General features: G+C 41.2%; 2 protein-coding genes and 1 long non-coding RNA gene across 4 annotated transcripts; 1 reads left to right on the forward strand and 2 right to left on the reverse strand.

Annotated features, from left to right (window-relative positions):
- Positions 1–25,128: 25,128 nt before the first annotated feature.
- On the reverse strand, positions 25,129–92,499 carry LOC307268217 (chemokine-like protein TAFA-2). The gene is made up of 6 exons (XM_080050764.1): positions 92,366–92,499; positions 42,873–42,976; positions 33,506–33,661; positions 29,981–30,105; positions 29,376–29,432; positions 25,129–25,566 (listed from the first exon to the last, which is right to left on the reverse strand). The coding sequence occupies exons 2-5, from the start codon at positions 42,973–42,975 to the stop codon at positions 29,403–29,405; spliced, it is 414 nt and encodes a 137-aa protein (XP_079906890.1). The 5' UTR covers position 42,976; positions 92,366–92,499; the 3' UTR covers positions 25,129–25,566; positions 29,376–29,402.
- Positions 57,186–59,860, forward strand: LOC307268801. The gene is made up of 3 exons (XR_013845473.1): positions 57,186–57,353; positions 58,103–58,231; positions 59,352–59,860. It is a non-coding gene; the product is annotated as an uncharacterized lncRNA (long non-coding RNA).
- Positions 92,500–94,169: 1,670 nt separating the features above from the next.
- Positions 94,170–120,520, reverse strand: etv6 (ETS variant transcription factor 6). Of its 2 annotated transcripts, none has more exons than XM_080050681.1 (8): positions 120,190–120,520; positions 117,001–117,127; positions 104,072–104,236; positions 101,018–101,152; positions 98,089–98,685; positions 95,763–95,905; positions 94,968–95,068; positions 94,170–94,794 (listed from the first exon to the last, which is right to left on the reverse strand). In XM_080050681.1, exons 1-8 carry the CDS (start codon positions 120,217–120,219, stop codon positions 94,650–94,652), a joined length of 1,443 nt encoding a protein of 480 aa, XP_079906807.1. In that variant the 5' UTR covers positions 120,220–120,520; the 3' UTR covers positions 94,170–94,649. The 2 variants fall into 2 exon arrangements, with proteins under 2 accessions (XP_079906807.1, XP_079906806.1); XM_080050680.1 differs by having other exon boundaries at positions 117,001–117,130.
- Between the last annotated feature and the right edge of the window lie 1,376 nt (positions 120,521–121,896).

The following is a 121,896-nucleotide window of genomic DNA, read 5'->3' on the forward strand; positions in this document are numbered from 1 at the left end:
CCCATCCTTTGTCATGTTAAAAACGAGTCCTTTTCAGACTGCTGTGGGGAGTATAAACAGCGTGTTATGAGCAAAACTTGGTGCTACAACAGAAGCTACATGGGCGCTAACGCTAAAAATAAGACTCAGACGATAAAATAAACTAAAAGTACCACAAATCAGTGAAAAAAATATCTTCAAAATTGACTTCCACACTATTCAGTTACAATCCTTTGTCCTGTTAAAAACGAGGCATTTCCAGACTGGTGTGGGTAAAAGAATTATGTTTTTATGACCAAAATCTCAGTGCTTGTCTCGAAGCTAGCCCGTGAGCTACCGGCTAAAAATACCACACAAATCGGTGAAAAAAATATTTTCAAAATTGACTTCCACACTATTAAGTTACAATTCTTTGTCCTGTTAAAAACAAGGTATTTCCAGACTGGTGTGGGTAATAGAATTATGTTTTTATGAGCAAAAGCTGAATGCTTGTCAGAAAGGGGGACAGTGAGAAAAGGAGAGATTGTTATTTTTTTTGATATTTTGGCAGTCTCTAGGCACACCGTGGTCCCATGGATATGTTAGAACACATTTAAAAAGTGCATTTAGCATAATATGTGACCTTTAAGTTTTACTGCATTTTCTGCTGTGTTAGATCAACTGTACAGTAAGCGCCTGGTCTCAGTTTCCTTCCTGTAAGATGAAATTGAGTAATGTGGTTGGCTTTGATATTTACCATAATGCAACACTCCAGTGTAAACAATATAGGTGAGCCCAACCAATTGCGTTGCTTGGCTTGTACTGTTGCTACATTGCTGTTTTTCTCCTAACTCGTGCTATAATCAAGGTTGCAGAAGCTGAATCGATCCGGTCATCCAGTTCTGCTTTAAAAACCATTTATTAAAACATCAAACAGTCTGCCCTGGTGGACTCGTGCCCAGTGATTACCTTTGCAAATCAATTAAGCCACCGAGTAATTGATTGGATACGAGACCGCCGTTCCAGGATCTTGTGTTTTTGGAGCAAGTGAAGGTCAGTGCGTTTGCACCAACTCTCCTTTGGAATACTCTCTTTCTGTTGAAAGAAGTACACTTAACATGAAGAATCAATAGAGATGGAATTGGATTTATGTTTTGGGCCCTATGTGGGTAAAGAAATAGATTGTGAGGTTGTAATCAGTAATCACACTTTCATGAAACATTTCTGCACACTAAGATTAAGATCTGAGACCGTTACAAACATGTTTTCTATTATATTTACACAGAAAGTAAGGCATTATGATTAAATCAATTTTAGAGGAGCAAACTACTTATGAAATCAAAATCTTGTGCAGCTCTCAAGGCTTTCCATGTAATATGCGACCATTGCTTGATCTGGTTGTAGAAATAGGTTGGAAAGGTTTTGTAATACACTTCAAACGCAAAGCAGAACTCAGCCTTATGTGTTGCAGTAATCCATGTTCTATAGGTTTTATCTTTAACACACTGGTGTCAGTTTGTGGTCAGTGGCCTTTCTCAAGCTGGGAACAAATGAAGGAAGAGACAGTCAATGAGTCTCTCTTCATCGTCTGCAGTCTGAATTGGAAAATAGAAGCACCAGAGGTCTCAAACAACCTGTTAAACAATAGTCGAATTCCCCACAGCATGAAGATGTTAACGTCAATGCAATTAAAGCCAGTTCAACCTCATGGCCCTTTCATGAGTTTCATTAAAAACAGGTAGCATTCAAAGCTTTGCTTGAACGCATGAAGTCCGCTCCACATTAGTGGCCGCATCCTCCAAGGCCTTTGCTATTATACTAGAAGAGGCAGGTTTTCCAAGAAGGCAATTATTCATTAAATTAGTGTGGAAATTAGGTTTTGGTGGTTGTGTACTGATGAATTGCAGTGGCCAGTAATTTGCACGGTAATTAAAGATTTGAGCTCCTTGCTGCGCCATAAGCATAAATCACATTTGCAAAGATGTCGGCCAGAATCTGTGAAGCACTCCACCTCGTTACAGTCAACAGTTTCAACAGTGTTAGCGCTTCATCCTTTACCACAACAGCTTTTCTACAAGCCAATGAGGTTTACAACAGTACAATTTTACCTGCAGTGCAATTACTTTGTTTCTCATACAATGAGAAGTCTAACCAATTATGTTCCAATACAATATCATAACATGATAGGTGGGAGGGGCCAGGCAATCAGCTTCCCTGGAAAGAGAACATTGGCCAGCAGAAACAGGAAAGCAGACGGCTCAGGACCGTCACAAGAGTCATCACTGAAATGTTCAAGGCCGGTAGGGATGGGTAACAAGAACCAGCAGGGACGGGCTGGGACTATAATTCATGCTGGAAATCTAATGGCCATGGCAATCTACATACATTCAAAACCGAACAGAATCTTTACAGTCCTTTTTATGCCAGCAGTAGTATATCATTTTGAATAATTGGTACACAGAAAATGGCTTACAAAAAACCTAAATGGTTAAAAACAGTTATCTGCACTTTCTTAATTAGGCCTATCGTTTCATACCAAAACATACACCTTCAATATGTCCTATTCCTCTCCTACAGGAATTGTTTAGATTTTTGTCTGAAGACCAGTCTTAAATTGTTGGTTCCTGATTTGTCAGAATAAGAGCACTAATACCACATATACCATACTGGTATATTGGTAACTATATTAATTGATCCTAAGCAATCTTTATTATTTTTGCAGTGTGTGTGCATGTGTTTGTGTGTGTATGTATGTGGCAGGGTTCGTACAGATGCTTGAAAGTCTGGAAAATGCTTGATTTTCAATCGAGTGTTTTCAAGGTTTGAAATGTGCTTGAAATGTGAACACTGTGCTGGAAAATGCTGGATTTTCTCTTTATTGACCAGTGTCGTAATTCAACTCATATTTTCATTTTTTTTATTCTGTAAATGAAAAAAAAATCTGTCGCAATGTTTTCTTAGCCGCCGTCTTGTATGCACGAGTGCAGTTGCTCCCCTTGTTTTCTTTCCTGGGACACGCGCCACACCTGGCGATCGCTCCAGGAATTATCCAGAACCACGAGTCGCTGCTCATGGACCTATTGCTCCCGATACTTCCATATCAAATATCCGTTTCCATTTGGTTATGACGAGGCCCTAATAACCGGCAGGCATAGGCGACTGTACTGTCTGCAAAAAGTAGCCTACCTCCAGCTGTTCACAATGGGGGAATCGGCACTTAGAAGTCATGCCAAAGGTAAATCAGTAAAACTTATCAGACAATGTCACTCTGGATGACTGTTCATTCAAGTTCTCCTTTGTAAGTTACACCAAATCCCGAGTTTGTATGTGTTAATGACTTGTTGATACAAATAAATAGCATGCTAAATTGATGCTCAACACCTTTAGCAATTAGCTGACCTGCTAGTTCTCAATAATGTATTGCTCCAAATCAGGGCTCCAGACTGCGACCAAATTTTTGAGACCGTGCGAGCGCCATTTCACAACTAGCGGCACGCGCGACCGAAAGACAAAATGTTTTTAAATTATTATTGTGCTTTGAGAGAGAGACAGTGGACAGTCCGCGAGTGATCAGCGACACAATCAACGCCTTTGTGGGGCACTATGCTGTAGAGTGGCAAGTGCGAGACCAATGATCGTTTCAATAAAAATATGTACATTTGCAAAAAATACATTTCTTTGAACTGTGGAGTGTTAAAACATTGTATAGGAGATATCCCCTTGAGCGGATTACTGCTAGTGATTATGATTTACACAGTATGCATGCATGTGAATTTACTCAAGTGTTGCACCAAAGAAATATGCTGCTATACTGGAGTTTTTATTTTAGGCTGATTATTCTGATGAAAATAAATATTACTGGCATTTGTTAACAGTTTTGTGTTCATTGTTTGAGTAATCATGTTTTTCCTGTTCCATGGAAAAGACACCATGTTAAAATTATGGCAATGCTCACTTAAAATATAGTCAAAGTAATACTTATACCAACAAGAGGTGAAAAGTAAATTACAATGAGCTAAGTCCAACTTCCCTTGCTTAATGAACTAACATCCTATGAGATCAGCATCAACTTTTTTATATTTTCCTTTTCACAAAGTCAATTTCACAGTCTATGTCAAACAATGTTTCAGTGCTCGTCACTGTTAATTATGAAGAGGTGTGCTATACAAGAGCATGCACACTCAGGTTGGATAAAGGAGCCCCTTCCGCTGGGACTTGCGTGGGCAGAAGTGAGGAGATACACTTGGCAGAGAAATCTACAGTACTCCAACACACTGAATGCCCCGAGGGAGTTAAGGCAACAAATTCCTTCTGGATTTTCCTCTGTATCTTGCTCTCTCGCTTTCTTGCCCCATCCCCCCCTCGCCTTCTCATTTGGTTGTGGTAATTCATCATGGAATATCAAAACCATTCAAAGCTCCAGCACATAAATGAAGGCTTCGCAGCCCATGTATAATTGGTTTCTATGAAGTGCAACCATCCCTATTGAACCTTGACTCCCTTTCCCTAGCAGTGGCAGCCTGTATGATAAAAAGACAAGAAAAACCCCTGGAGACATTGGGATCATGACGACTGCGAGGGGACAGAGAAGCCGTTTGGTCTCAAGAACATTCATGAAATTACAAGCTGCTGATTTGCTTTCATGCTTTCCATCTGTTTTAGGAACATGCATTCTCGTGGCATCCTTTTGAACACACACTAGAGGAGATTGTAGAGTCAGAAGGGGCCCTGAAAGTAGAAAATCCCCAGCAAATGACTATGAAGACTTCCAAGTGGCAGTGTAGGAATTATAAGTCTCATCTGTATGGAGCACAGGACTGTCGTGGAATTGAAATATCAGCGTCTTAAAGGATGAGAAGTTGGCAATTAAATACCAGATGACACAATGTTCAAATACAAATGAACAGATCTTAAATGTTTGCAAACATGAGTCGAGAGAACAATCAAGCAATGGGATTGTACAATTGACAGATATAGCAAACTCTATTAACGCACAAACATCATCCTACGTAATAGAGTTTATCAGGGTTGTTGTGAGCCACAACAAACATATACTGTACGTTTTTGTGGATTTGCGTGTATGCGGAGCGTATTCTAAACACTGTTGTATAAATGACGACGTTTTTAAAAATGTTAAGGAAAACCTTTCTTGTTTAGAGCGAGACCGCTGGCAGACCTGAACAGCCTGTATTTCCCCAAAAGTCCTAAATCAAAGTTTAATTGGTCATCGTCATATCACCATTATTAATCTTACATTATTGAATATAAATACATAGCCTCATTGTGATGCATCCTGCGTTCTGTCTTTCACTCGCCTCCAAAACAAATGAACGCACCACCGGCACACGCTTGGAAGCTGGTTTTGTAAAAAATACTACCGCTTGTGTCTAAAGAGGCCGCTAGTATCAACAAAGACTGGAAGTTCTTCGTAGTCACTTGAATAAAAGTTGCATAAAACACTGCATTATAACCTGCTTTGAAGTACCTGACCATTGTTGTTTAATGGTATGTGTAAGACTGCTGCTGTCTGCTTCTACTTTTAACCAAAATAAAGACAGCACTAAATCTCAAAGCTTCTTGAGCCTCTACGACTGCAGAGCGCCAAAGGCTCCGAACGCCATCTGTGACTTCGGCCAGACAGTTCCTGTTGCCTGGCCCAATCACACAGATCACACACTCAGCACCGCTGCACAGACACTTCAAGTGGAGTTTCGACAGTCAGCTGCAGCCAACAGCAGCGCCCTTTTCCTTCCTCCTTCCAAAATGCGGAGGAGGAGAAGACAGAGCATGCCTTCTGGTTTTAACTGAGAGTATAGCTGAGATGAAAGAGGCTCGCAATTTACCATGGCATCTGCTCTTTCAGATATCATCATATAGCTTTGCCCTGCAAGCCAGTAAAGCAATACATTCTTTCCATTCTCATGGCAATGTCCAATAAGTTTGGTGAAACCTGCACCCATCATTAGAACCTGCACTCAGTCTGAACTATGATTGCTTGATAAAGGTCTGGCTCACTGGCAACACTTTACAAATGGAAACTGAAGTCACCAATGACCAAGTCAGGAACACATTAATAACTAACTGCAAATAATAATCAATCAACATTTCTTATTTATCGCAAACATAGTATTTACTGCTTTTGTGTCCCCTCAACTAAAGCAGTGCATCATATGAAATTATATTTTATTTGTATTGATTACATTTATAGTTTCATAACTAGTAAGACAAGACTGGTATACTCGTTCAACGCAGTGGCATGATGCTGTTCTTAGGCACTGCAAAGCATTGAGCAAAATGCTTAAATCAACATGCTAGTATGCCCTTGATGACAATTATTTGTTTACCACGTTTAACCCTTTTGGTTCAGCATGCTACCATTGCTTCTTTTTCTAATTAACACAAAGCACGGTGCAATGTTCTTAGCATTTTTCAGGTATTTGGTCAAAATCCAAATAATTTATTTATCTTTTGATGGGAATTATCAAAGTGTATCATGAATGAAAGCCACAGCTTACCAAAATATTAGAATAGCTAAATCATTGTCATATTTATCATGGCTTGGCCCCTTCTGTCAAAGATAGGATATATACTGGCTCTAATACAGAGAGGGTATACCATGAGAGGCATTTATAGCGACTGAGTTCTGTCTTCAGATGAGCTGCTACTGTGTGTTGGTACTTGAGAGGATGAGGGCATATCTCATTTGGCTGATGCTTACAGGTGCTTACCATGCAGTGCTCTCAATGTCAGAGCAGGTGCACTATGGAAATGAGCAGCCATTAACTTACAGTATCACAGCAGTAGCCTGGTGACCACTTCAACACAGTTGCTAGCCAACGTGTCCATGTGCAAAACAAACAGACAGTCAGCTGGAGAGAGGGGATCAGTGCTAGAGAGCTGTGCCTCTTATAAAACCCATAGCTCACACAGCCACTAAGACGGCGAACAAAGGGTTAGTAGGGAGGGTGGAGGATTTAGTGTGATTCCCACATATGTTGATTCGAGCAGCAGGGGACATATTCATTAGCAACCCTGTTATCTAACTCCTCAAACACTGTTAATGAGGGGCTGCCGTGTCACACAGTATAACTAATAGCAAACATGGTTTTACTGGAGTGCATATTCCTGTTGATAGCAGTACAGCTATTCAAAATAATTGTCCAATTCTTGGAAACAAAGTGTGTAGTTCCATATTCATATGTGGCCGACTGAGGGAATTTTCCAATTTTGACTCAAAAGTGAAGTAGCCTAATCACATGACTGGATGTTTTTTGTAGACAAGGCAAGTTTATTTTGAGGGCGCTATTTCAGACAGATTTCATCAGACAATTGAAAGGGTTGTAGAAGGAGAAGTAAAAGGAAAAATCTGATCAAAATAGAACTTCGATGGTAAGCTTTCTGTTCATTAATTAATGTTCATTCCCTTTTTAATGGAAAGGTCAACAGACTAACTAGCTTAGAGTAGTTATCTTGTGAATGTGGAATTAACTACAGCAGTGGCATTATTGTGTTGCGCCTGCTCTTGACACTTCTCAGCCATGAAATAAGAAAAAAAACACTAACACAGTTGAAACTCCACACTAAAGGTGACTCTGTATTATCTTTAGACTCACCTCTTGAAGACACTGTCACAACTGTAACCGGGTGGTTCAGTTAATATCTTTATGAATATAACACTTTCAGTTGCAGTACTTGGGAATGGGATTGCGGGTGGTTTGCAATGGGTAGTGTGGCCGTTTGGTCACAGGGTGGCAGTATTGAGTCTTACTATATAGTGCTGCGCCCAATGCATCCTGGTCCCTTCTTCCGTTGTTTACCTCTGGACAGCGTTGGTCTTTTCCGTGAAGACGAGGTATCTCCATTGTTTGCGTTTATAGAGTGGCTTATGGACATATGCTGCCGGTTGTTGCTGTATGGAACAGTTTTATAGCGATACCAGTGAGTATTTGTGTTGGATGGCCGTGTTTGTTTAGGATGTCTGGGGATTTTCGGCGCCAGTCGCCAAACGTGGGCGTTCGCTTGCAATGAGATGTATGGCACCACGCGGTGTGTTTGTGAATCGCAGTGTCGTTTAACAGTGTCTATCTTTTAAAGATAACGACTCGGGGGAAATAAGTCCGCTGGAAACTTCGGGAAGGGCTTGTCTTAGTTCAAGTTGCTGAAATGTAAGTGTTATAAGCTAATATGTATTATGAGTCATTTACTGTTTACATTATTAAATGACCTGTTGATGTTTATGGTGGCGAAATATGTGTGTAACGTGATGATTTGTATTTTCTGTTTAGTCATGCCACTGCCGTATTTTATAGGCTAGTATTTTATATGATAGGATTTTATAAGCTAGTCTTTAGCTGTATTTTTCTATTGAAGCCTTTTTCTATATTAGTATTTACTTTATTAATTTCTTTTATGATTCGGTCTCCTAGTGTTAAATTGTAGTGCAACTGTTGAGCACTGAAGGATAAGTCTATTTTATTTTAAGTGCAACTGTTGAGCACTGTGGGAATAAATAAAGTCTTTTAATCAAAATATATCACTCTGTCACAATAATTTAAATGTGTTCTATAATAAATTAATGCTACAAAAACCCCGAATTCATTGTGTCCTGTGTGGCAACCAATTCCACGGGCTACATAATTTGGTACCAGGAGTGGGGTGTAGCAAGAACAAATCTATTTTTTTAATTGGCAACGGAGTGATTTAGTTTTAGTTTTAGTTTAGAAAATACGGTAGTGGTGAAGATTCCAGGTCCTTTGGTGATTGAGTCGGTGAGGCCAGCCTGCGGTGGAGGTGTTGAGCAGCGGGAGACGTGCTGAGGTGCTCCAAGGTTTGCTGCTTCCTGGAGAGACGACTCATCGGTACCAGAGCATCTGTGCAGAGGATTCAGGGACTCAAATTTCAGCTGCGAAGAAAAGAAACCTTCAGCAGGACATCAAGTTAAAGACTGTCTTCATAGTATCCTTAACTCACATTTTGGACTGGTGTTTCACATTGTAACCGGACTGTGCATAGACTTAAAGGTCTCATCATGAGTGATTCGGAAGATGAGGGTACTGTTATTGATAAAAATGTCCAGCCAAGCCAGGTTCCAGGTACAAGTAGCAAGGCTACAGGGGAAATGCAGGGTCATTTGCAAGAGCTCGCCAGATTGCGAGATGAGCTTTCCCGGTTAAATGCTGAAACAAGGGCTCAGAGGGAAAATAGTAACCCCGCACCAGCACGTTCATACATCTATGTTCCAAGAGAACGTCACATCACACCATTCAGTGGGGAGGGTGGTACAGATGGGAGGTCAGTTGAAGAGTTTATTGAAGAGGTTGAAAGGGTCTTGAGGTCCAGAGAGCAGACACCATCAGAACAGTGTGACTACATAGTATCTCTTCTACGTGGTCCTGCCTTAGAAGAAGTTAGACTATGCATGAGGGGCCAGTCTGTGTTTCCTAGTGATTTGTTTTCCTTCTTGAGAAATGCTTTTGGGGAGAAACGCAGCGCCACACAGCTTTTGCAGACCTTTTACAACCGTAGACAAGCTGACGGGGAAGACCTCCGTGATTACTCCCATGCATTGTCCCAGCTTTTGAGCTCTGTAATGAAGCAGTCCACAGATGCAGTAGCTAATGAGGAAGCTGTTCTCAGGGATCAGTTCATTGAGGGTCTTAGAGATGCCGCGCTACGGCGTGAACTCCGGAAGATGGTAAGGGACAGACCGGGCTCCTGTCTTCTAGATGTGAGGGATGAAGCCCTCCGGTGGGATATGGAGGACAGCAGGTCCCATAAGCCCAGAGTTGTAAAGAGCAGCCATGTTAAGTCTGAAGTCTCGGAAACGCAGAATTCCGCTATTAAAACAAACAATGTCCAATGCACAGTATTAGACGATGTCCAAAAAACAGTAGCCCATCAGGAAAAACAACTAGCAGAGTTAGCTAAAACACTCGCTCAGCTAACTAGCGCTGTAAGTGAACTGAGTAGGCGCAGCACTCAACCGACATACCGAGAGCCTCAGCATCAAGCTAGAGCCCAGCCTAAGTTCACACCCGATGGTCAGCCGATCTGTTTCAAGTGTGAAGGCGTCGGCCACATTGCGAGAAAATGCCCACATGCTAGAAGGGGCCAAAGTGTTATGACACCTGATCTTTCTGTAGCGCAGGAAAACCCTTACCCTCGGTTGTCATGAGCCACACAACACGGGGGGAAGCAGTTGGCTCACGTAAAGACATGACAAACAGATGTAAAATCTTAGAGAACGCAGTTGGGGAATGCAAGACTGTTGAGTTGAAACTCCGGGGTGTTACAGTACCATGCCTGCTTGACACGGGGAGCCAAGTCAGCACAATTTCTGAAGGTTTCTTTAGAGAGCACTTGGCAGTAGAGGGTGAAGATGTGCATTCGGCCTTCGAGTGGCTTAAAATCACTGCAGCAAATGGTTTAGACATACCTTATATAGGCTATGTGGAGTTTGATGTAGAGGCAATGGGTTTGACTATCCCGGAACGAGGTTTTCTTATAGTCAAAGATTCTGCACACTCTTCCTCTGTTCCAGGTCTCGTGGGGATGAACATCGTCAAAAAATGCCAGGAGTTAGTGCACACAGAGTTTGACACCACACTACAGGGTAAACTTGACTCACACTGGAGGGAGGCTTTTCATCGTGTCCATGCTGTAAATGTAACAGACAAGCTCTCTTTCGCTAGAGTAGCTGGTAAGGGTGTAGTCCATGTGCCCGCTTCATCTGCTGCCACAGTCATGGCTAGGGGACTCAGAACTGTGAGTGAGAATGGTCCTTTGTTGTTGCTGGAGCCTGTGGGTACAGCTGTGCCTGATGGTTTGGTTGTTGTTCCAACCTTGGTTTCTTCTGAGAGTCACATTTTCCCTGTGCAGGTAATGAACATGTCTGATGAAGATATCTGGCTAAGGCCAAGAACCCGGTTAGGTGTCTTGACTCATGTAGATAGTGTGAAAAGCGATGAGTCTTGTGAAGTACAGTTCCAAAGAATCTCAGCAGATACTGAACAAGTGAGTATCGACAAACGTCCTGAAGCTTCTATAGATGTACAGTCTATCTTAGCCGAGCTCAATGTAGGCGGTAGCCCAGAACAGCAAGCACAGTTGGCTTTGTTGTTGGAGAAATACTCTTTTGTGTTTGCGAAAGAGGATGAAGACTTGGGTTACACTGACAAAGTACAACATGAGGTCCATCTTACAGACGACATTCCAGTGACACAGCCATACAGACGTATCCCACCCACACAGTACAGTGAAGTCAGAGAACATATTGGCAAACTGTTAAAAAAGGGAGTCATTCAAGAAAGCTCCAGTGCTTATGCTTCGCCAATAGTGCTTGTGAGGAAGGCAGATGGTAGTCTAAGGTTATGTGTCGATTACCGAAAACTCAACTCAAAGACAAGACGTGATGCATTTCCTCTCCCGAGGATTGACGAGAGTTTTGATGCACTAAGGGGTGCACAGTTCTTTTCCACCATTGATCTAGCGAGTGGATACCACCAGGTGGCCATGCATGAGAGAGATAGGGCTAAAACAGCTTTTACTACACCATTTGGTCTCTACGAGTACGTGAGAATGCCCTTTGGTGTTTGTAACGGGCCAGCTACTTTCCAGAGACTTATGCAAGTCACAATGAATGATCTCATTTTTCAGATGCTTCTGGTTTATCTTGACGACATTCTTGTTTTTTCTGAGACATTTGAACAGCACCTGCAAAGACTTGAGACAGTGTTAAAGAGACTAGCAGAGACAGGTCTTAAGGTAAAACCACAAAAGTGTGCATTTTTACAACAGTCAGTGAAGTTTTTGGGCCACCGGGTGTCTGCAGAGGGTGTGGGGACTGACTCTTCCAAGGTCTCCGCTGTTAAGAACTGGAAAGTTCCAGCCACTGTTAAAGAGTTGCAGTCGTTTATTGGGTTCTGCAGTTACTACCGGAGATTCATCAAAGGTTTCTCACAAGTTGCTGGTCCACTACATGACTTAGTAAACAAATGTTCAGGTGTGAAGAAAACAGGAAAAGTAAGTCACCAGGTTGGTGCAAAGTGGTCACCAGAGTGTGAGGCTTCTTTTGAGCAGTTAAAGGAAAAACTTACGTCAGCCCCCATTTTGGGCTTTGCAGATTTCACACAGCCTTTTGTAGTTGAGACAGATGCCAGCCTAAACGGATTGGGAGCTGTGTTGTGTCAACAGCAGGGGGACAAAAAACGGGTCATAGCATACGCTAGCCGCAGACTACGTCAGGCTGAGAAAAATGACCGGAATTACAGTAGCATGAAGTTGGAGTTACTTGCACTTAAATGGGCGGTTACTGAGAAATTCCGGGGTTACTTGCTCGGTGCAAAGTTTGTTATCCTGACTGACAACAACCCGCTCTGCTACCTCCAGACGGCCAAGTTGGGTGCTATAGAGCAGAGGTGGGTAGCACAACTGTCTGTTTTTGATTTTGAGGTTAAGTATCGTCCTGGTTCTAGCAATGCAGCTGCAGATGCACTCTCTAGGCAGGAGTTTGCAGGGGAGCCTGAAACTGACCATGATGCAGAGTTTGACAATTGTGTTGCAGTGTGTAACCCTATTTGGAGAGGAACAGTTTTGGATCCTGGCCTTGCCACTAAAGGTCTTGAGTGCTTCAAAGTGAGACAGATCCGGGTTGCCGAGTCGGTTTCTGGTGAGGATAGTTTGGGGCAAGGCAACACACCTACGCTGCCGGGTTACACTAAGGACGAGCTCATAGGTTTTCAGACCAGTGATTCCACTCTAAAGGGGTTTAGAGCGTTTTGGGATCGGGGGAGGAGGCCAGGGCCTAAAGAGAGGAAAGCCCTGTCAAGTCAGGTAAAAAGACTGTTGAAACAGTGGAGTAAAATACAACAAAGGGACGGGTTGCTATACAGGGTTATTCATGACGCACGTCATGATGAAGTGTGGCAGTTACTTGTGCCTAGTTGTTTGAAGGACCAAGTCTTACAGAATGTACACAACAACATGGGACATCAGGGCATAGAGCGCACTATAAACCTGTTAAGAGAGAGGTGTTTCTGGGTGGGGCTATGTGTCGATGTTGAAAACTGGGTTAAAAACTGTGAGAGGTGCATTCTTACCAAGATGCCGCAGCCAAAAATCCATGCACCAGTTAAAGCCTTTCTGGCCTCTCGACCACTAGAAGTAGTGGCAGTTGATTTTACAGTGTTGGAGCAAGCCTCAGACGGGCGTGAAAATGTCCTGGTTGTGACGGATGTATTCACAAAGTTTACCCAAGCATATCCTACTAAGGATCAGAAAGCTGACACAACTGCTAAAGTTTTGCTGAAGGAGTGGTTCATGAAATATGGGGTTCCAGAAAGACTTCATTCAGACCAAGGTAGAAATTTTGAGAGTGAAGTTATAGCAGAGCTTTGCAGACTCTATGGGGTTAAAAAGACACGGACAACTCCTTACAGGCCACAAGGAAACGGTCAGTGCGAAAGATTCAACAGAACACTGCATGATTTGTTGAGGACGCTTCCTCCAGAGAAAAAAAGGCGTTGGCCGGAGCACCTTCCTGAACTAGTGTACGCCTACAATGTCACTCCTCATTCCTCTACGGGGTACTCGCCATATTTTCTGCTTTTTGGGGTGCAGCCACATCTCCCTGTAGATGCATTAATAGGACGTGAGTGTGTTTCAGACAGGAAACAGGACTGGTTGACTGTTCATCAGGAGAGACTTAGACAGGCACATGGGAAAGCGAGAGTGTACTCAGAGCAGAAAGCAGCGGAGAGAATCACACTGCAAAATGAAAAAGTGTATTGTCCTCCTGTCGACATTGGTCAGTTGGTTTTTCTGCGTCATCGCCCTTTAGGTAGACACAAGATTCAAGACGCATGGGGTCCAACAGTTTACAAGGTAGTTGACGTCTACGGTACCACACACACAGTTGAGCCTGTTGAGGGAGGTCCTGTTAAGAGGGTTCATAGGTCAGAGTTGCGTCCTTGTCCCAGACCAGTTCCAAAACCAAGAACTAAAGCTAGGTTGCAGACTAGAACACAGCCTGTAGCCAAGGACATGTCAGAGTCACTTGGACCTGATTTTGTTGTTGTTGAAGAAGTGTTTCCTTCTCAGCTTGTGCAACCACCAAACCTGTTTCATGTTGCAGAAAGAGAGAGAGTTGATGTATCAGTATCTTCAGATGAGAGTGACTTTGAGGAATCTAAAGAAAGTTATCCAGATGTGAAAAATGTTGACACCGAAACAGAACATGTGGATAGTGATGTGTATCCAAAGAACAGTGAGGACAGTGATGGTGACAGCACCTCAATTGGGGATGACGGGTATACATTTCCAGTCAATGATTGTGCACAAAGTAAAGCCTATACACCTAGAGCTGCCGCTAGAAAAAGCAAAAGGGCAACAGCTGGGTCTCATTCTAACCCATTTCACCTTCCGAAGTCATCTTGTAATGCTGTTTCAGTCAGCGCAGACAACGAGGTTTGGACGAACGTCTGTACTTCTCTATTCACATTTCTCTTCACAGCCGTTTTGTATGGACTTTTTCGGTGAGAAATAGTGGTTGGGAGGGTACAAAGAGGAACACTTACAACACTTCATTGTTGAGCAAATACAAGCATTGTTGATGTTTTATGTTAGAAATGATCAGAGTAAAACTGAAGCTGGATTTGAGCTTCTTTAAAGTTCTGTAGTCACCGAGGACGTTGACTTGCTGCAGGGGAGTATGTAACCGGGTGGTTCAGTTAATATCTTTATGAATATAACACTTTCAGTTGCAGTACTTGGGAATGGGATTGCGGGTGGTTTGCAATGGGTAGTGTGGCCGTTTGGTCACAGGGTGGCAGTATTGAGTCTTACTATATAGTGCTGCGCCCAATGCATCCTGGTCCCTTCTTCCGTTGTTTACCTCTGGACAGCGTTGGTCTTTTCCGTGAAGACGAGGTATCTCCATTGTTTGCGTTTATAGAGTGGCTTATGGACATATGCTGCCGGTTGTTGCTGTATGGAACAGTTTTATAGCGATACCAGTGAGTATTTGTGTTGGATGGCCGTGTTTGTTTAGGATGTCTGGGGATTTTCGGCGCCAGTCGCCAAACGTGGGCGTTCGCTTGCAATGAGATGTATGGCACCACGCGGTGTGTTTGTGAATCGCAGTGTCGTTTAACAGTGTCTATCTTTTAAAGATAACGACTCGGGGGAAATAAGTCCGCTGGAAACTTCGGGAAGGGCTTGTCTTAGTTCAAGTTGCTGAAATGTAAGTGTTATAAGCTAATATGTATTATGAGTCATTTACTGTTTACATTATTAAATGACCTGTTGATGTTTATGGTGGCGAAATATGTGTGTAACGTGATGATTTGTATTTTCTGTTTAGTCATGCCACTGCCGTATTTTATAGGCTAGTATTTTATATGATAGGATTTTATAAGCTAGTCTTTAGCTGTATTTTTCTATTGAAGCCTTTTTCTATATTAGTATTTACTTTATTAATTTCTTTTATGATTCGGTCTCCTAGTGTTAAATTGTAGTGCAACTGTTGAGCACTGAAGGATAAGTCTATTTTATTTTAAGTGCAACTGTTGAGCACTGTGGGAATAAATAAAGTCTTTTAATCAAAATATATCACTCTGTCACAATAATTTAAATGTGTTCTATAATAAATTAATGCTACAAAAACCCCGAATTCATTGTGTCCTGTGTGGCAACCAATTCCACGGGCTACACAACCTTTTCAATAAAACAACCCGCTGTGAACAAAATGTTCTTGGGTCAGCCAAAACAAGTCAGAAACGGCTACTGCTGCCTCCATGTTCTACCTCTGCCATAGTTTATTGCATTCAAATGACTACTAGATTGAAAAGCAATTAGACTGAAACCCTAACAGCGAAATTGCCCATAATCTAGAATAAAATATTTAATAACTTGTTCTGATGGTCACCTCTTTCCATTGATTGCATTTGTTTTTGTTTTATCTTGATAACATAAAGAAAACTCATTGAAATCCCTAGTCATATACATGGGTCAGCAGGTTGACGCAAACCAGTATCTCCTTTTCTTTCGGGGGCCGTTGAACCTCTGCTGCCCCAACTGTGCTTGCAGCCTCTTTCTGTGCTGCAGCATCCTCTTCCCTCCCCTCTGCAGAAACCAGCCCTGCGTCCAAATAGAGATGTAGAAACAAGACAATCCGGGGCTTAAAGAACAAAAGAAGAGGCCAAGTTTGAGCGAGACGGAGAGAGTCGGCGAGATTAGAGCCGTCAATCCCTGCATCTTTAGCACCTAGCGAGGCCTCCTTGTGGGATCAGCCACAAAGTTGCAATAGAGGCAAAGGAACTTTTTCTAGTCCACCGCCGCCCAAGTTCCCTCCCATCTTTCAGCAGAACCAGGACCGGGGTTGAGAGAGGTTTAGGTGGGGTGAGTGAGTGGGTAGGTAGGGCGCCCAAGAACTTTCCCTGAACTCTTGCCAGCTTTGTGTCTCTTACTTTCATCTCGGGTCACTGTCAGTGGAGGGTTTATCTTGTTAAAAGCGGCCCTGAGATGAAAAGGGGACCATTGCTGCTGAACACTAAGGGCCTGGCTTGCCGTTCTGCTTTTCTTCAGATACCTCAGAGTGCAGTTTTTCTTTGTGTTAAATATGGGTCACTTAGTCGTGAGAAGCAGTAACCCCTCCGTCTCTACCTGATTAATTAACTTGTGACTGGAACATTCTACAAAGCGTGAAATTGTACGGAATAAAGTGGCTCTTGCAAAGAGGAAAATATCTAATGCCACATTTCTGTCATAATTGAATGAGTAAAATAAGAAAAGCCACCACAAGGGAATAGACAGAGAGAAACTCTATTATGATTATGTGGCATGGCATACATAGCAGCTAGTCACACTGGCAGAACATTTCTCAGCTGAGCCTTGTTGAATAGGGAGGCATACCGTAGACAACATGTCAGATAAAGACATTGTCAGGAAGCAAAGACTGACAAAAGACACGTTCCTTCAGTTCTGATGTGCCACTTCAATCTGACAATTATTGGAATTATTTGCTTTTATGAAAAGCCTGTTTTCTCACTTGCATGTTATTTTTTTATTGTCTGTCTCCTCACACTATTTTTGTCACTTACCTTGTTTTATGATGGCAAATTCATCCCAGGATGCCCAGATAATATAATTGTAGCAGTGGCGGTAGACACAATGGCAAAGCAAATGACTATCAGAACCTGGCTGTGCTTCATCTGGTGGCTGTCTGCCTTTCCATGCTGTGCACAGGTACATTTGATGACGATGACGGCTCACTCAAATCATCGGCATCCATTTGTCTGCTTTGTTGTAATGGATGTAATGCTCAGCAACATCTCATTTGCGCCTGCTTTGACAAATTTCTAACCAATTTTTAGCTTCACAATAGAAAAAGACATTTGTGTCAGCCGGCAGACAATGAAGAGACAGCTTTAAGGAGAAATGATTTCTACATTATGCAGAGCCAGATGCCTCGGTGTTCATTGTATCCATGCCCCTTTAATGTGGTTGCTAAACCTCACTGGAGCATAATGCAAAGCTGCTCACTTTTCTGAAAGCAAAGCATTGACAGCTTTATTTTATACAAAACTGGTGCTGGGAAGAAACTGTGTGATATAAAATTAAATTAAATGGTGCTACGTCTTCCTAGTTTTTGCTTTCACCACAGTGTTGTTGCTGATTGAGGTCAGCTATAAGATATTAATGTATGTGTAATATAATGGCTTACCGAGGAGAACCTGGACATGCAAATGGATGTTTCCTCTTGGTAATGCTGGCTACTCCAGATCACATCATGACACAGGATGTGTGCATATGTGAAAAACTTGCATTGTCTTCCAAAAAATGTATGTGTTGTCCTGTGAATCCCAGATGGATATGCACACCGTTACATCCAGCACAATATGATTCAATACAAATATTAAGTTTTAGGGCATTGTAAACGTTCTATATTTGCCCATGTTGTTTGGTTATTATTTTTCATTAATGTATTTGTACACCAGTGAAAAGGTAATTCTGGGTATGCAAATGCAAGTATAAGTGGCTACTCCATTTCTTTTTCAGTGTAGTTCTCGTTTGGTCAAAAATAGCCGTGAACTTACATGAGATCACAGGGGTTGACACTAAGGTTTCAAAAGCACTTGCCCATAGGGCAAGTTGTACTTGCCCGAATGTTGTGTTGACTTGCCCAAAAAAAACAAAAAATAAATGTTAAACAGTGATATATGCTTATTAAAATATACATTTTAGCGAACCTTATCTCTTAAATGCAAACACTGCTTACTTGTCTCATCCTAACCACATACAACCAACAACAATTCATATAAGCCTAGATATCATGACATCACACATACAGCCAAGCTCTTGGTCCTGCTGCAGCATCGTGAAAGGGCCTCTTTTTGCCATGCTCCTGGCCTGGTTTTGGGGGTCTCAGAAAACTCAGTCTAGCTCAGAGTCAAGCTGAATGTTAGCTTCCACATACATGTGTTCAGAAATGTTTTACTTATTTTACTTATTTAAAACGGTCACATTGTGCCAAAAAGTGATCGTCTGCCATACAATTATTAAAGTCCACCATGTTAAAGCTATTGCCCAGTTATACTGTAAGTAAGGAGGGGGATCATTAATTTCTTTTCATATTGATACCATTTTAAAGACTCCACAATCCAAATCTTTATTGATACTTTTGTATTATTTTGTTAAAAGAAAACTGGTATTATTGCTTTAATTGCTTATAAGATGAGCAGAGCTCAGGATAGGACGTTAAACAGGTCATAATTCCATATTTAGTCCTACCAATTATTTTATATTGCTGGGAAAACAAGTTTTTCACCCAAACTGTATTATTCAAGCTTCTGGCTTAAAACTAAAAAAAATGTTTTCTTGATGTTACATTTGAACACATCATGATGTCCTTTTATTGACCTTTGCCTAATAATCATTTTACTGAGCCGACCTGAACACATCACATTTAAACCGTTTGCAATTTTTTTTAAGCTAACTAGTTATTATCCTGCAGATTTTAATATGGATTTAGGGACTTGCTAAACATCGATAAGCTCAAGCTATTGATTTCTGGGTTTTGAATATAGCGGAACCAAGTCCGTATAGTCTAATAGAGCCGGTTTTCAGAACGTAGACAGCGAAACTGCGCGCACAGAGGCTGTTTTGTGTGTGTGTGTGTGTGTGTGTGTGTGTGTGTGTGTGTGTGTGTGTGTGTGTGTGTGTGTGTGTGTGTGTGTGTGTGTGTGTGTGTGTGTGTGTGTGTGTGTGTGTGTGTGTGTGTGTGTGTGTGTGTGTGTGTGTGTGTGTGTGTGTGTGTGTGTGTGTGTGTGTGTGTGTGTGTGTGTGTGTGTGTGTGTGTGTGTGTGTGTGAGAGAGAGAGAGCGTGATGCTGCTGGCTGCAGCTGCTCAATTGCAAATATAGCATATCTATTTTGTGTGGGTTAGCGGGAAAAAAATTGTTTTGCGGACTCTAAAACACATGAATAAATAGCTTAGACTACTGACAACTCCTCTAATATCCACTTGCCCGTCCGGGCAACCAAAAAGCAATCTCAACTTGCCCAAACATTATTTTCACTTGCCCCGGGAAAGCGGCCAACCGTTAGTGTCAATGGCTGGATCAACAGCTACACTCCGCGGGTACTATTGCTTTCTAGATTTGATGCCTTTGGCGTTGTTGTGTGATTGTTTTACTGTACTCGTTGACCTATTGACCCCGGTTGTTGCTGCAATGATGGCGCAACTCCAGATGAGAAAAATATTATCATCACCAGCAAGAATGTTATGACCCATGCTGTAATCTTGCTACTCCTTCCAATGCCAATGGGGCTTTGAGATCAGTGATTCCCTTGATGTTATGTTAATGATGAACTGTACTTTCTTTGACACGGGCACAGGAAGTCAAGTGTTGTATGTATAATAAGGATCAATCCCTCCTGCTTCCTTTGTCTTATCCACATGTAATCCAACACGCTGTGGGGGATATTTCACAGAGCTCTCGGGAACATAGCAAACAGTCGTGATCCTTCTTGCCGCTAATTAAAGACATCTCAGTTTCATTGGTGTGAGAAGGAGCGGCGGTAACTTTTCTTAACATCAGCTCTGGTCTGCGCGAATCCCATTTCCGATATGTCCAAATATAGATATTACATCCGGAGGGCGTGTATGAATTGAGCAACTGTGATGCATCACTGTAGCACCTATAATAACAGTAAATAATGCCCTCTGGAGAGATTTCAGCATTTATGTAGCAGTTACCAGTGGATGTGGTCTGAATCTTTTACAATGTTGTACATGGTAATCAATACGGTGAACACATCTCCAGCCAACTACATTGCTGAGGTTAAACTACATTGCCTGATAAAGAGTAATGCCCCATATTTATTCTGAACATTTTGTATTCTATTCTAGCTTTTTACTGCTGCAGTAACTTAGTCTACACTGAAAGCGTCTAGGAGGCGTGCAACAATCGAAATAATGCGTGCAATAAAAAAAGGCCAATACAAATGCACTGAATGCATATTTTTATCTTAATTTTGAACATAGTATTCACTATTTCAAACTTTTGTTATGGCTGACTACAGTTGATAGTTTAATCATTGTTATTTAAACTTTGATCATACTTTTATTTTACTATCTCAACTTTCTGATGGCATGTCTTCTGCTTTATTGCAGTTTATTTATTGATTCTATATTGTGTATTCCTTATCTTAATGTGTAGGCATAAAGCACTTAAAAGTAGTAGGCCTATTGTTTACAACTTCCATGTCAATCTAATGCTAGTGTTGATGGAAAAAAATTTTATAAGGAATACTCACACAGAAAAACTGCTCATTGCTGCTTTGTTTATTGACACTTTGAGATGCACTGACAAGACGGGACCGGTACAGACATTCACTTTGTTGATGTGTGCGCGTGCGTACATTTTCGACGCATTCGTGAGACGCTTTTGGTGTGGACTAACTTGGGCTTTGGTAATACTTCACTTGCTATCAGGGATTTAAAGTATTGGTTTAAATATTAATTTTCCCCGTTCTGAACAATTTGGTGTGTTTCTTTTGTTACTTTTGTGTTATCAGGGATTGTCACTAAATCAAATCTAAAAAGGCTATTGTAATGGCAAATATTGCATATGATATATCTCCGGACTCAAATGTTAGAATGCTTATTAGTGCGATAAGAAACACTGTATTTATCTTGTATTACTCCTGTATGTCCAAGATTAGATTCCTCAAATGTTTATTGAAGAGCACTCAGAATTTTCTGTTTTGCCGACCGAACACAGCAAAAGTTTAATTTACCAGTTGACCCAACTGTTTGCTAAATGAACAGGACTTAAAAAGTCACCAGTTCATTGCTCTGATTGGTCGTAGTGCTATCCAATTGTGTGCAGTGGTATTTGAAATGTTCGCGGAGTTGCTGCCTTGAATAGGGAAGGTATATCGATTGTGGCCAGACCCTATATTGTTCTAGATGTGGGTCTGGATTTTCAGGCTCGTCACAGCACTTCAAACCGGTATAGTCTTTATTATACTCACACAAAAATAAACAACACACAATAACTCCACTGCTGCGGATGTCTCATTTATCATTTGAAGGCTTGATGAACGCATCAGAGGAGTTTCTATTGCTGGAGGCGAGGCACATCCATAAACAGCATTCATTAGTTGCTTATCAGGCATGCATTGAAATCTCACACAGACTCCTACGTTGCACTGGAAAAAAATATTACATGATCAAATGTATGAAGGAACCTCTGCAAGTGTAATTCTCCACTTTTCGACATGTCTCCTCCAGCCTGGAAAGTTTATTTTTAGAAGACTCCGTATCAGAGTGATTTTATATTCATATCTGTAATATTATCTTCAATATGTGCTCCTGACAAGTCCTTTCGTCATGTAAAACAATTAAAAAACATGGAGGTTTATCAGCATCAACGGTTTCCAGTGGGCCTGTGTAATGGAATTTCCTTTCCCAGAGAATCGATGAGCTCCATTCCCCTGGTGGACTGTGTAATTACAAAACCCTCATTAGATTATGAAACTATACAGCATATGGTGAGGGGTGGAGATTCCTTTGATGTACTCTTGTAATGACTGCAGTAAAAAAATTAAGAAAAAAAGAGGAAAAAATGCCTGCATTTACTTCATTTGAATCCCTTGAAAGAAATCCAAGCCTTGAAAGTGAGGTTTTCTGTATTTTGCAACTTCTCCACCCCCGGACACTCCTCTGATTCCTCTGAACTGACTTGGATGCCAACATTGACCCTGGAAATGTCAAACTGTTTTGACATGGCAAGGCCAGCGGTGTCGCAGCCTTTTTGATTTACTGAGAATGTTTGTCGTTTTGCCAAAGAACGCCTTCAGTAGAGAGGAATAGAGCTTGATGTTTGAAAGAAGTGCCTTGTGCTACTTGTGCAACATGAGAAAGACGCTTGAGGCAGCTCTTGTATTCTGTTTTCAATGCAACACATTTCACACAGTCGCTGTTTGGAAAAGGATAGCAGGCCGGGAAACATCCAGTCATCCAGTGTTACTGTTTGACGGGGGCAGACAAGCAACAGCAAGTGCAGACAGAAGGTTCCATTTGAAAACTTGGAGAACCAAAAGTGATATCCCTCTCTCAAATTCTCTCAACGTCATGTTTACTCTTTTGCCTCCATTGTTGAATACATTTTTTTCTAGTCATTTTCCAAAATAGAAGCATTAAAGAACTGAGAGGTATCAGCAATGCAACTAAAAAGCACAGTAAATCCACAACAGTTATCTGGAGCAGTGCTCCTTAAACTCTGGGTTCAGATCCAAATTGACTTACAGGCTTTTTGCTGGTGGGTCCCTTCATGACAAGGATATGACATTTTTTAATAAGCCTGTTTCCCAGAGCAAGAAAAACTAATCTCTCACTGGGGTACTCGGCTAAAAAACATTTAAGAAGCTCTCATCTAGACAACAGATGTTTTTGCAAAGAAGAGTGTGTAGGTGAGATAGTGTCACGCACCATAAATAAAATATTTCTCTGTATAGCTTCAGGGCTTAAAATCGGCCACCAGTTGTAAAGGCACCTATTGTATGGGTTAATGAACATAGTGTTTTCCAGTCAGACTCTGACATTGACAGTTGCACTTGTTACATCCCTTATAGTTACTAAGAGTAATATCAGGGGCTTTGTTGTTGCTGAGAACAGTGCCTTTTGGGTCAGTGTTCATCACATTATGGACAGGGAAGTTGTGTTATACCCTGTACTGCGGCTATCGCTTCAACAAGAAGTAGTGCACTTTAAAACCAGATTGATGAGCTGAAAGAAACTGAAGCGCTGTATGTAGATAAGAGGGGAACTGCAGAGTTGAGTGATCATGTTGTGGATTTGACAAGAAAGCAACATATCTCACATTATACATGTTCATTTGATTCTTTGCTGATATGAAATGTTTCTTATATCAGCTTTAAGTTATATCAAGCATCGGTGTCTCAGGTGATACAACCCGATGGTGCTGTTGACTTCTATCTAGTTAGAAATGTGTTGCCATCATGTAGTGCGACAATAATTTGCAACACTTCAACAAGGAACTAAACTACAATGCTGGGCTAAGTCTTTTGCAGGGATGGGCATTTCAAAACAAATTTGGTTGACTATTATGCCTGTTGTTGATTTAGATCCAAACCGTTCTACACATTTAAAAACAGGCAAGCAGCTGACTGAACTAAACTTAACTCACATTTCGTCATCAGATGACATTAATGCTTTTTTATCTGCTGTCTGGGTCTGTAAATACTGCACAGTGACACTCCTACTTACACTAATTGGCTTTGAGTAACAGAAGTTGTTCACAGATGTAATAGACTACAAATTAATCAAACACAACACACGCATAAACAGCTATAAAACAACATGTCTAATACAGTGTGAGGTATAATTCAGGGGTGTGCACGTGAACACATGTAACCGGTTAGTAAATCATCAACGTTAGGGACAAATCAATAAACCCTTTTTTATAAATATAAAGTTATATAACGTTTTGAAAATGAAATCAATGTGATCTGTAAACACGCATTCATCCATTTCACATCACAAATAACATGCACACACACACACACACACACACACACACACACACACACACACACACACACACACACACACAGGGAGTCGGTGTCAGGCTCCTGTCACTGACACGGCAGAGTGATGAAAGACAACCTGAATATTAATGCGTAACCCAGGTGACGTGACCAACGCTTGTAAGTTGGTGCAATATAACTTTCAAAAGCAGAAAGCGCAAACTTTATCAATTCACCTGTTCAACCTGCATAAACGTGGACATGTAGAAAGCGATAGGCTATATTAATATATCTGTATATTCCATCCACAGAATAGAAGTGAATGAATGGCTGACTCACATGCAGCACGCTAGCTCAGCAGCTAACAGCTCAACAACCTGCTTGTCCCCTCTGAAGTTGATAAGATAATGCACTGAAATAATTGTGGAGACACAGTAGTGGATTCTGGATATCAACATTTGTTATTTTTAATTCCCTCCCCACCTCCCCACCTCCCCTCATTTCCTATTATCTTTTTTTTTAAATAAAGTAAAAAATCCCATCCCATATTTCAGTGTGGACGTAAGTGGTGAGCCATAGTGCCAACATAGCAACGACAAAAAAAGTAATTGTTACTATACAAATGCATAAAAGACAAGACTTTAGTTACACAACCATAATTTATTACTGATGAAATCACTGTCACAGAAAAAGGAAGTGTCAGCGAAACCTAGTGAAAGGTGATCAGAAAATCATACTTGAGGAGTTAACATTGTTGTCATCGCTTATCCGGTAACCTAATACTTTAATTAACAACGCTGTTGTCTAGAATCTGAACACCAGAGCTGTGATACAAAATCTTTCTGTCTGTTCATGGCTCGTTGGTTGCATCAGTTTATACCTTTTTGCAGCAAAGGTTTAGATCAGCAGTCATTTAAAACCCAACAATATCTGGCTTGAATGGAACATTTGATACAGATAATATAATGTGTAGGTTTATACAGTTTTAAATGGAATAGGTCTATTTTTCCTTCATGTGCTATGGCACACAGTATGAATGATAGTACATTGATGAATGTGGTTGTGTATTTCCTTGAAAATCACCCTGAATATCTGCTGCTCATCCACACATTTTCCTCTATAACCTTTGAAACTACACTTTTGCTAAAGAATAAAGCCACAACTGACAACCACATTTTGTATTGAATATTTGCGATGCTTACAACAAACTGACCTGCACTTCACCCTGGCCAACTTGTGATGCACAATCCCCTGTTAAGGACATACATACTCTAGAAATGAACATATAGGCAAAGTTCACCTTTGTCTTCCACTACAAGCAGTACAATGTCATGAGAATAAATCCTGTTGTCCGATAAGGCGTATCATATGGAGTCCTTTGAATCCTTTAAATAGGATCGTTTCCTCTTTTTGATGTCCATAGAGTTCAAGAAGAAGCTCTCCGAGTTTTCAAAGATTAATTGCAGTCCAGAAGAAAGGAGGTCTCTATATACAGAAAAGTCTTTGCATTGCTCTCTTCTCCTTTGATGATCCGACGGGACCAGAACTGTTGGTTCGCCTGTGACAGAAAGATATCGTGTTGAAATTAAATCAAAGCCATCAAAGCAGTGGTAACATCATGAAAGTAACCCCACAAGCAACACTATATATTTTTACACATATTGTGCATAAATGTCCAATGTGTATTGGAGCACTTGACAAGAGGAAACTGATACCACGGCTTAGCATGACCTACAGAAATAAAGCTCAATTTTATCAACAGAACATCCAAGCAATACAGGGGACTCCTGCCCACGCAGAGTGACATGACAACGATGTTGGAGAAGCAACTTCAAAATCAGATGCATTATTCAACACTGTAGCCTATCTTTTCATTCTTGCAGTTCACTTTTTATGTTTTGCCACTGTGAGAAAACTCATTATCTTCTAAGGAAAAATAAGACTAAAGGTCTCAAAGTCTTGCTAGTGGCCCTTAGAGGCTATATAGTGTGGAAGAGTTGGATGAAACAAACGGCAGTTTATCTTTTTATTAAGTCTTACTAGCTGTTTATCATAGGGTTGGTGCTATGGGTTATGGCCTTTGGGTCACTCATTTCCAGAAAGGTTTATTCCATTGGGAGCATGAATGCGCTCCACAAATACATTGACTCTCAATTAAAAATCTTGTGTGTACATACAATTAAATACACAAACCTTGGGGCTAAAGGAACACTATAACGTCCTAACTCAAAATGGTTTGTCTTCCTGAATGTATGAAAATGAACATGTTTGAACAATGCACAACATTGCAGTTGTGAGTGAAGAGGGAGTAGAGGAGGGGACTCCACAAGCAGCCCTGTGGGAGACCAGTGTTTAGGATGAGGATTGTCCAGCTTCTCCAATCTGACATTCAATTCAGTTTATTTAAGAAGGGGACAGTGCAAATTAATATAACACATGATCATACATGGGTTAAAAAATACCAGAATTGGCCAAAAGTATTTTTTTCATCTGTAGTCCCCTGACATTGATGTTAAAAGAAAAACATGCCGAGGTCTGTTAGTAAGGAACTCCAGTATCCAGTTGTGAAGGTAGGTGTCGAGTCACTGAGCCTGTTTTATCAGTTTGGAGGGGATATTTGTGTTGAATGCCGAGCAAAAGTCAATGTACAGTTTAATGTTAGTGTTTCTCTGGTCCAGATGGTAGAGGCTGTAGTTCTGTGGCGATGGCGTCGCACATACTCCTGTTCTGACGGTAGGCAAACTGAAATGGGGTGAAGTGTGGGCGGAAGGCTTGATTTTTAATGGCCTAGGACCAGCCTCTCGAAGCACTGCAAAAAGATGCTAAAACGCTACATAAAGCTGAGGGTAACTGCAGAGTTGGTTGATTATTCTTAGTGATACCTTTCCATTTATTTTGGTCACTTGATCTATAGTTAATACAAAAATATTGATCAGAGCAGCTTTTAAATCAGTCGTCTCTCGTCTTGGTTCAATGAATGCTCACAAGCGTTTTCAAGAAAAGTGATTAGTGATTATTGACAATTTTCTCTGAAGGAACTCCTTGACAAATAGACCCAATGGTTCATGATGCTAGCAGGGGGAAACACCTTATTTACTGAATGTTTGTATTGGACAGTAATATCACCAAATCCATCGCTCGAACTATAAAGTAGCTTCTGCAGATCATCAACACAGGTCACAATCCATACAGCGCAGTTGCTGCTTCAGTCAGTGAGAAAGACAACAGTCCATCATACAAGTTTTAGAAAATACGTTAATTCCTCCTGATTCAATACATTCGTGATTCATTGTAGTACCTACTAAAACACCTATTTTGGCTTCATGTATCATCAGCATATCAATCCATCAGTTGGACTGTTGTACAGTATTCAGGATAAAGGATGCTGGTGAGTTGGGTTAGTGCTCCACACATAGGTTTTCTCTCACCTTGTTCGATGCTGTCAGATAGTCTGAAGACCTCCATTCTCCTTGAGATTAAATTGCCTGTCATGAAGCTCATTGACTGACTGGCAGCTCCTCTGCTCCTCCAAAAGTACATTCTGGAGAAGACTCTCGAGGAACATAACATAACAGCTTCCATTACGACGTCCGCTATCGATTCCAACTGTCAGCCGCCATGTAGGTTTGACGGACTGAGGGAAGCCGTCGGGCGAACTTGTAAGGCACCATTATCGGCGTTGAACTTTTGATAGGAAACAGACAGCTCTGACAGTCTGGTGAGATTAATTCACAAATGGGTCGTTTGACACACAACATGCCTGAGCACAACACGACCCCAAACAAGGTCACATAAATCATCCTCAATTATGCAGCGAAACAATCCAAAAACCATCAGGCCATCACTTGACAAGAAAACCCCATAACCATATCAAGCACAGGGCAAAGAGTTTCCATAAATGTAGGTTGTCGCAGCACTACGCCAGTCTCTGTACAGGCTGCAATAAATTCTTCCCTTTACTGAGTCATTTACATTCTGAGCTGTCACTGTGATTAATGTGGTACTAATTTGAGAATAATTCCACGCTGAAAAGACAAAGAGCAGAGCCGCTTCTTGTCAGAAGAGAAAATGTCTTCAGAGATGGATCTACACTTTCTCTCTCTTCAGGAGGGAGGGAAATCATTACCAGTATTTGAGTGACTGTCTGAGAAAACGCTTAAAAATACTGAGGGGAAACTAAGTCTTCAGTGGGTGTTGCGTTCCTGTAATTGGTGGCTGACAAGTGCTAATTTAACTGGCGAAGGATTCATTTCCATTTAGTGCCTAAAGTTAGTTTGGTTGAAAGATTTAACACAGCAGGTGCATGGGCTTGTGTTTGTGTAATTCAGCCGTATAATTGGCACACCACAGTGTGCTATATGTTTTGTGGTGTTACTATCAAGGCTGGGTGTTTTTGTAGTAATGCCATTTTAAAGCTGCACAGGGCAAGTTTTCTGTGATAATCTGCCTATAAAATCAGCAAAAACAGAAAGCAATGGTCTTAATGATTAATCATGGCCACAAATCATATCTTAAAGTGACCAATCTTGAGGGAAAGTCCTAGGAAAGATGTTGCTTTGCATTTATTTAAATTGTAGCAGAGGAATTTTAGCCTCAAGGAGAAGATAGGGCAGTAGGAGGAGAACACATTCACTATTCATTTGTCAGGATCTTCATTCTCTCTCATCCCTCTTCTACAAAGCATCACAGACTGCGTGCATGTTGCTGACGTCACCCTCCAGGATTTCTATTTAAACTGTTGCCTCTTGCTGCCATTTGGGGGCTGAAAGTGAAATGCCACAGCTCCACATCATTGAACGTCGGACACTGTTAATCACTCTGAAATTAGCTCAAAACCCAAAGTCAGTATTCCCTGCAGTGGTCAATGCTCTTTAGTGGTCAGTTGCTGCTCCTTCACACTTACAATTCTCAAGGTGCTTCCCCTTCTGTATTTATGCATTAATGATACAGAGCAATAGAGGTCAGTATAGCTGGAGGTTCCAGTTGTATGTTGGGCTGTTTTCCCAGAAGCACAACAGAGGTGATGAAGAAAGCCTAAAACCCCCTGCTGCTTCAAGCAGCCTGCAGGATTATTTGAAACTTTAAAAACTTGTTTCTCTGGCTTAGTTCAAAGGTGTGCGAGATAAATCCGCTGGGTAATGCTGATGCTTTGAACAGGTTGTTGTTCTTTTGGATCATTCATGTCTTCTCGCTCTCGTCTGGAACTCTTACACTATCTGTTTTAATGAAAGTTTGAAGTAACAGTACACAGTAAATTATATGCACAGCCATTTTGTACACTGAGTTGATGAGAAGAATGAATGATCTCTGTTGGAAATGTATTATTGGAAGGTAAAACCACAATGAGTAAACCATAGAAAGTATTACCTGGACTCCGCTGTGAAGCATCTTACGTTACCAAAGCTGGTCTCTGTCCGCGGAAATCTTTCCGGTCATCCATGTTAAGGAGAGAACAAAAGAAAATATATGTGTAACTTTCATACTTTAAGGTCTTTTCAAGATCTGATAATTACCAAAACCCCGGACAGCTTAAAGAAAAACAAAGGTGTATATATATATCCCATTTTGAGGTCCCGACAACTCTTTGAATCAATAGCCCCAGGCTCCAGGCTGCCGGCTCCAGGCAGGTGTGATGCGGGCAGTTTAAATAATTAAGTACATGGAGAGAGACAACACTGAAGTCTACTGGTCGTCATAACACAGTGAAGGATACGGCATCATGTTACAATGTTAAAAGCAGGTAATTGGAGTGAGTAATTGGCCAGTTTAGGTGCTCAAAGTGGCCTGAAAGTGCTAAGGAGACATGGCATCCCATTGATTACAGGGCCCTGGGGGTCCAAGCACTGACAGCAAACAGTAGCTGTTTTTAGGCTGTAGCCCATTGACCTTGAAGATTTGTAGCGTGCAATGTCAGATTCAACAGGTTTGAATATGGTGCCATTAAAATTATAGATTTTTTCTCTCAAACTTACCTTTGTAGTTTTGATCTTGTTCCCTGTAGCACAGCTCCAGCCCTTCAGATCAGGAAGAACTTTGCATTCCTCCCCATCAAGGCAAGGATGCATCTGACACCACCACTTCTGCTCCACTATCGAGGCTGGTTAGAAGATGTAGAGGTTAAACAGTCAAAATGATCTTTGTTTAGCAAGTATATAGGCCTTCGTGCTAGTATTAACCGTATCAAAGAATGGCAAATAATGTTTGATGGCAACCTCTCTTTGACCATAATAAGGTTTAAATGTAATAGAAAATGAATATACTTTAGTTTTGAAAATGAAAACGATGAAGACATTATGGAATGGCTAAATAACTACTGTTTGAAAACAAAATGTTCACTGACCTGCAAGTTGATTAAGGTGCTCTTACATTACATTACATCACATATCTGCTAGTAATGTTACGCTAATGTGACCGTTTATAGAAAAAAGGAAATAAATAGACCTTAATTCACCCACAGCCCTACTGAAAATTAGACAAGAGGTGGCAACAACACTGCTGGGACGAACTCAGAAAACATGCAGGCCAGCATGCAAGCTAACGATGAATTATCAAGTGCTGTGGATATAATGTAAGTGTTATCTTGGGGATGTCCACTATGTAAATATTTCCCTAGATATGCACTAAGGGAATTTAACTATAATTATGTTCCTATATTTATGATGCTAGTGTTACATCAGCTTTAAGCATGTGTATCTCAGATGTATCCCCTGTGTTTTTTGTTGCCACTTCAGTTAGAAGCCAAAAAAACCTATATTTAATTTTTATTAACTTTTTTTTTCTTCATATTTATTGGTTACGTTTCAAACACATTTCATCACCTCAAACACCAATCAAATCATTATAACTGTGTCCCATCATGGCCGTGTCCTTAATTGTGTCACATTTTGGAAGCTGTCTCAGGTAGTAGGTGATGTAAGATTTGCTCTTTGACTGGCAACACTCACTAAATCTATTTTGAGTATTCAAACACACAAGGTTTTAAGAGGCTTGACATAACGCCAAGATGCGCCTCAAGTCGCATTTGGGGAAAACCTTCAGCTGCAGTGAGAACACCTCCTCAGTTGGCTCCATAAAAGAGAGCGTTCAGCTTATGCTTACCATTTGTACAAGAGAGCATTTAAATTTGGCATATAGAGGTCATTATCTATGCTCCACATCCTCCTCCAAAAGCATTAGCCTTCTTCCAAATGAAGAGGATAGTCATTATGATGTACACATAAAACGAAACCTCACTGGAGTAGATTGCATAGAATGGATTCTTTATGACTTGAGGGAATCAGTTTGTACCACCACACAAACATGGTTATAGCTGCAGTGTGATGTACGACATCAGGTCAACTGCTAGCAGATGATGGTTGTGTAACAGCTGCTATTAAAACGCCACAATGGTTTCTCATGAAATCAAATTGATAACCTTAAATACATAAAGTGCAAAGGTAACATCTCACTTTCCGCTAACAGTTTAATGCTGTTTGAGGCACCTCACACTGAAAACATCCAGGAGCAAAAATGGATGTACAGTATACTTTAAATTTTATTGTCTTTGCTTAAACCTAAAACTCATATCCATAAATGACCAGAAAGTGTTTATTTGCACATTTATGAAAAAAAAATGGCTAATATTATGCGGGAGGTCTGAGCTGTGTGGAACACACATTGATATATCATCGGCTTTATATTAGGAAAACTGTTGAAAACTCAAGGTGTTCATCTTTAATTTAAATTCCTCACTTAAAATCATGAGCCAGCATTGCAGATTACGGTGTGAGTGTTTTGGCTGACTGTATTTGGAGTTTGGCCAACGCATATAGCTCTGGCAGGACTATGACATTAGCTTTATACAGTATAGCAGATAGTAAGTTGTCAACGCATGACCTTACAAGGGTTACATTTAGCGTAGAGTGTCTGTAGTATATGTTGTACTGTAGATAAGGGTGGATGTCAAGGGATGGCTATGAACTGAATGGCTGGGTTACCTTGGCAGTTGTTAAGCAACCAGTGACTCCTGGCAGTCATTGGTCAAGGAAATAATAAGTCTAGCACTTCAACCCCCATAACATGGCACATTGTTGTTTTTACACTTAGTTTGTGTATGTAATACACAAACAAGTTACAGTGTAATAATCATTAATGTGTTGTGTCTCTGCCATGTGTTAAGCCGTGATGGATTCAGCTGGGTTTCTTTTTTTGTTCGACATTGTTTTGGCTGACCAATAGACAGTCAAAACGTTGCCATACAGTCAAGACCCTTTTTTTCCCTTTAGAAACGACTTTCTGTGGCTACCTTTCCAAATTATACATTCAAATATATTCAAATTCTCAGATGTCTGGATGTTCATTTATCTTATATAAAGAGGAAATTGTCTCACACAAAGTGGAGCTAAAGGTAATCCCTGGTCGTAGAAGAAAGAATAATTAAAAGGTTAAGTGCTGATAATTTTTTTCCAAGATCACTCGTGGAGCTTTAAACTGAGGCCAGTGGCTCACAGCTCCAATTTTCGGAAAATGTCGATACTCAAATGTCAAGGAATAGGTCAGACACGATTGGGTCCAGAGTTAAGCCAGAAACCTGCGCTTCTCAAACCATAGTGAAGCAACTAATTCAGCCGAGTTGGGGGTCTGACACATTAGCATGCTAAGAGACCCTCTGGGTCATTGACATTACAGTCTGCAGTGGAAAGCATCATATTCATTCATAGGTGATTAAAAATACTTATACAGTCTCTGTACAGCCCCTGGATTCACTGGACAGTTTTCACTGGGTCAAATTAAAGTGTTCTTACCGTTATCCTATCGTAGCACTTCATTTAGTATCACCACTGACTATAACAAGTACTAAAGAGATGCTTCACCTAATTATACAGCTAAAGCTGCTACTGCTATTACTGCGTTATTACTGCCAGTTCGGATGCTGCTGAAAGACCGTCCATCCCCCAATACAGAGAACTGGTGAACATAAGAGTTCCTTAAGGTGAGGAGAGCTTCATTATCTGCTTAGGCTGCATTGATGATCTGGACAAAAAGTTAGTTATTAATATGTTTTGGATCAATTGCCTTGAGACAGGATGATTAGTTTAATTTCATTTGATTGGTATGCAATGGATTCATTCATAATCCACAGTATATCGATGATTTTAATGTAAAAATGTTCATGTAGTTATCAATAGTCCTCACTCATATTTCATAAAAAATATATTTGTGTCCTTAATGCCGTAATCAAAATGATATTTTCATAATTACAATTTTTGTAGTTACTGATGTTCCCATGTATTTTTAATTTGCTAAAACAACAAACCTTGACACTTTATAAATGATCTTAGACTATCTATTTTGCCCCATGACAGCATATTACAGGAGAAATTGCACCCACGTGAGTGTGTGCTGAAAACACTTATAAGGATGATCTCAGCAAAACTATTCCTCAAGATTTGTGGAAAAGAGTATCAGCAGAAAAAATAAATAAAAGATGGCCCATGAAATATTCAGTTGGATCGTACCATCTACACATGACGGGGCTGCTCTGGTGGTGCCGGCCACTTGCCCGGGAAAGCAGGAGCACTTCACAGTTTGCGACCGCTCCTCGATTTTGTTCTTGTTGCAGCAGCGGTGCAACGCCACCACCTCGCAGGTGCCTGTTCGGACATGGTGTGCTGCTGGAGATATGAAAGGAAAGATGGAATAATTACAAAAGGATCCATGCTGTTGTGGGGCAGTTGTTATTATTACCCTCAGCTAAACAACCAAAACGCTTGCCTTGAGTCCATAAGAAAATGAGTCTGCTCTGTATCCCTCTCCTCAAGAAAAAAATACCTTCTCTTACAGTGGGGCAGTTTTCCTCTTTATATGCATATATTTTTTTTAAAGTATGTAAGGGCCTGAATTTGTTTCATGTTGAATGCTGCTTGTAATTCTTTTAAAATTTGACCAGTACTCTGGTTAGCAATTCAAGGAATATTACCCGATTTAATGTACCACTTTCGACAATTGATCAACGCAACACAGGCAGCCATTAGCATTCCAACCTTCCACTTTTTAATGAAGGCGTTTTGTTAAATGTGAGCTTACCAGGCCCAGATCAATACTCTGATGGCATCAGTAGGGTTATTTTCATGACAAAATAAAGGTCCTTAACAAGAAAAATTCCGCATTGTTCCCGATAATATGACTCCATAACATCCATTACTTAGACTCCCCTTGATGCCCAAATCCTCAAAACCCTCGCCCTAAATCTGTAGGGTTTTTCAATTACTTAAAAGTAACTTGTTGATTTATTTTAACCACATGTTTTTATTTGTGCATCCCTGTTGTGTTAGTATCGTCTCCACTCTCCATACGTAAATTGTGATACACACACTTGACGTCTGTTGTAGTAAAGCCAAAATAACTAACAACAGGGCCAACAAACGTAAATTCAGCAACAAATGCTGAATTTATTTAGTTAGAGAATTAGCTTTAAAAATGTTTTATGCATTCATTGGTAAATTGGTCAAATAAACACTGATAACATACATGACTTATTCCTTTTCAAGCTTAATCTGAGCCAACACTGATGACATGACCAGGGTTATTTCCCAAGGCTTTAAAGAGCTCCCTTTAGAGACATGGTACAACTTTTTTCACAAGCATTACTGTTACTGTTGTAATGTGCCTTTGACTTAATTTACCTGTAGTACGACTGCAGCCTTAAGCAGTGAAGCATCCAATTAGAGTCTGGCATTGTAAGCATCATTAAGAACATTGTTTTAAAAAGGGTAACTTTTAAAATGTATAATAACTCAAGCATGAGATGTTATTGATTGTGGGTGATTTCCCATGACAAGCAGCAGCCCTTTCAAAAAAAAATCACATTTGTGAATGGGAAAGTGCAGTACTGCAGTATTTTGAGCCAATTTCAAGATCACGCTCAATTGTCTGAATTATTTAGAGCCTGGGCTGCTCCATTCTCTATTAATTGCATGTGACATTTTCTGAGGTGTCTTTCTGCTGAGGTACTCACTGCTACTCCAATAAACAGTTCCTGTATTAAACAAGTCTGACGTGAAAACTTTCGTTACTGTTGGCATAATGGCAGCTCAACTAGACCCAGCTAATCACAATTTCACTTTCGCAGGATATACTGTATCAGTGGATAGCAACACTCTCCAGCTGCTGTAACAAGCAGCTACATAGACTACCAGTGATGGAATCAGCTGCTCTGCTAACACTGAAGGATATTAAACCAAAACACAAAGATGTTCAGCAACTGTTGAGCATCACAATACCTTTATGAGATCTGCCTGTTACCTTTTAATATTTAGAGGTGATAAATGCATCAAAATGAACTGGAAATCCATTATTTCCCGCACCATATGTTTTTCTCCCCCTACAGTTTTGGGAATACTTATTGTCTGTGTTGGATAGCATCAAACATTCCACTGATGGCTGCTGCTTGAATATGCGAGCAGACAGAATGGACAGTAAGTCAAATGTATAAAGACAGAAAAGGGAAGGGAAGTTCCAGGTTGATGATTATACACTCAAGCTTTGATCGTGCGTGGTCTTCAACAGCCCCCACCCTTCCTCTTATACTTACAGATGCTTATGACCCAAACAAGAGAAGATGATATAAAAGACAAATACACAGAGGGCCGAGCAGCTTTAGATGTTAGTGAAGTGCTGCCAGTACCTCTCTAAAGGACATGCTTCACACTACTGAGCAGCTGTGGTTTTTCTGACCGGATTTGGAGTTCTACTTGGATGCTCTCTCAGCTTTCACCGCCAGCAGATACAGAGAAAAGCCTTTCACTTGGGAATCCTTGCGTCCTCCCAGAGTCAAGCTTTAAACCTGCTGTGCTACCGCTGTGACGGAGAGGATTCCTCCAGCCCTGGACACGCTGCTGCTGCCTGGCTTGTGTTTCAAAGACAAGCATATTGCAATTGCAATTTAAATGGCGGATAGGATTTAGGGGCATTATGTTGACCAAATAGTTAAGAAACATACCATTTTTGATTCAGGCTGGAGATCTTTGTTCCATATTGTTTTCCTTTTTAACCATTCCCAATTTGTTTGATTGGTTTTGCTTTCCTCAGACAAGTATTTTAGTCTTGCCTGCCTGGGGTTCTCCCGATGGTATGGGTTGGTCTGTTGTGGTGCTTTTCCACTGCGTGGTATCAGCTCAACTCGCCTCGACTCAACTTGCATTTTCGCAGTCCACTGACTTTTTGTCTGTTGTCACAATCATGCTGCAAGTCAACACATCCCTCGTGCTGTAAAACCACATCACTTTGTTTAAGTTACGATGAAGTTTCACTTGGATCCTGAGAACCAACCAAATGTGAACTCACAACTCTTGATGCTGACTATCTGAAACTATCATATTTTTACCAGGTATTTGTAGGCCTGTCACGATAACAAATTTTGCTGGGCGATCAATTGACCCAAAATATTTTGCGATAAACGATAATATTGCCGTTTTAAGACCATTTTCAACTAATATAATGATACTTGCATAATGATGCAAGTACACCCTTTCAAAGATCAATACCAGGGCACCAGACAAACTTGTTTTACTAGTTGCACTAGCGCCCCTAACTCAAAATGTTAAGGGGCACATTAAATGGACCTTGAACGCATCTATTCACATTTTCCCAATTTTAACTATATTAGGCCTACTGATATAGTATTGCCAGCATGTTTTGGAAAACACTGACAACAGATTGTACAGATCATACAGTTCAATGGCCCTCATTTATCAATTTTGCGTGGAAACTGGTGCAGATTCTGGCGCAAATACCTCCCTACGCCAGGTATCGCGTGGGATTTATCAAACAGGCGTATCTCGCCAATCTCAGCGTACGCCAGGCCATTATTGATAAATGCGGCGGTTGAAAACTAGTGTATCACGCCCCTATATTTTCTCAGTTTAGAGGCCTCGCCCAGAGGTTTTACGACATGGATATGCGCAATACGGCACTTCCCTGAAGTAGAAATTGACAGAATAACAGCGAAAGTAGAAAAAAAAAGAGTTTCATTTCGGAGCATTAGCCTACAAGCAGCATCAAAGAACGACAGAAGGCAGCAGTTAGGAAGGAAATAACTGCTGCGGTCAACAGCGTTGGTGTTGACTCAAAATCACCACTAAAAAAAGCGTGTTGCTGTTCTGAAATGCAACCAACTGGGGGTGCGGGGCTGCGGGCATAATATGGAGAAAAAGACGCACCAACTGTCCGATAATGGTCCCCATAAAATAAATACACGTCTGCAGAGATTTGAATGATTAGAATGTATTGGCCCTTTTAGATAGCACTATTCAAAAGGGTTTTAAAAACTAAAAATAACACATTTAGCGTTTTACTGTATGACAGCATGCGCTTGGCACGAGTGGTCAGCCCGGCCGTCAGCTGCACAAGCCGACCCGGCAGCGATCAGCTGTGAGAGCGCCCACCGTCCTGCTCCACCAGCAGATAGGAACAACGTGCCGGTTAACGGTGGAAATAAATCGCTCGCTTTAGCATTAATGACACATTAAAAGAGGAACTAACATCTACAAAGTGCGTCAAATAAATAAAATGTTAAGCTGAATGTTGTGCCGTGTATTTTTTTGTATCATAAAGAGCAGTGTATGTCTACTACATATTTAATACTTAGGCTAACATTTTGAATGAATGCAGCCCCCGTGCCTCAGTGTCCCCCCAGCTGCTCCAAGACGGAGACAACTGCCCTTACGCAGTCCCATGCAGCCCTAAGTGGCCGGTGTGCGCACTATTGAATCAGCTCTCCTACTCAGTTGCACACCATAAGCTGCTCATTTTTAAGTGATTCATATATTTATTTCGGTCATATTTGCACTGCATTTGTATTATCTTCTAATAATTGTCCAACAAAGTCATCGGCTACCCGGCACAGCCTGCACTGCGAGTGCAAGCTGTTTTCAAATTTGCGTACACGAGCTGAGAGCTGGCGTGGGATTTGAGCGTACCCTACGCTCACGTCCATATTGATAAATGCCGAGATTTGCGTGGAAGTGTACGTACACCCATTTTTCTGGTCTACGCAAGATTGATAAATGAGGGCCATTGTGTTTTTGATTTTGCATCGCCATGTGAAATCCTTCAGACATTCCTTTAGGAAAAGGGATTTTTTTTAACCAATTTTCACCACAACCCCTTCCTCTTCCGAGCCCTGCCTCTGCTGACTCCTCTCTAAGGAAAATAGTTATTGGCCCAAAAGTAACTATAGTAGCTAGATGACATATTCAGCTAATTTGCATAATATGCTATTCTGAAAGAGGGAAAAATGATAAAAAAAATGCTGACCAGGCAGGTAGTAAAATTAACTAAAATTAACTAGGCCTATTCACATTTACAAGCTCACTTTACATATGTTCTTTGTTGCCATATAAATATAAGGTTAACTTTATTATAATATATTTATCTGGCTGCTGCAGGTGTCGGGGGGAAGCTATAGACTGGCCATATGAATGAGGGCTGTCAGCAGTGAGGAGGATACGCCAGCCGTTGCTACTCTGCTCACATGAGCATGGTTAAGAAAAAGTTGCTAGATAGTTGCTGGTCTTTAACAGCCTTATCGCTATGGCGAAACTTCGGCAAATATAGCGGCAAAGTCGCCAACATGTTTAAGACGTAACTACAGCGAGACACTGCAATGAAAGAAGCCTAGCTGATGTCATCGGCGCAGCTGATCATGTGACTAAGCACTCGCGGACTCTCCCTTCTCTCTCCTCTGTCTCTCTCTCTCTTTTTCACCTTTATATGTCCATGTTTCTCACACACAAAGCGAGAGGGCCGATACACCGGAGTGAAAACTCTTGTCATCAAGTCTCTTTGATAGAGAGAGGCACGAGGAAAACAAACAAGCTGCACATGTAAATTATTGCGCCTGGCAAAAAATTATCGCTCATTTTAATTTATTGTACAATTAATTGATTGACTGCTTATCGGCCTAGGTATTTGTTTATTTTATTGAATCTTTGGAACCACAGTTGCTTTCAGTGGGAAGTGATGGGCCATTTCCCTTTGTGCACTACTGACATTGCTCTGCTTGAGAAGCTTTAATACGTTTGTTCTCTGGAGACTGAGGAAACTGCAAATGATGCACACTTTGTATCATTCACGGAACTGTTGTGAATGATAATGCAATCATTGCATTGCTGTATACACGGCATTCTGTGTAGACATGAATACCATCTCGCGTATGGAGAAATTATCTCTGACGATGAGCCCACTGAGTGTACTTCCCTCTGCGCAAACCTACATAATGAGGTGTAGACATGTTTTGTTAATAATGATGAACTGATTCTACCCTCAAACTATTTGTTACTTTGTTCGTAGCAGTTTAGAGGAGTGACAGATGAGGAGCTGCTTCAGTCAACATACAATCTTTCAGCTACAATTACATCAGTTATACTGAGGCAAACTCGATGTAAACTGTAAAATACTGAGCGTATGAATTGATTATGTTTAACATGGGAGCCCTGCATGTCTCAGACTGCTATTTACTGCTCTCTCAAGGGTGCAAACAATGTTTTGCTCTCTTGGCAAGACCCTTCTTATGCATCATTTGAGTCATTTTTATTACACAGTGTGGACGGTCTAAGGTGCAGTGCAAGCAACAATGTAGGATGCATAAGTCAGATACCGAGGTCATACGCCAGCGAAACATTTCCTATAGTAAGGAAAGCACTTCTCATACTGCAAAGTGAACCTATACTTATTTAGCACTCTTTGCTACATGACCATGATATACTTAATTCCACTCCAAGCTCCCGTCTGGTAACCAGTGTGCTTTGATTCTTGCAAACTGGTTTCCCATTGTGGACACCAAAATGTAAGGCTGTAATGAGTCAGTGAGGACCACCACGCTAGCACAATCTGAATCTCACAATTTGAACACTTTTTTTGGGGGGACCTATGAAGGCACTGTGTCCAGTGACATGCTGCATTCTACAAGTCAGTAGTGTTTTGTGTGCATTCATTTGGTTTTCTCTGCATTTTCCCTGCTTGTTGTTGACCACCATTGGCCTGGGAAGTGTGTGCACAAGACAACAAATGACTGCTTAATTCCAGCAGAAGACTCTGAAATGCTGTGAATGGCTCAGGCCAGGACATGGTCAACCATACACCAAAGAGCATGTAACTCGGGATTAATGCCAATGGATGGAGTCCTGTCTGACTCTTCTCTCTGCTCTGTTTGCCATCTGGTCAATAAAAGGACAAGCACAAAGTCAGAACACTGGCTGACACTTTTTAAATTTCCACAATCGTAAAGGACAGACTGTGTGTTCTCTTTTCACACATGGGTGATGAAAATAAACCAAATTTACACAACTGTCAGACAGTAGACAGGCACATTTGATGGTGCAAACATGATCCTGTCTTCGCTGACACAAACGGGTTATGAAGTGAAAGCTGCTGTGCCTTAGTAAATCAACTTGTCCCTTTGCTGATATAAACTAAATTGGCCCTGCTTGTCAGAGTAGGCTTAGTTTTCTTCTCCCTCTTATTGTGTTCTGTGGGAAGAAATACATTTTCCCTATTTTGGACGTGTTCAGGGTTCATTTCATCCCTTGGATGATAACAGGTTTACGGCTACAGAAATAACACTCGGGGGAAATTAGAGGGGGGGGGGGGCTGCGGTGGTTATCGCAGGGAAAATTGAATGTGTGCAGGATTATTCTGATCCACTTCCTTCTGAAATGATGAGCGCCTTGAGTGGCGATCGCTGCCAATCAAAACTTCACCCATCAAAGTGCCGCGCTCCCATCTAATTGGTCGGCAAATAGAGGAGAGGCATGCACACTCACAAATGGATGTGATGGTCTACCCGCCATCAGCACTGCATGTACACCTCCAATTACCTGAGGCTGTATATTGTCAGTGGGACTCCCAGTGATGAAATGTGGATTGGCCTCTACTTCTAATGTTGCTGAGTTGCCATAATTGATCTCACCGGGTTACCAGTGACGACTCCACAACACTTTTAATGAAGCAAGAGGGGACGCATTTGACTAGTTTCAAAATAGCTGTTTTAATCCAATTACTTGCCTATTTACTACTGTCACATTTCATCTGTGATGCTGTGTGGTGAGAACTTTCTTTCTGTACATGTCACAAGAGAAGGCACTTACATGTGTGAGTCTTCCATGGACACCCAACAAGAGTGTGGACAGAGAAGGGTTTGTTTGTCCACACTCCGAGGAGAACTTTAACATGAGCCCGCCTGGCTGAAATAGTTTTAAAATGGTGGGACGTGTTCATCTTAACAATGCCTGAGCAGTGCTCTCACTTTTTGAATCATTTTAATTATATAATGGGATAAGAAACAATGCAACAGATGAACACTGACTTTCATCAGATTCCTTCTATTTTTTCCTTTCTTCGTTCTATAAACATCGGTTGGTAGATTCCTGCCATTCAAACCTTTCCAGTTCCCTATATCCACTGGAATGAGTATCTTAAAGGGTGAATCCGATTTTTTTACACATCGGTATCAGCTCGGCAGTGACGAAGAGTATGACTGTGAGACATTGTTCTCTAGCTCTGGAGAACCCTTGATGATCATTAAGGATGTCTCATCTCGGGCATGAAGAACAAATTTTTCATGGTATACTGTAGTTAGCATGCATTAAAAGTAGAGTTTTGACAGATGAAGGCATTTTCCAGACAGGGAGAACAAAAAGCACATACACAGTATATACTGTATGAAGTGATGTGAAGTATGCAATGTGCCTGTGGAGGCATTTGTGTGTTTTCTTGCACAATCCTGTATGTGAAGAATAAAACTCTAGTATCTTGAATCTAATATACTTTACTATAACAAAATGTAACCCTTTTGAGGACTAGAAATGTGATCAATCTAGAGAAATATGGGATGAAAGATTTTTTTTTGCTAAAAGTGTTTTTCAGATCATCTGTTTGTTCTTAGGAGATTCCTCTAACATTAATAAAGTGCAACACCTACCCACTGAATACCCCTTTAAAAACAATCGCTTTGAAAATGGTTGGATTGATTAAGGCTCCTGAATCATTTTAATTTTGTTTGCCTCTTCTGATAAAAGGGATTCAAAGGATTAGGAATTAATTATAAAATAAAACAAGCAATTGACAACAAGTCTATCACTACTTTATGATTTTTGTACCTCCCCTGCGGCATATACAGCCCAGATACCACTCATTTAAACAGAAGGTGTACATCTTTAAAGAGGTCACAAATATACTGTATGTTTTCCATTTAAAAAGTCTCAGTGTTTTACTAAGACAGCTGGGCACTGTAGTTGTAATCAAACATTTCTCAAACAGGAGTAATTGGTGCGTTTGTTGGGGAATTTCTTTCGTCATAGGTTAATTCACGTTTGTTGCTTTAGTGAGTATGTGTGTAGTAATGAAGGAACATGTCACCCAGTGCAAAGGTGCAGCTCATGGATATGTGTTTGATAGTTTATGAGAAAGGACTACCGGGTTTGTTGGCAATGATAAAAATACAGAATATCATCAACAGCCGTATCCTTTCACACAATAAAAGTAATGTATTATATAAAGAAAAATATCAGCATTTTTATCATGTTTGTTTGATATAAGGCAGCAGGATCAACGTAGTCTCTCGAATCATCTGCTAATAATGCTACTCATCCAATCAGTTACTACAGCAACTTTGGAAAATTCTTGAGTGGTATCATGAATATATTTAGGTTCTGATTCCACGAGGATAAGCACAAAAACCGAAGCAGCAGACAATGGTTTTAACCTTTTGTCAGTTTGCCTCATTGAAATAAGCATTGATTTGATCAGAGACAAGTGTCCAATTGACTAAGAACATGAGAAAAGACTTGTGTGGTGCAACCAAATGTTGACATTGTGTGCACTGACCTTTAGCTCCTTCCGTTGGTACGGTCATCTCCCAGACACTGATCACAAGCACCATTACAAGTAGAGCCCCTCTACTTCCGATCTGCGTGTAACGCTCACTCATCCTGGGACAAAAACAGAGGAGTGTTAGCATTAGTAGGGCATTTCTCACGGCTGTAATTTTGACCTATTTTAAGTATGGCAATGCACATATTTCTTTTAGAGCAGCCTACATGACCCATATTCAGCAGGTTAGCACCAAACATTAATTTATTTACATTTCCATGCCAATATTAACATCTCTATTGAACACCACTCTGCCGTTTTGCGGTATAAAGGCTTTTGCACACCGGGCGCGTTTTATTCGTTCGATTAATTTGCGCGTTATTAATACTTACCGAACGTATACAGAGTCAATACAAGCTTCCACATCAGCGCCGTAATTTTGTTTTGCGAATTTGCAGCTTTTATTTTTTCGAACTGAGTTCGATTTTCCTAAGACGTCGCTTCCGATAGTGAGACGCGTCAAAATGCACATTCCAAATTATTTGCTTTTTCGTGCCGTTTATTTGTGTCGCGCCCGGTGTGCAACTGCCTTAAGCTTTCTGGTTGGGTTTGAAGGTGATTGTATGGCACAGAACATAAAGATAGCGCTTTTCCACTGAATCACATTTTTAACCCCAAAATAACTTAGCTTGCTCGATGGACCGCTTTCCCCCAACGGGCTTTACATTGTTTACCTCTCATTCAACTAGACACTCATACAACAATGGCAGCAGGAGCGATTTGAGTTTAAATTTTTTGCCTATGGATCGCACCGCCTACCCCTTTGACCCAGTGGACAACATCTCTACCTGCTTAGATACACCACATGCAAATTTGGTCTTATCGAGAAGACATATAGGCTCTTATCCTTCTACTTGCTTTTGAAAACAAACTAAAGCTGTGAATGTGCCCTAGACTACTGTCTCCAAATCCTCTCTTTCTCCCCCCGCCCCCCTATCAGGAGGTTCTTCCAGCAGCAACATGAACTGAAGGTAAAGACCCTGAGTTGCCCCGACAGGCTTCAGTAAAGCCTCTCTAGGCTCTACAGCGTAGAGGAAGAGTGTGCAGGCCGCAGTGGCAAATCCATCCTTCAACAGTGCCCTTTTCCTCTGCATTCTCTCTCCCTAATGAAGTGTGGTGGAGCCCAGGCCACACTGCATATTCCATCTGGCACAGTGTGTTTTCATTGACAGACAACTATCAGATTTCAAACGGGGGATGCAGGAGCGGTTTGGGTAATTACTGGAAGAGGCACGGTATCGTATGGCGTGAGCGTACAATGTTACAAGCTGCGTTTACGCCTTATTTACCGCCTCCCACCTCTTATCTGCCTGCCTCATTGACATATGGATTGGATAAACCTCGTTGGGTTTCTCAGATTATTTGTGTAATTAAGTTTATTTTGGCAAAGCGAACATGACCTTTTGTCAATTTTTCTTTATACCTCCCAGTGTCGTTCAGAAATTAGACTCGGCCATTGTGTCGAAAAAGCACAGACGGGCCTCCAGATTTATAAATAGGATCTTTATCATCAAGACATGCAGGCAACGATTACATTCACACATGGGAAACAGTTTGTCATATGTGCGCGGCTCTACCTGATGCAAATATACAAACACCTTGTCCACCATGTTGTTGTTTTTTTAATTTACTGAGAATATACTGTACATCAAATTAATATTAAATATTGGACAATTTTAAATTGTTAAAAGCGTTATGCTATTTTAAACTCCAATCCATTAATTTTCTGGTTTCAATCCACTGTACACATTTGACAGCTGTATATACCAGTTACGTTTCAGATTAAATATGTTAATACATGTTAGTCTATCAATTTATAATTTGTCAGAATTCATTTTATACAATTTTATACAATCTGTATACAATTTTATACAGCATTGTCAAAGATTCATATTCCCAACATTAACACAAAATGTTGAGATAAGCTCCATCTTGACCAAATACAACAGTAAAATGCTGCTTGTACAATTAGGCATCATTAACGATCCAGCATTATATGATAATATACACTCTTCAGTAGTAGTAATAGTATTTTATACTTTTATTGGACATCGAAATTTGTGGGACTCCAAAATTGTGGGACTGTTCCCTTAACAAACAGAAAACTATTTTTTTGTGGGGAAGTGTAGTGAGAAGGATGGACAGTAAAATGTGAAAAAGATAAGTAGGAGAGAGGTTGACAGAAAAGAAAAGATGCTGCAGTGCTAAAACTTGAAGGTCTCAATTATGTGGGTCTTTGAAGCTAACATAAGCTGAAGCAGCTACAAATCGAAGCAGTTGACTTATTTACTTTGATGCCTGATATTCGACATTTCCCCTAACGCTAGCTGGGCATGCTGGAAATATCAGAACATCATGCCATTTTAGCCACATTTCAAAAAATATTAAAACTACAACAGGATGCCCCCAATTGATCTTATATGGTTTCCTGGTTTACCTAGGGGGCAAAACCCCTTTTTTTGGAAAAACAGAAATGGAGCGTTGTAAAAGGTTGTTCACCAGAAATGATACCCAGGACCTTCCAGGATCCCAACCTGTGTGGACAACCTGGTCAACTAGCTGCTGGAAAGCTACAGGGGGCCGACATAGAGCAAATCAGAACCACCGTTTAAGTGAATGGGGATGGGCTAATGGGGAATTTTTTGAACTTATAGATATCATTATGAAACTTTGCAAGTTGATTACTGACATTAAAACAACAACTTCTTGTATTACAGTATTTTCCAAAAAGTTTGAATAAATATGAAAAATCATCAATATCTTACTAATGATGCGTAAATTTGCATATCTGCAAAGCCCCAAAATCTAGATGTTGGACAAAAGCAGAGTCAATTTGTTTTTAAATTTTGAAAACAAAACAAGTGTCCAACTGCCTGAAGCTTTTCCTAATCACAGTTCAAATTTGATCAATAACCCATAGAAAATGAATTTTTTACACTGTTTTTTCCAAGGGAATGTCTAGCCGTTTCCTAAAATACCAGCTGGAGACTCCAAAAGGACACTTTTGGTCCATAGCACATGAAATGTAACTGTGTAAAAAATGTATTTTCTATGGGTTATTGATCAAATTTGAACTGTGATTAGGAAAGGCTTCAGGCAGTTGGACACTTGTTTTGTTTTCAAAATTTAAAAACAAATTGACTTTGTTTTCTTCCAACATCTAGATTTTGGGGCTTTGCAGATATGCAAATGTACGCATCATTAGTAAGATATTGATGATTTTTCATATTTATTTAAAATTTTTCGAATATACTGTAAAACAAAAAGTTTTTGTTTTAATGTCAGTAATCAACTGGCAAAGTTTCATAATGATATCTATAAGTTCAAAAAATTCCCCATTAGCCCATCCCCATTCACCCCCATTCACTTAAACAGTGGTTCTGATTTGCTATGTCGGCCCGCTGTAGCTTTCCAGCAGCTTGTTGACAAGGTTGTCCACCCAGGTTGTGATCGTGGAAGGTCCTAGATGTCATTTTTGGTGAACAATCTTTTACAACGCTCCATGTCCATAAAATCACTTTGCCCCCTGGGTAGTTAGTTTTTCCATATTTGAAAGGGTGTAAACATTCCACCCAGGCCGAGATTGCCAGCTTCTTTACACTTAGCAGGGAATTCAAGTTAGCTGGAGAGACACGTGGATTTGGCTCAAATTGGAAGGTAATGTAATAGTGAGGTTTATATATTTGCTCAAATGGACCTCAAACTGTACACCTAGGTATTTGCACTAGACTGGTGGGTGTTAATGTTCACTTTCATGTTGACACTGCTTAGACGAAGATTTGGAGGCTGGTTTTAAATGGTGGCCAGTCGATTCAATTCACTGTAGTGTGTGTGTGTGTGTGTGTGTGTGTGTGTGTGTGTGTGTGTGTGTGTGTGTGTGTGTGTGTGTGTGTGTGTGTGTGTGTGTGTGTGTGTGTGTGTGTGTGTGTGTGTGTGTGTGTGTGTGTGTGTGTGTGTGTGTGTGTGTGTGTGGTGGGGGTGGGGGGGTCACTGGCGACGCAGTGCGGTGCAGTTACACTACAGCCTCATTTGTTGGCTGCTGTCTCAGGGTGCAATTCTATAAATGACATCTCATTGTCCCTGAATGTGCTGTGTTGTCATTGGTGCGGCGGTGTGCTCGGCGGAGCGAGTCGCTGAAGATTTGTTACAGTTTGATGCAATTTTGCACCTTGACCTCAAAGTGGATGTCTTAAAGAACATTGGAGAGATACAAAAATGCTTCTGCATGAATTCAAACTACCTGCTGCTTGGGTTGTCAACATATTTTTCTTTGTAGTACATGTCTGTTTAGCTGCACTCGTTTTGCTTAATACAACACAACACAGCAATTAAAATAGACAATGATATAAAATCACACAATATCAATACAACTAAAACAAACAGCAATAAACTACAAAATCAGCCAAATAAAATAACAGTGAATAAATAAAACCACGTCAAACAAACAATAGTAACTGATATTGATCCAAAAGCGCCCTTACTGAAGATTTAAATGGGATTCATTAATTGTTTTTTAAGTACATTTTTTAAATAAAGTCTGCTTTTGGTGTGTCTGATGCTGTTGAGCTTATTCCAAGCAGGAGAAGCCCTATAGAGAACGGTTCTCATCATTACATTTGTTTGTGGACTTAACGTGTGATATGACCATGACAGAAACCTGTGTAGACGAGGTGTTTACAAAGGAAGTGTGGTGCATTGTTCCAAATAACAATATGCATGAATAGCAGTTAACAGAGTAGCTTCTTACTCCTGCAAGGGGAGTGACACATTTGAATCTTACACTGTATGAAGCCTTTGGATTCCTGTTATTCAAAAATATTCGTATGAAACTTTTCTGATTATCTGCTTACGATTAGGTAAGGTTAGGAATAATGCATTAAACTACTTGGTTTATTATTACCATGATATAAGATTCCCTAACCTGAACCCACTTTGACCACTTACAGAAAGTTTCATCAGAAAATATAATCTCAAGCGCCATAAAGCTGAATGTGTTTATATTATAAATGGGTGTAATAACTGTAAAGTAAAAGGGCACTTGTAATGAAGGACCCACAGAAAATTATCACCTGCCTCTGCTGTTCCCCTCAGCTCTACAAAGTGTTTAAGCATCTTTTAAGCTAAATCTTTTGGTTTTATGGCCTGCTTTAAGTCCCTTTCCCTGCTCTCACAAACCTTGTTTTTAGCAGCAGCAGGCAGCTATTTGCAGAAAAAAAACAGCCTTGATAAATGCAATGCACTCTACCTGCCCAGCACCAAATGGCAGGCCGATAAAGTTAGTGATTAGCTGGTGAATTTAGCAGGTGAAGAGCATGATATTTCCCTTGGGAGTTTGGCAAGCTCAAAGCGAAGCTCAAAGGACAGGACATATTGGACAAACATTCATCAGGTGGCCAGTAACATGACTCTAAATGAATGCTAATTGTTTCCCTGCGTCTGCTGGATGTGTAATGAGGTAATTATTTGCTAACGTGATCAGCATGACAACTTTATACAGTGACAACATCTCAATTTGTAAAACAATGTAATTAATTAATACCACTTGAATGAATTTGAAAATGAATTGAATTCACCAAGAAGCAATACCCCCACTTCAGTTTTTTCATTATACAAAAATGCTTGCTGAGTGCATCGCTCCAACACTCCCAACATCCCCTTGAATACATTGCATTTATCCATGGGATAAACATACATTGTTTAAATCTACATTGTGTGTATAGGACTGCTTTAGATGGGTTTTTGCTTTGGACAAAAGCCAGCTGTTCTCCCCGTGCCTCCAGTCTTTATGCTAAGATAGGATACCCATGTTCTCACTCCAACGCTGTACTTAATGCGCAGATATGAGTTGGATATCCTCATCTTGCTATCAAAAAGAAAGCAAATCTTTTTCCAAAAAAAGTTAAGCATCATGGGTTTTCTTTGAGCACCCTGTAGAATTACAAAGTATGTTTTAAGTTTTATTTTTTTCAGTTATTTTTGGTATGTTTGAATTGTAACCGTGGACTCTAAATTGCAGGTGTATTACAAAGATTCAAGTCAAGTGTGTGTTTTGGGCAAAAAAACGAACTGAGCGCGTTTTCACAGTCACACCAGCTTTGTTTAGTGCGGTCGAAATGTACGGTGGCCCTGAGAGCTCACAGCACTGCAACTTAAGAAAACACATCCAAGAAGACAAAACACAAGCAAATTAAGAAAACGTCTTCATCAATTTGACAACACATGCGCAGCATTTAGAAAATGCGCAGCAAAGACCACAACACATTACAAAAACGCGCAGCAAAGTTCACAACACAACACATTACAAAAACGCGCAGCAAATTTCACAACAAAACACATTACAAAAACGCGCAGCAAAGACCACAACACAACACATTACAAAAACGCGCAGCAAATTTCACAACAAAACACATTACAAAAACGCGCAGCAAAGTTCACAACAAAACACATTACAAAAATGCGCAGCAAAGTTCACAACAAAACACATTACAAAAAATGCTGCAAATAGGCCGAAACACAACAGAAGTGCTTCCGTAAGTGTTTCCAGAGGACACTTAAAAGTGATGCACATGTCCAGACAGGCTTGTTGTTGACAAGCACCGGATTTCGGATTTTGACCATAGATAGTAGATTTTGACTCGCTGAACTATTTCCGTCAGTGGTGTTGGAAAATTACATAAAAAGTAAGTGTTTTTGATTTAGTTTAACATTGTGATCGCATGATTCAGATATTAGCCTATTGTAGTGATCTGCTGTTAAACATCCGTTAGCCTTTAGCTTTTAATTAGCCTGCCAATTCTAATAACCTGATGAAATAAATACACACGGTTAATTCATTGTGAAACCATAGATTGTGTAACAGCAGATCCGGTGCTTGTCAACAACAAGCCTGTCTGGACGTGTGCATCACTTTTAAGTGTCCTCTGGAAACACTTACGGAAGCACTTCCCTTGTGTTTCGGCCTATTTGCAGGGTTTTTTGGAATGTGTTTTGTTATGAACTTTGCTGCGCGTTTTTATAATGTCTTTTGTTGTGAACTTTGCTGTGCGTTTTTGTAATGTGTTTTGTTGTGAACTTTGCTGCGCGTTTTTGTAATGTGTTGTGTTGTGGTCTTTGCTGCGCGTTTTCTAAATGCTGCGCATGTGTTGTCAAATTGATGAAGATGTTTTCTTAAAGCCACTACGAGTAACATGGCACGTTGGCGTCCCCTTTGGACAAAAGCGGTAGTATTTTTACGACGCCCGCTGTCGCAAAGCTGTTTTCTAGCTCGTGCTAGGCGCGTGAGTGTGAACTGAGAAGGGAGCAATATAGTGCATGTCCGTGTGTTGAAAGTGTGAGGACTCTTTTCGGCTCCGTGAGAGTGGTTTTGACACTGCATGAACTAATGCCAGTCACTGCCACACACACCTGATTGCAATGAGTTGATGCAGCAGTGTCACCTAACTACTCTCTCTCACGGAGCTGAAAGATTACGTGTCCTCACAGAAAGCGAATGAAAGATAGACGGCAGTTAGTATGGATCACGATGAGGTAATGTGTTTATGTTGTTGTAAATAATTACTATTTCAGATAATGGTTATCTGATGATGGTGAAGCAAAGCAAACTTTGTGTTAGTACCAACCGCTCATTCATTTAGAAGTAAACACTGCAGTCTAGTTTCGCTCTCGTGAAATTGTATACACGTTGCTTGGCAACGCCCTCGTCCCCCCCCCCCCCCCCCGTAGCCTATAACACTCTCCCTTTTAGCTTTTCTTCATTGCATTTTCTTTTTTTTCTTTGATGGCTCAGCCCCGTTATCAGTCATTATGACGACAAATAACTGTATCAAACAAGGCTCCCGCTCCCCTTCCCTCACCTGGAGGGATAGGCTTCTCAATTCACGTTGCTGCGCCACACTGAAATCTGCGACCAATACGGATATGTGACCATAGAGCTTGCACGAGCGAACCGAAAATCGGACTGGGTGTGCGACTAGACCAAAAGCAGTAATAAAAATTATTTAAAAACGTCTTTCTTTGCACTGATGGTCTCGTTTGCTGTTAAAGGTGCAGTGTGTAATATGACATCATCAAGAAAGTTCTACAAAGTTCTAGAATGCAACACTCCCTGGGTAACCCCAACCCTTTTGAATATTAACAGAAGCTACAGTGGCCTTCAAGGACAAGAACAATTTAAAATTTTAAACAATGCACCTGATGACATTCCAACTATGACACTTTCAAGATGGCGGCACTAGGCCTTGGTCCAAGATATGCAGAAATATGGACATATATGAGACCCTTTCTAAGGGGAAAAAAAATTAAAAATTTAAAAAAATTCAGCTATTATGCACTAAATTAAATGTACTTATGGATATTATAATTACTTTCTACAAAATCTGCTAGGAAATAAAACCCAAAATTCTACACACTGCAGGTTTAAAGGTAATTTATGATTATCAGAGGAAACATGAGGCTGTTTAAAAGATATTTAAATGTTACTCGTAGCCGCTTTAATTTGCTTGTGTTTTGTCTTCTTGCATGTGTTTTCATAAATTGCAGTGCTGTGAGCTCTCAGGGCCACCGTAGAAACGAACCCTGGAGCATTTAAGCCCTTGGTGTGGTTCATTTGGGTTGGTTTGAACACAGTCCCAGACTCTGGTGCAAACTAAACAACTGGACTCTGCTTGAAAGAGGCGGTCTGGGGCAGGTGAACTCTGGAGAGCATTCTCACTGGTGTGAACCCTATCCGCTAATCCCAGGAAGTTTAGTATTTTTGCATAATTTCATCGTCTTTTGCGGAATGAAATGCATGTGTTATTAAGTTATGTAGCACATGTTGTCAAAGCATACGTATTATATATACAGTATTGTAACGTGGGCTGACAATAGGAAAGTAACACTACAGTTAATAGATTATGGCTGTTACAATATGGGCTCCACATTAAGCATGAAAATAATCGGCTGATGCTCTGGGATGAAGGCGATATTAGAATTTGCAAGCGATTCGTATTTTTACTCGCCAAACCGTCTGACAGAATTTCCGTGCACGTGACTTTTGTTTACAATATAGTCTATTTGAGTTTTGCTTCTGTGAATGTGAACCAAACCATCTAGAAAACTAAACAATGTATTCACTCTCAACTAGTGCACACCAAAGAAGCGGACTGGGTGTGAACACAACCTTAGACACTGTCCACAACGGCATAGTGCATGTATTATGTATACCTTTTGTAGCAGAATAGGCCCTGAAGTAAAACACATAATGTATGCAGATGATTGCCATAAGCATGAAAAATTAACTGCATTTTGGAGTTTGGAGAGGAGATGAAAAACAAACACTAAAAAAACTGAAGCTCAAATGAAAAGTTTAATTATCCTCTGATTGTCTGAGGTGCTTTCTTTATTTTATTCGCCTGCAGAAACTGAACGTTTCCTTATCTACAGTATATTGTGTGCAGCACTTGAGGACACTTTCAAATGCAAATGAACACCTTTTATTGAGGCATAATGTATATTCGTTTCACTGGTGCCACCTCGGTAGTTCTCCTAGATTTGTGTGCTCAAATGTATCCAGAGATTGGACTTTTATCCCTTTGTTATGAGTCGGCTCTGCTGTGCGGCGTATATGCCTGCGGTGTAGATCAACGGATTTCCTTTCAAGGGTACAAAGTGAATTTGTTTAAAACTGAACGAGGCAAGAAATCTCCAGCTCTGACCAAAACTGTGATGGTCTCAGCCGTTTCGTCCCACCCTCCAACCTCCGTCCTCTCCGTGAAACAAATTGAATGGCAGCAGACCAATGAGTCGCCTTTAAAAAGACTCCGCTCAAGGCTCGACCTTGGCAAGCATACCCACTCACTGAGGAGTGTCACTCCTAAAAGACTTCCACACATATGCAAAGACTAATACATCTTACTGTATAACAGCCACAGCATATTCCCACCTCAATTACAGCAAAAGAAATAGTTGCATTTGTTAACTGCAGTAATGTTGCCAAGCTTCCCTCTGATGTACTGTAGCAGTAATGTCCCTGCACGACAAACACCTCAATACACCCATCCAATAACTCAACATTAATTATGAACAAAGCAAATTAAACCCCCTTCTTTATGAATTTATATTAATAATGCAAATGCATTCATTTCCTTTTCACAATGTTTTCTATTGGAGGTACAGGTAGAGTGTAAATTAAATTAACGTTATGAAGCAGCTTCAGTTTTTCGCTCAAGGTTTTTCATCTGCTGAAAAGAATAAAAAATGCAATAGAAAAGTTTTGACAGGGTAAAGTGCAGCGCTGCTCAGATTCTACTATTACTTTATTGCTGTCGATGGAGAAATAACATTTGGTTTACTCTTGCCTAGAGACAAAGTGAACAACTCCAGGGCTCAACACTGTGAGGAAACGGAAGGTTCTCCGTGAGAATGGTGACTGATTCCCTCACTGCAATCTGGTGTGTGGCACTGATTGGTTGATTGGACCCAGGTGTGAGGAGATGATATATGCCCTGAGATCCCAGTGCTCTGTGCTGCTCATTATCTCACCTTAAGAGGTAGTGAGAGGTTGTGTCAAAGTGCTCTCTGTGTTAAGTTTTTCTAGTCTTCTGTTTTACTTGTGTGTTTCCGTTCAGCTGCTTGGCAGCGGTGGTTTAGTTTGTGCTTTAGTTTTTCTATATTAAAAGGTAGCCTGTGTGGCCCTTTCTAGTCTTGTGCTTTTTGTTTTCTCCCCCTCCCCTTCTTCGCGTTAGCGATTTAGTGGTTATCCCTCCGGGGATAACTTTAAGACACCCTTTGGTCCGCACCTGTGTCCCAAACCCCCCCCCCAGTCCTCACAGAATGAGCAGCCCAATGCAGGGCACAGCGGACCCCACTAGTGCTGACAGTTTAGAGGTCCATAGGCAGGCAATTTCTGCTCAAGGAGCCATGTTGGGCTCACACGACCAAACCCTACGTGCCATTGTAGAGCAACAGGCCTCGCAGGACTGCATGCTTCGGGAGATACTGGCCCGTTTACAGCCACCTGGGCCAACCCCTACCCAAGCACAAGCACCTCCAGTTCCACCCCATGACCCTTTTGTAGGCCAGGAGACCAAGCTGGCAACCCCAGCCCGCTATGACGGGCATCCAGGGAGGTGTAAGGGATTTATAACCCAATGCTGTTTAGTTTTTGAGTTACGACCCTCTATGTTTAGCACCGACCGAGCCCGGGTCGCATATATAATATCCCTTCTTTCGGAAAAGGCCCTTTCATGGGCTACAGCCTTGTGGGATAGGCAGACTCCAGCCTGCGCTGACGCGCCCCTCTTCATGGCGGAGATGAGGCGCGTGTTCGACCACGATGTTAGTGGCCACGAAGCAGCCAAACGCCTCCTTAGGTTACGTCAGGGCTCTGCAAGCGTTGCAGAATTTTCAATTAAATTCCGGACTTTAGCTACGCAGTCAGGTTGGAACAGGGAGGCTCTAGTGACCACTTTTAGTCATGCCTTGTCTGAGAGAGTTCAGGATGAGCTCGCTTCCCGTGAGGTTCCAGATTCACTTGAGGATTTAATCTCATTGGCTATTAGAATTGACAACAGAATTCGTGAGCGCAATAGAGAGAGAAAACAAGCGTACACCCACCAGATGTCTGAGGAGTTTAGCATCCCTTGTGAAAGACCTACCCTGCCTGAAGGGTCCCTTAGCAATGATGATCAGGAACCCATGCAAATAGGACACGCACGGCTTACTCCCGTGGAAAGACGGAGGCGTATGAGCAGTGGCGTGTGTCTATACTGTGGGAGTGTGGGTCACTTCATTCGCCAGTGCCCCTCAACGCAGAAACACAATAAGCAGGGAATCAGGGTAGGCGTGTCAGACCTTGGGGAGGTCTTGCAGAGTCGTAATAATTCCCCTCCCGTGGTCAGTAGTTGCACCCCTTTGCCCTTTGAGTTATTATGGGATGGACACTGGCGCGCCTTCTCTGCATTTGTTGATTCAGGAGCAGCAGGTAGTTTTATGGACTCAACCCTGGCCCGAAAGCTCAATTTACCCATTTATGATCTTCCTTGTCCACTCGCAATTAATGCAGCGGATGGGCAACCATTGGGTAGGGGTAGGGTTGAGAGGGTCACCTGCCCGATTTTCATTCGCATCGGCAATCACACGGAAGAGATTAAGTTTTTTCTTATTGATACACCTCAGTTACCCCTCATTCTGGGACACCCATGGCTCAAGGAACACAACCCTCACATCAATTGGAGGACTGGGAGGGTGATGAGCTGGGGTCCAAACTGTGCATCTCACATGATGGAATCAGACTCTGTTCAACGCCAACCTGTTGGATGTGAGCCCCCTCCTGCCACAAGTGCCTCTGTCTCAAAATCTCACAGTTCAGTAGGCCTTCCCTGTGCTACCCCCAGTGACCACCTGACTCTCGGGGTTATTGAGACCTTGACTCCCTCTGATTCTTCGCCCTCTGTGTCTCTTCTTGCAAATGGGGTTCCTGCAGAGTGCGCTGAACTTAGTGAAGTCATTAGTAAACATAAGGGCCGTCCACGTTCAAAAAATCAGAGGCTAAATGCCTTATCTCTACGATTCCAGTGTTCAGATAGTGACAGTTCTCCAGAGCCCATTGTGCCCCTTACCCACATCTGTGCCCCACTGACTGGGGAGATTGACACAGTGGTTCAGGGGGCTCAACAGCAGGAGCCGGACCCAGGAGGGGGGCCCCAAGGCTGTCGGTATGTTCCGGCACGAGTGCGATCACAAGTGCTTGAGTGGGGCCACTCCACACACCTCACAAATCACCCTGGTGTTCGTCGCACTATTGGTTTTCTCAAACGGAGATTCTGGTGGCCCCGGATGGGTAGAGATGTGAGCGAGTTTGTGGCAGATTGCAAAATTTGCGCCCGAAACAAGACGTCACAACAACATTGCCGCCCAGCCCCAAACTATCGGGTGGGTCAGAGGGTGTGGCTCTCCACAAGGGATCTCCCACTGCGGGTAGAGTCTCGCCAATTGCCGCCACGTTTCGTTGGTCCCTTCAGGATCATTCGAAGGATAAACCCCGTCAATGTTCGCCTCTTGCTTCCTCGGTCCATGAGGATTCACCCCGTGTTTCATGTTTCCCGCCTCCAGCCAGTCTGTTCCGATCCACTAGCCCCTCCAGGGAGGCCTCCACCCGGGGTGGGTGGGGGGTCCTGTTGGAACGTCAGGTGCCGTTCCTTAGAGGGGTGGTCCTGTGAGGAAACGGAAGGTTCTCCGTGAGAATGGTGACTGATTCCCTCACTGCAATCTGGTGTGTGGCACTGATTGGTTGATTGGACCCAGGTGTGAGGAGATGATATATGCCCTGAGATCCCAGTGCTCTGTGCTGCTCATTATCTCACCTTAAGAGGTAGTGAGAGGTTGTGTCAAAGTGCTCTCTGTGTTAAGTTTTTCTAGTCTTCTGTTTTACTTGTGTGTTTCCGTTCAGCTGCTTGGCAGCGGTGGTTTAGTTTGTGCTTTAGTTTTTCTATATTAAAAGGTAGCCTGTGTGGCCCTTTCTAGTCTTGTGCTTTTTGTTTTCTCCCCCTCCCCTTCTTCGCGTTAGCGATTTAGTGGTTATCCCTCCGGGGATAACTTTAAGACACCCTTTGGTCCGCACCTGTGTCCCAAACCCCCCCCCCAGTCCTCACAAACACTTTGCCCAATATTATTTTTCCTCTTGTACTGACTGCACTGAACAATACATAAAAAAACAGTTTTGGGTTATGTTCCCTTTCTGTCACGTTCCCTTTCTCTGCTCCGGGCAGCTATGTTGTGTGCTCGCCTCTTAACAGCTTGGGGGGCAGGCTAGTTAACATGTCTAGGGACTATCAACGTGTCCCAATTCCACACTTGAATGTAAAGAACACTATTTAGCAGCAGTGCACTATTTTGGCCTTGCATACTTAACCCTCTGGACCCGGAGCCCGCAGTACTGCGTTCTATGGCGTTCTGTCGGTGATTTCGTTATGTTTTAATACATTATTTAACATTATTAAATCGCAGCAATGTGGTTTAAATATCACCGGAAAGCTGAGATTCTCCCCTTTCCGGGACATATTCTCGCGTGATTCTACGTGACTCACAGCCAGAGATATGTTGCTGAGAGGCGCGAAAATGTATCAACCCTTTCCCTTGCGCTACTGGCTGAGCCGCTTGTCAATCAACATTTTGCGAAAACGTCATCGGCCCTTTCCCTTGCGTGATTGGTAGAGCTGCTTGCTGTCATATTTTGTGAAAAACCATCCAATCAACTTAGTGTAATCACTAAGGACCTCCCACTAAGGTCAAACATACACAATCACTGAACAAAGGACTCCTATCATGCTCCTAATTTCGATTTCACCATGGCGCGGATGTTCGACAGCTGAGAGATTCAGAGGAAGACGCCAATTCCGACATTGAGGGCTTTGACGAAGAGGAATATGAAGGTGACATGGATCCATTTGAAGACGGGTAAGAGCATTTATTTGACAAAACGTCTGTTTTTGTAATGGAAGCTAAGTGTGAACATGTAAACTAGCTTGAATGTTGCGTCCGTGACGTGACCGATTTTTTTTTTGGAACTGACGTGACAGAGCTGTATACTCTTGTCGCCAGCCTTCTGTTGTTTGAAAACAAGTAAAAGTAAGCAATCTTCCCCGTGTGTCTCAATTTTGTTTGCTAGCTGTCTCGCATAAATGGACACCCGGGGTGTGTGTGTGTGTGTGTGTGTGTGTGTGTGTGTGTGTGTGTCAATATTTTGACACACACACACAGCGATGTCTGTTGTGGGAGATGGAAAGCCGTCATTTAGTCTGGCTGAGGGGAGGAGACAGAAGTTACGAGAGAGAGAGAGAGAGAGAGAGAAACAAACAAACTGTAGTAGGCTATACAGCTGTTTATAAACGGGTATAATAATTTATTTTAGAAATTGCAAATGAAGCTCTGTGTGTAAATGTAAGATAGCTTGAATTTTGCATTCTTGACATTACAGGGACTGATTTCTCTATTGATAGCACTACTTTTGTTTACTTTTGTTTGAAAATAATAGTAATAGATGTGTATTCTGTGTAAAAGTATTTCCCTTTACAATTTACAAATAGTACAGAATGGAAATGTTTTTGCATCGACTTTTATTACACTGTTGTTTGCAAATACAAGTTGTGAAGTTTAAATATTTTTGTTATGAGATAATGAGACTGATTTCTGTGAATCTGTGGCAGCACCAGGTCCAGGAGAAGAGGAGAACCACCCGCAAAGAGGTCCCGTGTCCTAACTCCACCAGCACCCCCTACGCAGCAGCGGGCTTGGAAGACTGAGGAAGACCAGGACACCGCTCCTCCTGTCTCCAGGTTTCAACCTGCACGCACCCCTGGCCCACAGCTAGGCACGCACTTCTACACACCAATTGAGCTCTTCAAATTGTTTTTCACTGCACACACTGTACACACACTCTGTAGCAACACAAATAAACAGGCTGCCAAAAAAATTGCCATGGGTAAAAAGTTTAAATGGACTGATTTGACAGTTGAGGAGTTTTACAAGTACATTGGACTCCTCTTTTACATGGCCCTGGTTAGACTACACCACATTACTGATTACTGGAGGCAGAACCACAGTTTAACCTGTCCATTTGCCGCAACAGTCATGAGTAGGGACAGATTTGGTGTCATCTCCTGGAACTTACACATAAGTGATCCAGATGAAGATGTAAACAATGATAGGAAGAAGGGAACGCCACAATTCGACAAACTCTTCAGGGTCAAACCTCTCCTCAATTTGATCAAAACCGCAGCAAAGACCTATTTTCATCCATACAAAAACCTAGCTGTGGATGAAAGGATGGTTGCCTCAAAGGCTAAAACTGGAATTACTCAATACATGAAGGCCAAACCTACTAAGTGGGGTTTCAAATTGTTCGTTTTGGCGGACTCAAGCAATGGCTACACCATAGATTTTAACATTTACACAGGGAAAAGTGACATCCCCTCCGGACACGGCCTCTCTTACGATGCTGTAATGTCAGTTTTTGTTTTTGTAAACCACATTTAGTCCCGTTTTTATTAGTCAACAATAAAGCATTATATATTTGATTATAGTCTTCGTCACATGACCACCATTTACGTTGCGTCTCGTCTCGTTTCTGTCACGTGATAAATGTTCGTTGACGACGATATTTTGTCATACATTTCGTTGACAAAAACAACACTAGTATCAAGTCATTATTCAGTCTCATTTTGCTTAATTCCTCATATGTGGTCAAAGTAGAGTAAGAGACTATTTGTATTTTGGGAAATTTGATTTTAGTCATGTTTTTTGCACTTCCCAACTTTTTTTGGGAAAATGACAGTGCATTATAGAAGCTAATGCTTTGTAAATGGGGATAATGCTTTCGCTCAGCAGGATAGTCTTTTTGTTTTCATGCCTGTTCACTTTTCTTGGCTCATTTGTTATCTGTCTGTTCTCTTCCAGTTTTCCCTGGTGGAGACGAGACGGTGTGGATCAGGTCCTTCCTCTGGCAGCATCTGAAGTTCTCCTGCATCCACACTATTCATATTTTATTTTAGTATTAGCATGTTAACATTAGTCAATTATTGTATTCCTTCGCTAAGCTAATGTTTTGGAGAGGCAATTTCAAGAGCCAAAACAATTTGTCCTGGTGAATAAAGGTATTATTTCACATAAGTTTCCACATTTTTCAAAAATCTGACTTCAAATTGCAGCATTTGTGTCAAAATATTTTTGTTCACATTGGACTAGGGCAAAATTGAACCTTCCTAACTGAGAGCTGAGAGTGTTCTGAACATTTTAATATGAATCAGCTGGGTATTATGTTATCTACTTGCCCTCTAAAATGGTAATTTATAAAAGCATGTAAAATCGAGAAAATGCCCTTAGATCTCAACCAAAAAAACGTTTGGACAAAAAGATCATTTTAGTCATGTTTTTTGCTCTTCCCAACCTTTTTATGGAAAAATTCCAGTACATTTTAGAAGCTAATGTTCTGGAGAAGCAATTTCAAGAGCCAAAATAATTTAATCAGATGAATAAAGGTATTATTTCACACAAATTTCGAAATTTTTCAAAAATCGGACTTCAAATTTCAACATTTATGTCAAAATATTTTTTTTTTACATTGGACTAGGGCAAAATTGAACCTTCCTCACTGAGAGCTGAGAGTGTTCTGAACATTTTGATATGAATCATCTGGGTATTATGTTATCTACTTGCCCTCTAAAATGGTAATTTATAAAAGCATGTAAAATCGAGAACCAAAAAACCAAAAAACGTTTGGACAAAAAGATCATTTTAGTCATGTTTTTTGCTCTTCCCAACCTTTTTATGGAAACATTCTTGTACATTTTAGAAGCTAATGTTTTGGAGAAGCAATTTCAAGAGCCAAAATAACTCAATCAGATGAATAAAGGTATTATTTCACACAAATTTCGAAATTTTTCAAAAATCGGACTTCAAATTTCAACATTTATGTCAAAATATTTTTTTTTTACATTGGACTAGGGCAAAATTTAACCTTCCTAACTGAGAGCTGAGAGTGTTCTGAACATTTTAATATGAATCAGCTGGGTATTATGTTATCTACTTGCCCTCTAAAATGGTAATTTATAAAAGCATGTAAAATCGAGAAAATGCCCTCAGGGCTCAGAGGGTTAATGTGCCCTTCTGGGCTCAAAGGATATGGGCTACTGCTATATGCTAATCACTAGCTACAGCTTCTATCGAAATACTATCACCAGATTTAAAACTTTGGTGTATTTTCACTATTTCGTTATGTTCTACTCCTTAACTAGGCATTACACACACAAATGGATTTTTAGTAGAATTGATAGCAGTATTTGGTTTACTTTAATTTTGCCTTTTTATTGAATGTACCTACTCCAAATATGAGATTATTGTTAAATCAGATAGCCAACAAAAGCGAGAGGTTGTGTACATTAGGCTAATTAGCTCGCCAGCAGTTTTTCGGGTTATCACGTTTAAAGGTGAAGTAAGCGATTTATTTATGTTAATATAAGTGTTAAATCGCTCTTTATTCATACAGTGATCACTTGAGATGAAGCTAGATAACTCGCTGCTTGAAGACCGCAGTGTATTAATGTAGGGACGAGGGAGGGGACTGCCAACTGCAGTCAGTGACAGGAACTTAGCTAAACTGACCATTCCGCTTACTGAACTTTTAATGTAGACATGGAGGATGATTTAAAATTTGATTAAACTTTGAAATAAAGCTTCCCTACATTGTTAAATAGCTAAAAAAAAAGAATTGCACAGACAAGCAACGATCGGCCTGTTAAGCTTATTCTGTGTTTCTAGATGGTTTTCAATTACTGAGATAGTCTTGGTTGGTGGCAGATTTCGGATCTGTGTCTAGAAATGTAGTATGCACACGCAGATGGGAACTTAAAAAAAATATAGACTGACTACGGTATGAGCTTTAGCCAGAACACTGGCACTAACAGACTAAATATTACTCTACCTGATAGCTGGGATTTCTCAGCAAGAATTAAAACCATATCAAATGCTTACAGTTTAAAACATCAGTTGAAATAGATAAGCTGGTATCTCCTCATGCTTCAGAATAGCTCCTTTATGAATATAAATGTGTATTTGAATATGGCAGAACACTTAATTGAAATCAAGGACTGCAAGTAGATCCGGATTCTGACCTCTTTTCTCCTATTTGTCCCATATGTGTCACTTATTTTCCGACTTTGATGGGCTCACATGGAGCCGCAATACTTTTCATTATAGTCTGATGTTCTTGGCCTATTAATAGTTAGTTGTTTGCAAAGGAGGAACAAACTGGGGAATTCATCCTTCACCTGCTCTCTGCATGATAAGAAAGTTGTTAATACTTTGCAAGTCAAATCATTTCAACAGCATTCATAGCTTGTACGATGCATTCTTAAAAAGGCGTCATGTTCAATAAATTACAGCAATTTTTTTAAACTAAAGAATATTTTTGTGGACCAGTGTATAAATCATTGAATGAGTGAATCATGAAACATTTGATATAGAATATAATGATAGGCTACCGCTACAGAAGAATACATTTCTAGGAGAATATATTTCAGGGTGTCTGGAGTCTGGATGTCTGATGTGATAAAAAGAAACAACTTTCTGAAGAAGGATCCCTTTGGTGCACGTTTGGAGTGTGAACAAAATGGGACAGCTCTAAAGTTCAATGCCCCCATACATTTTTAAAGAATATATATTTTTTTTCCAAATAGTCATTTATAAAAAGATGTGTGTGTGTGTGTGTATATGTATGTATGTATATATATATATATATATATATATATACACACACACACACACATCTTTTTATAAATGACTATTTGGAAAAAAAAAATATATATATATATATATATATATATATATATATATATATATATATATATATATATATATATATATATATATATATATAAACTGTTCTTTCATATGTATCAGGTTAGGGTTGATTTTCACTTCATACTTTGGACAACAAGATGTCTCTTATTGGACTGAAACATGTTTTGTGTATGTCCATTTACCTTTCAACATCTCATTTCCTCTGATAGTTTAATACTGCTCCTACAAACCCTGAACATCCATTACCCTGCAAACTGAAGGTCAAACATCCAAATGAAGTAGCAATAAGATAACCCCATTTTTGGGGCTGAGATTTTAAGTGTCTCATTTTGTGGGAATTGGAGGTTCTTACTTGTTTCAGACACTTAAAGGTGTATTTTTCCATAAATATCTTGCCACGTAAAGCAGCTTTAGTGGTAAACCATAATGTGTTTTTCTGCCGTGGTATTTTAGAAAGTGTAAGATTCAATTTTCAGTTTCCCTCAATTATAGGAAGATGCACCCTCGAATCGTTCAAGGCAAGTGTGTAATCCGCGGTATCACAGAGATTGCAGGGCGGGCGGAGGGAGTGTTATTAAACCGTAAAAGCTGGACTTTCCCTCTCTGTTTCCACAGCAGGATTGGATACAGGGATTACCCCTTCTTCCCCCTCCATCTCTATCTCCCTCTCACTTCGACCGTGACAGCGACTGTCACCTCGGACGGCTGCAAGGAGCCGATTGCTCCGCCGCAGAACAAACATCGCTCACTCGCCAAAACACAGATGTTCCCTTCTGACAGTTGAGGAGTGAAGCTCCCAACCCTGTCAGGCCAAACAAGGGAGTTTGCCCCCACTCTTTGTCAAGCACTCTCTGAAGCAGCTGCCACAAATGCTGCTCGGTTCTCCTCATAAACACGACAAGACAGCTGTCAGGGCCGCGTTGAAGTTGACGTATGAATTTAAGACGGTAAAATGAGCCCTGCTTTGGCATATTGTCCTGACAACCTGCTAATGAAATCATTATACACCAGCCCACAGCGGTACCGAGCTTCAACGCCGAGTGATTCCCAATCCCAATTTCTGTCATAAGACACTTGATTCGGTCGTTCATGCTCACTTCTGATTTGCTGCATACAGTATATCTGCTTATTTTTGGATGCCTGTTTCAATTGTCGGATGTAAGCCATAAGCCATATCACAAACGTAAGACCTGACAGCTTTGTGAGATATCAACGCGCAATGAATATGTCTTAATCATTTGACCCTTTTTGACCGGTTTTCTTCATAGTCACCTTGAAATACCAATCAAGCCACACATTTTATGGGGGGTTGCTTTTAGTCACAGCATCTTTTTGTGAACCAATGCTAATGCTTCTCTGCAAAGCTGTCTTGCCACAGAAAAGGGGATTTTGTGAGGTCTGCTTTAGATTTCAGTCTAACAAAAATCAGTGGACTCATTCTGGGCTTGTTCAAAACTGTACAAAGTGACGGCACACAGCTTTTTTTTTTCCCCGCTCACACTGATTGTTAAAAAATGGAACCTCGGATCACATATGACAAACTGATTGGGAACTTTCCAGCTGTGGTGTGAACGGAGCCTTGGCAAAGGAAGGCTTTGATTTGAAATGTCACCATAGGAAAAAGCCCAGGCGGAGCAAATATCAGCGCTGTTACCGGACACTGATGCAGAGTGCCCTCTCACAGAGTTAACCACCAAAACGACCTTCCGCAACGACACGTGGAGATGCTATCTGAGAGGCCACACTCATCAAAACCACAACAGCCGAATGGTCCCAACCTTAGTTATCCTCTGATCAAAATGTCTATGTGTCACCGTCTCAAGATCCAGTGTGCTATTTCAGTCCATCCCCACCGTCAAATATTGCCTAGCACTCTCATACAGATCACAGTGTACCTCTCTAAAACCAGAGTCTCCTCTTCTTTCTTTTTATAGTTAAGAGCTCATAACACATCCGCCGATTGTTTGCCTCCATGTAATTGCTTTCTTAGCTGAAGATGTATGAATTAGCAATGAGTTACAGGCTAAACATTTCAGTTAAAATAAGCACATTAAAGAGCATATTAAGCATTTGACTCATACAGTATGTTGCACTGATGCCAATCATCATCTAAGCAGGTTTTTAAAAAGTGACTGCAATTTTAAGGTAATGGTTCTTTACCGGAGTATTGAACTTTTGGGTTATTTTACACTTTGACACCGCTACCTACGTTTTACTGCACTACATTTACTTGACAGCTATGGTCACTGATAAAACAAAAATAGCTCAGAACTGAAAGTAGCTTATAAAATATTATCCATCGTAATATATGCATAATATGCTACCAAACATTTATACAAAAGTAACAATTATATGTTGACCATATACAACAGTTAAATGCTGCATATACAATATGTGAATAATATTTTAAACAGACAAGATATGACTTTAGAGAGGCTGGTAGTTGAATTATGTTCTCTATGAACAGAAGATAAGCTGTTTCCCCATCCACACGTTTATGCCAAGCTAACTAGCAGCTGGTGTTATCTCCATATTTACTGATTTTATTAAAGTGTAAAGTAATACTTTACTTTAAGTAAAGGATTTAGAGGCCAGGGTCCAAGGAGTATCTATTGGTAAATAGTGAATAAAGTTATTTGTTATGCTTTATTATGAAAAAACTTTATTAACCTCTACACATGCTTCATGTGTTTGAACGGGAACTGCAACTGTATGGTGTACAGATTGGAAATCCCCATGGAGAAAATTGCTATTTGTGATTGACTTGTCTTATTGCCAGAGACAATATAAATAGACTGCCTGTTAAAGCGGGAGCCAACAAAAAAAACTGTATAAAAACACTTCAGTACTAAAATCTGAATCAAAGTCGAGTATCACTTTCACAGCATTCACAAGTGTACAGTTTCATGAACCCAAACTGTTTTATGTAGGACGTGCAGGACATGAAGTCAACCTGTCAAAACTGCATCAAGGTCCAAAGTAGATTACATCACAAAGCGGCATTTTTGTCTTTTTTTATAACATCTTCACATTGTGGTGTCACTGTGTCCTTGGTGGCTGCAGAGTCCGCCGTGTGACTTAAAGGACACTGGTTTGAGCCCTGTTACGGCCCGGTGTCTAGGTGTGTCGAGACGGTGGATTCCCTTTGCATCGCTGTGGATGAGTGTGTTAGCTCAATGACTGCAGAACAACATGGAGCATGATAAATAAATGATGTATGAACAATTACATTTATACCTGACAGTCAGTCAGGTGTGTGGCAGTCAGCAGGAAGCTCTTCGTCTGATTTCATTTGGATTTTGTGGGTCACAATTTCATGCCGTTACAGTTTCCAATGAGCTGGGATGTCTGCTTCGATTGAATAGAAATGGCTGCCGTGTTTATAGTCTTTCAAAGCAAATTATTATAACTACAGTTGTGCCAGTTACAGGAGTTGTTGCTCTGGCCCTAAAAGAGGGATACCAGGTCATGTCAAGTGAGTTTTAGCCTGTTTTCTGTCCCTCGTCTGCGCTGTCAGTTATATGATATGCCAGAGCTGAATCTCAGGCTCTTTGGGTTTACATGTATCGGAATATAAAATGTATAAGGAAAATTATTATTATATAAAAGGAATATTATTGTAACTGCTTCTACATGATCTCATTGATCACTCAGCACAAGATCTAAAGCCCATTGTCAAAGTTTCTGCCATAAAGAGAAAGAGGTGCTCTCCAGTGAACCTCTTGGTACATCATGTGACTCTGACAATACACTCACACAGACGTCTTTAACCTTGTGTCTGTATTGAATGTATAGTATCAGTGACAGAAAATGAGACCAAGCAGGAAAAACACAAACATTCCCTGCCGAGACATACAAAAAAATTAATTATAGTAATCACTTCTATGAACCTTTTGGAGAAGAGCCTTTAAAAAGGGTCACAAACTGTGACACTAAAGAATTGTTAAACAGTTGTATAAGGGTTGTTAGTTCTCGAGTCTCTTAAGACCCATGCTCAACTTCCAAAATTCGGCCCCACAATGTGAGTGGGCAAAAGCTCATATTCGTTGGTCCCAGGAATCACAGTCTCAACTGTACAGGGCACACGGCAGGCATGGGGTTGTGTAGGTGAGCGTTTTGCCCATGTTAGCGTTGGGGACATAGTGGCCCAATGTGGGGGTCATGCTACAGGCAGACATGTCCTATGGGCAGCAAACCCAAGTGCAGTCTACTATCCGTGGTTACTTTAATGTAGAGGTATTGTGATGAGAACCCGAGGCCCATTGCTGAACAGATCTGTACATGAGCTTAAAATTGTCCAAGTTATTTCATGGCCAGCGTTCTCACCAGACATGGCACGCATTGTGCATGTTTGGGATGTTCCTGTTCCAGTATCCAACAACTTTAAACTTTAACTTTCTAAAGCAATTGAAGAGGAGTGAGACAATCTTCCAATTTCATAAATTCAAAAGTTCAACATGAAGGAGATGTGTTGCATTGCTTGAGAGGTTGTCATAATGGAGGTCTCACAAAGTGCTGATCGATCGGTACTGTGTTCATTTCATGTTTTCTTTTTTTAAATAATTTTTATAGGGGAACCTGTGTGACTTATGTACATCTGTAACCCCACCAACATGAAATGAAAAGACAAATATTTGATGCATTGATTTCAGTTTGCTGATTTACATGTATTACCCTTTAACTTAAAAAAAATGAGTGTTGCGCGTATATATTCTAAGTGGCCTGTAAAATGAGTTTAACTGTAAAGGTACGAACACACTGCACTCCGCGGCGCGGCGGTTGGCCGCGCGAATCGCAGGTTCCGCGCCGCATGATCATATTGGGTCATATTGTGTCCGCCGCCCGACCAGAGTAGCCTTCTCCTACTCTGGGGATATGCTGGCGCTGGTGCTAACCGGTGCTGAGAGCACCAGTCTGCTGTGCTGATGGTGCTTTCCCCAAGCTAACTGGTGCTAACTTGGTTCATAAAGAAAAACTGATAGCTGTACACAGCAGGCAACAGACACATAGGCTATTCACAGAACTTATGGGAGCAAACTGTGACTATTATGTTTTCATCCATCTTAATTTCCTCTGTCAGTCGTCCCGAAGCGAGTGACGTCGGGAGGAGCTCGACGCTGATTGGCTATCGCGGCGCGGCCGGCAGCAAAAAGTTAAATATTTTCAACTTCTGCGGCGGCAGTGAACCGCTCGCTGCCGGCCGCCCATTCGCGCGCGAAATACATTGACTTTCTATGTAAACTCGCCGCGCGGCGGTGTGCAGTGTGTTCGCACCTTAATACACTATAAACTTCACTGATCATCTGGCTGTGGCGAGACTTGAGTCCCTGTCCTTTGAGGAAAATGTACATTTGCTAGAACAAACAAGAACCTAATGAGATTAGTTTTGCTTAGAGGGCAGCTTTACAATGCGGTGTATGTCATTTAAACACACACAGCTACTGTAACAAAAACTGCTATTCATTTGTAGATCATGGCGGGGACGACTTTGCTTTACTAAAATGGGGAGATGAAAAATTATTTAAGAAATCACATAGAAGAATAGGAATACATTACACTCTGAGGTAGTCCGCCATTTATCATCATTATGAAGCAAACAGCCGGGGCCTGCGTGTCAAAGCTTAATGCTCCCAGGATTCTCTCTCTCTCTCTCTCTCTCTCTCTCTCTCTCTCTTTCTTTATGCCAATTCTTACCTCTCGTCCCTAAACGGTTAAAGCACAGAAGCTTTTTGCAAGGTTGTGTGAAATATTATAGGTTTACATTATGACTAAAAGCAGTGTTTCTATTCAACAGTCTAAACTGGTATAATTGGCTTTAAATCCTTGCTATGTCTTTATCGTATATTAAGCAATAGTTGCTTTCATGTTCCAACATTGAGCTGGGGGAAAATGGAAGCTATACAAACACTTATCAACAGGGAGCCGCATAAGAGAAGACTGTCTATTGAAACACTGTGATATTGACTCTGTGTGAAACAGGCTAATAAAGTGTGCGGATATGAGTAGGGAGAGAATTGTGTCTAAATTCAGACATGAACAATGCAGCTGTGAAGATCACAGAAGACAAGGAGCGATTGTGATTTCTCATGTTCATCAAAAAAGCTGTTGTTTTTCTCACTCTGCACGCTTAGCTTCTGTGCACCTTCTTCAGTCTGCGTGGGAAAAATAAAAAATTCCACCTCTGATTAGTTGGAGCCAATAAGTGTGGGAAGGGGTGTATGTGTGGTGTTGGGGGGACATGAATTGTACCTGCTCACACACTTAAAACAGAGGCAAAGGTGAGGAGTGATGTGTCGCAGAATGGAGAAAAATCTTTTTTTAAATATATCCAATGAAACTCTTCAGGGAAGTTGACAAGCGATTATGATACTTAATTAGTCTGTCAGCAAATTATCATCACTCATCACCACGTTAGATTATTAGGTTGTGTATATATATAGTCCCCTCCATAAGTATCGGAACAGTGAGGCCAATTCCTTTATTTTTGCTGTAGACTGGAAACATTTGGGTTTGACACCAAAATATGAATATGAGACAATAGCTCAACATTTCATCTTTCATTTCCAGGTATTTACATCTGGATCTGATACACAACTGAGAAGATAGCTTTATTTGTAAAGGAACACCACATTTGTAGGTGAGCAAAAGTATTGGAACAGATAGACTTAAAGTACATTAAAGTGAATAAGACTTCATATTTTGTTGCAAATCCTTCGCTTGCAATAACTGCATCAAGCCTGTGACCCATTGACATAACAAAACTTTTGCATTCTTCCTTTGTGATGCTTTTCCAGGCCTTTACCGCAGCCTCGTTCAGTTGCTGTTTGTTTTGGGGGGTTACTCCCTTCGGTCTCCTCTTTAGCAGGTAAAATGCATGCTCTATAGCGTTTAAGTCTGGAGATTGACTTGGCCAGTCTAAAACTTTCCATTTCTTGCCCCTGATTAACTCCTTTGTTGTTTTTGCAGTTTTTTTGGATCATTATCTTGCTGCATGATGAAGGATCTTCCAATCAGTTTGGTTGCATCTTTATTTAAATTGGCAGACAGAATGTTTCTGTAGACTTTAAGTTAATTTTGCTGCTGCCATCATGTGTTACTGTGTTGTTGTCAAGATGAACCTTTACCAAAGTGATGGAAAGGCTAAAGTTTGGAGAAAGAAAGGATCTGCTCATGACCCCAAGCATACAAGCTCATCTGTGAAACACGGTGGAGGCAATGTCATGGCTTGGGCTTGCATGGCTTCTTCTCGGATGGGCTCATTAATCTTCATTGATGATGTAACACATGATGGCAACAGCTAAATGAACTCAGAAGTTTACACAAACATTTGCATCAGAAAGATGCATCCAAACTGATTGGAAGATCTTTCATAATGCAGCAAGATAATGACCCAAAACACACTGCAAAAACAACGCAGGAGTTAATCAGGGTCAGGAAATGGAAGGTTTTAGACTGGTCAAGTCAATCTCCAGACTTAATTGCTATAGAGCAGGCATTTTACCTGCTGAAGAGGAGACTGAAGAAAGTAAACAAACAGCAACTGAATAAGGCTGCGGTGAAAGCCTGGAAAAGCGTCAAAAAGGAGGATTCAAAAGTTTTGTGATATCAATGGGTCACGGGCTTGATGCAGTTATTGCAAGCGAAGGCTTTGCAACAAAATATTAAGTCTTATTCACTTTAATTTATTTTAAGTCTATCTGTTCCAATACTTTTGCTTGCCTAAAAATGTGGTGTTCCTTTACAAATAATGCTATCTTCTCAGTTGTGTATCAGATCCAGATGTGAATACCTGGAAATGAAAGCTGAAATATTGATCTATTGTCTCATGTTGTCAAACCCAAATGTTTCCAGTCTACAGCAAAAATAAAGGAATTGGCCTCACTGTTCCGATACTTACGGAGGGGACTGTATGTACTGTATATCAATAAGCCATGGCATTATGGACTACAAATATACAGCTCTGGAAAAAATTAAGAGACCACTCCAAATGTTCAGTGTCTCTTGTTCTACTTTATAGGTATATGTTTGAGTAGAATGAACATTTTGGATTTATAATATAAACTACTGACAACATTTCTACAAAATTCCAATACATTTTGTCATTAAGAGCATTTTCAATAGGTTTTATAAAGATAAGGTTTAAGAAAAATCCAGACTGGTCTCTTAATTTTTTCCTGAGCTGTATAGTACCTATTTGTGGAGGTCGCATCCACTGGAATGAAAATGAACAGCATGTCACATGAGCAAAAAGTCCTCATCAACTCTCCTACCGCTGTCACTGTCAACATATACATGTGGGCATCTATGTGGGATGGAGAGCCAACGCAGACAATATGACATCCTGTCTAGGTATTTTAACCGAAAATGGAGTTATTTATATTTTCTTCATCCAAAACAACACAGCAACAATCAAGGTTTATACACTGACGTTTAACACTGATGCAGGGAGATTGTAGATGAGCCATAGACAATTTAAACACCCACAGAAGCTCGCAATGCAGCAGCAACACTAGGGTTGGGTTTTGAGCCAGAGTCAGTAGGGAAATCTCTCAGCATCACTGTCTTTCTTCCCTTCTGTGTAAAACCAGCAGCTGGTTGTAAAGAACCTCACTCCACTTCTCTGGAAAGCACTCTGGGAAATGTAGGAAATTTCTAAACAAGATAAATGAGGCATGCTAAGGGAAACGTAGAACAACATTTTAAAATGAATAATAAATGCTGGACAGTGTTTAATGGATAATTCCATTGAATCTTATTTTTAGCTCTGCAAGTTAAGATTATTTTCCTTATCTACTGATTATGTGGTCAATCGTGAACAATTGCAGATGAAACATATGATATACTAAATTAAGTTGAGGTGGCTGTTAAAATAGGATAACTCAAATAAATGATTTCATGTATATCATCAGTGATAGAAATAATGTAATGGTCAAAACTACGGGAAGAAAACCAAAATTGTAAAAAAAAAAAAAAAAGATCATTTTATTCTAACATCGCACTGATGATATCTGCCTTTGTGTTTACCTGTTTACTGGAGCTGTAAATCGTGAGTCTTACAGATAGAAGGCTTTTGTAATTGTAGTAAGACGTGTGTGTGTGTGTGTGTGTGTGTGTGTGTGTGTGTGTGTGTGTGTGTGTGTGTGTGTGTGTGTGTGTGTGTGTGTGTGTGTGTGTGTGTGTGTGTGTGTGTGTGTGTGTGTGTGTGTGTGTGTGTGTGTGTGTGTGTGTGTGTGTGTGTGTGTGTGTGTGTGTGTGTGTGTGTGAGGAAAAGCGAGCCGAACAGGAAGAAAAAGTAAAGTGTAGAGAGAGGGCAGCCCCGCCAGCTTATCATAACGGATCTACACCCTCTCCTGCGCCGGGTTGTATTTACATTCTGCTCATCTTTGGAGTACACCAACACCAATGACATGTCACGGATGCGTCGGGAATGACAAGGTCCGCCGACAACAGCCATAAATCAACGGCGCCTCGCGTCCTCTTTATCTCCTGCTCTTTTTCCCGTCGACCTCTCTCGGATGTCAGAGCGGAAAGCGCGGCGCCGGACGTGGCCCTGTGCCGAGTCTGAATAAGGTTTTGCCTCTCTCCTAGGGCCAAGAGAGGGCTGCTGGCACTGAGAGGCCAGGGCTGAGGAAGGGGAGAGGTCAAAACATTTAAAAAATCTATTTAATTAAACAAAGCGATTTAGCAGAGCACACTTTAAAATGAGATAGTACTTGTTTTTTTGGTAACACTCCTCCTCTCCCTGCCCGTTATACATCACAGAACAACAAGGCTAAAGTTATTTTAGCCGTGGCCCCTTGTGAGGTTTATAATCCAGGCTAAGTGACAGGCTAATTTGTGGTATTAGATTGCTTTCATCGGGTCGTTTGGGCCAGCTTTGAACGTTAGCGGTATGAAAAGGCTGCTCTGCCTCAGCGGTCACATTGACTTGTATGCTGTAAGACTGCCGGCGGGGAGAAAGAGGCGAGGAGGAGAAGGGGATGTGGAAAAAGGGGGGGTGGTGTTACAGCGGCTCTCCATATTTCCATAGTCATGTTCAATCTTCTCACCGCAACATAAAGAACAAGACAGAATGACTGGGACGTTGGTACGAAAAAAAACAGCAGAGAGCAGTCAACAGTCTAATCGTAGTTTAAATTGTGTCCGTTTATAATGAACGATGAGAGCTACATTGAGCTTAATGTCCATGGCATTATAAGGTGTTCTGCGGGAGTGAATCCATCAATAGGGACAAGAGTGGACTCGAGTGGTGTTAACATGGCTCAAATAGTGAGACACAAACATCCTTTTTAAAGATCACTCAGTAGAAATCAAAGATTGCATGTGTGTTCGTGGAGTGTTAATGCCAGGCTAAAGTCTTGTATAACCTTAAACACACACACAAACACAACCGTTTTCTAACAATGAGATGGGCCCCATGCTAAGTCAACTTATTGCTGATGACCATTTAAAGTGCCAGAGGCCGGAACAAGTAATTAAAGGCAATAGAAAAATGGAGGATTAGTTGGAATTAATCCGCAACTTTTCCCATTTTCTTGCAGAAAAATGTTTGAAATGGAAGGATATGGAAATGTACCGGAGCATGGCAGAACTAATGGGGTGGCAGCTTTCCCCGTGAAATGAGAAGGGACTAATGGTTGTGCGGCCCTGGCTAAAATGGTAGAGTCAGATTGCATGTGGATTTAAGTGATTAAGAACACGGCTGCCCCAGCTCCTCCTATTGTCCAAGAAAATTTAATATATGACAATGCATGCTAAAATATGAAATTTCTCATTTGGAGAATCCGTGGCGGTTGCAGAGAATTCTGGGGCACAATTCACAGCCGAGATTATTAAAATGGGAGCTATCCTAAATGCATGTGGTGTCTGGGATTTGACTGGGATGCAGAGGTCCCTGGCTTAACGGACAGCAGGACACCGCCAATGTCCACACATTCCAAACAATAGTAGTGATGAAGTTTTTACGCTTTGTTCTTGTCTGGGAAGCAACTTAATTTAATACAGAGCCATTATTCCTTATGCCATTAAAGTGATCTATTTCACAATTGTTTTAAAAAAAAAATTACAGTATTCAAACCTTGATGAACTATCTCACCCTATTAGCAGCATTTTTATTTCAATATTGATTAAGTGGGAAATTAATAGTTATCACCTACAGTTTTTGCGTCAGTGTTAATTGAGTCAATGTTGTAGCACCTTTCTAGCCAGAACTGCACTCATAATACGCCATGAAATATGACAAGTTGTTAGCACTGAAAGAGAGAGCTTCATTAAATAACTGACTTTTATCGGCAGACATACAGTGCTGTGTGAAAGTTTGTGAACCCCTTGAACCTTTAGGAATTGTATTTATTTTTGCCATTATTAATTAATTTTTATCAATACCAGTATTTTATATGAAATAACAGATGTTTGTTTATCAATTCAACATTTTTCTTTTCCAGAAATCAATTGTTAAAACAGATAAAACAAATTATTTGACAACTGTTGTATGTGCAAAAGTTTGTGAACCCTGAGCTGCATTGCTTAAATCGAGCAAGTTAACACAATCAGATGGGCCAAATTGAGTCATGAAATAGACCAATGTAGTGAGAGATCTTTAGGGAAGAAATTGGGCGGCAGTGCGGCACTAGATAAAACAGAGATAAAACCAGGTCAGTTTAGGCTCACCAAAGTGAACCCATACAGGTCAGACATGCTAAAAGGGAAACAAATCTCTGAGGATCTCAGGAATAGAGTTGCGATGCTGCACATTTGTCTGGGGACAGCTATACACCTCGTTAGTGATTATAAGATTTGTCAGTAATCTTTTGAAAGTTTTACTTTATTATTTTAACTACAGTTACAGATCCAAAAGAAAGGTGAATTCCCGTACACTGTCTTACTTGTATGTATATTTATCCGGTGGGGACATTTCGGTTCTAAACCTTCTCTACTTCTAGAGTTCAAATGAGAAAAACCTGCAAAATGGAATACTTCCACTTTAATTGCAGCTGCTCACTGATTTGGCTGACTCAAGTCATTCTTTAGTGAGCAGAACAAGTCAGGACAAAGTACAAATATGATAACCATTCACAACTGCTGGGTGGAAAAAATAGACATTTCGGAGATATATTAATTCCTTTGATAGAGCCTCTTTAAAACGTACAATTCATTCCATCCCCCACGCGCATGCATGGCGTCTGAAGCGCCACTCCTTACAGCCACGACTTCGACAGGTGCTAACAGATAATTGGGCGCCATGCCGGCTACATCCGCAGCGCTGCTGTCTCCTAGAGCTCATTACTATCACTCAGAAGATCCCCTTAAAAACCTTCACAGCTGCATGACTCTACGCATTTGTTAAAGCAACCACTAGAATCTCTGGAAAAACTGACATACAGGGCCTGACACACCGCGATCTGTTGACGTGATGTTTGGATGGGTAAATGATTGCGCTCAGCATGTGGTTAGCATGTTCAACACACAGGTTCAACTGCATAGAATTACACACATGTGGTGGGATACAGTCGATCCTTTGATGAAACAAATGAATATCAATTGTGTATTAGCTGGTGATGACAGTTTTGCAGCAGGACTTTCTGCTCTATTGCTCAAACTGTTTGGAATAGATAACAGGGTTGGTCACGAGATTCAGTGAGCCAACAATATGTTATCTGGTACTTTCCTAAAAATCACTTTCTGTTCGTTTGCAGTTTTTGTTTAAAACACCCAGAATACCTATACACTTTTTATTGCTAATTAGATAAGCTTCTGTTTTAGGTATTTTTGACTTTATTAGAGAATTAAAAGTAGGTGAAGTACAAGAAGCTAAGCTACACATAACAAGGTAAGCCAACACAGTTTTTTTGACAGGTGTCATACCAGTTACAATTGCGTTGCATTGGCCATATGTGGCACCAGGATAGCCTAGTGTTAAAAATCAATTCAATGGGCAGCGTTGGTGGGGGGCGTGTTGTTTCTGGTGAAACATTCAATACAAACCAGGAATTACAGTTTTAGAAATAGGTCCACGAGTTAATTAGACGACAAAGCACTGCACAGCAGTTTTTAATGCTTGTTCGGGGCACAAGCTCAACTGGTAGAGTGCATACCACTAACTCCAAGTGCTTGGGCTTCTACGAATAGTCCAATCTCCTAACCTGTAAACCTCCTTTCCTATGCCTTAACCCCAAACGTCATCGGGGTTAAGGAGAGATGAAAAGGTGCTTCCTATCGAACATAAGAAAAGACAGCACTGTTTCAAATGAATTCGACTCCACTTTTCCTATCCGACGTCATTGCGCGACGGCGAGTATTGCTGACGTGAGTCACTCGCGTGAAACTACACTATTTTCCGAAAATGGACTACAACAAGCGCTCGTTTGATCCATGCGTTCTTTTCATATTGATTTTAATCAGGTTGTCGCCAACAGAGTGAGAATCACTTAGAACCCAGTATTCTACATTAGTTGTCATTTTGTTTTCTTATGGTGTGTTATGTGCTACGAAAATAACTATTATGATGTTGGTCTTTTATGGGTTCTTTATTATCTTTATGGGGGGTGGGGTTGTTTTAGCCGAGTTAAATCTTCCTCTCTTCTCTTCTCCTCTCTTCTGTTTTACCTCTCGTTCGTTCGTGTACAGTCGGTAAACTCCGTTGGTGGCTTGTTGCTTTAAATATTGCCGCCGTAAAGGATTATGGGATACCACTATCTCCTTTCCTTTCGCATAGGTTGCAGGGTTTTTCCTGGCTCAGAATGGGCCTTTGGGGGGTCAGTACGCGACAGACTTTTTTTGGAGTCGCGACTATGTGCAACAGTAAAGGCAAACGGTTTATGTATTTTAAGAGGGTGTGGGGTTGGGAGAGGGGAGTTTCTGTCCAGGTCAAGAGCATTTCAGTCAGCCTGTCAATCACTGCGTAACCATGGAGCTCACGTAGCTTATGAAATCACAATAAACAACCTGTAGATATGAAGTCAAAATACTAATAATGACTAGACCTACCTATTTAATACTTTAATTGTTTCTAATTGATCTAAACCATGGAAATTGCAAGAAGAAAAACAATCATAATCATGATTATTTTGAGTAATCACATTGTGTTATCACGATTATTAAAGACAGTTAATCATTGATTTAAGAACATTATGCATTTATTTTACTTTTAACAAGGTTTTTTTCTAATAACACCATGACTTTGGACTTTAAACAAAGGCCTAATTGAACTGAAAACAGGGAGAATAGAAATAGGCTAAATAAGTGAAAGATGATAATGATAATAGATGTTTGGGTTGGCTTTTAACTGAAAAATAACTTTTTTTGTGGTGCTTATGGATATTTTTGAAGGAAGTCTACTTCTAGGCAGATATTAAGTCACTCTTAAAGCTCTCCATTTGTAGATGATTTGCCTCACGGTGGACCGATGGAGCTCAAACTTTTTTTAAATTAATTTATAGCTGTCCCCAGACAAATGTGCAGCATCACAACTCTATTCCTGAGATCCTCTGAGATTTTTTTCGCTTTTAGCATGTCTGACCTGTATGGGTTCAGTTTGGTAAACCTAAACTGACCTGGTTTGATCTCTGTTTTATCTAGTGCCGCCGCCCAATTTCTTCTCTAAAGATCTCTCACTACATTGGTCCATTTCATCACTCAATTTGGCCCATCTGATTGTGTTTACCTGCTCCATTTAAGCAATGCAGCTCACGGTTCACAAACTTTTGCACATACAACAGTTGTCAAATAATTTGTTTTATCTGTTTTAACAATTGATTTCTGGAAAAGAAAAATGTTGAATTGATAAACAAACATCTGTTATTTCATATAAAAAATACTGGTATTGATAAAAAATGAATTAATAATGGTAAAAATAAATACAATTCCTAAAGGTTCAAGGGGTTCACAAACTTTCACAGCACTGTATAAAAACTTCTATAATCATGCATGCTTCTGAGTTATGCATTTCTGATAAATGACTGGATTGGATGTCTGTACACAACACCGTGACTTGGAGGCATCATTAAGCTTAGACACCAGATAGCAGTCCTACACATTTACAAGTCGACTGTGTCTTTGCTTGTGATTATTTGCTCAGTAGACAAAAGCCAAAGACCGGAGGGTACAGACTAACAACATCTAAGTGAGCAGTCAATCAGTCACAGATGCCTGCTGACCATCCTAATAATTCCCATTAAGCACAGCTAACAATTGTAAACGTGTTACTATTCTACCTCTTGTGGTAACTAGGGAGCTTTAGTTACAAATATTTCCAAACAAACTTCAACATTTTGGAAGAGAAACCTAGTGGGTATGGCTTCATATTTATTACACCGGATGATTACATTCCCTGAAATGGCATCCTCTAGTCGCTTCAAACGGAGAACACAACGTCAGCAGTGTTTGATAATGAGCGTTATTCACAGAGAGAAATAATTCTGTCAGGAACAGATGTTGTTTTCAAACTGTGGACATGTCACTGAATCAGATCACGATCAAGCAAAACCTCTCAAATCAATAGATATTTGTGTATTAGTTGCCAAACTGCTCCTGTGAGTCGCAATTAATTTTCTTGAGCTTTGGACGGCAGTGTGTTCTTATCAACAAGGGGCTGATGAGCCTATGTGCACACTCATACATACATTCACACACACTCATCTTTTCTAATACATACAGTAGGGGGGTAACAATACACATATGACGTAAATATGCTAGATCTACAGACTTGTTTTGATTGCGGTGCGGAACTTGCACTTTCATTTGAGAATTATTTTATTCATTGGAAACCTTGGTTGTTTGCAGCAGTATTTTCTTTTCTATACTGACAACTATCTATAGGCTGCAATTGAAGTTCATGCTTGAAAACCGAGGTACGTACCGAACCGTGACATTTGTATACCGTTAAATCCCTACAGCTCTTTGCAGAGCAGAATAAAGTCTGATGATGAAAACCAAGACCTCAGGAAGAAACCGCAATTTGCACTGAGTGCTTTCATGAAGTGAAAAGAAAACCTTCACATTTTATCAGAGTTATTTGTCTTCTTTCTCTCTCTCCTGGTATCACAGTCATTTATAATCTAAACCCAATCTTCCCGCAAAGTGAAATATCACATTTTAAGTGAACTTTAAGTGTGCATCAACTTAAAGGTGCTCCAAGGAATTTCAGTTTTTGTTAATTCTGGCACACGGCTTTAGACAAAAGCAGTAGTGTTTTTACCACACTGGCTGTTGTTCCTGGGTGAGCGTACCCATGGCAAAGGGTTTTCATATTCATGCAGTTAAGAATGAGATTGAAATATCCAGGTTTGCTTACCTAAATTAAGAAATGTAGTGTAAATAAGCTAGCTTCAGATAGCTAAGAAACGGTTACAATTAGTTACTAACAAGTAATCTTTACAACAACAGAAACTTGTGTGGTGCACTCATTTTAATACGTGAACACTTTTTAAACTCTCAATGAGACTTGGGAAGAACGCATATACTGTATTTTGGTGATGCTGTTGCTCACATTGCTTTACAAAGGAGGTTGGCATCGAGGCAACGGTGAGAAACATGCCCTTTAAAGTTAGATTCATGTCTCCCTGTTGGCAGAGGCGCTCCCAGACAGTATACCATCAGCAGATTTTTGTTTGGGCTAATGTGAATATGGGGAAATCTATAGAAGCTCACCTGGTTGGGAACATGATGACTCTCAACAGTCAGGTGTGCTGTGTGAGGAAGGTAGACTGTTGGTGGAAAGTGTGTCCTCCCTCCGGCTTTAGTAATTAGCTGTCAAAACCTTGAGCTTGACAATATAATTGGCTCCTTTGCTGCTTTAAACTCATTAAAGTTGGATATATGAGAATTTGATTTGCGCCGTGTCCTTCAGAGTGACTGAAAGGGAAACATTCAGTCCTCCTTAGCGACCAAGCTATCGAGAGCGCACCAATCCTCCACCGCTGTGTGCAGGGCGGCGGAGGAGAAGACAGCCCAGAAGCTTAACAGTCTGAGCCGGCACGGGGCATTGTGTGGCACTGCTTTTCATCTCCCACTCACACATGTGACACCCTCCATCAATGCAGTATGTCTGCTATTTTGGGACTTGCCGAAGATGTCATTGCTGTACTAGCCATATAAAACCAACAACTTTTAACACAAAACCTAAACTTAAGAAAGGTTAAAAAAATCCAGGCTTCCGGTGCTGGAAGCTGTTCTGATCTATATGAGATATTTAATGAATAACAAGCTGTTGTGAAAGATCACATTTACAGTGCCCAGGGTATGTGTTTAGTTTTAAGTATGACACGTTACTACTTCAAATGAACATTTGGGATCATTTTGAAATACCCATACTTCCCTGCTATTTAATAAGGTAGAACATTATTTAGGAGGTCCCATTACATGATGTCAGATGCAGCATGCTTAAAAATACCCAGATGCTCTATTACACCCAGTCATGAATTTTTGGGGTGGAAAGCAGCATGCTTTTTGGGCGATTCTGACCCACATTCAGCAGAGCCTCTGTGTGAAAACAACTAGCAACGTAACAGATATATAAGCAAGAGGAAAGTTCAAGGCACAATGTTATAATGAAATAAATAAGGAAAAATATAGTAGAATAGTAAAAAAGAAAGAGTGTGAAATTTGGAGCGCAGGGACGGTTCTATTTTTAAGATGTTGTGGTACTTCCTTTTTGTCTGGAAGAACAGCACCCTCTTCCTGTTTTGTGCTGTAAAGTAATCCAGAAGATTCCGTAACATTGACCTTGTGGCCGACAAGGAAATAAAAAAATCACCTCTGCTTTCTTCATTAGCTGGTCATTACCTCTGTCTGTCTGTCTGTCTGTCTGATTAGTTGAGTAAAGTGATGAAGCCTGTGCCATCTACTACAGAGGGAAGAAGGAGCCTTGGATAAGGTCGGTACAGTAGCATTTTTGGCTACTTTATTCATTCAGATTTCAGTTCCGCCGGAGTAATAAAGTCTAGAGTGAAGTGGAACAGAACCTTGTGTGTTTCAGCCATAGATCAAGGCGGCATATCTAACTTAGTTTGTTAGTGCTGTCTTAGGCCACTTGTTTAGGTCGCCCTCCCATCTCTTGCATTATGATCACATTAACCCATTTAGAGAGTTTTTCCAAAGACTCATTAACGCACTGTAACTCATTCCTTTCATTTGATCCGTGGTTTGAACAGCGATTGCATAATCACTTAATCGCACATCAGCGAGCAAATCAGTAAGCCTTGAATAAGACCTACTGTGCTCGGTCTGATGGCTTACAGTTAAGTCTTACAGTTAAGTCTGGTTCTTGTCCAAGATGTTTGGTTTAGGTCCAAAACAAAAATGATTCTCTTTTCTCAATCTTTGACACTATTGGTAATGAATAATTTGATAAAAAAGGAAGAAAAACTCTCCCTCCACTATAATAGATTGGGAACCATCTCAGGTGGCATCAGGAACATCTGGCATGTACACCAACAAATGAACAGATCCTTGAGACCAGAGCTCAGTGGGTTCAGCAGTATGGAGGCTCGCTGTTACTCATTTCTGGCATGTTACTGTACTAGCAAGTCAATGTGATGGCATTCCTCGTTCTCTCTCTCTCTGTCTTTCTTTCTTTTTCTCTCTCTCTCTCTGGCAAAGGGTAGAGTAGCCTGACATTGAGCCAGAGAGGATAGGCAGCTACAGAGGCGAGGGACGTGATGTAGAGTTTATTCATCAACGCCTCCACTGCTCCTTATTCTCCGTCACGAATTGTCTTTCTTTGCCACGCTGCAGCAATGAAAGCTGACGCAAGATGCACAGGATCCCGCTTATATGCATCCTGCATTCGATTCGATTTGATTCAACACTCTAGAGGCTTGCAGTAGAGCAGATTTGGCATAGATTACTTTTAATCCTACACAAATTTATCAAAAGCCGACATGCGAAACCAACAAAATGCATTTATATACATAAAAAAGAAAAAAAAACTTGAGATCAATGGCTAACATCCAGGTTTATAGACACACACTGACTTATTTTATTATTAATTGATGATCATGGCATTCATATTGTAGAAAGGTCACCAAGCTAGCAAACTAGATTATCTCAATAGCTGTGGGCTCATGTGGCTGGCCTGAACGCATAAAGGTCTGCCGTATTTAGCAGCAGAGCTCGAGGCTTTATAATATTAGCTTCCTGCTCGCTGATGTCATGCCTTTTCATTGAGGTACTGTCTAGGGTTGGGTGGATCAATATCTAAAGTATTAACACTATACTAGGTCTTGTTTTGAGCATTGATATTAGCAGTACTAGGACTGATGTGAAGATGGATCTATCTTGCTTGTCTGTCTGGACCCATTTCTTATTTCACTGAATAGCAAACAAACTGTTCAGAAAGCAACACTGCTGTCCTATTCTGACGTAAGATCAAGTTCTGGGTATGAGAAGACACAGTACATGCTTCACTGCTGATAATCTGCATATTTGGAGCAACAGCATTACCTTGATTAGTTACTATTCAGTAGTTCATGTACATGAGTAAAATTATTTTTTTAAAGGAATAATGTGACTATTGTTCCTGTTCTAAGGGTTAAATGAAATATGGACACCAGTCTCAGACAGACAAAATGGTTGTATGGTAGAAATGAAGCTACAGCCTGCGACCCTATGTATTAGCCACATTACTGCAGGTGAAGTCACTTCCCAGAGACCCTCTTGATTGCCTGCCAACCCCACAATGACAACAGTAGGCTAGGCTACCCAAGAAACAGGCCGGCACATATCACCCCTTAAAACCACAACTTTTTCTCACACAATTTCTGTATGGATCAAAAACACAAGAGATATATACGATCTATCCCATCCACTGTACCAACATTTTGAATTGCCCCCCTCAAGAAAGGCGCTTTAGACTGCCACAAGCCACGCAAAAAATGAAGACTTTCTCACAACTGCAGTTGGATTGTTAAATTGCTCATTTTTTATCCATATGTTTAAAATTGTTAAATCATAATAACATTTTAATTCAATAAAAGGCTCTTTTGTTTTATAAATTGTTAAATGATTAGGATTTCACCCAGGCTCCATTGTGCGTTAAGTTAGATAATTAGGTTTTAGTATAATGCTTGGTTGTTGACTGCATTGTTTATCATTGTGAGCAGGTCCTCTCCCTTGCTGTGTTTCTTTCATGCGTATCCAAGTGCCCTGGGTGTTTTGTTTTTACTGCTGTTCTTTGTTTGCCCATTGTGTTTGTATGTGGTAAACCAGAACAAAATAAAGTTACTTTGACATACATTACCACACTTTTGCTGATGCATTTGGAGACAGTGGCAAAATCTGTGAAAAAGCATTGGAATACACTCACCTCGTAAAATGTGTGTACAATATGTTAAGACATTGCAAGCAGACGTGAAGCAATATTAGCATTCATTTGAAGTGATGATTTTGACATCTCTCTTTAGCTCTACTTTGGTCGCTGCCAACTCTTGAGTGAAATATCTGTCTCTTAAGTCGCTAACTGCTCCGCTATGTTCATCCGCTGGTTGCTAACGCTGTGCATGATGACAGAGGTGAGGTTCAGCAACATTGTCTTCATTGTAAACATAATAATTCTTTCATATTCTATCTAGGCTCCACCTTCTGAGCTTTAAAGCTCCCATATTATACACTTTTCGGTTCTATTATACACCATATTATATGGTCTTAGTGGTCCCTAATACGTTTTTCTTTAATTGTTTGCTGAAAAAAACTTTCAGATAATTTATTGTACTATGCTGATGTTCAGCTAATCTCACAATGGCCTATTTTTTAAAAAAGAGTTGCAGGTCCCCTCGTAAATATACAATCTTTGAGCTCCCCCCGCCCCCTGTCCGGAAGCGAAGCCAGATACGCCTCGCCCTCTGTCTGTCAGGGCGGTGGACCAATAAGAAATAGGGGTGTGGGCTGCACAGTGGAAGCTTCTGGCTTTACGGTTTGTGAGGTCAGAAAAGGGGATAATTCTGACTGGAGTGTTTTTGGGGGGAGGGGTGGGGGTTTCAGAAAAGGGGAGAGTGAGAAAAGGAGAGATTGTTATTTTTTTTGATATTTTGGCAGTCTCTAGGCACACCGTGGACCCATGGATATGTTAGAACACATTTAAAAAGTGCATTTAGCATAATATGTGACCTTTAACTCAACCAACGAGATCATCTCTGCATCTGTTTGCAAAGCGAAGACTAACATGTTTATTTTTTCATTCTGCTGCCTCCAGTTCTCTCTCTCTCTCTCTTCCTCTCTGTTTCCATCTCTCTCTCTCTCTCTCTCTCTCTCTCTCTCCTCATATCTCCGGCTGTCGCCTGCTAGAATGTAAATGAGCCTCTCGGCACAGAGCCTACGATGGTGTCAGCCCTCTCCTTAGTCTCTGGTCTCATTAGAAGCCTAGTGTAGCTGACATTTACCCAGCCGCCGTCGTGTTGACTAGCTCTTCACACGGGCCACATGGGTCAAAACAATACGCAAAGGAACTTCAACAATCCACATCATCTGCAGAGAGGAAGCTCGCGGGAGCCTGTGAAACCACCGAATGTCGACTTTAAAAAACACTAAATGCCAAATTGAAGCTTTGAAATGTAAAAAATAATTCCATACACATTCCTCTCTCAATAACCCGTGTTGTCTAATTTGAAGTGAAGTTAATTATTCGAAGCATTGCTGCTCGTGATGTTGCTGTGTCCTTGCTGTGTTGTTTCCAATTCGTGTCTGTAGGTTGTTAGTGTTTGTGCAGATTCCTGGCAGCTGGACTCATTAAGACTGAATTAACAGCAAAGCTTCCATATTTTTATTTTTATCTGCACTAATTCACAGAGAGAGAGAGAGAGAGAGAGAGAGAGAGAGAGAGAGAGAAAGAAAAAGCTGTTTTTGCACAACTCACCTGTGTGATGTAAAACATGAGTTGCTCCCAGTCTGCCCATTGATAGTGTCAGTGTGCTGCACACCATCACCTTGAGGAGATGATTCAAATTTGCTTTGATTTCGGGTGAACAAAAGCCGTCTCCTGAGCCCCCAGAGTTTGCTGCAGAAACGGCGCTGTAAGTTTGAAATTAATAGGATGGCCATAGCTATTTCCTGACTCTTCCTTCTCTCGGGACCCCGCAGCTCTGTTTTTCTGCGGTCCTCTCATCCTGTTACTAATGCCTGACTCTGTGTAACCCTTATCTCTATGCCTGCTACATGGCCTGATAGGGCTCTGTGTGTAAGCAATTAAAACGTCTTATTTGCCAGATAAGTGGGGGAGAGCGGTCAGATTGAAAGCCACAGGCAGCCAGTATCAGGTCTTTAGGTTACACACCCCAGGTCAAGTAGCCCGGGGGTGATCAGTAAGCCAAACCAAGCATGCTGCTCTCTGCTAGAGTGTGCTGTAACTCTGCCGGAGAGAAAACGCTCGCACAGCACTTTGTATGTTTTCCACATAACCAACTGAACATACACCAAAATGAATATTTAACCAGAACCATAAATAAAGATGGGTAGTTGCATAGAAAAGATACATACAAGGTTTTTTTTGGTATGTTGATATAGCTGTGCACACAGAAAATAATATAATTTATATTCATGATTTATCCATGTAAAGTATAATGAAAAAAAATTATTTGTGAAGTAGTTCATGTGTACATACAAGCCTGTTTACACGTGGGATTTCTAAAATACTAGCGAAAATAAATATCACGGTAAGGCTAATATGAACAGAGCTGCTACTGTCCTCTCTCTATATGTGCTACTTTGTACATTTCATTTTATTTAAGTATTTAAACTTCAACACACCATGTGACTAGTACGCCGTGGAGGTCAGAGTAATCTGGGCTTGAAGTACATTGTTTAGTTATCTGAACTGGCGGAAAATCAATAGCTTTGGATAAAGAAGAAAAAATACAAGTAATTTAAAAAATTTAAAACTTCACCCTTCTGGAATGAAAAATGTAGCTTCCCTTGTATTTGTGTTCTATAGTCCCCCTCTGCATTTGATACATTTGCACACTACACCTTTCACCCGATGGTGCTTAATAATTATGATTTAGGAATGTTTTTGTGAGGAATATAAAACTAATGGGGGAGTTTCTGCACACATCCACTGTATTATTGTTCATGTCCGTCACTATTCTTTATCCTGCTGGCAAAAATAAATAAATCAAAAGTCCAAAACAAACGAAATTGGACACAGCTTATTCCTCTCTGAATTGACCACCACAGAGTTCCACTGTTGTCCACAAGCTTTTGAAATCACATCAATGGGCCACAGTGTTGCACTGGGTATCATGTCCCTTTATTTTGATAAAAATTTGGCAATGCGGTTGATTTTGCCTCAAATATTCACCACCCTGCCACCAAAAATACTCACTGGAGTACCAAATGTGTGTCACTCCACAGATAAAATATTCCCTAACAAATTCAAGTTTTATTTATGTGTGAGTAATAACGATAATTAAAAAAGTACAGGATTTGAAATTTGGCAGCATTTAAAACGTGCAGCGTTAAGTACAAGCTAGCACGGCCATCTTAACATTAGCGTCATGTCGGCTTGTTAAGTTTCAGTTAAGTTACTGTGTCACAGTATTGGGCAACATCCATTAAAGGGGGAGTCTTGAGAATGCTTGTTCCCAAAATCCCTTTTTGACAAACTCCGTGGTTATGTCATTACGTTCTGCTACCGGTCCATACTGAGTGCTGAAAACAGGTATGTAAGCCAAGGGGGCCCACCATAGCAAGCAAAATACCCGTTTAGAGAGACAAGACCGTTGATTAACACTAGATTTATTTTCAGTGCAAACACAGTACAGACAGGTACCGGATCATAAGGAAATATTAACTGATTTTGACAGCAATTTTTTTTTTGTCAACAAGAATTCTCCAGAATCGCTGACTCCACTTCTAAGTTCTAGTTTCCCCCACTCTGTCCATAGGACTAATAAATATAGCTGCCAATAGCTGAATGATAACAGTGAAAACTAAATTAGAATAAGATATAACAAAATAAGAGTATTTTTAATATACCAAACCTAAGTTAATTGGGTCACAGTGAGCTACATTTAGAGGGAATGATGTTTCAAATGTACAAGCAGTATCAAATTGCTCCCATTTTCTATAGCTGAGTCAATTATCCATAGCAGGCCAGCTTAACAGCTTCAGATGTGGTTTGCTGGGATACATTTTTTTACCCCACAAAGCACAATACCAAACACTAGCAGATTGGAAGTAGAGGAAAAAGGCAGAGGCTTGCCTTCTGAAGACCATGTGGCAGAGTAACGGAACAGGAGGAGATTTCGACCTTGGCCGTGACCGGAGCAAACTGTAATGAGTTGTGAACTTCTGCCTCAGCTCAGTATTGTTGTGGTTTTGCAGAGTGCTGAGAGCTGGTAAACAGGATATTGAGTCCCAGATGGGTTGGGCTCACATCATGAAAGTACTGTAGGCTCCATAGCTCCGCACAAACCATCGGCCATCCAATATGAAACGCAGGGGATGGGGAGAGACGGGAGGGAAGGAACGGGGAAAAGGAAGATGTTTTTGGGGCTGTCTTGAAAAACGTGCGTCGGAGAGTTTTTTTGGGAGGCTGGAGTCATTCTGCGTGACAGGCACATGTTCCTAAAGCACTGGGCCGCACACTGAGCAACACTAAGACACTGCTGGAGAGATAAAACGTCCACGCGGTGGGGAAAAACCCTGGACACACACCAGTGGATCTGCATTTTTCTCTCACTGTCTTTTCCACTTTCTCTCGCTCATCTTCTGTCCCGTCTCGCTCTCTTTTTTTCTCTCCCTCTCTCTCTGTCTCTCGCTCTCTCCCTCTGTATGAAATAGGATCCCAGTTAACTGGGGTAGGACTGTTGAGGGATGAGGCGGGGAGCACAGTGTGAACTACAAAGACCAAGGCCGTCCAGGGAGAGGATTCTGGGAGGGCAAAAGACAAAAAAGATATACAGGGCCAGTCCCGCTGGTGGTGAGAGCAAAAGTAAAAGAATATATATAATAACAGAAGGCTTCATTTCTGAAGCCAGGTGTACGGAAGCCAAGAAGGGCCGTGGTTACATTTCTTTTTTAATGCAGTCTCCATAAAACGAAAGCGGTTTTCTTAAGATCATCTGATAATTATGGAGAACTCAAGTAATGTAAGTCATTAAAGAGAAACAACCTTTTGTTATCTCAAGATAACAAGATAAGTAGCTTGTGATCTGGAGTTAACAGCATGTAATAGTGTAAGTAATGAGGAAGGAAAGCCTCATTAGGAAACAAGCTTTGTGTTCTGGAGATCACCAGATAACGGTATTTAAAAAATGATTGCAAGCACAACCGTTTTCTACAAGCCTGGTGCTCTACATTATCTTCTACGTTCCTGCTGACAACTGATCCAAAACACATTATTTAACCCGTGTTACGGTAGTATTTTCATTTCTTTTTCACCATTTTACCTGTGTTTAATAATCTGAATGAGTATTGCCAAATGGATAAAGGACTTGTGTGGTTGTGTGATGTGAAGCGGCACAACTGGAGGATTTAAGGGAAATAGTCGTAGAAGGCATTGAGGAAAATGCATTTCTGAAGAACTGTGCAACTGCCTTTGAAAAGAGAGAAAATCTAATCCCATGATGGACCACTACTTAAAGTATCAAATATGCTGCTATTACTTCATCAATTCCAGCTGAACAGGATAGATCTTGATTCTCTTCCTGCTAATGGGCCCATTTCCCTGTCTGTAAAATGGCATATAAAACATCACTTGAAATCTATACAGAATAGTAAATGTTGCCAGATTTGTGTCTTCCATGTTTTTCCTTTGCCAATGCAAAAAAAATAAAAATAAAATGCAATATGATTATTTTGTAGTATCGGACAGAAGAATTCTCCCAGCTGTTGGGAGCCTAGACAGTGGACCTCCAGTGTATTCAGACTTCACAACCGTGTGGTGAGAGGGTATTAAAGCAGGAGCAAGTAGAAATCAATGGTGGTAGTTCCAGTCACATTCATCACACATTTGGCCGCCAGAGTGAAAAATTGGCAAAAGGACCGGTCAAAATAAAGAACCGCTGAAAACTATCAGTAAGAGAGGTTGACAGAGGTCAAACGAGAACACTGTATAGAAGCCTTTGAGCCATTGTTTTATCCATTCTGCATAGCTCCTGTTTATTCAGCGGTTGAATTAGCTTTACCTCAAATGAAACACAGGGAAGAGCAGAGCGCGCCACAGATCAAATAGAATGTGAAAGGGAGCGGGGAGAGGAGGGGGGGGGGGGGCTCGCTTCCTTCCTACTCACATCAAACGCCCGCACAGTGGGTGCCAATCAGCCCACGATATTTTACACAAATTCCGACAGTTTTCAGGAGAAGAGAGCACAAACTGGCCTGTCAGGTCGCCGAGGCTGGGGCGCCCTGACCTCCCTCTCAAGTCTTTCATTTTGGAATCGGCAAAGGGAATAAATCCAGAGGGAAGTTTACTGGGCCCAGTACTGGTTTCATCTAACACTTTCAAAAAGCCTCATACATTGCTGCAGAAAAATGTCTAGTCTCATCTTCATCGCTATTTTGGAAAGGAGAAAAACCTGCCAGGGCTGAGCTCATCCTCGCTCTCGGAGTCCAAGACAAGTGATGTTGCATTAAACTGACAGATCCCTCCACCAGTATTAAGATGAGTTAAGCACATTTAGATAGAAAGCTAGTAAGGCTGTTTGACCCCTTAATTATATAAATGTTTTAAACATTTCGGCAAATGCTTTGTCGACAATTTTTTAAGAATCTCACATTTGTCTGTAAGATATACAGCTGAGAGATATGAACAAAACAACTCATCTAGATTATTTCCCCCCTAAGATACTTCATGCATAAATCTTTTCACACACCATATTTTTTTTTAGGATTTCACACATCCATGTCAGTGTCACAACCTCAGAGAGCTGCTCGCTAGCGCTAGCTACCCGGCTACATGGGAAGGACAGAGTGAACAAGGTTGAATAGAATGAAGCACCAGCTAGCCACCAGCTGTCCCCACATCTCAGTACAATGCAGCAGGTAAGCAAACAGTGTCACTGTATACATGAGTTTGTAGCTAACATTGACAGCTACCATGTGTGTGTCAACTTATCCACGTAACTCACCCATTCATCCTTGAGGGTCTCTAAAGACAACAACCTATATCCCATATGGATCATCCATACACAAAACGGATATGTGAATAGTTGTGAATGTCTTTTTATAATAGTTTAGATCTTGTTTTAAAAAATCCTTTTTTACCAGATCAATGCGCTGACTTAAACGTAGTGTTTTGCTTAGAAATATACCCAGGAAGAAAATGGCTGTATCTGATCACTTCATCTTGGTATGTGTTGCTGCTTTGCAATAATGATGTCAGACATCCTGGTGTCCCTTCATTTGCTAGCGTCGCTGTGCTTTTCTGTCTGTCAAATGTAGTGTTTATGAAAATAAATCATAAATAAAATACAGATTCAAAAGACCCCCACTGCTGAGTGATGTGTAGCCCGTCACAGATGTTCTCAGTCGGTCTGGTTGGCGGGCCGTGGAAGCCTTAGTGTCATGGCCCTGTATCAATGGTGAGGCAGCGCTACGTTGAGGTCACATGACCCGCTGGCAAAAAGGTGACATGGGTCGATCTGTGGCCAGACAGTCGGCACCAGGTTGCCCAGCTGGAGAGGGGGGAGGAGGGGGGGGGGGGGGTCTGACCTGAGCCAAGAGGCCTGGAGCTTTAAACCTTATCATTCATGGTGGTGGTGCTGCTGCTGCTGGTAGCGCTTCCAGCTAATTGGGGGTTGCCAGTTCTCTGCCGAGATAAAGTAGCTGTTGGCTGCTAAAGAGCTGCTAGAAAAGTTGCCAGATGACGCCATGTGTGATTTGCTGTTCTGTGCCGACGGACAGCATTGAGCTGAGGAGGCCGCAAACACATGCTTTATTCAAGTGAAAGTGCTAATTCATTCTAACCGAATTCAGAACAAAATCAGCAAAATGTTCTTAAAATATCCAACGAAAAATGGTAACATATTAAACATGAAGTTAATTTTGAGTTTATGTACCTTTATATACTTTAGTCCAGTGGTTACAAACCTAAAGGTCAGGCCCCTCTCACTGTAACTATAATACAAAATTCCTATTAACACATTTCAATCCCCTTTTTTTTAGCTACTCTAGCCTACTTTTTTTTCTGATGAAATGTTGGAAGATTTTTACCGCCACTTTGGGCAATTACACAATGGTTTAGATTATATGAAACCATCTGAAGTCAAGCGGCTAAATGTTTTTTACTCAAGCATCTGCAGTATGACCCGACCGACCACACACAACTTCATCTAGGAGTCACAACGTTTAACATAATGTATTTTAAAAGCTCATCGTGTGCTTTTCTCTACAGTAGAATCTTGAAAATGAACCAGTTGCTATAGCCGTCAAATAAAGGTTGTGCAATAAAATGAAATAAGGTGGAGTAGCAGTATAGCAAAATACTTACGTACAGTAGTTAAGTTGATTGACTTTGTTTTTTCCCCACCACTGACACACATTAGACAATTAAATCAGTCTTTTCTTTTCTTTTCTTTTCTTTTCTTTTCTTTTCTTTTCTTTTCTTTTCTTTTCTTTTCTTTTCTTTTCTTTTCTTTTCTTTTCTTTTCTTTTCTTTTCTTTTCTTTTCTTTTCTTTTCTTTTCTTTTCTTTTCTTTTCTTTTCTTTTCTTTTCTTTTCTTTTCTTTTCTTTTCTTTTCTTTTCTTTTCTTTATTTTTAGCATGTTTTACACCAGTGGTTTAGTTGCCAGGGAGTCTGCCGAGTGGCGGGGTTAGAAATAGAAACAGCAATGTTTGTTTAATTCTGAGTTGTTCCTTTTCAAGCAAAGAAATCTGTTAAAGGTCAACGGGTGGAGCAGCTGTACTTTTCTCTGGGTTGTGTGATGTTAAACTAAAGGTCATTGGAAAGGTGAGACAGGAGGAAGCGTATGTTATGCCGACAGGAAGTCAGATATGTCACACACACACACACACACACACACACACACACACACACACACACACACACACACTGCAACCTGTACAGCGTCAAATGAGTTGTTCTTTTGAGGTTTGTTTAGCTCAAGCATTTTATACCTATCACTTCTTGGTGTGTAGTTTACCTCTGCCACAGTCTATTCCAGGTGTCCTCCATTCACTATCTCACCCCTTGTACAGTATTGTGCACTGGCTTTGTAAACTGTCACCATGTCCAGTTCTTTTTTGTTCCAGTTGAAAAGGCCCTGTTCCCGTGTCCACGCCTGAACCTGCTGCTGCCATGTGAGTGTATTCCATCATCAGAGAACTTGCAGCGTCTGCCTCAGGTGAGCTGACATTAGTCTCAGTGCCCTGGGGTCAAATCCATACATTAAAATGAGTTCAAATCCTGACAGCAGTTTGGTGGTGAGTGATACTGACAAGAGGAGGGGGGGGACGGACGACGACACCAAGCCATAATTTCTACATTCAGTTCTGTGAGTAAAAGCAGTGATGTGACAGTACACAGTCTCATGGGAAATACTTCTTTTATAAGCTGACATATAGAATTATGTCCCACCAGAGACGATGGCAGGTTTTTTACAACAACAAAAAGAGCTGAATTGGTGAAATAAACTGAATTGATTGTAAAAGCTCTGTGCAAGGGGGATGGGGCTAATAACTGGAAAGCTGCACTGTCCGAAGGCAGAGATTGAATGTAAGTAAATAGGTTTTTTTTTCAACACAGGAGTTTGGTTTGAAAAGGTTGACTTGTCACAGAGCCATCGTGGAACATCGTGCAACTTAACAGAATGTATAAAAATGTGTTGAAAAAATTATATATATATATTTTTTTTTTAATTAAAAAGGGAAAAAAAATTATAGAAGGCTACTGCAAACTACTGTGAGGCATCACTGCAATAGGCTACATAGACCCAATGAAATACATGTATTCACCTCTTTCAAAAAAATCTTAAGGTAACATGATTTTCTATTTTTATATTAATATGGGGGAGCGATTGAGAGAAAATCCATCCCCTAATACTCATTCTTGTGCTATAAATTTATGATTGGACATATATTTGGAGAGCCTCAGCTCCGCGTGAAACACCTGCAGAGGCTGAGTGTGTTCGGCGCTGGTACTCTGGAAGAGGGCAGAGAGAATGACCGACCTGAACGGCTCTTACCTGTAATTGTCCCACTCCCGTCCGGCACCTTAACGCCCTTTTCAAACCATCGGTGGCGGCTGCTGCTACAATCCACTGGCGTGTCTGTGAAGTGGAGACATTTGCGTCCTGGATTGGAGGGGCGCGGGAGGGGGTGGGGGGGGGGGGGGACTAATAGGCTAATAAAAAAAAACAAAAAAAAAAACAAGAGTGGTTGCTTTCCTTCCCAGATGAAATCAAACCGCCAATTAAGAATCAGGCAGGTTTATTATTCGTTTGAGGCGGCAGCGCATGGGCACCTGATCCGCCGCACAGCCGAGATTCTCCTGCGTCCAAAGACCCCCCTCTCCTGTCCTTTTCTGTTTTTGTGTTATTCCGATAGAGTCCAGAAACAACCAGGAGTCCGTTCACAGGAACTGTCCGTAACTGCGTGTGTCGTCGGTGGGTTGTTTGGCGGGTGACACCCAGAGGACCAGACACCCCGCGAACTTAACACAAGAACAAAATGAATTCCTCACACTGGGCTCGATCGATCCTAAATCAATCACTCCATCCTCCAGTCTTCGCTGCACCGTGTCTCTCCCCAGTCTGACAGCTCGGCTCTGCGCGCACTAACTTTTATGGAGACTCCAGAGCGCACCGCCGCATCTGCCTCTGTCGGTAGCGCGTTACAGTAGTCAGATTACTGTTACGGATGTGTGTGTCATAGTTAGATGTAAATTCAACGTAAACGTGACTGTGAAATATGCATTCGATGGTTTTATTACCAACTGAACGTCATTCCAATAATCAATCTAATTAAAGAAGTAGCCTACAAATGAACGTCGTGGTATTTTCTAACTAAGGAGCTGCAGGGATGCTCATTGCAGTGCCCAGCTCATTAACAATGATGATTCACTAAATTTACATTTTTCATTGACAGTCTTACGTAAGAATAAAGACATTAGCAATCTAGGTGTAAGGTGAAAATAATGAAAGAAAATATGCAATAAATATTAGTGAATACAACACTGGAATTATTTGATAAATTGAGCTCAACAGAGATCACTTCCCACTCAACATCCGTTCCACTAAAAGCTCTAGCAGTATTTCCAACTGTATTACGAAGTACATTACTCTGTGAGTGAAGCTGTGGAACATGTTCTGATGAGCTGTTGAGCAGCATCCACTGCTGCTGCCTCCCTCTCTCTCCTCAATAGTTGGCCAGTATTGCCATCATGTGGAGATATGACGCATTTCACCAGTCGTCACCGATACAAGAAATACAAGAGAAAACTATAATTGAAGGTGCTGGGAGCGAAATGGTTCTTTTAGCTAACTTCTTGTCAGTGACTGCAGTGAGTAGTCCCCTCCCTCCTCCCTATGTCACCATATTAATGCACTGCGGTCTTCAAGCAGCGACTTATCTAGCGTCATCTCAGATCCATAAGTGTGATAAAACATGATTAAAAACCATCAAAACAGACAATGGGAAGGATTTTTATCTGCTCCGCCATTGTAGGCGCATAAACATTCACCCATCTGTCGCTCTCTGCGCGTGCACCGGCAGAGACTTACCCGTTTGTAGCGTTCTCTTCTGATTGGTTATTAGGTTGTGGGATCCCAGAAAAGTGTATTTACCGATTACATGCAGAGTGGGTGGATGAGAGATCTGTGTTATGAAACACACACTATATAAGTGATCACTGTATGAATATAGAGCGATTTAACACGTGTATTAACATAAATATATCGCTCACTTCACCTTTAACTATACGTTCAGGTGAATATCTTCATTTTTGAAGTACACACACTAATGGAATACAGTTTGATCAAAAATGTTTATTCCACAGTGAATACATTCCTGTCACACACACACACGCACACACACACCCAATTATCCTTTTTTTTTTTTTTTTTTTTACAAACAGCAAAATTCCGTAGTATAATGCATGTGAGGAGACGATAGAAATCAGAAAAAGTGACATAAGCACAAAGTGATTGGCTTTTGCAGTTCATTCAGAAATAAAATGGGAACACTTAAGAATGTCCTTTCAGCTCGCTCCGTCAGAGACAATCAAAACAACCAATGCTGTTGTTTCTTTTGTTGTAGTTTCTCTTTTTGCTTCAGGGGAGTGTCATCCTAAGGCAATCTGAAGAGAGGTGGGGCCTGGGCTCTCTGTTTTGGGACTGATACGAGCGAACGACCACGCGCTCCAGACGGGACCAGGATTGTTCAGGCTGCTTCTGAAAAGGCATCAGCGGCTGTAGTAGTAATAATATATAGTCATTATAGAGTCATGGACTCCGTTTCCCAGAGTTCCCTTCAGCATTCCTCTTTGATGTAGGCTTGTTCGTCTTTGATGTAAGATTGTTCGTCTTTGATGTAGGTTTGTTCCAGTATGTCGGACTCCATGTGCTCCAGTCGGTCCGTCTGTCCGTTCATTATCTCGTCTGGAGTTTTCATGAACCTGGCCAAAGAAACAAAGAAGGCAATCTCGGTCATTTATTGAAATACACTGTGTTTGTATTTTTTAATGTGTGGCCAGGAATTCACAGGAAGAATTCAACATGTGTAAATATATGTCATGAAAAGCCTGACCCATTGTTTTCTTTTAAACAATCTGTCTTTACGTAGATATACCTGAATAGAAGTCTTTGTCCCGGCTCTTTCCTGATAATGTTCAGTTTGTAGTAGTGTCTCAGTGCTCGCGACATCTTCTCGTACGTCATATTGGTTCTGTTCTGTAAAGGGGGAAAAGGGTCATTTAGAATACTAATAATAACACTACACTATCAATGGTCCTTTCTGCTAAATAAGACTTGTTTTGGTCTCAAGAGGAACTACAGTGTTTATTCTTCGTGAGATCCTCCATAAGAGCAAACCTTTCCGTTTGACATAGTAATTCAATCCCTTGTTAATATAAACCCAATGGACTTACTTGTCTGTTAATAGATATGTCACAAAACATTGTTGAAAAGTTGGAAACATTAAACCTAAACTAACTGATGTTTTGGCCACTTGGGGGCAGCACAAACAAGCTGCAAACACAACAGTCAACAGGGTTGACAAACTGAGTTCAACCCTCCACTCTGAGATGAGCAACTCTGGGTTATCGGTTTCTGAACAGTGGATCAGCGTTGGGTCAATTAACTCTGAGCGTGTTCACTCTGGGTTGAGCGTGTGCGTAAAAGCCATCGACAATGGATCCCTGATAATATGATTCACCATGGAAACAGGAGTCACGACCAAACGTTATGCGATTGGTTGGCAGATCCAGAGTGGGCAGATCCAATAGTTTTAAACTTCAACAGACACCCGCCTTCAAGTGAGTGAATGTTTGTCAATTGAGCGATCCCAGACCTTCTGTACAAATGAAATGAAGTATGATGGTCTGGTAGGACCAGGCTACAAAGGGCTCTCTGAGTGTGTGTTTACCTTGTGATTGCCCCAGAGCCTGGCCAGGCCGTTGGGGTCCATGATGCGGAAGACTTTGCTATCAGTATCCTCCCAGCGGATGTAGTTCTCGTACCTGCTGTCTGACAGGAGCTGGTAGACGTAGTCCCATAGCAGCCTGCAGTCTGCAAGGACACAACCAGGGAAACACACAGTGAGTTTACAAGAGAGGGGAATGGAATCGCTTTGACCCGTGTGTCAGAGAATACCAAAAGATACAAGCAACTAGGGCTGCAACAACGAATCGATAAAATCGATTAAAATCGATTACTAAAAGCGTTGGCAACGGATTTGGTCATCGATTCGTTGAGTTGCGCGATTAACCCATTGATGACGGCTGCTGCGCGATGCCACATTGGCTCTCCTGCCTGATGCTGCATCGCGCAGCATGATTACTTTATCTAATTTTCATGGCATTCCCAGCATAGAATGCACTGTCATTGGTTCAAATACACATGAGGTGGGTTTTGTTGATTTTTTTAAGACCACGTGACCACCCAAAAGTTGTGTGGTTTGCCGAAAATCACTTCAATCAAAAAAATAAAAAATAAAAAAATAAAACAAAATAATAAAAAAAATACGCCGGCTATGTCGGCGACGGAACAGTTAGTGGCGTTTGGTGCGCAGAATCAAGGTCTACTATAGACTACTGACGAAAATCACACAACACATTGCATCTATTTATTAACAATATTTAATAATTTTCTAATTCATCTAATTTTGACGATTTTTAGAAATATTTGTTGGTTTGCAAGCGCTAAGGGAGCATGTTTAAATAAAACCTGTGAACCTTAACTTTTAAATGTATTTTATTTCATGTTTCTATGTGCTACACAGGCTTAGATATTAAGGTTTTGGTAGACTTGACAATTCGTACTATTTTTTCAGAAAACCCTCAGGCATTAAGGACATGCATCCTAGATTGCCATAGTCATCAATGGGTTAATAAGTCACTTGTAGGCGCGGCACTGTTTACATCCAGCCGCCGACAGGTTCATGCACGCCCACAGCGAGCCTTCCGCACGTGAAGCGGTGTGGGAAAGCTATAGTGTGAGCGGCCACAGCTTGTATTTTGGTCATATCTAACACTGGACTGTAGGCCTATATAAAAGTGTTGTTCCTTTGCTGTCTTTGGGTTAAAAAAAACTCCTTCAACTCAGTATCCGTCTAGTCCAAAAAAACTCTGTCAGCTGCTGCTGCTGCTGCTGCAGACGGTGTGCAGATGGGCTCGGAGAGTCGGCATCGGCGCATCAACAGTCATTCAAAGCAGCGGCAGTAATCACACAACCGAACGGTGTAGAAAGTCCCGTCAGTTAAAAATAGTAATCCAGTTTTTAAATCCATGTTAAAATCGGAAGGATATAGAGCTAGTTAGCTTAAAAAAAGTAGCAAACATGTCAACTGTGATGTGTTCAGGCCGGCTCAGTAATATGATTGATGTGTTCAAATGCAACACAAAAAAAAAAAGATTTTGGCTTGTTTTCCCAGCAATATAAAATAGATAGTAAAGATGGAATTATGACCTGTTTAATGTCCTATCTTGAGCTATGATCATATCAGCAATTAAAGCAATAATACAAGTTCTATTTCAACAAAATAATAGAAAAGTATCAATAGTGATATCAATAAAGACTTGGATCGTTAAGGAGTCTCGAAAATGGTATCAATATCAATAAAAAGTAATGATCTCCTGTCATCTGAGAGAAATTAAGATGATTTATTTTTTTTTACCGTTAGTATTTACCGGTTAAACATCTTATCGGTTGACTGGTTTACCATGGACATCCCTTATACTGTATGTATATCATACATTGTATGTGTTTTTTTTGTGTTATCCCAGTTAGGTTTATTATACATTTTTTATCATTTAATATTACTTTTAATAGTTCCGGGACGTTGGAGCAATAAACTGGTGTTTTGACACTTCAGTCTGCACTGTGAATTTGAAGTAATGTTCAGTTTTTTAATAAAGATGCGGCATTTACAAATGTTTCTTTTTTTTTATCCGATTAATCGAAAAAATAATCGACCGATTAATTGATTATTAAAATAATCGTTAGTTGCAGCCCTACAAGCAACCAACATCCTGCTGTGTCTCTGACTCACTTTATTTCTACACACATCTCAAGATGAAATAAAGTTGAACCTAACCCGTTTTTGTCTGTCTTATTATCTCTTAAATGCAATCTCAATATTTTCTTATCTTAATTTTTTATGTATTTGTATGCCCCTGTAAAGCACTTTGAATTGCCTTGTGCCTGAACTGTGCTTTATAAATAAACTTGCCTTTCAAAGGGCTGCATCTTACCTGCTATCCGTCCGATGGGCATCTGTTGCTCTTCTGGAGGAGACACAGGCATGATGACGTGGTTCCTGTACATTGCCTCCTCCTGCTGCTGCTGTAGTTGCTGTTGAACCAGTGGTATCTGATGGTGGTGGCCGTGTCCCTTCCCCTCACGCCCGTTCTCCAGCGCCCCCTGAGTCTGGTGTGCACCACGGCCGTGCCTGAAGTCTAAGGCGGCGCCCCCTGTGCTCCTGCCCGGGCTGAGGAGCAGCGGGTTCATGATGGGGCTGGGCATGAGCTGGATGACTCGAGGAGGGCCGGCCTCCTGGCTCCCCGGGCTGCCCGGGCACGGGGCTTCCCGGGGGGTGACACAGCGGCCGTTGGGTGCGGCGGGGGACACCGACAGAGGGTACATGTCCTCGGGCAGGTGGTGGTTGCTGTCGGGCAGCTGGGAGAAGCTCTGGTGGTGGCTGTCCTCGCTGGCTGGGCGTGGCTGGTTGGACTCCGGAGGAGAGCGCCTGGTGTTGGAGAGGTGGGGCGAGCGGGAGCGGTGACGCAGCTCGATGGTTGGTGGATGCTGAGGGAGAGGCTCCGTACCACGTGGAGCCCTCCGTACCGTTTCTAGGGTTACAAGAAATATGTTTGATTAATATCTGCGGCCAAATCAAGTTTTAGTTAATGAAAATACAGCTGAAACGAATAGCCCGTTAGTTATTTGTAGTTTTTTTTTTTATTTATTATTATTCTTCCGGACAATTACACATAATACATCATTTTCTCATTGCATATTCATACATATTACTTTGTGTTATCGTCCGAAGGGAAGCAGGAGAAGCCAAAGGCTTATCGGGTCCCGCCCCCACTGCCATAAGATTCAGATACACAGATACACAGCTACTACAGTAAGAACATTTTTTTTTCTTTTTTTTTAAGAAGATTCATTCTAATACACAGATAATTTTAGGTCTCTATTTTCCTCTCTGCCTGTGACAATGCAGATATGGCCTTGTCCATTTCTTCTCTAGTAGTCTAAACACATCTGCAACAGTATTCAAAACAGTCAGTGTGTCAGTTGGAAGTTGTTGTCGAAGACAATTTGATGTTGTACTAGAAGGTGGAGGCAGACATTTTTGAAACAGTTGTTGTCAAATGACTTTGTCAATATCAATGAATATCTCCTCACAATCCATTACCTGTAAATACTGCGTTTGTGCTAAAAAAAATTATCTGGTTTAGATACACAACCTAGGCTCTGTAAACTGGTATGATTAAAACGGGTATATTAACGAAAGGGGGCCCACTGTACCTAGCAACATGCCTGTTTAAAGTGCCTAGGCTGTGTATTAACACTAGATTGTTTTTCATTGTATACATCACAGACTGGTAGCAGGTCATGAGGAGATATACACCGATTTTGAAGATGCCACTTTTAACTCCTGACTCAACAATTAATTGACTCAATTTTAAAATAATTATACATCATTTTATAATAAAAATAATATTATATGCATTATGAAAATCATTATTAGTTTGTTTATCTAGAATATCAAACATATAATCAGTGTTTCTTTGTATTTGTTTGTTCAGCACAAAGGGCAAGTTTCTGGGCGAGGATCATTTTCTGTAAAAACCATGCAGGTGTGTAAACAGTAGACATACTATATCAGCTATCAATAGCAACTGAATCAACACCTCTCTGATTAGTCTCATTCAATATTATCAGCCTAACAATGATACTGTGGTACTGGCTTGCGTTTGAATATAATCTAGGATGTCCCAACTATTCTCTCCCCTAATGTACTAAGACGTTTTCTACTTGCAACTGTCTGAAGAAACACAAAAAAACTAAAGAAATCCTAGCAATCTTTGAGTAACAAAGCATGGTATGCATTCAGCTGTATTCTCACTCAAAGCCAGTTAAAAGTTGCTTATTATGGATAGTTCACAGAATAGACCACTAGATGTCACTGTTGTCATGATGTTGTTGAGGCTTTGAATACATTGAAGAAAATGTTCTTTGGTTTGTGTTTGGAAGTAGTTTGCTATGAGTGGCACTTTGTAGATGTTATGCCTGTGAAATTCAAAAGGATTGTATGCTACCGGAGCGGTTCGTGGCGTGCTGCACTGTAGCCCATTTAAATAAAGCAGCATTTCCTTGTGGAACAGGTTTCACTGTCAACCCGGGAAGTTAGGAGTATTATTACTGTCACATTTCCTCAGATCAGAGCCAGGAACCCCTCTCTGGTATTTCACTGAACTTAATCTTTACTTCCTTGATTGTTAACATGTGTGCACTTCTGATGAAAGAGACCGACTGCTTCCTTGCACCTATTCGACCAACTAGAACTACATTTTTGTGCAAATCAACATAATTTTTTTACATTTGTGTGACAAAACCAATTCAGGATTCTGTATTCCTCAATAATCCCCACATTTAAAAGATTTATTTGCTTTGATTACATTTTGAGGAATTTTTGTATTTTTAAATCCACCCTACAAAAGTGTTAGCAGTATCTGTAAACAAAAGGAAGTTAGCTTACTTTACATGGCTACTTAGGTAAAGGGTTTAAAGTTAGCTTTAGTTAAGCTACTTAGGTAATAGATCATGGGGTTTGAAGGCATTCTTTATTTATCTAACCTTTATTTATACTCGAGAGATCAATTGAGGTGTGACCCTCATTTACATTGATGTCGCGTCAAGGAATTGAAATGGGCATTTTGAAAAATGCTGCACAATTTTATCACTTGTGGAGGAAAACAGCTTCCAAAAACATATGCATCTGAGGTTTAAAAGGTACAGTCAATTTCTACTCTTAGCACTTCCCAATATGATTTAGACAATACCATTGGATCAAGTGAAAGCCTATTGAACTAGTATCTAATTCCATAGCTGAAAATATATGAAAATGAACCGTGTGTATGAAAGTAAGAAAATGCTGTTTATGCGACCGACCTTCAAGCTTTAGGTGCTGCGTAGCGCTCTCAGGCAGCGAGTGGAAGGAGTTCCCGGGGAAGTACGCAGACGGGTAGAAGACATGGGGCTTCCTCTGCTTCAGGATGTGCTGCAGCAGCTCATACAGGACGTCCCCTGAACAGACAGAAAGGTCAGAGGTCACCACAGGGCTCACGGTAGCGTTTTAAGGCCTGCATACATTGTGACATAAACATTGGCGTCATCCACAGAATCAGGTCCCCTTTCTTCTTCTTCTCTGCTTTCCAGGGAAAGGGGAGCTTGGGCAATAATGGAAGATTCGTTGGGGGGGGGGGGAGGGGTCACAACGTTAGAGTGACACTTTCAGGACACAGTGTCACGCTAAATCTGACTTGTTTGGTAATAGAAAAACATTCCCTAGATATTCAACAGCTCAGCTGACCAGCCAGTGTGTGCAGAGGTGGCCACTGTGTTGGCTGCTTCCAGTGAGGTTTTTTTCTCTTTTTCTAAGAATATTGCTTCAACAGAGAAAATGTATCCTAATATTTAACCCCTAAAATATCTGCTTTAACCAATATATGTGCTGCATAGAATTTTTTTTTTTTCTACCTCTTTTTAGTGGAAAAATTGCCAGTCATTGCCCCCTGGAAAAAAACATCTTGCTCCAGGCATTGCTAGCTACTTAGCAGACAACATGAAGTAGATGTTGACACAAGTAAATGGGCCGTAGCTCTATATGACCCTGGTAAGTGGTTATACAGTGGTGGTGACACCAGGCACAAAGCCTGAGCAGGAATTTCACTCAATGATTAACACCTGATTGTTTTCAGTGGACAAAGCCTCTCCGTGGTTAACAAATAACCACAGGTACAGTGGACGTGATTTCAAGAGTGCCAACACACGTTACCTTTAAGGTGCTGTTTTTCTTTTATAATGCTTACTACCATAACAAGGAAATGATTCTCATAAAAGGAAAGGTGAACGCACGCACACAACCAAACAAAAACACACCCACACCTTTCAGTTCCTACTTTCTGGTCCTGTTGCATTCAGTTGCAGTGGGAAACATTCCCACTTCCTGGTGCATTTAAGTTTGCTTTGATTCTGGATCTAAACCCACAGCTACACATATTGAGATCTGCATGCAAAATAATGTGTGATTATAATAAGATTATCAATCACAAATTCAAGAAGCAGAAGAAAATGTCTTGTCATAGTGCAGTTAGTCATATCTGATGTATGAAACACCCTTCAGCTCAAAACATGTGGCGTCATGGACTTTTTGGCCGATTTGTGGAAGTGAGGTGTGGACATTCCAGTAAAAAAAAATATTATTATAAGAGCTTCCACAGAAAGAAAAATATGGCACGCAGCAGGGACTGATGGGAACTGCACCCTTACATTCCCCCAAAGGAGGAGATAGGCACGTCACAAAACAAAAGAAATGTACTCAGTTCCCTTAAAATTAGGTTTTTCGGCGATGTCACTGTCAATAGAGCCTTAAGAAAACTACCAATATCTCAATGTTATCAATAACCATCGGCTTTATCTCACGACCAAACATGTTTAGTTGCTGATAACATTTTTGCAACGGAATTATCTCAGTGCCACATAAGACAACCAAAAACAAAATAATAAAAGCTGCGATGAAGAATCCCGTTTTCTTTCCCTGGACCTCCATTCCTGGACAGGATGTGTGAACGTTTTTGGAGAGTTGAAATGGAAACATTCTGATATGACCTTGACAACAGCTGTCAGCTGGGCCACTTTCTTTGTTACTACAGATTATTCCACACATAGTTATATTATTCAAAAAGGCAGACTTCAGATCGCCTTTGATTGTAGGAAATATTTACCAAACCGGACTGGGCAACTTATAATCGCTTGCTGAAAATCAAAAACCTACACGCTGAAAAACATAAACATATAAAACATTTTTTAAACAAAAGCTAAATTAAAACCATCAATACAAATCTCATTAAAATTATGTACGCATTCAGTTTAGCTTTCATCCGTTATTCTTTTTTGTATATTTTTCAGCATTTATTTATGCCTTCATTTTTAGTCCGCTATACATTTCCAACAATTTTCTGGAAACCCCTCCACAGCCTGGCAAAAAAATTTACCTGGAGTTACTAGCCATGTTTCCCAGGCTGTGAATGCTTTCTCTATGCGTCTTATCTTTTTTATTTCACAATGCTGATCACTCATTTCATCCCCCTCTTATGACTAGCAGCATCCTGAACCCCCGCCACACAGCACTGACTTCATCCCTGGCTGATTATAGGTTGTGTCAAACAAAATCAGAAATGGATATAGAATATATATAGAAATCCTAACTTCTTTTGCTTCATTGTCATGTGCCTGGCCGCCGCTGCTGTTACCAGGGAAACAGTTGAGGTTGGTTTGTACTTCCTGATCAACCGTCTCCTACTTCCTCCCCAGCAGACTCGCGCTAGCAGCTGTCACCCTCTCACTGCAGCCTTCCCTCCTCTACTCCACATGACTTTGTTCATTTTAAAAGGCTTTAGTTTGAAATACATTCATTTTAAAACTGTTTCCATGTACAATCAAACTATAATAACCACAAAGCATTAAGACCATCAGCCGATCAAAGGCCACTGATGTGGTCGTGGATGGTTTAATTGTGTTTCACTCGTATGCGAGGACCTCAAACTATCCACTTCAAATGTAACCATAGTCCTATCACTTATTTTTATGACAGCAGGTGACACTTGTTTCCCCCTGGAATAGCAGCTATCTATATTTGCACCAATTGTTTCCCATGTTTTTTTTCTGCAACAACTCAAGAATGTTTCCATGATCTTGAAAACTGCCCCTTTCCATCCTAGCTGCTCAAATCTTGGTTTCCCATTCTGGCTCCTTTCTCCGGTTGGCCTGAAGAAACCATCTGATGCAATCAAAGAATGTGACTCATTTGTAAAAAAAAAAAAAAAAGAGAAAAGAAAAGAAAAAATCACTTTCCAGTTTTTTTTGCCAGCAGCCTGGGCTTACACCTCTCTCATATCTCCCTAGAAACTTGTTGAGGGGGTGTAAAGAAGAGAGGAGGAGTACCGGAGTGGGGGGATCGGTAGCGGAAGTCCTCCTTGGTGAGCAGCAGCAATGCTTTGCCGTTCATCTGGAAGGAGCCGCTGGTGATGGGCCGCAGGGCAAACTCTTTCTCCGACCACCGCAGCCACTGGGACACATCCTCCCTGCTCCAGAAGACTGGCTGCAGACCTGGAGGTGGAATGGGCGAAAAAAAAGTGAGTTGAGACCAGGGTTTGGTTAAAGAGGCAAACACAGGGGGAAGTAAGAAGAAAGCAGGAAAGGCAGGAAGGAGGAAGGGAGGATGATGGGGAGGGAGGAAAGGGGGAGGGTGGAGGAAGGAAGGAGGCAGAGGCAGTAAAAAGGATATTGAGGAAGTGGAGATAAAAGCCAAGAGGAGGGGAGGGGTGGGGGTGATTACGGGAACGGCAGAAGAGATAAAGAAAAAAATAGATGAAGGAGGAGGAGACAGTCAGGGAGAAAGGGAGCGGAGGTTAGAATGGAAGATGAAAAGACGATAGGGTTAAAGGGAAGAATACGGAATGAATCAAGGATAAAACAGGGAGAGGGGCGTATGTGAGAAAGACCTTGAGACAGTTATTTTATCTGCTATGATCTGTGATGTTCAGTGCTCTCTGAACTCCAGACAGACACATCAGAGGACGGACAGTTTATTAGTTTGTGTAGAAAAACGGACAAGGACACACGAAGAGGGAGAGAGAGAGAAACAGCTAAATGACATGATCTCTTTTTCCTTTCTCCCTCTCAGCACTCAGAAATGTGTGGGAACAGGCGCGTAAAAACATCTGCAGCAACAAGCAGTTAGAGGCAGCGAGGGAAGAATGGAGAAGAAAAAGAAATCCAAACCAAAGCTCAGTGTCTTCTGAGTTTTGTGAAGAATTGATTTTTATGCTATAAAAACATTTCTCACATCTGCTGTGAGCGCAGACAAAACCTTATTGGAGTCAAACCTCAGTTGGCTGAGCTAAAGCACAAACAAAAACATTCTGTTTGCAAGTAAGCTAACAGAACTGCAAAAAAGGAAACCTGACCAAATATCAAAATACATTTGGGAATGGATGTTCAATTGGATCTCATTCATGTAGGATGTTCAGAGCTAATTAGCTTATGTATCTTTGAAGCCACATCATCCTATTGCTAGTTGGACGCCAGCCCAATGGCTAAATGCTAAGGGTGATATTCTGAAGTAACTGCCACACAATTCAACAATTTTGAATTACTTTATCCTACAAAGAGTTGGATTTGATCATAGGCTTGTTCTGTACTCCAATTCTGGACTTTTTATTCACATCCAAAGCTAGCTAGCTAGCTGAATAGCAAAGAATGGACTTGGTTAAAATATAGAAAAATACACAAAAACAGTGACTACATGTTTTTCCATTTCATTTATGTTGTTTAGATACCAAGAAGTGAGCTCTCTGGCTAACTTCAAGGTAGCATCAACCACAACAGCTTTAGCTTCTGTGGACATGTATACTGTAAGTTGCAGTTCCTCTACAATACAAAACAATTTAGGTTTCGGAAAACTTCAAGCCAGGTGTTTCTTCAAACTGAGGTTTGTTTCAAACACTCAGTGCCTTTACATGCAGACTCATAATCGGGTAACTAAACGAATAAGACGTCCAACAGGACTTTTAAACTGCATGTAAACACCTTTATCCGATCTACTTCGCACACAAATCGGCACAGTAACGGACAAGAGAAGTCGGATAAGAACACCTAGATAACTCGTTCATAGTCGGCATTCTCTCTGCATGTATACAGGGATCGGACATCGCATATCGGAGTTTGCTTCTGCGCCTGCTCGAGAATCCCTGCAGAGGATTTCCGAGGATTTCACAAGGAAGTGGAAGGAGACAACGTTAAAAAAATAGTAGGGTTATTGCATAGATAGTATATACAAATATAAATATAAATAAATATTTATATATATATATAGTAATGTATATGATATAAATATATATATATATATATAAAAATTATTGCCGGAAGGGAACTGGACGTGGCTCTTAACCACTTGTTGAAACGGCTACAGCGCCACCTAGCATAGTGGAGACAGCCATGCATCAGACATTTATCCGATTACTGAAGGGCCATGTATACTCAGACAAGTAACACGGTCCTTTCGAGTGTCTAGTTCGGTATATGTCTTAATCCAATCTAGTTGTGCCATGGAAACGAGTGTCTTTGTTTCTGAAATGTTCACAGATTCTGATATAGGCCTACTTGATATTGTCTTGCATAACAGGATCTAATATCTTTTATTATTATTTAATGCTGGTTAACACATAGCCTATACAGCCACCTCATCATATCATTTTGCACTCTGGGTGTAACCGTAATCCACTGACTTACACTATGACTCAGAATCACCTCCTTCACTTTTTTACATGCAGACAAACACACACGCGCATGTATGTACGTACACACACACACACACACACACACACACACACACACACACACACACAAACAAGACTTGCAACAGAGTGAAGCTCCGATCTGAACGTCCATGACACCCACGCTGGAGCATAACTACTCCTTTCTTACATTTCACTTATCGCCTGGCCTCAAACACTTCCTCTGGGAGTCGGACAGCTGTTATCTTTGGCCGCCAATGTCACTGTCACACAAGTAATAGGAACCTTGTGCTCGCTTTCAGCTCTCCCCCCTCCCCCCCTCTCCCCCTTCCAACCGTCAAACAGAGGAAGTTTTCACAGAGAGCAATCAATATAAAATGAAACCCTGTCTAGCTCGTCAGATTCCCATTTCTTCCTTTTCCTTCTAGTCCTCTTTATAGTCAGATAGTGGCACGAGCTCTGCCGATAAGCCCGGGAAAGACCCAGGGTATCTGAAGCACAGCTCACGACCTGTCAAGCACTGACCCTCTGCTTGTCGACAGACATCCTAAGAAAGTGTCAGGGAATGGTAGAGGTGTTTCACAACTACAGGAGCTAGTGGTTGGCAGATAAGGAACCATATTTCATATCTTATTTTTTTTTAAACCAGCTTTCCTGTTTTTTTTCAAAGGGTTGGCTTCTTAGCAACATTATATCTAAGCCTCTAGTACATTTAATATACTGAATGAAAATGGGCTTGTTTTTAACAACCCATTTCCAAAGATTGATGATTAAATGTAACTTTAGGCATCAGTGGTATAATAACTGTTTTGAACTAAAAGTAAGGGTTTTACATCAAATGCGTCCCTTTTGTAGCTTCTACAAATAACTTGATTAAAGCAAACTGGACTATATGACAGCAATACATCTAGGAATTCTCCCAACAGACTCTTAATGTTGACTTTCTATCAATATTGCCTGGAGCTGCCATCTGCACCACAGGCACCAGCTGTACGCCGGTCTCTGGTGGCTGACTTGTGAGAGCGGCGAGGCCGGGCGGGCAGCAGCAGTGCAGCCCGGGGTCGCGAGGTCACTGCTGCGGTATGCTCTCTCCAGGGCCGGGGAGAGGTGCTGCTCTGCCAAAAGCCAAGAGAGAGATCCGGTCTGTCGGCCTCAGCCATCTGCACTGAGCCCAGAGGAGGAAGCAACCAGGGGAGGAGGAGGAGGAGGAGGAGGAACGGGGGCCCAAACAAACGTGTCCCACAACACACTGTGGCAGGAAGCAATCCAGCGTGGGCTCCGTGTCAGCACAGGAAACTTCCCGTGGCAAGGTTAGAGAGAGAGAGAGAGCGACGCCGGGAGCTTTATGAACAGGCAAGCGGCAAGACGGAGATGAGAGAAGGAAAGAGTGGAAACGGAAAGGAAAAAGTGATGAGAGCAGCGGTGAGAAGACGGAGGGGGAAAATGAAGGCAGATGAGCTAATATGGCAGGAACACAGGGGTAAAAACAATGATTCAAAAAGAGGAAGGAAAGGTAAGCAGGAAGGGAAACGGATACTAAGTGGGCTACTCAAATGAAGCTCAGAGTGGGACATCGTGCTCAGACACGAATTTCTGCTCCTATCACATTCTTTTGACTATTCATACCTATTCTGGAACGTTACCAAAATATGAAGTGAGGTCACCAGGACTGGGTTACTACCTACTCTTCTGCCATACTGGCACCGATCACCTGAAAGCTGTACCCTCTGATGGTCATATACAGCATTCCTAAAGTCTAAGCCCACCCCATAATGCACCTGTGAGCTCTCTGAGGCTCCTTTCCCCCATCGTCACTCCCTGCTTTGCTGGGCTCAGTGCTTCCTCCTTCCTTGTTGGAAGTGGACATGGTCAAGTAATGGCTGGTTGATCTTAGATTCAAAATTTGACCTCAATTTTAATATAAAAACGTTTTGGCTTCAAGTGTCTAAGTCCAGTCTTCGGGACGATCATGTCTCATGTCAGATGATCCAAATTCAAGATCTCAGTTCCCTGATATGACCATCAATCAGAGATGTGTAACCAAATAGCTTCATGCAAGGAAATAGGTGCATCTAAAACGCTAAATTATTAAATGCAGCCTGGTATAAAAATAGATGTTACCGGGTCCATAATTCTTGTTCATTATTTGACAGTGATCTTTACGTTTTTAAATAAATAATTGTCTCTGAAAATCACGTAACGTAATAATTTTTTTTCCTGTCTCCATTGACGTGTCCCCAGTGCTAACGTTGCTCACCGAGGTGCCAAAGCTTTGAAAGTCGAAGGTGATTCACAGAGATTTATTTGCAGCCTCGTCAATTCTGATTTCACTTTCATACCCTCAGTCACGTCCAAGTCGCCAGTTTCAGGATCTTATTTTGTATCTCATATCCGTGTGATGGAGACGGGAACTGATTCTAAACAAAACACCATGGGAAACTTTGTGTTGCAGCGCAGCCGGTGACACACAAACATCCTCTACTGACTTAGGAGGTGGAAATGAAAATGGACGGAGAAGAACGCTGATTCATTTGTACTTTCTGGTTGTTTTTATGTCAAAGAATCTGTAACAAATGTGTCGGAGGTTACAGGAAGAAAATCAATTTCAGTCTTCCTTGTCATCAGTCTCTGCATTGGTTGAACGCATCTCAGGTTTGCAGTGTGTGTGTGTGTGTGTGTGTGTGTGTGTGTGTGTGTGTGTGTGTGTGAGAGAGAGAGATTGTCCGAGTGTTTGTGTGTTAACATTGAATAAAACCCTCAAGCACGACAGCAGCAGCAACAAACCCTTGACTAAACCGTGGGCTCCTAATCCTCTCTGATGACACATAATTTTCACTCTATGGTTTCTCAGGCCCCCACTCATGCTCACAAACACACACACACACACACACACACGTTGCCAAGGAAACTCATAAGCGCTTGGGATGAATGAAGGGAAAAGGAGGATGAGATCACTGGTATCTAGTTTCGTTGTTGCGGTACAGAAGCCCTCACAGCCAGACGAGGTAATGAGGTCTGTCCTGCTGTGAAGCTTAAAGATCTCGTCCAGAATCACATTTTTAGTCCTGCATGTCTCACTCACACCCTCTACTCACAAATAAAAGCTTTTTAAAAAAGGGACCCCCACCTTTTTAAAAAGGTCCAGAGGTTTTGGGCAAAACATTGAGCCGACAGCTGTGTCCAAGCTGAGCATGGAACACCAGGCATGGTTCATTTCTTTTCTGTCCGGTTTTGATTAGAGACTGATCTCTCTGTCGCTGATCCATCTGATTGATTGGAGGTTGGGTCATGTTGCTGCTAGCTGATATCTACTAATCAAAGTCTTCTGATTAGCACATTGGCTGATGTATTGTAGCCACACATTCTACATGTGAGCAGTATAGGATCTCAGGTCCACGTGTGTGCATATTCAATAAGCTCATTTACAATGGGGCCTAATTGTAAGTTGAACGTTTCCTGTTGTTATTTTGTAGCATAACCTGTACGGTTTACCAAATGACCACTGTTCCAGTGCGTCATCCATTTCTGAGCATTTCCTTTTCTCTGCATTTGTAAAAGTGGAACAAAACTGCACACATGCTTTATATTGAGTCATACTGGAATCTGACGTCTCAGATATTGTTTTTTGTTTCCTGACGTTCAACAGTCTATAGCTGTACACATAAGAGACACAACTGATGCTCATGAAAACATTCAGACACAGTATTTCTGCTAAAAAATAGCCATTGCTACAGCAGTAAGGCTGGGACTTTGAACTCAAAGCTCCTTAGTCACTCAGTTCTTCAGTAAATGTTTGCCTTTTCTCTCCGAGCAAGAGTAGGCGGATATTGGTCTTGCTATCTCAATAAAGAAAAACGTTTTCTCTTTCTCCAGACAGAGGAGGAGAAGGAAGGAGGAGGCTGGCCCTGACCTTCTGACACCCACCCTGACTCAGGGACATGTGGGTATGAGAGCAACACGTTTCCACAGTTAATCCTTGGCTTGCACACTATTCATCACCCCGGGCTTTTTGTGTGTCTCTCTGTACATTGATTCCCTGTCAGGTGGGTGCGGCAGAGGGGGAAAAAAATCCACCTCCGCACGCACACTTTTACTTTTCACTCAGCTCCCCCCCTTCTCTCTCTCTTTCCCTCGTATTCATCCTGTACTTCCTCCACCGGCATGCACGAGCCTGTCCCCATCCAACAAATCTGGACTCCATCCAGTCAAAACAAACATAAAACAGATCATCAATCACACACTGTACTTCTTTATGGCCAGGAAGTAGCGCGACCTGTTTTTGATAGCTTGTTGTTTAGCGCGGGAGCAAGCCGGCTCTTGTAGGTTAGTTCCTGAATCCAGCGTCAACTGCCACTCTATCTTTTGTTAAGGGGCCAATTCTTTCTTTTTTTCAAATGCAGAAGCTTCAAAGGCATTTGTTAACTAAAACAGAAGGCCCGTGCTTGTCTGCAACACACACACACACACACACACACACACACACACACACACACACACACCATGCACTCTTTGTTTTCTTTCCATGTGTGGACAAAGTGAAGTCAGAAATGTGTGCAAAGCTTCAATGGCATGGTTTCTCAACCCTTTCCTCTTAAACAATGTCTCCTTGTGGACTTTCAACCTAGGTTGTCTAGGTAATACAATCTGTACAGCCTGTTAGGAGATCAACCAAAGAATGATGATTTTATCTTATCAGATTGTTTCATTTGAATCATTCTCCCCTAAACCTATACCTGAACCAGCTGAAATATGCCTTACATTTAGCTTCCCTAACCCTTCCCTACATTGGGATATATTGCTCACTGATTCTAGTCATTTATTTACACGTATTGTTTCACATTGAAAAGCTACAGGATGGTTTCAATTTAGGTTAGAGTGGAAATCCATTAAATCCTAATTTTGGAGTTCTGTCTAAATCATTGTTGGTAAAGCGTTCCAATTTTGCGGCGCTCCAACACTGCATTTCCCACAATGGCTTGTCAGTGTGATAGGGGAAGTGTGCTTGTTCTCCCTGTCACAATCCATTTACCAGTCGCAGGGAGTTCGATACAGCGTGTGCAAAATATGTAGAATGCATTTTCTGTGTGCACTGTCGGAGCTTTGCACAATGTAAAAAAGAAAATGAATCAAGAAGACTTGAGTCATCCCATCACAGATTGAAACTGAAAATGTAAGAACAGAAACACATTGACCAATATCATTCTAAATATTAATCTCATGTCTTTAGTGTGTGTTCATGATAAAAAAGAAAAACAACAAAAAGGTCAAAAATGTCACTAAAAAGAGTTGGTAAATTGTCTTCTAATGCAACTCAAGCTATTCATCACTGCAACACATTTTGACTGGAGAGACAACTAGAGGAAGACAAAACTTAAAGATAAAAATAAACTGAATCTTTCAAGCGTCTTCGTACCCTAGCAGTTAAGACACATTCCACAAGATATCCCCAGTTAGTCAGATAGTCCAGCTGCGTATATCGTTATATATCATTTCCGCAAAAAAGCACTTCTGTGAAAGGACGTTTACATACTTATGTATTATATGTAGCATGGAAATGGACTTTGATAAGACATGGATGTTGGATTATGGGAAGTGTGGTTCAATCAGAATCTCTGTCTTTTTATTCTTTTTTGCACGTTCCCCAACTTTATGAAAGTGCAATACAATAAATGTTTCCGGCTGTTGGCTTGTCGATTAAGTTAACGTTTGTGTAGGTGGTCTGCTAAATATCCAGCCATTCTACTTTCCTTTCTCACACCGGAGATATACAACACATCACCTTGTGTGTGGCAGTAAAGACCAAGTGTACTGTATGTATATAGAGGCACAGGGAAAGGATTTTATTTATTGGTTATTTATTCAGAGGAAGTGCATTTGTGCCTTTATGACTATTCCTATTAAAAGCGTGTGTGTTCATTTTGACGTTTAGGGTGAAGCTCTAACCCCCCCCCCCCACCCCAGAAACGCCATGTGGAGTGTGTAGCCAACAGGAAGAGAAGGGGGCTGCGCTCAGCTCACTCGCTGGCATGTGAGAACAGTTTCCCTTTCAGAGGAGAAAAGAGGGCCAGTTAAAACACACACACACACACACTCACACTGACAAACACACAGACAGACACACACACACACACACACACACACACACACACCCCAACAACAACAACAACATTTATTCAGGAAGCGCCGTCTGCCCACTCAGGAAATTCCTGAGGACAAGAGCTGCTTCCAGGGGCAGGAAATTTCCCCTCAAAAAGACCAAACACACACGCACACACACACACACACACACACACACACTTTACAACACCAATTCCCCCACACAGTAAAATGGGTAATATACCACAAGGAGAGAGAAAGAGAAAGACCAAAGGAAGCCGGTGAGGGGGTTTGTTGTCATGTACGGTAACAAACACACACACACACAGTATACACCTACACTACCTCTGGCAAGCTTTCGCACAAAAGACACAAGATTCACTCACACTCGTCCACCCACTCATACAAGCATGCATAGTGCAAACCCAGCTGTGAGCGCACACATACACACACACGCGCACACCAAGGAAACCAGCCAGTCTTGTTTCCATGGACATCGATTGTTTTGTTCCTTTAATCATTCAGCAAGATAATTTTACTCTTGCAGCTTCTGCTATTTGTACATCATGCCCGTTTATTGTATAAAAAGAATACTGGAATCCCTTTTGTTTTATAGATTGAAATCATTGTGAGCTCACTGTTGCGTTATGTGCTGAGTATGTGGGCCCCACATTGAGCGATGTCGCCTGGATTGCCACTGAATTAAAGCCCAACATATCCAGTTGGTCATGTTAACGTCAGCACTGCTTTGTTTGTTGTTGAGTGGTGAAAACCCTCCCAGGTATTTTAGTACTCGTCTCCACACAGAGAAACAAACAAATCATCACGGGTGGTTGACAGCACTAGCTGTTTACAGCGGTACTTCTGTCTACTCCCATATCAATGCTGCTGGGTGATGCCTTTAATGACCTGTTTCATGCCTTTTCTTTTAAAGCTACACATGTGTAATTCATGTGTTGTAGTGTGGCTCTATCAATCTTCGTAAACGCCATTTAAGCGATAAGTCCAAGCATATAGTTGAGGTGTGCCACAATAAAACTATGAAGTCCATGCTCTTTGATCAAATCACACTCAGATTCAAAAACACAAAATGTAACATGGTAACAACACAAAAAGAAAAAAATAGATACAGTAATAGTTCGACATTTTGCATAATATGCTACGTTGCTTTTTCTTGCGTAGAGTTAAACAAAAGATCAACGCCACTCCCAATTATGTAAAGTAGTAGGTAAGTCAATGTAAATATGGAGGTACAGCAGGGAGGTAGTTAGCTTAGCTTAGCTTAGCATAAAGACTCGTAGCAGGTGGGACAGCTAGCATTGCTCCTTGATATGAATCAATAATATGTTATATTATGTTTGTTTTATTTGAACAGAAAATGTGCATTGATTTGTAAATAGCACAAGTTCTGGTTGTAAGGTGTGGGTTATTTATGTGCTACACTGTTTCTTAGCAGGGTGCAGTGACTTCTTGAAGTCTTGTTGTCACCGTGAGGTTGCCAGGTAACAAGAGCAGACTCCAGAAAGTCACTATAAAAAACAAGATATCACACGGCGATTAGTGGCCTTTAGAAGTGCTGGTAGGTTTCCGTTATCTATGGGCACAGCATTTACAAAATAACATTACTTTACACAGCGTGATGCAAGTACGTAAATACAGTATGTTTATAATATATCTATGCATTTACTTTACCATAGATATGGCGCATCTTAGGAACAAAAGGTTCCATTGCAGTGGCTACAACTCATCTCTTATACTGCACTTGGTGAGACTTTTACTGCACAAGCTCAAAAGGAGTTTATATTGAACTTTTTTTTTTCAAAATGAATGAAGAGAACTATTTCAATTATTGCATTGGAGATTCAGTCTTTCACATAACAACCCACAAGACGTTAATTCAAATGTATTTTCCTGAGCTTTGGGTTTGTAGTGTGTTCCGGCGCTGTCTGACAGAAAGGGTTAACATGGAGCCTGGCTGGAAGCATTCTTTAGTGTGAGGAGCAGGCTGCAACTCTCCCCGATCTAATCCACTTCCTCCCCAGGAAATGGAGAAGGCGGATTTCTGCCCACACTGCAATTTCCTCCCTCATTCTTTTTCTTTCTGTCTTTTTTTCTGTCTTTTTTTCTCTCCTTCCCCCCCCCCTTCCATCATCCCCTCCTCCTCCTGCTGCTCTCTCTCTCTCTCCCCCTACTCGGCACAGCAGTCCCTCAGAGTGTGGGGGTTAATGGACAGCTTGTTTTCCAGCACGCGTGTGTTTAGATAGGCAGAGGGAGAGAAAAGGACGAGCAGAGGTGTTTTAGACAAAGACATGTTGCTGTCTGTCTGAGGGAGGAGATTGGGCCCCCAACCAACAGCAGCCATAAAGCAAACACTGAAGAGAAAGAGAGGGAAGGGAAGAGAAGAGGAGAGGAGAGGGGAAAAAAATGGAGACATTCTCCTGACCTGCAGATGTGTGAGAGTCAAGTCTGAGTGAGGGAAGTGTGTTTGAAATCTGATGCAAACAAGGTAGGACTTCCACATGTCTGCGGATGTGAAGTGACCCGTCGCTTTCAGTCGACAGGAAACCCTACGCGGACCTGTTGAGCGTTCTTCCTTTTTTTCTGCAACAATGCAAAAGAGGAAGTGGGCTGAGGGAGCTTCCTGTGCGTCTCATCCAGCACCAAGCCGGGGCCCATGGCAGCCCCATGCAATAACCCTGAACTTCACACTTGCTCCAAATAAATAAATAAATAAAACGTGGTTAAATATTGACGGACGCATGGACAAAGCGGCCCGCGGGGGTTTACTCTTTGAACCAAGCGGCGCCTATCTCTTGGCACGGCTCCAGCCCCGCCTGTTCCAACCATTGGTTGAGCAACAGTGAGCCCACGCAACCCGACTGGAGCCAAGAAAGGCCCCAGGAAGGACACAGGGTTGTTTCATTTCAAATCATCTTTTCCTTCTCTGTCTCACCTGCAGAATGGTGTTCTCCTAATTGCTTCCTCTATATCGTTTCAATGAACACACAAGAGTTCAGGTAAATCTAAGAGACATACAATTGGTTTTTTCCTCAGTCTTACGCAAAGTGGATGAGGTGTCCTTGTTGTGTCTCTACCATACACATGGTTTGCTCCGTTTCAAACTCCACAAGTCTAAAAAAGAATCCATATTGCAAAAACCGGCCCAGGCCCCAGAGTACATATAATATGGGCCCCTTGTTCACCAGACAACAATATTTATCTAAATATTTGCCAACAGGAGTTACTTTTAGCCAGCACAAGGCAAGCTACTGATCATTACACACAGTATCAGCAATATCCCTTGGCCTACTGTATTGAGCAAAAGCAGCAGTTCATGGGTTATGAAATTTGACTTTTCCTTGGAAGAGGAAGAATGCGTCACATTTCTTCTTTGAAAAGTCAAGTAGCCTTTTCTTGAAGAAATGTTATTTAAGACGGACAATTTCAGCAGCCTGCGTCAGTAACACTCTTTCTGAAAGATGACGACCTTTTTGAATTGACAACAAAACCCGAGATCACCAGAGAAGCACATAAATTCAGACCGAATTCTATTCAAAAATGACAAATTTCACTGCCTTTACTTTTCCAGTCATTCAGTAATTCTTAAAGCATGGGCCAGTGCATTCTAGGGGGTCCAAGGACGCCTCTAATACAACACTCGAAATGTATAACCAAGTAAAAATCTTGTATTTTAAATGCAATAGGTTAAAAAATGAGGCAAAAAACATGCAATAGATTAATACTGTATAGACAAGAGTCCAACCCTTCAACTCTTTCTTTTATCTACCAGTTAGTTTTCCCTTCTTCTTCTTTTTCTATCATTCCCAGCCTGTGTGCTCCGCTCCACATTATCTGTACCTGACTGCTGTGTAACTCTTGGTTATTCCAGAGCAGTTAGCTGTGTCAGTTCTGGCCCAGTGCAGTCTGGTACGGTTCAGGTGTCTGACCCCAGATCTGCCTTAACGCCTCCAAGCTGAGTGGTCCAGCGGGAACGGTTAATGAGGCGTGCCTGTTGTCATGATTGGATGCGATGGGTTTTAACTATTTAAAGTGAAACCTGGCAACGTTTTTATTTATTCATTTTCAGACTCGGATGCAACTGCCAACAGCTTCCTGTTTGCTGTTCTACAGTCTTTGACACCGCCATCCTACGGAAGCTAAGAACTGGATCTACAGGGAAAGTCCAGGGAAGATGCCACAGACAGATGTCACCACCTGTCCTATACGGTTCCATTGACAGGTGATTTCTGGGATTAGACAAATACAACTCTGACTTCCCTGTTTACCACTTCAACCAAGCAGAAACATATACAGTGCAAGGTACTAAAAACACTGACAAACATTAATCTGTCTTTTTCGAATATCTGACTGATCTCTCTCTCTGTTGTGTGTGTGCATGTGTGTGTGAGTGATTTAGAGAGAGTGTGTGTGTTTGAGTGAATGAGAGTGTGTGTGTGTGTGTGTGTGTGTGTGACTCACGCAGGTGCGCAGGCAGCCTGGCAGGCTCGTCCTCCATTCGGCTGGCTGGCCTGGCGGCGGGAGCATGGACGGGGGAGGAAGTGGAGTTTGGCAGCGGGTTCGCGGAAGGACTGAAAGAGCTCCTCTCCTGCTATGAATAGACACAGAGACACAAAGCATGGCTCACACACAGCTCCACACAACACACCGGCCCTCAACCCAAACAGACCCACCTCAATTCCCCCTCTCCTCTCCTCTCCTCACCTCAACGCGCACACACAGAATCGGCTAGCCTCTGTCTCATCTCAGTTAACAAGAGAGAAGTATCAAAATAGCCAGAATAGCGTACATGCTGTGGCACATGTGTTGTCCAAAAACTAACCAGTGTGAGGTTTGCAAAGATGGCGATAGCTTCTTAAGATGCATCAGGGGCTCAGAAACAACGCAGCTGGATTTTCATCCTCAATCATTTGCTGAGTTTGAGGTGACAAAATTCTAAATTTACAAACCAAATAAAAATGGAACCTATCAAGTGTATAATATTTTACTTGTTTAAAATCACCTAATTGTTTCAGGCTTAACTGGCACTATCTTTGCAGGAAACACATTTGGTGACAGCAAACACTAAAAAGTCCAAACTTAATTACTCTTACTGATATAACTCTGTTTGTTTAAAAAATTCAATTGGTCTCTAAAATGTAAATAATTTTAGCTTGAAAAGCCTAAATGTACAATTATTTTTGTTGTTAACTTTCTGTTGATTTAAAAAAGGTGCTACAAGGAAATGTTCAATATTTCTAAAAATAAATATTGTCTAATTTTTCCTCTGATGATCATAAATGAGATGTAACAGCAAACGAGACCATCAGTGCAAAGAATGCTATTTGTATATAGTTGTTCTTAATGCCTTTGTCATGGGTACGCTCACCCAGGAGCTAAAGCTGGTCCAAAGGGGGTGCAAGAATGAACACAAACCGAAAGTTCCACGGAGCACCTTTAAAGACTAAATCAGCCGTTAGTTGCAGCCTTAGAATAAAAACACAAGTGAGTGAGATTGACCCATATGGATGTGGAATATTGATCTACAAAAATGGATCACTTTTGATGAAATGGGCCAGATGTTTTGGTTTCAGGGTGCAAAAGCTTGGCACTCCTGTTTAAACAATGTGAGACATTGATTTTGTGCATCCTCTTTCCCTAATGAGTCACTACATGCCAGTTGTATGAATCAGCAGCAACAACAACAACAACTAGAAGTTATTAAAGTACTTTGTAAATTCCTGTTTCCTTTGGCACAGAAACACCTGGAGCCGCGCCAGTTACTTTGCATCTCCAGGCACACACCAAACCGCACGATCAGCACGTCTGAACTGAGGAGGCTACACAAGTGAGTGGGATGTAGACTGTAAAAAGACTAAAGCATTGAAGCAATTATTCAGAAAAATGATAAGCTTTTGTGAGCTGCAGCCCTTCTCAGGAACAGTCTTGACTCCCTTGCTCTGCTACTGTTCAGCACACCTACTGCATCTAAGTTAAGGTGTGAGGTTTTCCAGTTTGTGGCCATTGTATGTTGATTGGTTTCCTTTTCTGCAAATGAGGGCAGAGCATGAAGCCAGCCACCTCTAGTTTCTCGGAGGAAATGGAGGTTTTTGTAGCTTTTTGCCATTTCTCCCTTCCAGTTTAGGCCTGCTGTCACCAACCAGCCACATCCACTCTGAGACCGGCACACCAACCGTGCGCACCGGGGGAATTTCCTGTGGAAGCCAAGCAATAATCTTTAAAGTCTGGCTTTATTTACTCCTGCTTGCCCTTCACCTTTTAATACAAAATGCTGTTGTCCAGAAAAAGCTCAGGTTGGTGGCAAAGGGCTGGGGGCATTTGGGACATAGCATGTGCTTAAGACAGTGCCAAAGTGATTTGTGACATAACTTGGCTGCAGTATAAGGTGGGGGGGGGGGGGGGGGGGGTTTGTTTCCAGAGACGGTTGTGTTGGTAAACTTCTCAGAGTGAACGGCAAGTGACATCAGCATCAGAAGAGAGAAGGAATCTCTCATAAACACAACACTGCAGCCTACTACTACACTTTCTGTCATTTTTTTTAATTTATTTTTTTATCACAAATAATATTTATCTAAAGTTTCTCCTAAGGCTGCAACTAAACATCACATCAATGATGAACCATTGAGAGCCTGAGGTGAAATCTTCAAGTTCAAATATCTAGTTGTCTGACAGACAGTCCAAAACCCAAAGACATTCATTAAAACACAAGATTGACGTCAAAAAAAGAGAAGCCGGAACTAGTGAATATTTGCCAGATTTCACAATAGAAATAGTAATTAATCGATTATAAAAATTATCCCAGATTAATCAGCAAAATTTTCATCTTGAGTCCCTATAGTGCAAGTCTCCTCATTTAATAAGGAAGGCTGCAACAAACAATTTCCCTCATCAATAAATGTAGTAATTTTGAATAGAATTGTGTTATCATAAAATAGTGAAAAAGACTGATAGTCCAAGGGGATGCCTTCAAATTTCTTGTTTCATCTGATTCACAGCCCAAATATCTAAAATATTATCCTTTACAAGAAACTGAAATTGGTACTTTTTCTCAACAAATGCCATTGAATGGCTTGTAAAAAATTGTCAATTTTAGCATAACATGTAGGCCTATGTGGTCACTTAATTGAATGGCAGCAGCCTGCTGTGTTTGTCAGTGGCAGTGCTCCTATCATATTACAGTAGTCTATTCCTTATGTTGAGCAGCTCCTCTCCACCCCCCTTGTTGTGAGTCAGAATCCCCCTATGGAAGCTTTTCTTACCGGTGCTCCGTGTCCCTCTCACGTTTACGACTGTGTAAAGTCTGAGGTAGCAACATGTATATAGTAGGCTACACCGTCTGTTTTTTGCGGCGGAGAGTTGACGTTTTGCGTGTCGCAGACAGTCACGACCTCATTGCCCGCGCGCGACGGCGAGTGGAGGCGAACTACAAAGCGTGGAGCCGCGAGCAACAGATGACTAGCAAAACAAACGCTCCTCCGCTCCACGGCGCTACAGAGAGAGCTCCTGAGCTAAGGGTCCGTGCGCATTGTAAAGAAATATATGTTTACCAGCAGCACTGTGAGGGACTTATCAAAAAGCAAACAAAAAAGTGCAAAGTGTAGGCTGTAGGAAAACAAAGAGCTGGAGAAAACGAGCCGACTGTGTTATTACCTTGTTCGCAGCGGAGGAGGATTCAGACATTGTCTCCCGTCAACTTCTCTCCGTCTCCTTCCACTTTTCCGTTGTGCCCTCTTCTTCTTTATCTCCCGTTTCTTCCCTATAGAAACCCACGCAGCGGCAGAGCGGCAGCCCCACTGCTCGGCTTGTTGTTGTGGGAGAAGTTGTTTTTTTCTCATGTAGTAGCCATGTAGCGCTTTATTTTTTTTATCTGCAGTCCGGGTTCATTGCGCGGCTGTCGGTGCAAAAACTTCTTTTGTCTGCGTGTGTTTTCCCTTCATATGTCGGCAGCGTGCTGGTTAATAATCCCTTCCTGGAAGAGAGAGAGCGAGAGAGAGAGAGAGAGAGAGCGACGGACTGACACACACACACACACACACGCTCACTCTCTCTCATTGATCTGGATGTGTGTAAAACGGCGAAATGACGTGAATTCCCAGCATTGAGCCTTGCCCCCTTTTAAAGGGAAACCCATAGCAGGAAATCGCAGCAGGTCGCGAGGCAGAGATGCGGCTACAGCTTTTGTAATAGGTCCATGGGCTACTATACGGGCTGAGAGACAAGATGACAGGCAGGCAGACTGAATGACAGACAGATAGATAGACTGGGTTTCTATGTTTTTTATTTTTAAATCAGAGGTTATGCAAATGTTGAGTGCTTTAATTAAACGTCAAGCTGTGCAAAAAGCAACAGCAGCAATATAACTCATTAAAATAGACTAAGCCTACTGGAATGTGAACCTGCAGGATGTCAAACTAGATAGTAAAACTATTAATTCAATTATTAATGCTATTTGTGGTTAGTTATGGTTAATGCATAGTTAACGCCTACATAGCCTAAGCGTCAAGTTATTAACGTTTAGTTAATGCTTCATTAACTAATGCTTAGCTAAGCATAAACTACTAAGCATTACAGTTAGTTAATGCTTAGTTTATGTTTATTAAGCATTTACTAAGCTTTTGTTAACAGTTAGGTTATGCTTAGTAAATGCTTATTAAGCCTCAATTAAGCATTAACTACCAGTTAACTAATGTAGGGGAGAGTGGCCTAAGTTGTGCCACTTTTTACTCAAAGTGACTTTAAAGTGAGGCTTTGACAGTAACGTCTCCAACTCTCATATGTACATATATTTTAGGGTGTTGTGCATCCCTGGCAATAAAAACTTTGGATCTGGAATAAACTGTTGAGGAAATATAGCTTTTGGAAAAAAAGTTGTCTTGTGGCACAACTTGCCCCCGGTGTGGTGTAAGTTGTGCCGTTGGAGAGAATACCATGGGGTAAATTGTGCCATTGATATATATCTCATAAACTGTAATGCAAGACAAATCCATTAGACAATTACTTATTTAAGGTTTATTTAAAGTAAATAAAGTAAATATTTTACAAAGATTGAAGACAATTTTCTTAAACAAGGACTAGCCGATCTAATGGTTTTACCTGCAAAAGCTCACAATGACAAAGTCACCATCATCATCTTTCTGGCCATCTGAACTCTCATCAGTGGTGTCGTTAAGTGGAATGGAGATGTCACTCTCTTCTTAGCTACTGTAGACAATCACTTTCTTTTGGTGACCAGCGTATACAGCCCATGCCAATGGCACAACTCTCAGAAATGTACTTTGCACTAGCTGCTCCGCCCTTGTAGAACCAACTGCCACCTGGCAAATGTGATTCCCCCTCCATTTCTGCCTTTAAATCAAG

The sequence above is a fragment of the Ammodytes marinus genome (genome assembly GCF_949987685.1).
Source record: "Ammodytes marinus genome assembly, chromosome: 22".
In the NCBI taxonomy this organism is placed as follows: domain Eukaryota; kingdom Metazoa; phylum Chordata; class Actinopteri; order Uranoscopiformes; family Ammodytidae; genus Ammodytes; species Ammodytes marinus.

What these genes read in the sequence shown, in the direction of transcription:
- etv6 (XM_080050680.1), bottom strand. Translation starts at nt 120,219, where the DNA reads ATGTCTGAATCCTCCTCCGCTGCGAACAAG. An exon ending in GCAGCACCTAAAGCTTGAAG is followed by an intron (nt 98,686 to 101,017) that starts GTCGGTCGCATA and finishes TTGTAACCCTAG; the next exon opens with AAACGGTACGGAGGGCTCCA. An exon ending in GGCTCTGGGGCAATCACAAG is followed by an intron (nt 95,069 to 95,762) that starts GTAAACACACAC and finishes CCCCCTTTACAG; the next exon opens with AACAGAACCAATATGACGTA.
- LOC307268217 (XM_080050764.1), bottom strand. Translation starts at nt 42,975, where the DNA reads ATGAGTGAGCGTTACACGCAGATCGGAAGTAGAGGGGCTCTACTTGTA. An exon ending in ACCAACGGAAGGAGCTAAAG is followed by an intron (nt 33,662 to 42,872) that starts GTCAGTGCACAC and finishes TCATATCTCCAG; the next exon opens with CAGCACACCATGTCCGAACA. An exon ending in AGCCCCGTCATGTGTAGATG is followed by an intron (nt 30,106 to 33,505) that starts GTACGATCCAAC and finishes TCTTCTAACCAG; the next exon opens with CCTCGATAGTGGAGCAGAAG.